The sequence below is a fragment of the Nicotiana sylvestris genome, chromosome 6, assembly GCF_000393655.2.
Source record: "Nicotiana sylvestris chromosome 6, ASM39365v2, whole genome shotgun sequence".
NCBI classification, from domain to species: Eukaryota; Viridiplantae; Streptophyta; class Magnoliopsida; order Solanales; family Solanaceae; genus Nicotiana; species Nicotiana sylvestris.
This window is the reverse complement of record NC_091062.1, coordinates 70,552,941-70,697,119: the sequence shown is the minus strand read 5'-3', so window position 1 is coordinate 70,697,119 and position 144,179 is coordinate 70,552,941. Positions and strand designations below refer to the sequence as shown.

At 39.3% G+C, this 144,179-nt stretch overlaps 4 protein-coding genes and 1 pseudogene across 4 annotated transcripts; all 5 read left to right on the top strand.

Moving 5' to 3' along the window:
• The first annotated feature begins 55,554 nt into the window (after positions 1–55,554).
• LOC138870755 (uncharacterized mitochondrial protein AtMg00860-like) lies at positions 55,555–55,917 on the top strand. Its single transcript, XM_070148591.1, has one exon. The coding sequence runs from the start codon at positions 55,555–55,557 to the stop codon at positions 55,915–55,917; it is 363 nt and encodes a 120-aa protein (XP_070004692.1).
• Positions 55,918–74,426: 18,509 nt separating this feature from the next.
• On the top strand, positions 74,427–83,179 carry LOC104234928 (T-complex protein 1 subunit gamma). The gene is made up of 13 exons (XM_009788575.2): positions 74,427–74,626; positions 74,874–74,935; positions 75,158–75,230; positions 75,370–75,437; positions 75,621–75,690; positions 79,364–79,432; positions 79,507–79,578; positions 80,332–80,405; positions 81,158–81,820; positions 81,900–82,025; positions 82,167–82,271; positions 82,354–82,428; positions 82,678–83,179. The coding sequence occupies exons 1-13, from the start codon at positions 74,602–74,604 to the stop codon at positions 82,867–82,869; spliced, it is 1,674 nt and encodes a 557-aa protein (XP_009786877.1). The 5' UTR covers positions 74,427–74,601; the 3' UTR covers positions 82,870–83,179.
• Positions 83,180–98,279: 15,100 nt separating this feature from the next.
• On the top strand, positions 98,280–108,455 carry LOC104234926 (DNA (cytosine-5)-methyltransferase 1B-like). The gene is made up of 12 exons (NM_001302601.1): positions 98,280–98,362; positions 102,181–103,681; positions 103,847–105,353; positions 105,536–105,700; positions 105,840–106,038; positions 106,120–106,231; positions 106,313–106,460; positions 106,533–106,730; positions 106,826–107,104; positions 107,236–107,397; positions 107,482–107,700; positions 108,297–108,455. The coding sequence occupies exons 1-12, from the start codon at positions 98,317–98,319 to the stop codon at positions 108,435–108,437; spliced, it is 4,677 nt and encodes a 1,558-aa protein (NP_001289530.1). The 5' UTR covers positions 98,280–98,316; the 3' UTR covers positions 108,438–108,455.
• Positions 101,542–101,634, top strand: LOC138872276 (U6atac minor spliceosomal RNA; annotated as a pseudogene).
• Positions 108,456–116,404: 7,949 nt separating the features above from the next.
• On the top strand, positions 116,405–117,329 carry LOC138870754 (uncharacterized). The gene is made up of 3 exons (XM_070148590.1): positions 116,405–116,526; positions 116,644–116,782; positions 116,856–117,329. The coding sequence occupies exons 1-3, from the start codon at positions 116,405–116,407 to the stop codon at positions 117,327–117,329; spliced, it is 735 nt and encodes a 244-aa protein (XP_070004691.1).
• The last annotated feature ends 26,850 nt before the right edge of the window (positions 117,330–144,179 follow it).

Sequence of the window (144,179 nt, the reverse complement as noted above, 5' to 3'; positions counted from 1 at the left end):
ATCAGTCGTGATGGCGCCTATCACATTACTAGGCAAGCCGGACAACTATCAAACCACAACCGTTTTCATTCTTAATAAAATATTTGCTAACACGGTTTAATTATCAATTGCCATAATAAGTGTGTAAAACAGCAAGTTAGATATGTGGAAGTCAACAAGACATAAAAACTACACAGCCCACACTAATATGGTGTCATAAATCTAGAGCCTCTAATACAAGTCTGAACAACCTACTACATAGATAGTCTAGGAAATGCGGAAAAAGTAATAAGATAGAAGGGGAAAATTAGGGATGCGGACGCCAGGCAGCTACCTCGAAATCCCCGGCAAATGCTAAACGCCTGAAAAGCTCTCACTCGGCCTCTAGGGCACCTGGATCTGCACGCAAGGTGCAGGGAGTAATGTGAGTACTCCGACCTAGTGAGTAATAAAGATAAATAATGACTGAAAGTAAGAAATCACGTTTACACAAGGCATTCTATAATGAAGCAATTAGATAGGAAATTTGTAAGCAGTAAACCAATGAAAAGTAGAATAAACTACTTCTACAACAAATAAACAGGTAATTGACAGAGAATTAAGATAAAGTAAGCACGTAGAAGTTCGCCCCTCGGGCACAGTATCAACAATTTCCGCCCATCGGGCTCAATCTCGTATCATAATGGGTACCCGCACTCACTAGGGGTGTGCAGACTCCGGAGGGGCCCCTTATGGCCCAAGCGCAATATCAAGCCATCTCGTGGCATCAAATCTAGGCCCTCGGCCTCATATTAATCAAGCCACCTCGTGGCGTACATATGTATCTCAGGACCTAGGCCTCATATCAGTATCAGTGTATCCTCACATCTGGCCCTCGGCTGTACTCAGTCCAAAAATTATCACAACCTCCTCGAGTATTAGTAAAACAGTAGCTCTCAACCCAAAACATCATTTAAAATATCATTTAAGTCTCAAAACTGAGTAAAAGTGGCTGAGTTGTAAAACAGTGGAAAACAGCATGACTGAGTTCAAGTAATAAGTCAAAACAGTGAGGAAATAGTGATAAAAATCCCCGAAGGGTTCAAATAGTTGGCACGAAGCCCAAGTATGGCAATCCGCCCAAATCATGATGATAACAAATAAGTTTCAGTCAAATACGCGGTAAAATCATCAATCGGGACGGACCAAGTCGCAATCCCCAATAGTAAACGACCCCATGCTCATCATCAAGTGTGTGTCTCACCTCAATATAGCACTATGATGTGCAATCCGGGGTTTCAAACCCTCAGAACATCATTTACAATTATTACTCACCTCGAATCGGCTAAATCTCTAGCTCGCGACGCCTTTGCCCCTCAAATCTGCCTCCACGCGCGTCGAATCTATCCAAAATCAAAACGAATACGTCACAATATGCTAAGGGAACAAAGCCAAAGCGAAAACAATCGAAAAATATCAAAAATCCCGAAATTAGCAAAACCCGAGCCCCGAGCCCCAGGCCCACTTCTCGAAACTCAGATATTTTCTCATCAACGGGTTCCTTATCTCCCCACGAGTTCATACACACCAAAAGTTCTCAAATCTGACCCTAAATGGTCCTCCAAATCCCCAAATCAAAAGTCCAAATTCCAAGCCCTAGTTCTTCCATTTTTAGCTTAAGATTCCATGATTTCTAGGTGGATTTCATAATAGATTCGAGTTTTAGGTCCGAATTTCTTACCTCCAAACGTTTCTCCTTGAATTCCTCTTTAATTTCCTTCAACAAGCTCTCAAAATGATCAACAATGGGGGAAATGAGTCCCAAAATCGCGGATGAAATGACTTAAAACATTCTACCCAGTTCTGCCCTTTCCTTCATCGCGATCGCGGCAATTCCCTCGCGATGGTAAAGAACAAATTTTAAACTCCTCAAAAAAAAACCTGTCGCGACATAGCCTACTCGAACGTGATGCTTCTGCCTCCAACACCTTCGCGAACGCGGACTCCCTTTTGCGAATGCAATGAACAATTCACCCTGGACCCCTCAGACCCAAACTATTCTATGCGATCGCGAGTGCCCTCTCGCGAATGCGATGCACTGAACCCCAGCCTTCCGCGAATGCAAAGCCTCTCACGCAAACATGAAGGCTTAAATCTGGCTTCCTCAATTCCTTCTACGCGATCGCGATACACCCTACGTGATCGCGAAGGGATAATTTTCTGCAACAGCTAAACTCAAAATCTGCAATCTTTTAAGGCACAAAATGGTCCGATTGACCACCCGAAACTCACCCGAGGCCCCCAGGACCTCAACCAAAGGCACCAACACATCCTAAAACCTTATTTAAACTTGATCCAATCATCGAAACACCTCAAACAACATCAAATTACCCAAAACACATCGAATTCAAACCCAAGTTTGTAAAAATCTTCCGAAATACGCTTTCGATCAAAAACCCAACCAAACCACGTCCGAATGACCTGAAATTTTGCGCACACATCCCAAATGACACAACGAAGCTACTGTAACTCTCGGAATTCAATTCCGACCCCCGGATCAAGATCTCACTTACCAACCAAAAATCGCCAAAATATCAACTTCGCCAATTCAAGCCTAATTCTACTCTGGACCTCCAAAACCCATTCCGATCACACTCCTAATCCATAAATCACCTCCCGAAGCAAATTGAACCATCGGAACTGACATCCAAGCCCTCTAACACATAAATCAACATCAGATTAACTTTTTCAACTTAAACCTTCTTAAAAGAGACTAAGTGTCTCATTTTTTACCAAATCCTCTTCGAACTCAAAATGATCAATCCGATCACATAAAACACGGATAACAAAGCATAAAGAAGCAAAAATGGGGGAAATGGAGCGGTAATTCATGAGACGACTGTCCGGGTCGTCATATCCTCCCCAACTTAAACAAACGTTCGTCCTCGAACGAGTCAAGAAACATACCTGAAGCCTCGAATAGGTGAGAATATCTGCTCCGCATCTCCCGCTCTGTATCCCAAGTAGCCTCTTCCACGGGCCGACCTCTCCACTGCACTTTCACTGAAACTATATCCTTTGACCTCAACTTTCGAACCTGACGACCCAAAATAGCTACTGGCTCTACATCATAGGTCAAATCATCATCCAACTTAACCGTGCTGAAATCCAGGATGTGAGACGGATCCCCAATATACTTCCGGAGCATAGAAACATGAAACACTGGATGCACACTCGACAAGCTGGGTGGCAAGGCAAGCTCATAAGCTACCTCCCCAATCCTCCGAAGCACTTCAAAAGGCCCAATGAACCGAGGATTCAATTTCCCTTTCTTCCCAAATCTCATAACACCCTTCATGGGTGAGACCTTCAACAGAACCTTCTCGCCAACCATGTAGGACACATCTCAAACCTTTCTATCAGCATAACTCTTTTGCCTCGACTACGCTGTACGAAGCCTCTCCTGAATCACCTTCACCTTTTCCAAAGCGTCCTGTACCAAATCAATCCCCAATAGCCTAGCCTCACCGGGCTCGAACAAACCAACTAGAGATCTACACTGCCTCCCATACAAAGCCTCATATGGAGCCATCTGAATACTCGATTGGTAATTGTTGTTATAAGTAAACTCTGCAAGCGGTAGAAACTCATACCATGATCCTCCGAAATCGTTGACACAAGCACGCAACATGTCTTCCAATATCTGAATAGTACGCTCGGATTGCTCGTCCGTCTAAAGATGAAAAGTTGTGCTCAACTCTACCTAAGTACCCAACTCTCTCTGCAAGGCCCTCCAAAACTGCGAAGTAAACTGAGTACCTCTATCTGAAATGATGGAGATTGGGGCACCATGCAAACGAACAATCTCTCGGATATAGATCCTTGTCAACCACTCTAAAGAATAGGTAGTACACACAGGAATGAAGTGCGCGGACTTGGTCAGCCGATCTACAATCACCCAAATAGCATTGAACTTCTTCAAAGTCCGTGGAAGTCCAACAACAAAGTCCATTGTGATCCTCTCCCACTTCCACTTAGGAATATCCATCTGCTGAAGCAAGTCACCCGGTCTCTGATGCTCATATATAACTTGCTGACAATTGAGATACCGAGCTACAAATCCCATAATATCTTTCTTCATTTTTCTCTACCAATAATGCTGCCTCAAATCCTGATACATCTTTGCGGCACCCGGATGAATGGAATATCGCGAGCTATGGGCCTCCTCCAGAATCAACTCCCGAAGCCCATCCATATTGGGCACACAAATCCGGCCTTGCATCCTCACCACCCCATCATCACCGATGGTCACATCTTTGGCATCATCATGCTGAACTCTATTCCTAAGGACAAGCAAATGCGGATCATCATACTGGCACTCTCTGATGCGATCATATAAGGAAGACCGAGAAATCACACAAGTTAACACCCGGTTGGGCTCCGAAATATCCAACCTCATGAACCGATTGTCCAAGGCCTGAACATCAACTGCAAGGGGTCTCTCCCCAACTGGAATATATGCCAAACTCCCCATACTCACTGCCTTTCGGCTCAAAGCATTGGCCACCACATTGGCCTTTCCCGGATAGTACAATATAGTGATATCGTAATCCTTAAGCAACTCCAACCATCTCTGTTGCCTCAAATTAAGATCCTTTTGCTTGAACAAATGCTGAAGACTGCGATGATCAGTGAACACCTTACAAGATACGCCATACAGGTAATGCCTCCAAATCTTCAATGCGTGAACTATGGCATCCAACTCCAAATCATGTACGGGGTAGTTCTTCTCATGGGGCTTCAACTGACAAGAAGAATAAGCAATAACTCTACCCTCCTGCATCAATACACAACCGATCCCAACTATCGAAGCATCACAATACACGGTATATGAACCTGAAGCTGATGGCAAAACCAATACTGGAGTTGTGGTCAAAGCTATCTTGAGCTTCTAAAAGCTCTCCTCACACTCGTCCAACCATACAAATGGAACACTGTTCTGAGTCAACTTGGTCAAGGGAGATGCGATAGATGAGAATCCCTAAATAAACCGGCAATAATAGCCTGTCAAACCAAGAAAGTTGCGAATCTCTGTGGCTGTGGACGGTCTGGGCCAACTTTGAACCGTCTCTATCTTCGTTGGATCAACCTGAATACCCTTGCTGGACACCACATGCCCCAAGAAAGCCACTGAACTGAGCCAAAACTCACACTTGGAGAATTTTGCATAAACCTTCTCCTCCCTCAATCTCTTCAACACAACTCTCAAATGCTCTGTGTGCTCCTCTTGACGACGCGAATACACCAGAATATCATCAATGAATACTATGACAAACGAATCGAGATAAGGCTAGAACACGCTGTTCATCAAATGCATGAATGCTGTCGGGGCATTGGTTAGCCCGAAAGACATCACAAGGAACTCATAATGACCATATCTGGTCCTGAAAGCAGTCTTAAGAATACCTGAATCCCTGATCCTCAACTGGTGATAACCCGAATGGAGATCAATCTTGGAGAACACCCTCGCTCCCTGAAGTTGGTCAAATAAATCATCAATGCGAGGCAAAGGATACTTGTTCTTAATTGTTACCTTGTTCAATTGCCTATAATCAATGCACGTTCTCATTGTGCCATCCTTCTTCTTCACAAACAAAACCGGCGCACCCCAAGGTGACATACTAGGTCGAATGAACCCCTTATCTAGGAGTTTCTGAAGTTGATCCTTCAATTCCTTCAACTCTGCTGGTGCCATACGATACGGCGAGATAGAAACGGGCTGAGTGTCTGGCACCAGGTCAATACCAAAATCAATATCCCTGTCTGATGGCATGCCCGGCAGGTCTGTAGGAAACACATCGGGAAAATCTCTCACAACTGGGACAGAATCAAGATTGGGAGTCTCAGCTTCGACATCCCTCACAAACACTAGATATAACAGACAACCCTTCCCAACCATATGTTGGGCTTTCAAGAAAGAGATCACTCTACTAGGAACATAATCAGTCACACCACGCCACTCGATCCGCGACACACCCGGCATAGCCAAAGTGACTATCTTAGCATGATAGTCCAGAATAGCACGACACGGAGATAACCAATCCATGCCCAAAATGTCATCAAAATCCACTATGCTCAATAGCAATAGATCCACTCAGGTCTCCAGACCCCCAATAGTCACCACACATGACCAGTACACACAGTCGACAACAACGGTATCACCCACCGGGGTAGATACATGAACAGGTAAAGCAAGAAACTCACAAGGCGTACCCAAATAACAATCAAAATATGATAACACATAAGAAAAGGTGGAACCGGGATCAAATAATATAGAGGCATCTCTGTGACAGACTGAAACAATACCTGTAATAACAGCATCTGAAGCAATAGCTTCTGGCCTACCTGGGATAGCATAGAAATGAGTCTGGCCACCGCCTGATCGACCTCCCACTCTGGGGTGACCCCTGGCTGACTAACCCCCACCCCTAGCTGGCTGAGCGGGTGGTGGTGAAGGAACTGGCGCTAAAGCCGAAGACTGACCCCTTTGCCGGGATGAACTAGCAACCCGATGAGGACACTGCCTCCATATGTGGCCCATCTCGCCACACTCATAACAGCTCCCAGGTGCTGGAGAAGGGGACTAAAGGGAAACCCTTGCACCGGAGTGACTAGCAGATGCACTCGGCATAGAAGAACCCTAAGCTGATGGGGCAAGAGATGAACTCTAGGCTGGGAGGGCGCTGAGTGATAACTGGACCTGCTGAGACCCATCATAACCATGACCTAAAGATGCACCGTGATACTCTGGGCGGGCTGACTGAGCAGGCCTAAAAGAACGACCTCTACCATGTCGAAACTGGCCCCTCGAATGAGCACCACTATAGCTTCCAAATCCTCAAGGCCTCTTGGCTTCCCTCTCCTCTCGCTCCTAATGGTGGACCGACTCAATCTCACGAGCGATATCAACCACCTCCTTGAAGGTGCCACCTGTCACCCTCTCTCTAGTCATCAGAATAAGGAGCTGGTAAGTAAGGCCATCGACAAACCTCCTGATCCTCTCTCGATCCGTCGAAACCAACCAGATGGCATAGCGAGCCAACTCAGAAAACCTCCTCTCATATTGGGACACGGTCATCTCCCCCTGACACAGCCACTCAAACTGCCTACGCAGCTCCTCTCTGCGAGACTGCGTCACATACTTCTCCAGGAAGAGAACGGAGAACTACTACCAAGTAAGAGGTGCTGCACTAACAGGCCTACGCCTCTCAAAATCCTCCCACCAAGCGAAGGCAGCCCCAGAAAACTAAAAGGTAGTAAATGTCACACCGCTAGACTCAAGAATCCCTGTTGTACGAAGTATTCGCTGGCACTAATCCAAGAAATCCTGGGCATCCTCACCCTCCGCTCCGCTGAATGTCGAAGGCTGGAGTCTACCAAACCTCTCAAGTCGTTGCTGCTCATCATCCGACATAACTGGTACTGCAAACTCCTGAGTTGGTGCAACCGACTAGGCTGGAGGTGCCCCCAGCATCTAAAGTCCATGCACTACCTGCTCTAGTGTGCGAGCGGCGGGAGTCTGATTGCCTCCCCCGGCCTGTGAAGTAGCTGCGGCTGTAGTGGCTGAAACTGCTTGAGCCAAGCTAGTGCAAACTGATAAGATCTGTGTCAAGGCCTCCTGAAAACCCAGAATCACGATGGGCACAGCTGGTGCCTGAACTGGTGCTGTAGGAGCCTGATCCTGAGCTGGGGCAGCTGGTGGATCAATAGGTGCTACCTTCTGCTCTGCCTCTGCCACAACCACGGTCGCGTCCTCGGCCTCTGGTGGTATCAACTGGTGACACTAGGGGTTGTCCACCTCGTCCGGTAGCTCATGTCCTCACCATCTGTGAGAGAATAGAATAAGAGAAGTTCAGTACTCGGATCAACAAGTTCGCACAATAAGAATTTCAAGAATATGAAGTTTTTTTCCTAAAGGTTCTGCAGCCTCTCGAGGATAAATACAGACGTCTCCGTACCGATCCGTGAGACTCTACTAAACTGGCTCATGACTCGCGAGACCTATGTAACCTAGACTCTGATACCAACTTATCACGACCCCAAATACCGATCGTAATAGCGCCTATCACATTAATAGGCAAGTCGGACCAGCTATCAAACCACAACCCGTTTTCATTCTTAATAAAACATTTTCTAACACGGTTTAATTACCAATTATCATAATAAGTGTGTAAAACAACAAGTTAAATATGCGGAAGTCAACAAGACATAAAAACTACACAGCTCACACTGATCTGGTGTTACAAGTCTATAGCCTCTAATACAAGTCTGAACAACCTACTACATAGATAGTCTAGGAAATGCGGAAAAAGTAATAAGATAGAAGGGGGAAATTAGGGTTGCAGATGCCATGTAGCTACCTCGAAATTCCCGGCAAGTGCTGAACGCCTGAAAAGCTCTCACTCGACCTCTTGGGCACCTGGATCTGCACGCAAGGTACAGGGAGTAAAGTGAGTACTCCAATCCAGTGAGTAATAAAGATAAATAATGACTAAAAGTAAGAAATCACGTTTACACAAGGCATTCTATAATAAAGCAATTAGATAGGAAATTTGTAAGCAGTAAACCAATGAAAAGTAGAATAAACTACTTCTACAACAAATAAACAGGTAATTGACAGACAATTAAGATAAAGTAAGCACATAGAAGTTCGTCCCTCGGGTACAGTATCAATAATTTTAGACCCTCGGGATCAATCTCACATCACAATGGGTACTCGCGCTCACTGGGGGTGTACAGAATCCGGAGGAGCCCCTTACAACCCAAGATCAATATCAAGCCATCTCGTGGCATCAAATCTAGGCCATCGGCCTCATATCAATCAAGCCACCTCATGGCGTACATATGTATCTTAGGACCTAGCCCTCATATCAGTATCAGTGTATCCTCACATCTGGCCCTCGACCGTACTCAGTCCGAAAATCATCACAAGCCCCTAGGGCATTAGTAAAATAGTAGTTCTCAGCCCAAAACATCATTTAAAATATCATTTAAGTCTCAAAATTGAGTAAAAGTGGCTGAGTTGCAAAACAGTGGAAAACAGCATGACTGAGTTCAAGTAATAAGTTAAAACAGTGAGAAAATAGTGATAAAAATCCCCAAAGGGTTCAAATAGGTGGCACGAAGCCCAAGTATGGCAATCAGCCCAAATCATGATGATAACAAATAAGTTTAAGTCAAATATGCGATAAAATCATCAATCGGGATGGACCAAGTCACAATCCTCAATAGTAAACGACCCCACGCTCATCATCAAGCGTGTGTCTCACCTCAATATAGCACTACGATGTGCAATCCAGGGTTTCAAACCCTCAGAACATCATTTACAATCATTACTCACCTTGAACCGACTAAATCTCTAGCTCGCGATGCCTTTGCCCCTCGAATCGGCCTCCACGAGCGTCGAATCTATCCAAAATCAGAACGAATACGTCACAATATGCTAAGGGAACAAAGCACAAGCGCAAAATATCAAAAATTCTGAAATTAGCAAAACCCAAGCCCCGGGTCCACTTCTCGAAACTCAAAAAATTTTACATTAACGGGTTCCTTATCTCCCAACGAATTCATACACACCAAAAGTTCTCAAATCCGAACCCAAATGGTCCTCCAACTCCCCAAATCAAAAGTCCAAAATTTCAAACCCTAGTTCTTCCATTTTTAGCTTAAGATTCCATGATTTCTAGGTGGATTTCACAATAGATTCGAGTTTTTGGTCCGAATTTCTTACCTCCAAACATTTCTCATTGAATCCCTCTTTAATTTCCTTCAACAAGCTCTCAAAATGATCAACAATGGGGGAAATGAGTCCCAAAATTGCGGATGAAATGACTTAAAACATTCTGCCCAGTTATGCCCTTACCTTTATCGCGATTGCGGCAATTCCCTCACGATCGCGAAGAACAAATTTTAAAATCCTCAAAAAAAACCTACGCGATCGTGACATAGCCTACGCGAATGCGATGCTTCTGCCTCCAACACCTTCGCGAACGCGGACTCCCTTACGCGAACACGATGAACAATTCACCCAGGACCCCTCAGACCCAAACTACTCTATGCGATCGTGAGTGCCCTCTCGCAAACGCGATGCACTGAACCCCAGCCTTCTGCGAACGCGAAGCCTTTCACGCGAATGTGAAGGCTTAAATCTGGCCTTCCTCAATTCCTTCTATGCGATCGCGATACACCCTACGCGATCGCGAAGGGATAATTTTCTACAACAGCTGAAACTCAAAATTTGCAATCTTTTAAGGCACAAAATGGTCCGATTAACCACCCGAAACTCACCCGAGGCCCCCGGGACCTCAACCAAAGGCACCAATACTTCCTAAAACCTTATTCAAACTTGATCCAATCATAGAAACACCTCAAACAACATCAAATTACCCAAAACACATCGAATTCAAGCCTAAGTTTCTAAAAATCTTCCGAAATACGTTTTCGATCAAAAACCCAACAAACCCACGTCCGAATGACCTGAAATTTTACACACACATCCTAAATAACACAACAAAGCTACTTCAACTCTCGGAATTCCATTCCGACAGATCAAGATCTCACCTACCAACCGGAAATCGGCAAAATATCAACTTCGCCAATTCAAGCCTAATTCTACTCCGGACCTCCAAAACACATTCCGATCACACTCCTAAGCCATAAATCACCTCTCGAATCTAATCAAACCATTGGAACTCACATCCAGTCCCTCTAACATATAAGTCAACATCCGGTTGACTTTTCCAACATAAACCTTCTTAAAAGAGACTAAGTGTCTCATTTCTTACCAAATCCTCTACGAACTCAAACTGATCAATCCGGTCACATATAACACGGATAACGAAGCATAAAGAAGTAGAAATGAGGGAAATGGAGTGGTAACTCATGAGACGACTGATCGGGTCGTCACATTTTCCCTTTTGTTCATCTATGATTTCACTCCATCGTGCTCACATCATCAATTCTCCGTCACTCTCCACTATCGTTTGAATCTATTGAAACCTAAGGAATTGAATGCCACTATAAAAAGAGAGCTTTAATGTTCTCGCCTAATAGACCTAACACTAGAGACACATTAGAAATCATTTACAGAAAATATCAATTTTAGCTTTGTTTAGAGATAATTCGAGCTAGGGTTTCTAATCTGTTTGATTTCTTTTCTGAGCTCCATTACTGGTTGGAGTTTGAGCTTTCTAATTCATTCACGACTAACAAAAGCCTTCGTTTGGTTTGTTGCTCAAAGGAAGGTCAGTGATTTTCGGCTCTTGTTTTCTTTGGTTGTTTAGTTGAAATAATGCCTACTCTATTATCTTATGTTAATTAGCTTTGATCATGATGTGATATTATTGACTATAGCTGATCATCTCTGCTCATAATGTGTTATTATTAGTTCATAATTTACATCATGTTTTAGCATTGTCTTCCTTAATGATCAGAAGTTAAATTAATACTAGTCGGCCACTTCGTAATCTCAATGAATATGTGATGTATGATTAGCAAAGAACCTTGCTAGTTATACGTATCTATCTTGAACTTAAACCTCACTAATGACTTTTGTTATTACTCTCATTCTTAATCTACTAGTTTTTACTTAGTGTTACTTGTTGATTTTTCCTATGTACTTAAGGTTATCCACCCGATAAACTAAAGTCAAAATGTGATATGAACCTTTAATGATTCCGCACACCTATTTTGGTCTTATACTTCTATAATGATTTTGCTATGACTCTTGTGTTGATCTTTATCTTAGTGATTATTTGTTGATTTGTATTATACACTTAAAGTTGTCTGCTTGACATGCTTAACTATAGTAGTTATGAACACTCAAGGGAAAATATAAGTTTGTCATCATAGTTTTAAGAATATTAGCTTATGTTATATGAGTTGACCTTTTCCTTCTAGTGTGCCTCTATGATTCTGTAACTATGAAAAGATCATTGTGATGATTTTCTGTAAACCTTCATGAATGTGTGACCATATCTGGAATTTCATTGTATAGACATGTTTTGAATCAACTAAATCAAGTCATGCCGAGTCTCTACACATGTTCTTGTGTGAATTCTAATAGTTGCTATTCACTTAGTTTAAGTTATGCTCTCTTCATTAAGTTGTATCTATGGTATTCAAGTCTCATTTATTGTGCAAAGTTGAACCTCATCATGGCTGATTTTACAGTTAACTTGTACAACTAAAACATGCTTACTTAATGTGAAACAATCCATTATTTTGAACTCCAATGATTAGTCTCCTGGTCTGATCCATATGGTGTTAGATATTCTACCCTGTTATGGTCTTGCAATTTTAAGGAATGTCTCATGTGTGTGTCTATATATCTTCTCTTTGGCTATCTGTATTATATCCCGCTCTTAAACAAAACTTCATGTTTATATCTCACACTCATGCCTATGTTCTCATGCTGCACCGTCACAAACTAAACCTTTCTAAGCCTTTATAAGTTGACTATGACTGACTAATAGACTTAAGAGGTACCTTCTGATGTTATCTGCTCTCCTTGAATATAATACTATGCCTTAACTCTTAATGAGCCTAGTGTGAATATGAGATTAGGAATTTTGTAAGGAGAAAGTGATCATATGCTAAGTTGAGACCAATTTGCTTGCTTCATTACCCCTGCTGATGCTCTTTAGAGATCACATTTGAAACTAGTAACTCATACATCTATTAGAAATTAAGACTTAGTCTATGTATGAACCCAAGATTAACTTAAGCATAGGCTTTTAAGGTTGAGGACCACTGTAAACTTGAATTGTATACCTCTTATAATTCTTAAGTTGCCTAACTTAATTGTTTGAACTTTTGAAATAACTTGTTGCTGATCTTTTAACTTAATTGCACCTGCAATTGGTTTCTCTGAGTATTATTCTGCATATTGGTAGTTCTTAGTGAACTACACACTGGTGTTTGGATTGTGATCTTCTTGATGTTATCTATTGTCACATGTTCATAGTAACATTCTGTATAGTTTCTGTTAGAAGTACACATGCCAAAATCTGTGTATTGTTGTTACAATTATATTGAAACTTACAATGAATGCCTCATTAGCATTTAAACCTGTAGGGGGAGTAAGTGTGAGTGGTTAGCGGTATTTAGGGGTGAGATTTAGTTTGTGGTTGAGATGCTCTCCCTGACACATGCACTATTCAGGGTCCTTGAGACTCTTGTTAACTTTGAAGTGCTAGGGGGCCCAAAGGGCGTCTTGGCTATAAATGGAATTTCACCTTAAGCCCTTAATCATTGACATTTGCTAATCTCTTTAGGGTTAGTGTCTAATGAAGGAAAAGGCTTCACTATAACTTTCCCTACTCTGTTCGATATTACACAGATTCATTTACATTCTTAATCGTAAACATTTGTTACAGTCTCATTTGGGCCTTGCGTTTGATCTTATCTGCATTTAAATATTATGTGTTTGTCACTAATTTTTTCCCTTTGTTTTCTTTTGAACATATAACATAATTGGGCATGTTGAGTTCTCAAGAACTTAGGCCCAAGTTCCAGGCTTTGAGTCTGAAGTCATGGAAGTTTCTGCCGTTTGTTTCCTATTCACTGGGCCTAACCTTCTTCAGGCCCAAACCAATGAGTCTATTCCCTCCCTTTATCGCTTTACATGATCTGTTATTATTCTTATGTATATGACACTGATAATATTTGAGTAAATATTTCCTCTTGTCTCTTTGAATTACTTTAGGAAACCTAGGCAAATCTAAAACTGTAGGTAAAATTAAAAGAATTACTACTCCTACATTAATTAATAACTTCAAATATATTTAGTTAATTCTGCAATATGATTTTCATCCTCAATCTTTACTAACCATTTTCGTGGATTTTTAGTTCAAAAACAGATTTGGAAAGTAGACAACCCCCTTCCTTTAAAAGCTAGAATTGGGCAAACAATTTCAAAGTCAAGATTTCTACAAACAAAATGAGATATAAAATGTTGTCAAGGAACGCTTCAAGAATTTTTCTCTTAAACTTGATAGAAGATTCGAAAAATCAGTCTTCAAGGTATATCTATGTTACAACCCATATCCACATGTGTTAGTTCATGCCATATATTAGTTAACATAAATCCAATAAGGAATTATCTTTGAGATGATAATAAGTCAATCATATTGGTCTTAAGTGATACAAGAGTGTATAAGGGTGATTAACAAGTATTAGAAGTTAAATGAATCAAGGATGTTGTAACTCGTATTTTCAGGTAAATCTAGCGGTGCTTAATACACTCAATAGATCATGTATTAAGGTATTTTAATCATATAATATCTGTATAATAAGTCTTGAAGTCAAACGAGTTATGAAACAAAATTCGACAAAAGTTGTCGCAACTTAGGTTCATAATTTTACTTAAACATTAGGTTAAATGTTTCTAATTTTTTCTCCTAATTTACAAGGAATTACGGGGTGATCTACCAACAAAATTAAATATCTATGAGTCTAGTTTCCAACGCATTAAACCATTCATCGATACGATCTCGGAGTAGAGAGATATTTGCATTTTTGCGAGACTACGCCAAGCACCTCTCTATGGGGCCCACTAAGGCGGTTTAAGATATTTGGACCTATATAGGATGCCTCCAACCCATTTTAAGTCATTTCTTCTCACTATTTTCAGACCTTAGAACCCTAGGAACATCCTCTCAAGGTTCTCTCAAGATTCAAGACCCAAAAAAGGGCAAACAACACAAATCAAGTGTCGGGAATTCTGTGGCGCTAGTAAGTCTCTTGTTCTTCTTGTTGTTGCTCATTTTTGTGTCGTTCCAGCTCATGTGGGAGGTTGTTTTAAAGGGTTTATGTTCTGTAAATACTCCCTCATGTTCTTAATATCAATCCTAGGTGATTTCAAGCCTTCTAAAGTGATTCTAGTGCCGAAAAACACTAATTGATCGCTAGTTTCGCTTTTTTGTTGTTGTGGCAGCATTGGAGGGATATTTCATGGAAATTTAAGGTCAAATTGGAGTTGTTCTTTCTGTATAAAGGTAAGGAACCTCTTACTCTATATGTATTTAAGATTATCCAAGTTGCGGCTAAGCCATTGAAGCTAGAACTTGTGAGATATATATCGAAAGGCTTGGTAGTAATGTTATTGTTTTGTGGACTGTTTTGCGTTGTTGTTGGGCTGCGTATTTTACTACTATCTTGTGGAGTTTTGGAGGAGGAAGGGTGTGGAGAAACACCATATATATGTAGGGTTATGGGCTGATAGTTATTCGTAACATTTCCAGGTTGTTTGACACGACTACGGTGGTCGTCGTATGTATGGAGTGATTAGGCTGTGTGTGGACTATTTTGGGAGGCTCAATATGTTTATTATTGATGTTGTTTGGGCTGTTTGGTGACTGTTTTGAATGGTGTGAGGTCATATATATAGGGGAGGTGCTGTCCGTTTCATCGTAAAATAGGTTGTGGTCGATACATAATAGTTATGACGCTTAAATGATAACGATAGTATCGTTTCTCTTATTGTAGACTAAGGAGTTTTGACAATTGCATAGCTTGAGATTGGGGAAGTATATACAAGGTATGTGAGGCTATCCCTTTCCTTCTTTTGCACGACTCCGATTGTACATAATGTAATGAACGATCTTCCAAGATACTCTACTCTTAGAAGCTAGCAGTACTTACATTGTTTTCCCTCTTATGGAACGATTGATGTTAATGTTGCTTCTCTTATTCTTATGTTATCAATGTTGTTGGTACTTCCTGATTCTTATAAGGTTCATAGTGAAGAGTTAGTCCTAATAACGTGTACAGAGGATACCGACCTTACGTCACTCCGAAAGGTTTAGAATGTGATTCCATGAGTCGAGCATGCATTATATATATGTATCTATTTTACTCTACCGAGCCACGCTATAGTTGGCCGGGTACGGCACCTATTGTGCAACCACTGATCAGTTGGGTTTTACCTAGCTCCACATAGCCGGGTACGATTCTACCGAGCCTTATGATGGTCGGGTACGTTTTTTACCGAGCCTATTATGGCCGGGTACGATATGATGATGATGATGCCCACAGAGGCGAATGTTTTAAAGGTTTATGTATTTATACATATGTATCATGCATTTCATGTCAGTAGCCCTCAGAGGTACTAAGATGTTACAGGTTGTATATTCTCTATCCTTGCTTACATTACTGATCGTATTTATGGTTCATTGCCTTACATACTCAGTACTTTATTCGTACAGACGTCCTTTTATTTGTGGACGATGTATGTCGTGCTGCAGGTCATGATAGACAGGCAGGTGCAGCTCCCGCACCACAGTTGGCTGTCCAGTTCAGCGGTGATTGGCGAGATCCTTTCTCCGGACTTGCCTTGGTCTTGGTATGCATTTTTGTTATAGATATTATGGGTATGTCGGGGCCCTATTCTGGCTATGTTGCAGCACTTATGTTCATTTAGAGGCTCATAGACAAGTGTCGACTCATGTATAGTTTGGTATGCCTTGTCGGCTGGTTTTTGTTATATAGACTTTCATGGTAGCGTGGTAGCTCATACCTTATATGTAGTTTCTTGATTGTCTGGTCATCCCCTGCTATGTATGTTCATGCCGCCATATTTTATTGCTGGTTGTCCATGATCCAAGTCTACCATTTATATTGATCTCGCCAGCCCTAAAAGATAATAATGAAGGTTAGATGAAATGTACGTTGGTGCTCGACAAGTATGGTCGAGTGCTAGTCATGGCCCTCCAGTTTGGGTCATGACAAACATGGTATCAGAGCAAGTCTGTCCTAGGGATTGTCTATGAGCCATGTCTAGTAGAGTCTTGATTATGGATGTGTAGTACGCCACATTTATAATCAGGAGGCTACATGACATTTAGGGTTGTTACCTTCTTCCTGAATCTAGATCGTGCGTAGAGTTGAGTCATAAGTGTTTGTCTCTAATATTCACCTTATTTTATTTCAGCGATGCCTTCGACTAGGAAGTAAACAATTAGTAGACGGCTTGATACAGCTGCGGGAGAGGGTACCAGTCAGGTGCCCTAAGCCAGAGCAAGCCAAAGTGAGGCTCAAAGTGAGATGTCGTCTCATACCTCATCTACCCCGTCTCCTCCAGAGGATATTAGGAGGCACCCAACACCTCCAGTTCCTCCGTCTGGCACTACAGACCAGGATATGCGGAATGCTTTGCAGTTATTGACTAGCTTGGTAGCTGCTCAGGCTCAGAGGCAGTATACAGGTGCTGCTGAGAAACCAGTTAGTACGAGAGTTAGTGATTTTATTAATTTAGACCCTCCAGTGTTTACCGGATCAGACCCCAAGGAGGACCCGCAAAATTTTATTGACCAGGTTCATCGTACACTTCGGGTTATGCATGTTAGTGATATAGAGGCAGTAGAGTTGGCTTCTTATCGGCTACGGGATTTAGCGATTCTCTGGTATGATAGTTGGGAGAGATCCAGGGGTCCGAACACTCCTCCAGCTGTGTGGAAGGAATTTTCTGAGGCCTTTCTTTGTCACTACTTGCCAGTTGAGATACGACGAGCTAGTGCTGATAAGTTCTTAAACCTTAGACAAGGTAATATGAGTGTGCGAGAGTACAGTATGCAGTTTGATTCTTTGGCAAGGTATGCTCCCCATATGGTGGCCGAGATGAGTGATAGGGTGCATATGTTCGTGAATGGGTTGGGACCACATCTGATAAATGAGTGTACGACAGCCTCCTTGGTGGAGGGCATGGATATTTCCCGTATTCAAGCTTATGCCCAGACCCTAGAGGATCGTAAGCGCCAGCAGAGGGCAGTTAGGGAGCAGGATAGGGGCCAGCATAAGAGGGCGAGATTTGCAGGGTATTCTGATGACTTCAGAGGCCGCATCAGGCCACAGTTTTCGAGGAGTTCGGCGCCACCTGTAGCTAGTGCTCCTCCACAGTTTCAGAGGCCTCGATATGATCGATCCTATTCTGGTCCAGGTCAGAGTTCGCGGGCATCTGGCTCGCAACATCACAGGGATACTAGTCAGATGAGACCCCCAACACCACATTGTGATCAGTGCGGCAAGGCCCACTTTGGACTGTGTCGTCGAGGTTCTGATGCATGCTATTCGTGCGGGCAGCCTGGCCATATGATGCGGGATTGTCCTAATAGAGGAGGTGATGGTATGGCTCAGCCGACTGGATCTGTGTCTGGTTCTTCCTCATCAGTTCGACCTCCAGCACGGGGTTTTCAGCAGTCGACAGGTCGTGGTAGGGGTAGAGGTGCAGTGCCGAGTTCGAGTGGTGCTCAAAATCGAACCTATGCTCTAGTAGGTCGACAGGATCTCGAGTCGTCTCCAGATGTTGTTACAGGTATTATATCTGTGTTTTCTTATGATGTATATGCGCTGATTGATCCGGGATCTACATTATCATATGTTACACCCTTTGTGGCTAATAAGTTTGGCATTGAACCTGAATTGATAAGTAAACCCCTTGCGGTATCTACTCCGATAGGAGATTCTGTGATTGCTAGAAGGGTATATAGAGGTTGCACTGTGATGATTTGTAGTCGTCAAACCTCGGCAAATTTATTTGAGTTAGAAATGGTTGATTTTGATGTGATAATGGGAATGGACTGGTTGGCCTCATGCTATGCAAATGTTGATTGTCGTACGAAGATGGTTAGGTTCCAATTTCCGGGTGAACCCGTCATTGAATGGAAAGGGAACATTGCTACACCGAAAGGTAGGTTTATTTCCTATCTTAAGGCAAGGAAAATGATCTCAAAAGGTTACATTTATCATCTCGTTCACGTTAGGGATGCGGAGGCGAAGCCGCCTACTCTACAATCAATCCCCGTGGTCAACAAATTTCCAGATGTTTTCCCAGATGAACTCCTAGGCCTTCCTCCTGAAAGGGAGATTGAGTTTAGCATTGATGTGTTGCCTGACACTCAACCGATCTCTATCCCTCCATATAGAATGTCCCCGGCAGAGTTGCGAGAGTTGAAGGTGCAGTTGAAGGACTTGCTGGATAAGGGCTTCATTAGGCCTAGCACTTCACCTTGGGGTGCGCCAGTCCTATTCGTGCGGAAAAAAGATGGGTCGTTACGGATGTGTATCGACTATCGACAGTTGAATAAGTTTACTATAAAGAACAAGTATCCACTTCCAAGAATTGATGACCTGTTTGACCAACTCCATGGTGCCAAGTATTTCTCCAAGATTGATTTACGTTCAGGGTATCATCAGGTGAGGGTTAAGGAAAAGGATATTCCAAAGACGGCCTTCCGGACAAGATATGGGCACTTTGAGTTCTTGGTGATGTCGCTCGGGCTAACAAATGCCCCCGCAGCTTTTATGGATCTTATGAATACTATATTAAGGCCCTATCTTGATATGTTCGTGATTGTATTCATTGATGACATTCTAGTGTATTCTCGTTCGGAGGCGGAACATGCGGGCCACTTGCGGATAGTATTACAGACGCTTCAGGATCGTAAGTTATATGCTAAGCTCTCCAAATGTGAATTCTGGCTGAACTCAGTAGCATTCCTTGGCCATGTGATATCTGATGAGGGTATTAGTGTCGACACTCAGAAGATCGATGCAGTAAAGAATTGGCCGAGACCTACAACACCATCAGAAGTCCGCAGCTTCCTAGGGCTAGCAGGATATTATAGGCGGTTTGTAGAAGGATTTTCCTCTATATCATCACCATTGACTAAGTTAACACAAAAAGCTACCAAATTCCAGTGGTCTGACACTTGTGAACGTAGTTTTCAGGAGTTGAAGAATCGATTGACATCTGCACCAGTGCTCACTCTTCCTGAAGGAACAGAAGGTTATGTGGTATATTGTGATGCCTCAGGTATAGGTTTGGGGTGCGTATTGATGCAGCGTGGGAATGTGATTGCTTATGCATCAAGACAATTGAAGAAGCATGAAAAGAATTATCCAACCCATGATTTGGAATTGGCTGCAGTAATATATGCTTTGAAGATATGGCGGCACTACTTATACGGCGTCCATGTTGACATCTACACAGATCACAAGAGTTTACAATACATCTTCAAGCAGAAAGAGTTGAATTTGAGGCAGCGTAGGTGGCTTGAATTATTGAAAGACTACGACGTCGAGATATTGTATCATCCCGGTAAAGCCAATGTTGTGGCAGACGCTCTCAGCCGTAAATCAATGGGAAGCTTAGTACATATTGAGGCAGGTAGATGGGGGTTGACTAAAGAGCTTCATCAGCTAGCCAATATGAGAATCAGATTGTTAGACTCTGATGACGGAGGTGTTACTGTACAGAATACATCAGAATCATCTTTGGTAGCCGAGGTAAAAGCACGACAATATGAAGATCCTATCTTAGTACGATTAAGAGAAAGCATTCAACAGTGTAAAAGTATGGCTTTTGGGATCGGAAAAGATGGGGCACTGAGATACCAGAGCCGATTGTGTGTGCCTAATGTGGCAGGGTTGCGAGAGAAGATTATGAATGAGATTCATCAATCCCGATATTCCATCCATCCCGGCTCGACAAAGATGTATCATGATGTCAAGGAGCAGTATTGGTGGGATAATATGAAGAAGTCTATTGCAGAATTTGTAGCCCAGTGTCCCAATTGTCAACAAGTAAAGATAGAACATCAGAAACCCGGTGGATTGCTTTCAGAATATAGAGATTCCGACCTGGAAATGGGAGGTGATTAATATGGACTTCATTATTGGATTACCTCGCTCTTATCATAAGTTTGACTCCATCTGGGTGATAATTGATCGACTTACAAAATGTGCCCATTTTCTGCCAGTTAAGACAACTTACACGGCTAAAGATTATGCGAAGTTGTATATCAAGGAGATTGTTAGGCTTCATGGTGTTCCGGTATCTATTATATCAGACCGAGGAGCTCAATTTACGGCTAACTTTTGGAGGTCTTTCTAGAAGGGTTTAGGCACACAAGTAAATCTCAGCACTGCATTTCATCCGCAGACTGACGGACAGGCTGAACGTACCATTCAGACACTGGAAGATATGCTACGAGCATGTGTTCTAGATTTTAAGGGGAATTGGGATGATCATCTTCCACTCATAGAATTCGCCTATAACAATAGCTACCATTCCAGTATTAAAATGGCCCCATACGAGGCACTATACGGGAGGAGATGTAGATCACCAGTTGGATGGTTCGAAGTCGGTGAAACAGAATTATATGGGCCAGATTTGATTCACCAAGCTATTGAGAAGGTGAAAGTGATACAGGAGCGATTGAGGACGGCACAAAGCAGGCAAAAATCTTATTCTGATGTCCGACGTCGTGATCTAGAGTTTGAGGTTGGTGATTGGGTTTTCCTGAGGATCTCACCAATGAAGGGTATTATGCGTTTTGGGAAGAAAGGTAAGCTGAGTCCAAGGTATATCGGGCCGTATAAAATTCTTCGACGAATTGGACAGGTTGCTTATGAGTTAGAATTGCCATCCGAATTGGAATTTGTCCACCCGGTATTCCATGTATCTATGTTGAGGAAATGTATTGGAGACCCTTCTCGAGTCGTCCCTATCAAAAATGTACAAGTTACAGAGTACCTATCATATGAAGAAGTGCCAATGGCGATATTAGATCAACAAGTCCGCAAGCTGAGAACAAAAGATGTAGCTTTCGTCAAAGTATTGTGGAGGAACAAAAATATGGAAGAAATGGCATGGGAAGCAGAAGAGGAGATGAAGTCTAAATACTTTTACCTATTCCAGAATGAAGATAACAAGGATGCTGGTGGAAGACAGGATACATTGGAAGGTGAAACGGCTCTATGAGGTAAGCAATAATTTGAGAATACTCCTCCTTAATACAAAATGGTGATATGTAGATAATGTAAATATGCATAATGCTTTGTGTAGCCTTGTGAAGCCATATGTTGGGCTTAATTGCTTGCAAGTTTTGCTAGTGACCATTTTATAGGGGAAAATTGATCGGAAATTTCCATTGGAATCCACGATGATTTAAACTCCCCATGAACCCTTACATTCGAGGACGAATGTTCCTAAGGGGGGGAGGGTGTTACAACCCATATCCACATGTGTTAGTTCATGCCATATATTAGTTAACATAAATCCAAGAAGGAATTATCTTTGAGATGATAAGAAGTCAATCATATTGGTCTTAAGTGATACAAGAGTGTATAAGGGTGATTAACCAGTATTAGAAGTTAAATGAATCAAGGATGTTGTAACTCGTATTTTCAGGTAATCTAGCGGTGCTTAATACACTCAAGAGGTCATTTATTAAGGTATTTTAATCATATAATATCCGTATCATAAGTCTTGAAGTCAAACGAGTTATGAAACAAAAGTCGACAAAAGTTGTCGCAACTTAGGTTCATAATTTTACTTAAACATTAGGTCAAATGTTTCTAATCTTTTCTCCTAATTTACAAGGAATAATGGGGTGATATACCAACAACATTAAATATCTATGAGTCTAGTTTCCAACGCATTAAACCATTCATCGATACGATCTCGGAGTAGAGAGATATTTGCATTTTCGCGAGACTGTGCCAAGCACCTCTCTATGGGGCCCACTAAGGCGGTTTAAGATATTTGGACCTATATAGGATGCCTCCAACCCATTTTAAGTCATTTATTCTCACTAGTTTCAGACCTTATAACCCTAGGAACATCCTCTCAAGGTTCTCTCAAGATTCAAGACCCCAAAAAAGGGCAAACAACACAAATCAAGTGTCGGGAATTCCGTGGCGCTAGTAAGTCTCTTGTTCTTCTTGTTGTTGCTCATTTTTGTGTCGTTCCAGCTCATGTGGGAGGTTGTTTTAAAGGGTTTATGTTCTGTAAATACTCCCTCATGTTCTTAATATCAATCCTAGGTGATTTCAAGCCTTCTAAAGTGATTCTAGTGCCGAAAAACACTAATTGATCGCTAGTTTCGCTTTTTTGTTGTTGTGGCAGCATTGGAGGGATATTTCATGGAAATTTAAGGTCAAATTGGAGTTGTTCTTTCTGTATAAAGGTAAGGAACCTCTTACTCTATATGTATTTAAGATTATCCAAGTTGCGGCTAAGCCATTGAAGCTAGAACTTGTGAAATATATATCGAAAGGCTTGGTAGTAATGTTATTGTTTTGTGGACTGTTTTGCGTTGCTGTTGGGCTGCGTATTTTACTACTGTTTTGTGGAGTTTTTGAGGAGGAAGGGTGTGGAGAAACACCATATATATGTAGGGTTGTGGTATGATAGTTATTCGTAACATTTCCGGGTCGTTTGACACGACTACGATGGTCGTCGTATGTATGGAGTGATTAGGTTGTGTGTGGACTATTTTGGGAGGCTCAATATGTTTATTATTGATGTTGTTTGGGCTGTTTGGTGATTGTTTTGAATGGTGTGAGGTCATATATATAGGGGAGGTGCTGTCCGTTTCATCGTAAAATAGGTTGTGGTCGATACATAATAGTTATGACGCTTAAATGATAACGATAGTATCGTTTCTCTTATTGTAGACTAAGGAGTTTTGACAATTGCATAGCTTGAGATTGGGGCAGTATATACAAGGTATGTGAGGCTATCCCTTTCCTTCTTTTGCACGACTCCGATTGTACATAATGTAATGAACGAGCTTCCAAGATACTCTACTCTTAGAAGCTAGCAGTACTTACATTGTTTTCCCTCTTATGGAACGATTGATGTTAATGTTGCTTCTCTTATTCTTATGTTATCAATGTTGTTGGTACTTCCTGATTCTTATAAGGTTCATAGTGAAGAGTTAGTCCTAATAACGTGTACAGAGGATACCGACCTTACGTCACTCCGAAAGGTTTAGAATGTGATTCCATGAGTCGAGCATGCATTATATATATGTATCTATTTTACTCTACCGAGCCACGCTATAGTTGGCCGGGTACGACACCTATTGTGCAACCACTGATCAGTTGGGTTTTACCGAGCTCCACGTGGCCGGGTACGATTCTACCGAGCCTATTATGGCCGGGTACGATATGATGATGATGATGCCCACAGAGGCGAATGCTTTAAAGGTTTATGTATTTATACATATGTATCATGCATTTCATGTAAGTAGCCCTCAGAGGTACTAAGATGTTACAGGTTGTATATTCTCTATCCTTGCTTACATTACTGATCGTATTTATGGTTCCTTGCCTTACATACTCAGTACTTTATTCGTACTGACGTCCTTTTATTTGTGGACGCTGCATGTCGTGCTGCAGGTCCTGATAGACAGGCAGGTGCAGCTCCCCCACCACAGTAGACTGTCCAGTTCAGCGGTGATTGGCGAGATCCCTTCTCCGGACTTGCCTTGGTCTTGGTATGCAATTTTTGTTATAGACATTATGGGTATGTCGGGGCCCTGTTCCGGCTATGTTGCAACACTTATGTTCTTTTAGAGGCTCATAGACAAGTGTCGGCTCATGTATAGTTTGGTATGCCTTGTCGGCTAGTTTTTGTTGTATAGTCTTTCATAGTAGCGTGGTAGCTCATACCTTATATGTAGTTTCTTGATTGTCTGGTCATCCCCTGCTATGTATGTTCATGCCGTCATATTTTATTGCTGGTTGTCCATGATCTAGGTCTACCATTTATATTGATCTCGTCAGCCCTAAAAGATAATAATGAAGGTTAGATGAAATGTACGTTGGTGCTCGACAAGTATGGTCGGGTGCTAGTCATGGCCCTCCAGTTTGGGTCGTGACAATCTAAACCCAATTCTTCAATCACACTCATTTCCTCAAGATTACAAAAAATAACCATTTTTTTGAAAAGGAGTATTTTAAACTTAGCCACATTTTTGCAAAGTTAGTAAGTATAAGTATTATAAACATATTTCAAAAAGTCTTTCAATTGTACAGATATTTCAAAGGCCTTTGTAAGTAAAACCCATACTCTCTTTTTAACTTATATGTACTACATCCCTTTCAAAATGATAAATTTTAGAATATAACATAGAGTAAGTCACACAAACTTAGCACTAACTAAAATTAGAATATAGACATTTGATTTTCCGAATATAGTCTAAGTCCTATGGAGCTACCTTAGGTAGATTTTAGGGGGTGCCTAAAACCTTCCCCTTATAAGAACAAGAATCCTTACCCAAAATCTCACTGGTTAGCAGACTAATAGGATAATAATTTGATAAATAAAACAGGTACCCTAGTATACCTTTAAATATTAGGTGGCTACTCTCTTTTATCATTAATAGAGAAACCACTAGTTGAATCTTGCTTTGACTCATATAAAAATAGAGTGCAATAACATGGCGACTCTGCTGAGAATTATATTTAGGTTCTGCCATAGCAGACTTAGACTAGACTTGGAATTTAGGAATGTTTATATACTGCGTTAACTGTGCTTAATTTGCAAATATGTGTTTGCCTGCTTACTTGCTCATTATGTACTTATCTGTTTGCTTCAATGTTATTACTAACATCCCACTATCTAGTACCTCTTTATATATACTGTCATCACACTCTTTCCTACCGAGTCTTGGTTGTACACTATCACATACAATGGCATGCGAGGGTTATCTTTTATACCCCTCCGAACCTTCTTTCAAAATTCTTTAGATTTAGAGAATGGCTTTGTCAGCTTAACTGAAATAACTTCTCACAGTATTCAGTCCAATTCAAAATTAGGAAATACTCTATTCTACTAAACATAGGTCATATTGCATAAACCTTAGGTGAGTCAGTCATTGGTCTTGACACACAATTAGGAAAGCCACTTTAATGCCAACGGGTCATGCACCCAATGACATGACTTTTGTGTAACAACGAACCAATCATGATGAACACTATAGATCCGGAGCAAACACTTATCAAACCCTTTTTCTACCCTCTTCAGAAATGAAAATCAACCAGAACATCCCCGAAATCAATATGGTCATGGGAGCACCACACAACCTAAAGCAATGGTGGAAGAAAATCCTTCGAGAGCATGGAGATAAAATCAGGATGCACCTAGGAGCATTGACTGCCTTACTGAACATCCAAGCAAATAGGGTGCTTACCCATTTGCTAATAGAATTCTTGGATCAGGCCAAAGTGGTTTTCAAGTTCGTTGACTATGATTTGGTGCCAAAGTTGGAAGACATTACCAGCTTCACAAAGTTTCAATTCTCTGAGAGGAAACCGATACTACCAGTCACCATGTCCAGCTACAGATTTGTCAATGCTTTAGGATTAGTGGGTAGTTAAAGTTTAAGGGACATTGAGGATGGATGGGTAAGCCTGGACCAATTGTTCGACAAGCTTGGACATCATAAGAGCTATGAATGGTACTTATGAGAGTTTCAATGTGATAAAGATAACTGGGAAAGTCTCTGACCCATAACCTTCTCTTTGGTGCTGCTAGGACTGCTGGTTTCCCAGCTTGGTACCTATGGTGTTAGCCAAAATTCTCAAAGCATTGTCCACATGTTCTTGGGGGTACAATTTCTTCAAGGGCTACAACTTGTTATTCCAAATATGGGCCACATAGCACTTCTATAAACGAGACCACAATTGATTACTTTGTGGGCATTAGCAACATGATTCGAAGTCACAATGAGAGAATGAGGAATTGGGTCTCCTTACATGGACAGGAAGAACGGAGAGAGATGCCGACCAACTTAAGCGAAGAGTGGATAAACTGGAAGTTGTCATGGCTGAGCAGTAGGGCGATTCTAAGGACTCCCCAAAAGTATTTCATCAAACTGATAGGACTCAAGGGAATCCAACCATATGCACCCCTATGAGTTCTCAAGCAGTTTAGGTTGATTCAAGATGTACCGCTGCGGACAAGGACGACACTATATGAAGATGAGTATAATGGGCAGATCCTAATATTAAGGATAAGGAGGCTTCAAGAAGAGTGGAATGATTTAATTATGATGACAATGGGTCAGAATTCATGGTGCACTCTGGAACACTATGTCTAGATCAATGAATAGGATGAGCTAGCTCGACCAAGAAGAGAGAGAATAGCCTGGTTGGATGATGCAGTGACGGCTTTACAAATCTATCATAAAATTTTGCCGCACAACCTTATGACTACCTCCATACACCGTCAAGTAGTCCCAGGATCAATTAATCATATGCTCTCCCGAGGAGGATGACCGATTAGTTGAGTGTATAAAAATTGAACAAAACCTAAAGAAGACCTAGAGGAAGAGCTTGAGTTCAATGATGATGAAGAAGAATTTGAAAAAGACCCAGAAGAGGAAATTGGAAGAGGAAGAATACATGGGAAATGATTTCGGGATGGTTATTACAAGCTGGTTGATTTCACTCATTTTCAACCTTGTATATTTTATCCCGAACCCTTTCATTTTCCTAAGGGAGAGTCTGTTGAGACCATGTAACGTTATCAATGTTGAAAATAATGTAGTAACCTTTGTTCCTGCCTATTACAATCCAAATATTATTAATAAAAACCAAAGCTTGCTTCGGACCTGAATTTGTCGAATCTAATTATACGTCAAAATTCGCGACTTAGGCCTATCTCCGGCAAAGAGAGGCTCCTCAAACATTAGCAAACACATTTGCTTGTATACGTGAACTAACTGCTCTGTGCGCTCATGTTTGTGCAAACAATGAAACTGACTTCTATTCTCTTTCTTTTCTTTTCTTTCTTTTTTTCCTCTTTTCTTGAATTGCTTTATTATTATTCCTCCAAAAAAGTGGTTGGTTTGTGTTGACCTAAAAACTGGAGGAACCACCATACAACTTGAGATCGAAAGGGAAGATGTTTGTGACAGATAACCCGACCGAACATGATCTGGTAATTGATGATAGCCCGGGGCGATCGGGAAAAAAAGACCCTACTCGGAATGACGAACATGTTGCTAGGATAGCCCAAGAGATGGAATTATTGAGAGAGGAAGTACAACACATTCAAGAATGGACAAATCTAGTTGTGAGGACTCTCTTACAGCCACCCCATTTTCCTTCTTTAGATTTGACCCCCAACCATTTTCCTCTAATTACTCGCCAAGCAAACAATACCCCGACTTTAGTCCTTACAAACCAGATTATACCCTAGTAACCCCTGCAAACCCACCAAATCCTCCCATACACACCCCTTATATACCAAATTATGTTCAAACACCTCAAAATCCAACTGTCTCTACCAATATAATTCATACCCCTCCTCGTGATGGCGTCACCTTAACCACTAATAAAACCAGCACATACCCACTACACATATCGTTATACATGAGCGTTATGTTCCTCCCGTTTATTCCATTTCAGAACCCACTTTGACAGTGCATGTCACGATCAAGCTGCCTTATGAAATTGATCAGTACACCAAAATCGTGAAGGAAGCTAAGTATAAGCAGGAAGAGTCGGTATCCGAACAATTATGGGCATTGAGGAAACAAATGAAGAACCTTCAGGTCACTCGAGGGAGTGAAAGTCTAGATTATGAGAATCTATGTATACACCTTGATATGGAAATGCCAATAGGGTACAAAACCTCAGAAGTTTGACATATTTAATGGGATAGGTGATCCCCATGCACACTTGACAGTTTAGTGTGATAAGCTAGCTGGAGTAGGAAGAATTGAGAAGTTAAGGATAAAACTATCCATAAGGAATTTGACAGGGGAAACACTTACTTGGCACACTCACCAAGATCCTAGAAATTGGAGGGAGTGGGGGATATGGCAGAAGATTTCATGAACCGTTTCAGGTTCAGCATAGAAATTACCCCTGATAGGTTCATGCTGGTAAACTTGCAAAAGAAGCCATCAGAGTCATTTCAAGAATATGCATGTCGATAGAGGTCGGAGGCCTCCATAGCACAACCCTCATTAGATGACAGTGAGTTCACTAAGTACTTCATCAAAGCTTAGGAAAGAAAGTACTTTGAAAAATGATGGGTATGATGGGGCAGAAGTTCCTGAACTTGTTATGATGGGAGACTTTTTAGAGGAGGGCATAAAGTCGAGCAATGTACAATCTATGGCTGCATTGCAAGCAACTAGCAAACAATTCAGTTTGGTTCAATAGGTAGCGGAAAGAATAAAAAGGAAGAGGTATCAGCAATCGTTTCGTATTACCAGTCCAATCCCCACCATGGAAACAATTCTTACTCTCCAAACACCCATTCCCCATATCCACCTACTTATGCTCCAGTATACAACACACAACCATACTACAATCTCCAACCTCAATATAACCCACCTCGAACCTATACAAATCCAAATCCGTCACAACCATATGCTCCAATTCAAACTATCACTCATCAAAATCAACCCATTTATGCACCCCCACCTAGCCCAAATTTGATGAAAGAGGTCATAGAAACTACACCTCGATTGCTGAGCCCTTGGCTCAACTATTTGAAAGACTGAGGAGTGTTAGCTTGATACATCCAGTATAAAGGAGGGTCCCTAACCATCCTTCAAAATACTTTGATGTAACCAAATGGTGCATATACCATCCAAGCGTACCCGGGCATGACACCGAGGATTGCTTTAGGCTGAAAAATGAATTTGAGTCACTAATCAAAAGTGGAGCCATTTAGTGTGTAAGGCCCCATAAATTATTTTACCTAAAACCCGAAATTTTGTGGTACCGAGATAGACTTACGTGTTCATGATTGTAGACTTGGAACTGTTTCTGTGTGGCGAACTCTGACCCTCATTCGAGGACGAAAGTTCTTAAGAGGAGGAGGATGTAAGGCCCCATAAAATGTTTTACCTAAAATTCGAAATTTTGTAGTGCAGAGGTAGACTTACGTGTTCAAGATTGTAGAGATTCTTCGCGACAAGCTTGTGAACCACGACACAGACTTTTTGGGCTGAACAGTGTGCGGGGAAGTAAAGGAAAATATTTGGCAAAAAAGACATTTCTACGATCCACTATGCGGCCACAGAATCACTCTACGGGCCACAGAATGGCCGCAGAGTGAGGCAAAAATTGGGCAAGTTTGGATGCCATTTTGTGATCGATTATGCGACCACAGAACAGGTCTGCGGTGCATTGTGCGACCGTAGAATAGGTCTGTGGGCCGCATAGCAACCGCATACCAGGTAAGGGTGCCCAATTCCGAAGGACCATTTTGTGACCCATTTCGTGGACCGCAAATGAATTATGCGGTCGTATATATGATCGCAGATTCTGTTTCGGAGCTTCATTTTTATGGTTTTTATAACCCGACCGCATTTCATTATATAGACGCTATGGACCATTTCTTAAGCAAAAACTTGATACTTTGAGAGTGAGAGAGTGCTCTAGAGTGGGAGAGAGTTCCTCAACCAATTGTTCCTCAATTCTTACTCAAATCTTGGAAGATTAACAAGGAAAACTCACTAGGTCTTCATCCTAGAGGTAAGATTCTACACCCTAACTCTCAATTTCGACATTTAACTAAAAATGGGTTATTAGTAAGGCAATTCTTGGGTGTGGGAGTTGTTCATCTTGCATGCATGTGTTACCAAAGGGTGTAGGAAAATTGTTGAGCTAAAAATAGTAGATAATGGGTTGTCGGATGATGGAATCCACCATAGGAGGACCTTGAAGCATTAATGCACACCTATTGTTTGATAAAGTACTCAAATGAGCTAGAACTTTAAAAAAATATGAGCTGGAACTATGATTATCTTCCTAATTTTCGGTTCAATTTGTTATATTTCTAAAATAGATCGATGTTGCTAAGATTTCCGAAACATTTTAAAGTTTAAGGAAACTCAAGTGAGGTATGTTGGCTAAACTCTTCTCTTATTGATAAAACCCCACAATGCCATTATAAGTCCCGAGTTACTCATTATGAATGTATTCCGAATAAACTTTGTGTCAAAAGACATATGTGTTCAATATGTATTCCAAATGCTCTTGTTAAGTTGTACTACTATTTGATAATGCGTTCAAAGGTTTGGTTGCTTATCTAAATGCTATGGCAAAGGATAGCTAATGTCAATTGCGTAAGAAACCTCAATGCGCTTAAGACTCTTGTTTGCTCATATGTATGCTTAATGTCTTGAATGTAAATGCCTTGTTGTTGAAAATCCATGATGATGGTTCAAAGTGAAAAAGTTGACCATTAAATATGAAATATGAAAAATGGCTAACATCCTAAATAAAAAAGGGATATTACAATTGTGACCACTAGTGCCAATGAATGAAAGGGATGATTGATAGAAAAGGATGATATCTCAGATGAGACGACCTAGTAGATCGGGTCGTGATCTAACGCCATGCCTCACACATGGTGATGATTACGTTGGAAAGTGTAATTGAAATTTTGATTGTGGTTGATATCTCGGATGAGACGGCCAGGCGATCAGGACGTGATCGGACGCTACGCCACATAAATGGTAGTGATTGTGTTGGAAATTGTAATCAAAATTGTATACGTGGCATATTGGTACTAAAGATTTCCCAACCTAAAATATGGAAATTTACTTGAAAACTTATCTTGTTCTGAACCTGATGTTTTGGGTATTGTTTGAGGCTTTCATTGATTTTTATGATTGCTCATTCTTGTGTTAATACTCATTCTATTGAGAGGGTGTTTAGACATTCATACTAGTACTATTCCATATGTACTAACGTCCTTTTTGCCAGGGGCATTGCATCTTCAATGGATGAAGGTGGTTCTACAGTAGGTGGCACTGATCAGTGATAGCAGTACACCCTCTTCCCAGCAAACTTGGTGAGCCCCACTTCATTTCGGGGTCATGTATCTTTTTTCCTTGTGTATTGTGTTTGAGGTATAGCAGGGGCCTTGTTGCTGGCACTATCATAGTACTCTTTTGTATCTATTAGAGGCTCTGTAGATAAAGTGTGGGTTGTATATGGGTGCTGAGAAAGTCAAACAAGTTATGTTGTGTTTAAATCACTTGTTCCACTTCGAACCATGACAGGGTGTGTATTTTGAAACTATAAAATGAAGTAACTAATGTCACACCTCCTTTTTCCGCCCCCGCAGGGGGTGAAGGGAGTTTTCTCCAATTAAAGGACAGTCGAAACGGGATTTGTTTATTTGTTTCAGAGTCGCCACCTGGGAATTTTATGGCGTCCCAAGTCACCGGTTTTAATCCCGAATCGAGGAGAATATGACTCTGTTTGTCATTCTGCGAACCAGAAATCCGGATAAGGAATTCTGTTAACCCGGGAGAAGGTGTTAGGCATTCCCGAATTCCGTGGTTCTAGCACGGTCGCTTAACCATTTTTATACTTGGCTTAATTATCTCGATTTACTAAATATATTTTTTCTTGTTGCCTGATTTCGTTACCGCCTTAGATTGTTTATAATTATAGACCCTTCTTTGAAACGAATCACGCGCACGTATATTCGTATTATAAAGAATTCAAAATTTATTAGGCGTTGACCGCGAGTTATATTTTACACGTATGGGTTATGTCTCTCAAAGATTATTCAAATTTAAGAAATTAATGATAAAGAATAAATAACGTGCGGCTACACTTACCATTTTATTAGTTAATATGGTATTAGTATAAAAAGTGAATTACACGCAAAATTCGGAAAGATTTAAACGGATAAACAAACTAATATTTTTTCGAAGAATTTGCATTATTCTATTTGTAGCGAATGCTATTTATACATTCTTAAAATGTTGCAATTTATAAATCCAATCTTCTTCTACACCACTTGTTTTTAATCCAAATGTATGATTATTTGGTTAATTTGCTCACGATGATTGAATTTAGGATAAATATAATCAAACCAATTCTTATTCTCGGCCTATGCGAATATTTGCAAACACTAACTCTATATTTTGTAAAAATTATTGACATTATTTTTATACTTTGTTTTTTTAGAATTGAGTTGATCGCACTCTCAAAATAACTATGGCCATTTGTTATTAAGAAAGAGAACTAATCTACCAATTGATTTAATAAGACGACATCACATATAACGCAAACATACATCATGAACTGTTCGCAATATTCCAACATTGTAATCGTAACGGATTATATCAATTCACCTTTCAACTATTGATTATACACATAACCATTATTGCGCCATATATGATCAAAATACAACTAACAATCATCTAGCTTTGAACAAAATCAAATATTGGACGAGATATGCTAGTAATGTAGTTTCTTGGTATTTCCATACTATCCTACGCTTAACCAACAGTATCACAAAATGTAATTAATGGCCAACTTTCTGCCATGTTCCCTATCTCAACAATTCAAACAGTAAATGTCATCACTAGTCCTCAAAACATATAAGATTATCGTGGAATTTACTACTCCAGAAGGTTAATTAGTTAACAGTTTATCATGTCAAGTATAATACTATATTAACCAACTAAAACAAAACTGAAACTTAAACTAATAAAATTTAAATGAGTAGAAGACATCCTTATAATTCCAAACTTCATTTACTTGCCATGTTGAAGCTTTTCATGACATGAGTTTACAGATATGTACCTGATATTGGAAGCAAAAGAAAATGAAGATGAGAATCAGCAGCAGTAATAACAGTACAGCACAGCAGCAACAGCCCAGCAACAGTAACAACCTAGGAAAAGAGTTTGCAAACTAGTAGAGCAGTAATCCCAAAAACAAAAGCTTCAAGTTTTGAATGAAACAACAACAATTAATACTGATTTCAAACAAAGAAAGAAAACAGAAGATTTTTTTTTTAGTTCTTTTTTTTTTATTTGAAAGTTTTTAATATTTTTCGGAATTTTCTCTCTCTTAAATGTTCAGCCCTTTTTTCTCTCTCTTATTTTCTTTCTGTTCTGTATTTTCTGTTTTCTCCCCCTATCTCTTTTTTTCAGATTAGTTCCTCTTATCTGTATTCTGTTTTGTGTCTTCAAGACCTCCTATATATAATCCCAACCCTTTAATCAATTAAAAGCAATCCCTTTCCCCTACCAAACCCATTATCTTCTCACTCATCCCCATTACATTAAATAAATATATCATCACCACCCCATCATATTTTGTCCCCCATGCTTCACTAAACAAATATAAGATTCCTTCCCACTAAATTTTGTCTTGTCCCCCATTTATATTAAACAACTATATCACAACCCATCCCATTACATTTTGTCCTTCATGCTTCACATAAAAAATTACAAAATGTACAATTCCTAAACTACCCCTCTGACCTTATTGCAATTACTAAACTACCCCTGAACGTACTGCAAATTACCAAACTACCCCATCAGCTATAACAAATCAATTAATCAAACTCAACCAAAATATAGCCAATATGACCAATTTCTACATAAATTCAAACAACAAATCTCATGAACATGATTTCTTCAACATTTCAACAACAAATCACATGAACATGATTTCAACAACATTTCAACAACAAATCACATGAACACAAATTGAACAACAAAGAACAACTAAAATTTGATTGAACAATATTTTTAGCAACAAACAAATCTATTTTCAGATTCAACAACAACAATCAAACAAGTATATTTAGATTTCTAAATTCAATAATATTGAACTTAAAATCAACTCTAACAACATTACAACAAACAATTCCTATATTAAACTTTAAACAAGATTATGAGACAAATTCAAGAAATAATCATAAATGGTAAACAAGAAATCAAGCTATACAAATTTCGGATTCAAGAACAAACAAACAAAGTATGAACATGAATGAAATCTATTTTAAACAACAAACATAATAGATTCAAACGATTAAATCAACATATTTCCCTTAACACAACTCAATTCTTTTAGACAAATAACAAGATCGACGAAGAAACAATTATGAACTTAAACTTGAACTTAACAATATTAACAATTTCTAAAAATACATAAACACATGAAACAAATTGAAGAAACAATTAATTAAACTTCAATTTGTATCTCACCAACATTAGACTAACAACTTTTACCTAAACAATAAAACAAACATGAAATAAACATGAAAAACCACTAATTAAATTTCCATTTGAAATCTGAAAATTAATTCAATCAAAACACATGAACACACTAGAAAATTATTTCAACGATGAACAACGAACAAAACAAGAATCAAATATTTAACGATTTTAACTTCGAGAAATATAAAAACGAAATATGGACAAAAATAAAACTCAAAAACAACTAACCGGAGATGAATCAACGACGAACTCGATTGTAAACAAATCTGTCCGGGCTTCGACTCAATAAAAAAAACTCGACCTTTGACAAAACGAAGAAGACGAAGGGAAGATGGAGCAGCCCGCAGCTGGCCATGGCAGCAACAGTGTAGAAGAAAGTTGAAGCAGTAGCAGCGACAACCATGGCGGAGGAACAGCAGCTCGGAGGAGAAGAAACAGTAGCAGCGACGGAATAGCAGCAACACAGTAACAGAAACGTGAGCAGCAGTGCTGGTCATGGCGACGAGGCAGCAGCGGTTGCGAGCAGCAGGTGAAGGAGCAGAAATGGCTGGGTCAATGGCGGACGCGGGCAGCAGCTGCGACGGAGAAGCAGCAGCGTGGTCTGCTTGGTTGACGACGAAGCAGTGGCGACAGAGTGGCTTCGAACCAACTGCTCGACGTGCAGCAGCAGTAGAAGATGCATACTATGCAACAGAAGCGACAATGGAAGAATCGAACATGGATGGTCGTTCATGTTGGTGAAGCCGCGGATGTGTGTGTGCTACGTCGCCGTGGTTGTGTGTGTGTGTGTTGTCGACGTGGTTGTGTGTGTGTGGTGTGGGGATGAAGGGAATGAGAGAGGGGCAGCCATGGTTGGACGGTTTGGAGCTTTGGGGAAGAAGAAGATGATAGGGAGGGGGGTGGCGGATGGTTTAAGTCTAGGGTTTTCTTCTTCTTTGTTTTTTTTTGTTTTGTTTTGTTTTTGTTTTTGTAAAAATGAAAAATGAAAATGAAGAGGGGGAGTTGGGTTGTTGGTACTAAACTGGGTCGACCCAGTTCGAAATGGACTGGGTCGTTTGGGAAGATTGGGTCATTTTTTGGGCCTGTGGCTTGAAATCGAAGAAGATGCCAAATTCCGACTTTCTTTATTTTTTGCTCTCTTTTTCTTCTTTTATTTTTCTAAAACTAAATTATAAAAATACTTAAACTATTATTTAAGAACTAAATTAAGTTATAAACGCGCAAATTAACTCCCAATAACAATTAACGCACAATTAAGTAATAATTAAGCATAAAATTGTATATTTGGACATTAAATGCTAAAAATGCAAACGATGCCTATTTTTGTAATTTTTATTTTTTGTAAAACAAACTTAGTTACTAACAATTGTATAATTAAATCCAACATGCGAAAGACATATTTTTGTATTTTTAATAATTTAACAAATAAACATGCACATACAAACATACAAATAGTTACACAAAATATCACAAAATATCACAAAAATTGCACACCAAGGAAAATTATTTTATTTTTGAATTTTTTGGGAGTAATTCTCATATAGGGCAAAAATAACGTGCTTACAGCTGCCCCTCTTTGCCCGAAGACACGAAGGTTTTTCGTGCAAAGATAAAGCGAGCGATTTTTGCCCATCCGAGTATTCCGAGTGAAGCATTTTTTGAAAAAGATTTAACTGAACCTTTGCTTCAAAGGTTTCCTACATATCCTGGGCTAAACAGGAATCAGGTCAATGTAGTTCAGGAAGTTTTGGTAGCTGGGACTACCGTGGGACTGCAATGTTACTGTTGTTGCATGCTATTACTACTGCTTACCGATCTCCTTGTTACACCGTGCTTAAAAGAAAACAAGAAGCTAGGCTAGACTGCAATTTGTTTTTGTTGCCTTGCTTTCTTGTCTGCTTGCATTTTTTTTCCGGTGCTTTTCTTCTGATGCTTTTCTTCCTTTCGACACATGCACTTGAGTGTTTTGCTGGGACCTCTTATTGCAACCTTCTGATTCCCAGTGTTGGTGATTTTTATTGTTTCTTGCTGGGGATTCCTGTTGTAACCCTCTGTTTTATTGTCCTCTGACGTGATCTTGAAATGTATGCCTCTGTTGTATGGGCGGGCTCCCAACTTCAATACTTGAAAATTAAAGACTGAAATGTATGCCTCTGTTATCTGGGCGGGCTCCCAACTTCAACGCTTGAAATGTAAAGACTGAAATGTATGCCTCTGTTATCTGGGCGGGCTCCCAACTTCAATGCTTGAAATGTAAAGACTGAAATGTATGCCTCTGTTCTATGGGCGGGCTCCCAACTTCAACAACAACTTTAAAAATAAACGCCTTTCCTTTCTTCAGGCGGGCTCCTGATTTCAACCAATAAATCGCCATTCTGTTCTTCAGGGGGGCTCCTGACTTCAACCAATAAATCGCCATTCTGTTCTTCAGGGGGGCTCCTGACTTCAACCAATAAATCGCCATTCTATTCTTCAGGGGGGCTCCTGACTTCAACCAATAAATCGCCATTCTGTTCTTCAGGGGGGCTCCTGACTTCAACAACTTTTCAAAAAATGCCATTCCTTTCTTTGGAAGGTGAGATTTCAACAACCCCCTTTTTTTTAAAAAAACGCCTTTCCTTTCTTCAGGCAGGCTCCTGACTTCAACCAATAAATCGCCATTCTGTTCTTCAGGGGGCTCCTGACTTCAACCAATAAATCGCCATTCTATTCTTCAGGGGGCTCCTGACTTCAACCAATAAATCGCCATTCTATTCTTCAGGGGGCTCCTGACTTCAACCAATAAATCGCCATTCTATTCTTCATGGGGGCTCCTGACTTCAACCAATAATGCCAAAAATAAATCGTCATTCTGTTCTTCAGGGGGGCTCCTGACTTCAACCAATAATGTCAAAAATAAATCGCCATTCTGTTCTTCAGGGGGCTCCTGACTTCAACCAATAAATCGCCATTCTATTCTTCAGGGGGCTCCTGACTTCAACCAATAAATCGCCATTCTATTCTTCAGGGGGCTCCTGACTTCAACAACTTTTCAAAAATGCCATTCCTTTCTTTGGATGGCGAGATTTTAACAACTTTTCTTTTTTCAAATTCAAACTTTTTCTTTTTTTCAAATTATCCTAGGAGAAAATTCATCAGACTAGATTTTGATCCTAGGAGAAGATTCATCCGACTAAGATTTTATTATATTATCTTGGGAGAAAGGTTCCATCGGACCAAGATTTTGACTCTAGGAGATAAATCGTCAAACTAGGTCCATTTTGTTGTGATCTTAGGAGAAAGATTCATCGGACTAAGATTTGATATCTTAGGAGAAAATTTCATCGGACTAAGATTTGATATCTTATCTTGGGAGAAAAAATTCCATCGGACCAAGATTGTGATTCTAGGAGATAAATCGTCAAACTAGGTCCATTTTGTTGTGATCTTAGGAGAAAGATTCATCGGACTAAGATTTGATATCTTAGGAGAAAATTTCATCGGACTAAGATTTGATATCTTATCTTGGGAGAAAAAATTCCATCGGACCAAGATTGTGACTCTAGGAGATAAATCGTCAAACTAGGTCCATTTTGTTGTGATCTTAGGAGAAAGATTCATCGGACTAAGATTTGATATCTTAGGAGAAAATTTCATCGGACTAAGATTTCTATCTTAGGAGAAAGATTCATCGGACTAAGATTTGATATCTTAGGAGAAACATTCATCGGACTAAGATTTGATATCTTATCTTGGGAGAAAAATTTCATCGGACCAAGATTGTATCGGGAAGGAAATTCATCAGATTAGGACTTTTATCCTAGGAGGAAAATGTAAAGATCAATGATTTGAGAAACTTACCTTAGTAATTTCTTCTTTTCTTTTCTTTTTCCTTTGCGCTGCTTTGTTCTTGCTTGCTGGGGATAATACCACTGTGGGAGTCTCCTTTCTTCCCCTCCTTCAAATTCAAATTTTTATTTTTTTTTCTTTTTTTTTTTGTTTTTTCAACACTGCTGGGGATAAAAGTGTTATCTTCTTGGGATAACATTGTTGAGGATAACGCTGCGGGGGAATTTTATCCCTACAAATCGATGCTTCATTCTTCTGGAAGCTGCTGGGGATGATAATGGCTTTTGCTTTTCTGAGCACAAGTGTCATCCCTTTGTTCTGTCTGTTGGGGAACAGCTTCCTCCATTGAAACTTATTATATTGGGGGCAACCCTGGTTCAAAGACCACTTCCCTTGAGACTGGTGTTATCTTTATTCTTCTTTGAATGGGTACCTGATTTCCAGAAAATTTTCTAACTGAAAAGAAAATTTTCTGCTCCAGTTTGACAATCTTTCTTGTGGCATGCATTTCCGTTATAAATGCCATTTCTCTTACCTGTTTCAAATCAAACAAAATTTGTTAGTTTGAAATGCGGTGGTTGGTTGTGATACGCCTACTGGGATGGCTTTTCCCTTTCTCCTTCCCTGCTCTGCGTTCCAAAACTTGTTGGGGATGATATTATTTGCTGGGGATAATCCTTTTCTTCTGGGGATATCCCTCTTCTTTCGTGGCATGGCTCGGAAACTTGCATTTTCCCGACCTTTTAGTCTTGCATGAATTTCCCAAATCATGCTCATTGCTCTCCTTGATTTGTCCACAGGCCTTAGCCTTGAGGTTTATAACCTTTGATTTTGGCAAGGGTATCCCTCTTGACACTCGTCAATCCTTTTGTCAATTCCCTTTTGCTGGGGATATCTTTCTTGACACTGGCCTCGCGCTTGTTCCTTCCTGACTATACCACTTGGATGTACTAGTCAGATCTCATCTTGCATGATTGGAAAGCTGATGGCCTATTTTGAAGTCATTTCCCATTGGTTCTGACAAAATAGACTCTACTGGGGAATTTTCCATGAAAAGAGAAAGATAAACAAAAGGGGAACCGAATAAAAGACAAAGGAAAAAGATGACTCTTTAACAAAAGAAACTATAAATAAAAGCATATCAAATGCCGATACCGACTCTAATAATCATGACATGCACATGTGGCCTATCCTCTGTCATCAATCGTCTTTCAATCTTCACTTGGAGATTCCCCATCTGATTCTTAATCTTATTCGACTTGTAGTGCCCGAAGGGTTTTCACTATCAAGCCTCTCTCATTTTGGTTTTTTTCTCTCAGCTTTCATCGCCTTATGGTGTCCGTAAAGACTTTCACCGATAAGACTCTCTCATTTGTATCACTTTCCAGCTGGGGATTTGGAGTGTTGCCGGTATGACTCTTTCTGCTGGGGATTAGAGTCCTTTCTGCTGTGGAACAGAGTGTTATGTTCACCGGTAAGACTCTCATTTGTCTGACTTGACATCTTTTGAAGACTGATCAGAAGGTCTTTCTTTGGACCGTAATGTGGGTTTTGGATAGGCTAGAAAGAAAGGGTATTAAAGGCTAAAAAAACAAAATAAATTTGGGGGTCAAAATTACAACCTTCGGAACCAATTTTGCTTACTACAAGCGCGACGCTTGCCCCAGTTTCTTGCTTGTGGATTTTTATTTTTGTTATACTATGTTACACTATGCATATTACGCACATTATGCGCACTATGCACCCTATGACCGAGCCGTGAAGCGCCTACGTATCCTCTTTGAGGAATCAGGTCAAACGTAGTTCCCAATTCCTCTTTTTTCATTTGACTTTCTTTTTTTCTTTGTTATCATTTTACTTTTCTTTTTTTTTCTTTTTTTTTTCATTTTGTTGTTTTCTTTCTTTCTCTTTTTTTTCTTTTGTTTACCTGCCATGCTTGTGTTTTCTAGTTGTTGCTAATGATTCCGAATGAGGGGTATGAAAGAAAAATAAATAAGGCTCAAAAGGGGTAACGAAGGATAAAGTGTTTAGGTAGCAGAACAAAATGCCTTCGTCATTCCAGTCTTCAAAACATGTCAAATGCAAACAACACAATTAAACAAAGATTTGTAGCCTCTTCTGATGGTGCTAGTCTTGACAATTATATTCAATATCTGTTTGTTCATTTGTCACTTCTAAAGCACCGTTGGGCGACACTCTCACTCTCATTATCATGAAAGGTAAATCTTGCTTTTAACGGTTTTCTTTGTGTTTTACTTGCCCTAGTTCCACATGACTCCAACTCTGAATAATCTCAAACCGTCCTTATTTCCTTTAAATGTTTTGATCACCTTTCCGGGGTTTTATGATTAACTTTTAAGATTAGGCCCAAACTGCGTGCGCATGTCATGTCACTAGAATCGGCGCTGAACAAAAATGATAAAAGGACTAAACAAAAAGATGAATGGAAATAATAAAAGACCGGATTTTGTATTAGACTACCGGTGAAATGGTTTGAATAACAAAACAAACGAAACAAACCAGAATAAAATCCTAAAATAGCCTGGACAAAACTTAAACAGACCGCTATGACAAAATGGAAATATGAGAAAGTTTGACACAAGACAATATCCGAATTACGACCCTAATATTCCGGAGAAAAGAAATGACAACAAAATAAGCCACCAAAAGATTCTCTCTTGCTAACCAAGGAACGGAGCGTCCTCCCATTTTATCAAAACTGACATCTCAGCCACTGAGCTTCACATCAGTATTGTCCAGACCATTGCCAACTTCAATATCATCAACCTTAGTCAACAAGTCCCAATAGGATTCGAGTGCTTCTGTTATCAGGCCTGATCCCTGCAAAGTGTGCTTCTGGGTCTTGTATTTCCTGCTTACCACAAACCAACCACCTAACTTTCTTTGTGATTCAAAGCAAAACAGGTTAGAATGGACTCAGTCGGTCCTCATTATTAACAACATCTTTTCCCTTTTTTTTCTTTTTCTTTTTTCATTTTTCTTCTTTTTTCGATTTTTTTTTCCATTTTTTTTTCGATTTTTTTTTTGTTGTGGTCGAATCTTATGGAGATTGCCTACGTATCATGACCCCGCATGAATCAGACCTTGCGTAGTTCGGACCAATAGACTGGGTAAGAACAATGAAACATTTTTTTCTTTGGAATTATCAATTTTCATAATAAAACAACTGGATTTCAAAGGTTTAAAGATGACCTACAAACTTGAAAATCAAACAACTCACGTATTCTAATCAAAAGATTTATAAACGGCCAGTTTATTTCCCCGTTTGACAAAGGCAACCAAACGGTTATTTTTCAAATGTGGCCCCTTCCCAATTTCATATGAATTTTGAGGCCGGGGAGGATTATTTATGGCACTTTACAAACTTGCCCATTCTTTTACGAAAATAGCCTTTCGACAACTGAAAGATACTCTGAGGCTATTTCGGCAAGAACGGTTTAAAACGCGGCCGAAGCTGGCTTGGCTTATTTTTGACTAAAAATCCAAACGGTATTCACCTGACCGCTGACTCTTTGATTTTTTTTTTCAAATTATAATAAAAACCTGGTGTTGCAAACACGGCCCTTCAGCGCCTCGGGGGCGAAGATTTTTTAAGGCTGTGTGGGTCAACCGGACCAAAATCCTAAACATGACCCAAAAGGTGGGTGTTTATGCAAAGTCAGCCTTCCGGCGTCCTTTTCGGGAACATTCGGCTATGTCTTGACAAAACAGCGTCACCCGACTTCTTTATGACAAAATTAAAATTTGACATATTTATTTTGGCTATTTTTTAGCAAAAGGGGAGGTTGGACACCACCCGACTTATTTATGACAAAATTAAAATTTTGACACGTTTTTATTTATTTATTTGTTTTTGGCTTTTTTTAGCAAAAGAGGGATTGGACCCGATGAGGGTTGCCTACGTATCTCACATCCGGTGAGAATCAAACCCGCGTAGTTCGGGCCAATTAACCGAACTATTTTAAAACAGAATTTTTTTTCTTTTTCAGCAACAAATAACAAAACCACTTTCAAAGCACGACTCTTTTCATTTTCATTTTGAATTTTTCAGAAACAAATAAATAAAACTATTTTAAAAGTAAGACTCTTTTTCATTGTCATTTTCAGGGGAAAACAAACTATTTTCCTTTTTATATATATTTATTTTTTATTTAAAAAAAAAATAAGACAGAACAACGACTTTTTTTTCTATTTTTCCTTTGCTTTTTAGTAAAACAAACTAATAAAACAAATTATTATTTTTCTCGAAATTTCGGCAGAGTTTTGACAGTATTTGGGCATTGGTTTTTTTTTCAACAATAAACAATCAATTCCCTAACCGTTATTTCTTTTTTTTTTCAATTTCAAAATATTATTCATGATATTCAAAAGTCAGTCAACACACAAATCCGGATCAAATAAATACGCAAGTAGCAGCAAGTAAGATGCATCAGGATGGTCATTTTCATTTTTTGGTACACCTGTCCTAGACAGACCCAACCCCTGTGTTGAGCCTCCAAAGTCAAATGCACGTGATGCAAACAAACGTTCCTACTAGGGATCCGGCATGAAGCTGAGTTATTCTAAGTGAAAAAACTTGAGGCATATTGTTCTAGCCCTGGCTCACCCAAGTGGACAGCTTGAGCCGAAGTGGGGGCAATGTACCGGGAGCACGAAAGTCTGCCCGGCCTAGTTACTTGTCCCAACTTCGTCTTATTTGGTATGACTTCTAACAGAAAGGTGGGCCACGCGCACGTGTACACCATAAATTCAGAAGACTCAGAAAGAAGAAGGGTTTCGTAGCAGTTTTATATACACAATTCAGATAATATTAAAGCGGTAAAAGCATCATTTAGCACATTAAGCATATATCATGTAAAAATCAGATAATAAATAAAGCCAACTATAACAGTTATTTTAAGCTCGAATTCTTAAACCCTGAACCAGTGGTTCTAGGCTCTAATCCCCAGCAGAGTCGCCAGAGTTGTCACACCTCCTTTTTCCGCCCCCGCAGGGGGTGAAGGGAGTTTTCTCCAATTAAAGGACAGTCGAAACGGGATTTGTTTATTTGTTTCAGAGTCTCCACCTGGGAATTTTATGGCGTCCCAAGTCACCGGTTTTAATCCCGAATCGAGGAGAATATGACTCTGTTTGTCATTCTGCGAACCAGAAATCCGGATAAGGAATTCTGTTAACCCGGGAGAAGGTGTTAGGCATTCCCGAATTCCGTGGTTCTAGCACGGTCGCTTAACCATTTTTATACTTGGCTTAATTATCTCGATTTACTAAATATATTTTTCCTTGTTGCCTGATTTCGTTACCGCCTTAGATTGTTTATAATTATAGACCCTTCTTTGAAACGAATCACGCGCACGTATATTCGTATTATATATTTTTTATAAACGTAGAGAATCGTGTCACGCATACGTGTACACAATAAGATTGATAATATTTTTATATTTTTGTTATAAAAAAATATGTTCGAAATAAAATTAAGAACATCATCACCCTTGTATTATTAAATAGTGAACTGCACATCTCGGGTTATATGAAATTATTTTAACATCCTCCGAGGAACCCCTTTTATTAAAAATTTGCTCGAAGTTGCGCGAACGCATAATCCGAATTGCCTTTAGAAGTATAATCAAGTCACGCGAACGCATCCCTAATTATGCAAATATTCTTGATGGTAATATAAATTCTCTACAAATGTTTATTGCATCCATCTATTTTTAAATGTGAGAGTCATGGAGAATCACCGATTGGGATGCCACCAAATTTCTTGAAAAAAGAATTCAAAATTTATTAGGCGTTGACCGCGAGTTATATTTTACACGTATGGGTTATGTCTCTCAAAGATTATTCAAATTTAAGAAATTAATGATAAAGAATAAATAACGTGCGGCTACACTTACCATTTTATTAGTTAATATGGTATTAGTATAAAAAGTGAATTACACGCAAAATTCGAAAAGATTTAAACGGATAAACAAACTAATATTTTTTCGAAGAATTTGCATTATTCTATTTGTAGCGAATGCTATTTATACATTCTTAAAATGTTGCAATTTATAAATCCAATCTTCTTCTACACCACTTGTTTTTAATCCAAATGTATGATTATTTGGTTAATTTGCTCACGATGATTGAATTTAGGATAAATATAATCAAACCAATTCTTATTCTCGGCCTATGCGAATATTTGCAAACACTAACTCTATATTTTGTAAAAATTATTGACATTATTTTTATACTTTGTTTTTTTTAGAATTGAGTTGATCGCACTCTCAAAATAACTATGGCCATTTGTTATTAAGAAAGAGAACTAATCTACCAATTGATTTAATAAGACGACATCACATATAACGCAAACATACATCATGAACTGTTCGCAATATTCCAACATTGTAATCGTAACGGATTATATCAATTCACCTTTCAACTATTGATTATACACATAACCATTATTGCGCCATATATGATCAAAATACAACTAACAATCATCTAGCTTTGAACAAAATCAAATATTGGACGAGATATGCTAGTAATGTAGTTTCTTGGTATTTCCATACTATCCTACGCTTAACCAACAGTATCACAAAATGTAATTAATGGCCAACTTTCTGCCATGTTCCCTATATCAACAATTCAAACAGTAAATGTCATCACTAGTCCTCAAAACATATAAGATTATCATGGAATTTACTACTCCAGAAGGTTAATTAGTTAACAGTTTATCATGTCAAGTATAATACTATATTAACCAACTAAAACAAAACTGAAACTTAAACTAATAAAATTAAAATGAGTAGAAGACATCCTTATAATTCCAAACTTCATTTACTTGCCATGTTGAAGCTTTTCATGACATGAGTTTACAGATATGTACCTGATATTGGAAGCAAAAGAAAATGAAAATGAGAATCAGCAGCAGTAATAACAGTACAGCACAGCAGCAACAGCCCAGCAACAATAACAACCCAGGAAAAGAGTTTGCAAACCAGTAGAGCAGTAATCCCAAAAACAAAAGCTTCAAGTTTTGAATGAAACAACAACAATTAATACTGATTTCTAACAAAGAAAGAAAACAGAAGATTTTTTTTTAGTTCTTTTTTTTTTATTTGAAAGTTTTTAATATTTTTCGGAATTTTCTCTCTCTCTTAAATGTTCAGCCCTTTTTTCTCTCTCTTATTCTCTTTCTGTTCTGTATTTTCTGTTTTCTCCCCCTATCTCTTTTTTTCAGATTAGTTCCTCTTATCTGTATTCTGTTTTGTGTCTTCAAGACCTCATATATATAATCCCAACCCTTTAATCAATTAAAAGCAATCCCTTTCCCCTACCAAACCCATTATCTTCTCACTCATCCCCATTACATTAAATAAATATATCATCACCACCCCATCATATTTTGTCCCCCATGCTTCACTAAACAAATACAAGATTCCTCCCCACTAAATTTTGTCTTGTCCCCCCTTTATATTAAACAACTATATCACAACCCACCCCATTACATTTTGTCCTCCATGCTTCACATAAAAAATTACAAAATGTACAATTTCTAAACTACCCCTCTGACCTTATTGCAATTACTAAACTACCCCTGAACGTACTGCAAATTACCAAACTACCCCATCAGCTATAACAAATCAATTAATCAAACTCAACCAAAATATAGCCAATATGACCAATTTCTACATAAATTCAAACAACAAATCTCATGAACATGATTTCTTCAACATTTCAACAACAAATCACATGAACATGATTTCAACAACATTTCAACAACAAATCACATGAACACAAATTGAACAACAAAGAACAACTAAAATTTGATTGAACAATATTTTTAGCAACAAACAAATCTATTTTCAGATTCAACAACAACAATCAAACAAGTATATTTAGATTTCTAAATTCAATAATATTGAACTTAAAATCAACTCTAACAACATTACAACAAACAATTCCTATATTAAACTTTAAACAAGATTATGAGACAAATTCAAGAAATAATCATAAATGGTAAACAAGAAATCAAGCTATACAAATTTCGGATTCAAGAACAAACAAACAAAGTATGAACATGAATGAAATCTATTTTAAACAACAAACATGATGGATTCAAACGATTAAATCAACATATTTCCCTTAACACAACTAAATTCTTTTAGACAAATAACAAGATCGACGAAGAAACAATTATGAACTTAAACTTGAACTTAACAATATTAACAATTTCTAAAAATACATAAACACATGAAACAAATTGAAGAAACAATTAATTAAACTTCAATTTGTATCTCACCAACATTAGACTAACAACTTTTACCTAAACAATAAAACAAACATGAAATAAACATGAAAAACCACTAATTAAATTTCCATTTGAAATCTAAAAATTAATTCAATCAAAACACATGAACACACTAGAAAATTATTTCAACGATGAACAACGAACAAAACAAGAATCAAATATTTAATGATTTTAACTTCGAGAAATATAAAAACGAAATATGGACAAAAATAAAACTCAAAAACAACTAACCGGAGATGAATCAACGACGAACTCGATTGTAAACAAATCTGTCCGGGCTTCGACTCAATAAAAAAAACTCGACCTTTGACAAAACGAAGAAGACGAAGGGAAGATGGAGCAGCCCGCAGCTGCCCATGGCAGCAGCAGTGTAGAAGAAAGTTGAAGCAGTAGCAGCGACAACCATGGCGGAGGAACAGCAGCTCGGAGGAGAAGAAACAGTAGTAGCGACGGAATAGCAGCAACACAGTAACAGAAACGTGAGCAGCAGTGCTGGTCATGGCGACGAGGCAGCAGTGGTTGCGAGCAGCAGGTGAAGGAGCAGAAATGGTTGCGTCAATGGCGGACGCGGGCAGCAGCTGCGACGGAGAAGCAGCAGCGTGGTCTGCTTGGTTGACGACGAAGCAGTGGCGACGAAGTGGCTTCGAACCAACTGCTCGACGTGCAGCAGCAGTAGAAGATGCATACTATGCAGCAGAAGCGACAATGGAAGAATCGAACATGGATGGTCGTTCATGTTGGTGAAGCCGCGGATGTGTGTGTGCTACGTCGCCGTGGTTGTGTGTGTGTGTGTTGTCGACGTGGTTGTGTGTGTGTGGCGTGGGGATGAAGGGAATGAGAGAGAGGCAGCCATGGTTGGAAGGTTTGGAGCTTTGGGGAAGAAGAAGATGATAGGGAGGGGGGTGGCGGATGGTTTAAGTCTAGGGTTTTCTTCTTCTTTGTTTTTTTTGTTTTGTTTTGTTTTTGTTTTTGTAAAAATGAAAAATGAAAATGAAGAGGGGGAGTTGGGTTGTTGGTACTGGACTAGGTCGACCCAGTTCGAAATGGACTGGGTCGTTTGGGAAGATTGGGTCATTTTTTGGGCATGTGGCTTGAAATCGAAGAAGAGGCCCAATTCCGACTTTCTTTATTTTTTGCTCTCTTTTTCTTCTTTTATTTTTCTAAAACTAAATTATAAAAATACTTAAACTATTATTTAAGAACTAAATTAAGTTATAAACGTGCAAATTAACTCCCAATAACAATTAACGCACAATTAAGTAATAATTAAACATAAAATTGTATGTTTGGACATTAAATGCTAAAAATGCAAACGATGCCTATTTTTGTAATTTTTATTTTTTGCAAAACAAACTTAGTTACTAACAATTGTATAATTAAATCCTACATGCGAAAGACATATTTTTGTATTTTTAATAATTTAACAAATAAACATGCACATACAAATAATTACACAAAATATCACAAAATATCACAAAAATTGCACACCAAGGAAAATTATTTTATTTTTAAATTTTTTGGGAGTAATTCTCATATAGGGCAAAAATCACGTGCTTACAACTAATGGTAATGAATTGGTATTGTATACATGATCTTCTTATTATCTAATTAGCGTAGTTATGTACTCTTTTTAATCATGAGTGAGTTTGGGTAGAAAGTATCTAACAGTCTTGCTTGATCGGTTTCACTCGGTTGAGCGTCGGTCGTGCTCCCCGAGGTTGGGCGTGACAAACTTTGTATCAAAGCCTAGGATTTTAAAGTGTCCTAGGATGTCTCTGAGTTGTGTCTAGTAGAGTCCCTCTTATCGGTATGTTATCGACCACATCTATAATTACTAGGCTACTTGGACATTTAGGAATAATACCCTTCTTTGATGTTCATGATTGTGCGATAAAGCTGATTGTAAGATTGTTCCTCATTTAATTCGTGCATTGCTCTAACGTTCAGTAAATGGAGCCTAGGAAGAAGTCAAGAACTATCCAAGGAGCCAATGTTACTCCAGGAGTGGCAATTAATTCTATAATTGATAATGCGAGTAAGCACCCGAGGAGTGAGGATATTCCCCCAATAATTACACCGACGGATTCTACTATTCCTGCTCAAACTGCACCAATTCCTGTCCCTATTAAAGGTGAAACGATTCCTCCAACTGTTAATCTGGTTCCATCTCCAGCCCCAGCTTTTGGTTCAGGTGTTTTTGATGGGGATCTTAGTAGAGCCATACAGATGTTGGCTCGGATAGTGGCTTCCAAGGCCCAGAGGTCGAATGTTGTACCCACTTCTTCTATATAACAAGGGGATTCTACTTGTTCTTGGGTGAACTGGTTTCTTTAGTTAGATCCTCCAGTATTTATGGGTACTAATCCCGAGGAGGACCCCTAGGACTTCATTGATGAGATGCACAAGACCCTCAGAGTTACACGTGCTACTGAGCCAGAGGGAGTCGAGTTGCCCTCCTACCGCCTAAAAGAGGTGGCATGTTCTTGGTTTGAGATGTGGGAGGACTCCCATGAGGAGGGGAGCCCTCCTACGAGGTGGAGTGAGTTTGTCGACGCTTTCATGGATCATTTCTTGCCTGCCAAAACTAAAGTAGCATGTGCTGCTGATTTTGAGAACCTAAAACAAGGTAGCAAGAGTGTGTGGGAGTATCATATGGAGTTCGCGTTCCTATCCAAGAATGATATTAATATGTTACCCACTATTGAGGCTAGAGTGTTACGGTTTATATAGGGCCTTAGCCCCTTGGTTATCAATGAGGTCGTCGTAGCTGCCTTGAATTCTGATATGAACTATGGGGAGATGGTGGCATTTTCTCAAGCTAAGAGAACTATAAGTTGAAGAACAATATGGGTGAGAGGGTAGCAATAAGGCCCAGTCCGCGGGCAACTTGGATGGTTCTTCTAGTGGTGGTGGCAGGTCAATATTCAGCGGAGGGTCATTAGGCCATCCCAGTCCTTTGCTCAATCTTCGGTCAGTGCACCACCGTCAGGGCCCAGTCAACAGTAGTGGAGTCATTTTATGCCCAATCAGGGTAACAGGGGATCCTTTCAGTAGGGTAGGTCTAGTGGGAGATTCCAGTAGCAGCAGAGGCCCCTATGCCTTAGGTTTTGGAAGATGCACTTGGGGATCTGCTACATAGACCTACCCATATGCTATGGTTATAGATTGAGGGGTCACATTAAGAGGTATTGTCATTCATCCCGCCAGGGTGTGGGTAGGGGTACGGCGCAACCAGCCAGTTCTGCAACCACTATATATGCATCACCTCCTCAAACTCGGGGCCCTCCAGCACTCGCGGGGCATGGTGCAACTAGAGGTGGTACGTAGAGTTTGGGAGGACCCAGGAGTTTCTATGCTATGAGGGGTTTCCAAAGTTCAAAGGCTTCTCCAAACGTTGTAGCAGGTATATTGACTGTCCAATCAAATGATGTGTATGCTCTTATTGATCCTGGTTCTACTTTGTCCTACGTCACTCCTTGTTATGGTATTTGGGATAGAAATGGAACAGCTTCATGAGTCGTTCTCTATATCTACTCCGATTGGCAAGTCTATTATGGTTGCGCGGGTTTATAGGGACTGTGTTGTCACGGTGTGTGGTCGGGACACCATGGTCGATCTCATTGAATTATGGATGGTTGATTTTGATGTAATATTGGGGATGGACTGGCCACAAAGGTTAGGTTTATTTCTTACCTTAAGGCCACGAAGATAATTAACAAGTGGTGTATCTACCATTTGGTCCGGGTTACAGACACCGATGTTGAGGCACCTACACTCGAGTCAGTGTTGGTTATGAATGAATTTTTGAAAGTCTTTTCGGATGAGCTCCCTGGGTCCCACCAGATAGGGAGATTGATTTTGGGATTGATGTAATGCCGGGCACACAACCTATATTTTTTCCACCTTACAGAATAACACTGGTAGAATTGAAGGAGCTAAAGGAACAATTGAAGGATTTGTTAGAGAAGGGTTTTATCCGACCGAGTGTGTCGCCTTGCGGTGCACTGGTTCTCTTTGTAAGAAAGAAAGATGGGTTATTGAGAATGTGTATTAACTATCGGCAGCTCAACAAGGACACAATCAAAAATGAGTACCCACTACCAAGGATAAATGATTTGTTTGATCAATTACAGGGTACTAAGTACTTCTCTAAAATTGATTTAAAATCCGAGTATTACCAATTGAAGAACAGGGAGCAGGATATTCCAAAAACAGCTTCTAGAACCCGGTATGGGTACTTTGAATTGCTGGTGATGTCTTTTGGGCTAACAAATGCCCCGACAGCTTTCATAGACACTACTGGAAAATTCACCTATGGATACGCATGGAAAACCGTTCTAATAGGTAAGTAAACTGTTGCCAAAGATGTATTGCAACGGTTCAGCACCCGTTCCACAAGCTGTCGTGCCTATAGAGCTTATGGAACGGTTTTTGGAACGGTTCCAACAACCGTTGCTATAGTACAATCTATCGCTATGGTTTTTCCTCTGCCTGTTGGAACGATTATTCTTATCCACTACAACAGTTAATAATTGTTACCATAAAGTTAAATGCAACGGTCAATAACTATTACTATATCTATTAAATCGTTATGGGTATTGTAGAAATGGCAACGATTTCTTTAAGATATTGCTACGGTTGAACTACCTATTGCAATGGTTATTAGATTATTTTGGAACGGTTTGCATGTCCTATGGCAACGGTTCTCTTACATATTGCAGCGATTTTTAGATTATTTTAGAACGGTTTGCAGACCCTATTGCAACAGTTTTTAGATTATTTGGAACGGTTTGCAGGTCCTATGGCAACAGTTGAACTACATATTGTAACAGTTTTATATTATTTTGGAACGGTTTTCAGGTCCTATGGCAACGGTTTTGTTAGCTGTAACAATTTAATTGAATTGAAAATAGTGCCCCCTGTTGTAAATAAAGATTTTATATATATATATACAATAAACTATAAAACACTAAAATTTATATAAATAACAAAATGAAACTATTCATAATCCAAATTGTCCGACAAGCTAATAATAAATCCATAGATAGTGATGAAACCAATAACATACATTTGATATTTCAAGATCAAAAGTTTTAAAATATTTTGATAACAAACATTCCTAGAAACCACCACATGCATCTACAACAATCAACAATTCAAAATTCAAGTAAGGCCTAGATCTCCATCACAGCCTCCGTCTTCCATCTCTTCATCTACTCCACCTACAAAAGAGTATAAAGTGAGATTTGCAAAATGAATTATGCTCAGACCAAAGATAAATATAAATACAAGTTTATGAAGCAAAGAACATTGACATCAATTGAGAATTAAGAATGCAAACACAATGAACAATTTTAAAGCAATCATGAGAACTACCTTGGTCATTTGCTCTACAAGTCTGGCTAGATACTAAAATTCTGATATTTGTGAGTCCAATAGCAATAATGGTATATTGTTGTGCAATGTCTAAATTGTATCTTTATCTGCCAGGCTTCACATGATAATCCTACAGAACGACAAGATTTAAATGAAAGCACCTTGGACTTATCTTTGGGCTATGAGGCACATGAACAAAAGCGATCACACTAGAGATGGTTGGTTGGTCAAAGTGATCACACTAGAGAAGTAGTTGGACAACATAAGCTATTGTATCAAGATTGAAAGGCTAAGATTCATTCTTTTATTCACTTTGTCTTAGTATATGCAAGTTCAGATTTTTTGGAGCAAGTATTTGTTCTCTGTATGTATCGATAAGAGAGAACAAGTGTCTCAAGTGTTTGCACTAAACAAAGTACCAACACTCCTGGCTGAATCATAACAATAAAAATAGCAAAAGCTAACATAGTACAGTCTATGAACTACCTATTGGGAACGCAAGAAGCAAAAGTAAGCAAACAATCAACAAAGAAAATAGGGAATGACATTTCAACTATTCTAAGAACCTGAAATTACTAAATAAAGTTGAGGTAGAATGATGTATGCATACTAGGATCTGCTTCTTCAGCCTAAGGAAAAAAGCAGGAACATAATACAAACACCTCACTTAGTTCAGTTAATATCATAATGGAATTGTTCCTGTCAAACTACATATTAACAGAAAAAAGGAGGAAAATTTATTTATCTAAGACTCTAAATAGTCGAGTTTGCGCATGAACGCTTAAAATCTGAGCAAGTAAATACTAAGTTCAGGAGCTCCATCACTATCAGGTTTCATCATGTAGAATGCCTCTGAATCACTATTCACTAAGAAGGAGCTTAGTCATGCAGCAAAATCAAGAACTAACCCTTCAGAACTTGGTTCAACTTCCTATTTCTCCATCGCATTTAGTCAAGAAGTTGTTCCTTGACTGATATAACCAACTGCTTGAAGCTCTTCACCTACACTCTTGCACACTAATAAAGAGAGAGAGCGAGAGAGCGCACAGTGGTAGAGAAGAAACATAAAAAAAGAGGAGAAGAAGAGGAAAGAGAAGACGTGTAACATTTGCTACGGACTAACCTTGGTTGTTATTGCTAGCGGATGGACGACTGATTGGTTGAATAGCACCTTGTTGTGCAGAAGCAGCTTCGCCAGGTGCACGAGCACTGAATATTAGCATGTCAGGATTAAGTCTTAAATCGGGGTTGAGACGTTGAAGTCGTGTAACGACGTTCATCGTAATATCTTGTTCCATAGCATCTTTTTGTGCATTGAGCTCTTCCAACAATTTTTTCTTTTGTGCATTGAGCTTTTCCAGCAATTTTTGTTGCATCCTCTCTTACATTTCCTCCATTTTTTGTTCCATTCTCTCATCAGTAGCATTTATAGAGGATCCAAAATCTCTTTTTTTTCTTTTTTAAGACAGTCTTGTTAACTCCTCGTCCATACAATCTTGCCTGACTTGGGTGCTCAGGTCCCATGACTGATGCAAATGCGTCAACTGAATCACTTTCATCTCCACTTTATTGAGTTGATTGTATTCTCTCCATTTCAGCCTACAAACCAAATGCAAAAGAACAGAGTTTAAGTAAATAAAATTAAGTCGATAATTAAGAACAAATAAATAATCACGACAAACTTTAAATTAGAAATTCCTTACAATTTTACTAATTGTATTCTCATAAGAGCTTTTGTATACTCGACTAGGTTTTCTTTTTCTTGTAGCCACAAAGATGTCCTTACTTGATAGAGTATCCGAAGTATCAGTCATTTCCTTCTTTTTTTCCTAGTAACATGAAAACTAGTATAATAATCTTTTCATGCAAAGTTAGCAAGTTCATACTTAAAGAAAAATAAGAGAAAAAATCAAACCTTGATGATTCGAGCAAAACTTGTTTTGCCAGTAGTGTGTAGATACTTTAACTTTTTTCGACTCTCGATATTGGTTTCAGATGTTTTCTGCAAATACACAAGCAAAAATTGACAAGGGGCCACTCTCCTTTGTGATTTCAAATACAGGATGCATATGTATGTAAAGCCATGATTGTTCCATTCTTTATCTAGACAACATTGACAGGTTATTATTTTTTTCACCTTTATGTCCACCTATGCGATGCTGGCAAGATTCAAGTACATAGCCGACGCATCAAGTGGTCATTTAGTACAAAACATTATTATTGTAGGATAATTCATATAGGATAAGAGTTTCTCACCTTCTTAATTATGTGTTTCTTAATTTAAATGAAAACAAACATTAGGGTCCATCACTAATGTGTCTGATTAGAATCAATAATCATTCCTTATCCAAATAATAGAGTTGGAAATGTTATACCATATGCGAAATAATTATCCACTTGTACCAAACAGTATGAGTTCTTCAAACTTGCAGTTTGGTATTGAGTTGATATGCCCAACTACAACAGAGGCACTATAATAAGATACTCTTATATACCAAAAGCACTATCATTATTCTAGACATAACCGAAAAAGTCTCTTAAGTTCCCCTAATGTGAGATTTTTTTTATGCGAATTCAAATTTATTCGCATGGACACCTGAATAACCACTTTCAATTTGTAAGGGGCATGGTTGCATAAGGAGCGTTATTTAACTGATTTATAGGCCCCACCTTATTTTAGCGGGTACTGAAATTTTTGGTGAAAAATAAGGAGGGAACTAAAATGACCATAACAATACATCCAACTGTTATCATAGATGTATCTATTGCTACGGTTATATAAACCGTTGCCATATATATATATATATATATATATATATATATATATATATATATATATATATATATATATATATATATATATATATATATATATATATATATATATAATATAGGAACGGTTATTGAGACTATTGCAACTGTTCAATTGCTAAGTGTCCCGATAGTTTGAACAATTATTTGTAACGGTTATAACCGTAAAAATGGAACACCTATTGGAACGGTTATGGATCCATAGCAATAAAAAGCGTTGTCATAACTCCAATTTCTAGTAGTGAGATCTTATGAACTGAGTTTTCAAGTCATTCCTCGACTCTTTTGTGATAGTGTTTATTGATGATATCCTTGTATATTCACGAAGTCGAGAGGACCACGTAGATCACCTTAGGGTGGCTCAACAGACTTTATATCAGCACCAATTGTATGCAAAGTTTTTCAAAATGTGAATTTTGGATGGAATCTGTCGTATTCTTGGGTCATATCGTCTCTAGAGAAGGAATTAAGGTTGATCCTCAGAAGATTGCAGCTGTGAAGAATTGTCCTAGACCTACAACTCCAATAGAGATTCGTAGTTTCTTGGGGTTAGTAGGGCATTACAGGAAGTTTGTAGAGGGGTTCTCCACTCTTGCCTCTCCATTGACTAAATTGACGCAGAAGGCAGCTAAGTTCCAATGGTCTGATGTTTGTGAAAGGAGCTTCCAAGAGTTGAAATCAAGATTGATTATGGCATCGGTGTTGACCCTACCAGAGGGTACAGATGGGTTTGTGGTATATTGTGATGCTTCAAGAATCAGACTTAGGTGTGTATTGATGTAACATGGCAAGGTGATAGCTTATGCTTATAGGGAACTCAAGAATCGTGAAAAGAACTATCTAACATATGACTTAGAACTTGCAGCGGTGGTATTTGCATTGAAGATTTGGCATTATTATTTGTATGGGGTCCATGTGGATGTATTCACAGACCATAAGAGCATTAAATATATTTTCAGACATAAGGAACTGAATCTGAGATAGAGAATATGGCTTGAGTTGCTCAAAGATTACGACCTCGATATTCTGTATCACCCGGGAAAGGCTAATATTGTAGGGGATGCTCTTAGCCGGAAATTTATGGGCAGTTTGGCTCACTTGGAGGCATATTAAAGGGCGTTGGCCAAGGAGATGCATCGGTTGTCTAGGTTGGGAGTTCATCTTGCGGACTCTAGTGATGGAGGGATGATTGTGCAAAATTGGGCTAAATCATCTTTGTTGTGAAATCAAGGAAAATCAATACAACGACCCATAATCGGTACAATTGAAGGAGGGGATTCATAAATTCTAAGACAATAGATTTTTCTCTTGGAATGGAAGATGATACATTAAAGTACCAAGGGAGACTATATGTTCCAAATATAGATGGTCTCTGAAAAGAATCATGACCGAGGCTCACACTTCTAGGTATTCCGTGCACCTGGGCTCTACAAAGATGTATCATGATCTCAATGAAGTCTACTAGTGGAATGACATAAAGAGGAATGTGGCGGACTTTGTGGCAAGATGTACGAATTGTCAGCAAGTAAAGGTCAAACACCAACGGCCCGGTGGGTTGACACAGAACATAGAAAGTCTAATGTGGAAGTGGAAAATGATTAATATGGACATTGTGGTAGGACTACCTCGCACGCCTCGTAAGTTTGACTCGATTTGGGTGATTATGGGTCGGATCAAAAAATTGGCACACTTCTTGCCAGTAAATCTACCGACATAGCTGAACAATTTACTCAATTGTATATCAAAGAAATAGTCAGGTTGCATGGCACTCTAGTTTCTATTATCTCTAATCGAGGGGCACAATTCACGCTTTTGGAAGAAATTTCAGCAAGGTTTGGGTACCTAGGTGAATCTTAGTATAACCTTTCACCCACAGACTGAGGGGCAGGTAGAGCAGACTATTCAGACGCTTGAGGACATGTTGCACGCTTGTGTTCTTGACTTCAAAGGTAGTTGGGATGATCATTTTCCGCTCATAGAATTTTCCTACAACAACAGTTATCATGCTAGTATTCAGATGACACCATTCGAGGCTTTATATGGTCAGAGATGCAGATCTCTTATTGGGTGGTTCGAGATGGGAAAGCAGAATTGATAGGTCCAGACCTTGTGTATTAGGCTATGAAGAAGGTTAAGATTATTAAGGAGGGTTGAAAACTACTCAAAGTTGCCAAAAGTCCTATTCGGATATTCGTCATAGAGATTTGGAGTTCGAAAAAGATGATTGGGTATTCTTGAAGGTTTACACCATGAAGGGTATAATACGGTTTGGTAAGAGGGAAATTGAGTCTAAGGTATGTCGGGTCGTACAAGATCATTCAAAGGATTGGTCAGGTGGCGTATAAGCTTGAGCTACCACCTGAGATGTCATTAGTGCACCCAGTATTTCATTTGTCCATGTTGGAGAAAATAGTTGGAAATCCATCGCTTATTGTACCAGCTAAGACTATTAAGACTAATGAAGAATTGACTTATGAAGAAATTCCAATTTCCATCCTTGATAGGCAAGTCTGGAAGCTAAGAAATAAAGAATTTTCCTTCGTAAAAGTACTATGGTGAAACCAACAGGTTAAAGAGGCCACCTGGGAAGCCGAGGAAGAGATGAAGAAGAAGTAACCTAATTTATTTGAATAGCTATGTAATTGTATCTATGATGTTAAGAGCTAACTTTCTACAAATTATGTCCCACCTCTCCCCGTACAACATATTTTAAGGATACCCCCCTCTTAGTAATGCAATGTTTATGGAGTAGTTGTCGGTGTTGTTTCCATATTGTTTTACCTTGTTGTATTGTGGTTATGTGGTTAGGATTGGTTTCTGTGATTCTCTGATAGGTGGATAGACCCAGTTACAAGGGAAACTCTGGCGAAATTTTTGGAAAGTTAGGGAGTTAGCCAAAACTTGGAACTGCTGGTGTGGTATGGCAATTAAGTCACCTTGGTTGCTAATGATGAACTCTGACCCTCATTCGAGGATGAATGATCTTAAGAGGGGGAGGATGTAAGGCCCCATAAAATGTTTTACCTTAAACCCGAGATTTCGTGGTGCCGAGGTAGACTTACATGCTCATGATTGTAGAGATTCTTCGCGACGAGCTTGCGACCGCAGTATGGACATTTTAGGTTGTACATGCACTGGGGAGAAAAGGAAATTTTTTGGCAAAAAGGCATTTTTGCGGGCCGCAGAATGGCCTCAGAGTGAGGCAGAAATTGGTCAAGTTTGGATGCCATTTTGTGGTCGATTATGCGACCACAGAACAGGTCTGTGGTGCATTGTACGACCGCTGAACATATCTGTGGGCCGCATAACAATCGCATTCCCAGGTAGGGGTGCCCAATTTTGGAGTACCATTTTGTGGCCCATTTCACTGTAAGGCCCCGTAAAAATTTCGCTAAGGAATTTAAGGTTTTGTGGTGCCGAGTTAGGTTAAAGTGTTCATAAGTTGTAAAAATAAAGCTCGACGTGGCACGAACATTTTAGATTGAAGAATACACTGAGGAGTGGATAAAATTTTTTGGCTGAAGAATGCAAGTCTATTTTGTGATAGCAAAACCGTTTCGCGGGCCTCATAATCATCGCAAAGTTGAGCGGAAATATTGTTGAATTTTGAGGGTTGTTTCGCAGTCCATTGTATGATCGCATACTTGTTTCGTGGTTCGCACTTTTGTCGCAGAGTTAGGATGAGGAAATTTCGTTGGGCGATTATGCGGCCCATTCTACGGTCACATAAGTGGTCTGCGGATCGCAGACCTGTCGCAGACTGGTCTAGTGCAGCCCAGTTCCTGACATCATTTTCGTGGCCCATTTCGCGGGCCACATACCTGTTATTCAGTCCATTTTTCGATCGGAGACATGAGCCGGAAGGTCCATTTTCTATTTTTATATAACCCGGCCCCATTTGATAAATAGCCTTTGGGGCTTAATTTGGGACTAATTTCTGGATAGTTTAGAGAGTGGTAAGAGCATTTTAGAGAGAGAAGGGGAAAACCTAACATTCCAATCATCCAATCTTGCACAAATCTTCAAGAACCAAGGAAGCTAGTCACTAAATTATCATCCATCAGAGAAAGTCCTACTTCTAAGCTTTCATTCATGAGGTCATGAGTTCAAATATAGTGTAGGGTTGGAAATAGGTCATGCATGTGACACTAGGTTGTGGTATGTGGGATTAATGAACAATTTTGGATAGTTTCTTATTGAAATTGGTTGAGGGAAGAAGGGATTACCATTTTAGAGCCTTGTAGCCTATTTTGTATGATAGGTATTTGACAAAATTTCTAAGAGTTACACCATGGGAATCCTTCTAATTATTAACCGATTTTCGCTATCTTCCTATAGATTATTATTGCTAGAAGTGTTGGTGCGTTGTAGTAACTTAAGGAAAGCTCAAACAAGGTATGTTGGCTAAACTTTCTCTCTTAGAATCGAATTCCATGATGTTCCCGTAAGCTCAAATATGGTTGGCTCAAGATTCCTAATTTCTATATTCCGAGTTATCTCCTATAAACTTGACTATTCCGAATGAGCTTTATGTCGAAATATATATGTTCAGAGTGTGGTTTGTGTATTAAAATGTTATGGCTTTGAGTCGTGTTTCAAATGAAAGCTAGTGTGCCAAATTGTGTGAGAAAAACTCAATATGCTTGAGACACTTAATTGTTCATATGTGTGCCTAAAGTCTTGATTGAAAATGTCTTGTTGTTGATAATCTGTTAGGATGCTTGAAAATGAAATAAGTGAATTAGGGAAATAAAGTGTGGCCGACGTGCCAAGAATTTAAGTTATAATTGTGACTAGTGATACCAATGAAATGAGAAGATGTGAGACAGATTATGAAATGAACCTCGACTTAACTGTTCATAAATAACTTCAAAAATAGAATTGCCTAAAAGCTTGTGTACTCAATTTATGCCCATATGTGGATGTTTTAAAAAATGCTTTGCTTTATAAATATATCAGTGTGATTCGAGTCATTATATACCCAGGTGTTGAAATTGTACGTTTTTCTTTTTGGGAAAGAGAATTGTAAGAATAAATGGTGTATTTATTGTTTATGATCATGATGTGTGTTTCTATTACTGGTTGGTATGCCCCACTCTTTGGGAAGAAACCTTTTGTGTTTAAAGTTTCCATAACTAATGAACTTGAGTTATATGATTTCCGAAATATTCTATATATTAATATTGGATGGTGATCCTTGGAAATAAAAGAAGTAAAAATGTGAAATATGAAATACAACCATCGGGATATGAATAAAGAATCTTGTGAAAGGCCAAAAGTGCCAAGGAAATATTTTTGTTGTGATTGGGTCAAAATACTAGTGAAGGTATATACAATGCAAAATATGTTGAGGTGAACACATTTGTAATTATGTTACCTTTATGTGCAAACCAAATTAAAAATATTATTGGGAGTGTCATTAGCAAACCGAGGAAGGGGGTTCATAAGTCCCACACATGGAACTACACGTGCTAGTGTAGAGGTGCATTGTGATTGTTTCCCCTTATTTGGGATGGAATTGAAATATTGGTGAAATTGTTATTATTCCCCTTAATTGGGATGAAATTGGTAATAACTGTGAATTGGAAAAGTCAACCCACACGGCATATGTGGGGAGGAGGCCTAGCTGAACGGGTGGAGATTAGACGCCATGTTGCGCATATGGTGGTACTACTCTTGGTAACAACTTTATTTCGTATCACCTGTCAAACCATATTGTTCGTGGGGAGACGGCCTAGCTGATCGGGTGTGATCGGACTCCGTGCTAACAAAGACGGTGGTATATCGGTGCTAATGATCTCCCAACCAATATTGTATATGAAGTTCATATTTTGAAAATTATTATGTTTTAACTGGACATTTTGATATTGGCACGACCCTGATTCGCCCGCCGTGAACCATCGTGACGGCACCTAGTTCTCTACGACTGGATAAGTCTAAATTACAGAAGATAACCAAAGTGCGGAATAAAAATAAATTAAAACGGAATGAAGAGTGATAAAACAGTGTTTAAAAGTGCCGCTCGGCATACACAATATTTAACTCTCCACCAATACATACTTCCAAGACCCGGAAACCTATGAATCACAAGCTAAGGATCACTACACAGTACTCTAACTCCAGAATATCTAACAAGGAAAAGAGATAGAGAAGGAAAAATGTTTAAAAGCTTGAATAGAAAGGGACTCCTCGTTCTGCGGACGCGGCAGATATACCTCGAAGTCACTGGAGCAGTCGCCTCGCCTCAAGGTTGATAGGACTGAGTCGCATTACCTGGATTTGCACATGAAAAACATGTGCAGAAGGGGCATGAGTACACCACAGCAGTACTCAATAAGTGCCAAGCCTAACCTCGGTCGGGTAGTGACGAGAAAGGTCAAGGCCCTAGTGATATAAAATAAAGAATATAAGACATGACAGTATAAGATAAGCAGTACAATTGAAAACTAACGATTAGAATTTAATACAGGAAAAAAAGGAATTCAATAACTGAAACAGAGGCAAAAACAATCACGAGGAAATAACCGGGGATCTCTTAGTATCCCGATGATCTCTTAGTACCCTCAATATATTCCAGGGATCTCTTGGTATCCCGAGGATCTCTCGGTATCCTCAATATATGTTAGGGATCTCTTGGTATCTCGAGGATCTCTCGGTATCCTCAATATATGCTAGGGATCTCTTAGTATCCCGAGGATCTCTTGGTATCCTCAATGTATGATAGGGATCTCTTGGTATCGCGAGGATCTCTTGGTATCCTCAATGTATGATAGGGATCTCTTGGTATCACGAGGATCTCTCGGTATCCTCCATATATGCTAGGGATCTTTTGGTATCCTGAATGTATAATAGGGATCTCTTGGTATCCCGAGGATCTCTTGGTATCCTCAATGTATGATAGGGATCTCTTGGTATCCTCCATATATGCTAGGGATCTCTTGGTATCCCGAGGATCTCTTGGTATTCTCAAAATACGTGCTGGGGATCTCTCGGTATCCCGCACTTTAGCTCAAATCGTAAATGCATACAGGGGATCTCCCAGGATGTCGTACCGTAGTCCCAAAGTAAAACACACAATAATGGCACAAGGAATACTCAAATAAACTCAACTTCATAACAAGGTAACACAGACAATTCTAACCTAGCATGCTTCACGTAATACAAATAATGCAGTTAAAGCAAATAAAGTAATTAAGTCAATTAGACATGCTTCTCTAACTAACAGCAGGTTTAAAAGTGCAAGTAGAATAAATAGAAAGGGAAAACACAATTAAAGTTACTTAATGAAAACCGGATTTTCAACAATTAGCACAAGTATGCACTCGTCACCTCACGTACAAGGCATTTCAATTATCACAATAACAATCCTAAGGGGAAAGTCCCTCACACAAGGTTTGACTAGCCACTTACCTCGAACCAGCTCAAAATCAACCTGAAACCACGCTCTTGCCACGAGTACTCGACTCCAAATGGCCCAAATCTATTCAATTCAATTACATAATGTAAATAACACTTCAAATAACTGATTCTACAAAGAAATTCTAAGCTAATACGCGAAATTAGGTAAAATAACCAAAACGCCTTTCTGGCCCACATCTCGAAATCGGGTAAAATTTACATTTCCAGAATCCTCACATTCTCACGAGTCTAAGCATACCTAAATTATCCCAATCCAATGTCAAATTCCCAATCAAAACTCAAATTCTTGGTCTAAGAACTTTCCCCCAATTTTCATACAAATTCCAAAATTAAATGATGAATTCATATTTAGATTAATGGGTTACAAGCAAAAAGGAGTTAAGAATCATTACCCAATCGATATCTCTGAAAATCCCTCAAAACCTCGCTCAAATCCAAGCTCCCAAGCTTTAGTTTTCACAAAAATGGCTAAACCCTCGACTTCGAAATTTTATATTCTGCCCAGACGAGTTCTTCTTAGCGAACTCGAGACTACTATCGCGAATGCGATGCACAAAAAAATATATGCACCAACTTCATCTTTCGCAAACGCGAGGTCCACTCGCGAACGCGTAGCTTACACTACCAGACCCTACGCGAACGCGAGGACCATGTCGCGAACGCGAAGACCAACGGGTCCATGCCTTCGCGAACGCGAAGCATGATTCAGTTGCTTCACCTAGATGCTCTATGCGAACGCGAGACCCTCTCGCGAACGCGATGAATGTTTTCTTTGCAACACAACAACAGAAAATCTGCAATTTTTTCAAGTCCAAAATTTGTCCGTTGAGCATCCGAAACACACCTGAGGCCCCCGGGACCTCAACCAAACCTACCAACATATTCTATAACTTCATTCAAACTTGTTCCAACCTTCGGAGCGCTCAAAACATCATCAAAACACCTATTTTTCATCGTATTCAAGCCTAAGAATTCCAAAAAACTCTAAAAACACGCTTTCGATCAAATGTCTATCAAACCTCGTCCGAATGACCTGAAATTTTGCACACACATCACATTCAACACTACGGAGATACTCCAAATTCCGGAATTCCATTCCGACCCTCGGATCAAAATCTCACTATCGAACCGAAAACTTCAAAAATTCAACTTTCGACATTTCAAGCCTAAATTAGCTACGGACCTCCAAAACACAATCCGAACATGCCCTAACTCCAAAATCACCCAATCGAGCTAACGGAACCATCGAATTTCCATTCCGAGGCCGTCTTCACACTATTCCAACTATAGCCAACTTTCCAACACTTAAGCTCTCATTTAGGGACTAAGTGTCCCAAAACTCTCCGAAACTCAAAACCTAACATCCCGACAAATCAAAATAGTAGAAATAAACTAGAGAAAAGCAGTTAATAGGGGATTGGGGCATTAATTCTTAAGACGAACGGTCGGGTCATCACATCCTCCTACACTTAAACATCTGCTCGTCCTCGAATGAGCATATAGACATACATGAAGTAGTGAAAAGATGAGGGTAACGGCTATGCATATCCTGCTCAATCTCCCAGGTCGCCTCCTCGACCGGCTGACCCCGACGTTGAACCTTTACCGATGTAATATTCTTTGACCTCAGCTTTCTAACCTGCCTATCTAATATTGCCACTGGCTCCTCAACATAAGATAGATCCTTGTCCAACTGGACCGAACTGAAATCCAACACATGCAAAGGATTACCGTGATACCTCCGAAGTATCGAGACATGAAATATCGGATGAACTCCTGTCGAACGGGGAGGTAAGGTGAGCTCATAATCAACTTCCCCAACACACCTCAATATCTCAAAAGGGCCAATAAACCTCGGACTCAACTTCCCTTTCTTCCCAAATCTCATAACGCCCTTCATAGGCGATACCGAAGTAGATCCCTTTCTCCAACCATATAGGAAACATCACGAACCTTCCGGTCCGCGTAACTCTTCTGTCTGGACTAGGCTGTATGGAGTCTACCCTAAATCGCCTTAACCTTCTCCAAAGCATCCTGAACAAAGTCTGTGCCCAATAATCTAGCCTCACCCGGCTCAAACCAACCCGCCATAGATCTACACTGTCTCCCATATAAAGCCTCATACAATGCCATCTGAATGCTGGACTGATAATTGTTGTTGTAAGCAAACTCCGCCAATGGCAAGAACTGATCCCAAGACCCTCCAAACTCAATCACACATGCACAGAGCATATCCTCAAGAATCTGAATAGTGCGCTCGGACTGTCCGTCCGTCTGCGGGTGAAATGTTGTACTCAATTCCACCCGAGTACCCAACTCATGCTGAACGACTCTCCAGAACCGTGATGTAAACTGAGTACCTCTATCTGAAATGATGGAAACCGGAATACCATGCAAACGAACAATCTCCCGAATATAGATCTCCACTAACCACTCCGAGGAATAAATAATACATACAGGAATAAAGTGAGCGGACTTGGTCAGCCGATCCACAATCACCCAAATAGCATCGAACTTTCTCAAAATCCGTGGGAGCCCAACTACAAAGTCCATGGTGATCCGCTCTCACTTACACTCTGGAATCTCTATCTGCTGAAGCAACCCACCCGGTCTCTGGTGCTCATACTTCACCTGCTGACAGTTAAGGTACCGAGCTACAAATCCAACTATATCTTTCTTCATCCGCCTCCACCAGTAGTGCTGCCTCAAATCTTGATACATCTTCGCGACACCCGGATGAATGGAATACCGCGAGCTATGGGCCTCCTCCAGAATCAACTCCCGAAGCCTATCAACATTGGGTACACAAATCCGACCCTGCATCCTCAATACCCCATCATCACCAATAGTCACATCTTTGGCATCACCGTGCTGAACCTTGTCCTTGAGGACAAGCAGATGAGGGTCATCATACTGTCGCTCCCTGATACGATCAAATAAGGAAGACCGAGAAAACACGCAAGCTAGAACCTGACTGGGCTTCAAAAGATCCAATCTCACAAACTGGCTAGCTAAGGCCTGAACATCCATCGCCATAGGCCTCTCCGATGCTGGTAAATAAGCCAGACTCCCCAAACTCTCTGCCCCAGTGACTCAAAGCATCAGCCACCACATTGGCCTTTCCCGGGTGATACAAAATAGTGATGTCATATTCCTTCAGCAACTCTAATCACCTCATGTGACACAAATTTAGATCCTTTTGCTTGAACAAGTGCTGCAAGCTCCGATGGTCAGTATAAATGTCACAGGGAACCCCATATAAATAATGGCGCCAAATCTTTAGGGCGTGAACAATGGCAGCTAACTCAAGGTCGTGGACAGGGTAATTCTTCTCATGTATCTTCAACTGTCTGGACGCGTAGGCAATCACCCTACCATCCTGTATCAATACCGCTCCAAGACCAATCCTCGAGGCATCATAATATATCGTATAAGACCCTGAACCTGTAAGTAGTATCAAAATTGGGGTTGTGGTCAAAGCTGTCTTGAGTTTCTGAAAGCTTGCCTCACACTCCTCCGTCCATTGGAACGGAGTATCCTTCTGGGTCAACCTGGTCATAGGGGCTGCAATCGATGAAAACCCCTCAACGAAATGGCGGTAGTAACTTGCCAAGCTAAGGAAACTACGGATCTCTATAGCTGAGGATGGTCTAGGCCAACTCTGTACAACATTTATCTTCTTCGGATCCACCTGAATACCCTCATTCGATACCACGTGGCCTAGGAATGCCACTAAATCCAACCAAAAGTCACATTTCGAGAACTTAGCATATAAATTCTTCTCTCTTAGAGTTTGAAGCACAGTCCTCAGGTACTGCTCATGATCTTCTCGACTCCGGGAATATACCAGAATATCATCAATAAAGACAATGACGAACGAGTCAAGATATGGCCGAAACACATTGTGCATCAAATGCATAAAGGCTGTTGGGGCATTGGTCAGCCCAAATGACATAACAAGGAACTTGTAATGACCATACCGAGTCCCGAAAGCAGTCTTCGGGATATTTGGCTCTCGAATCTTCAACTGATGGTAACCTGAGCGCAAATCAATCTTAGAAAACACATATGCGCCCTGAAGCTGGTCAAACAGATCATCAATACGAGGCAAAGGATAACGGTTCTTCACTGTAATCTTGTTTAATTGGCGATAATCAATACACATACGCATAGAACCTCCTTTTTTCTTCACAAACAAGATAGGAGCACCCCAAGGTGATACACTTGGACGAATAAACCTTATCAAGCAATTCCTGTAACTGATCCTTCAACTTCTTCAACTCAGGATGAGTCATACGGTACGGAGGAATAGAAATGGGTTGAGTGCCCAGTAACAGATCAATGCCAAAATTAATATATCTATCAGGCGGCATGCCCGAAAGATCAGCTGGAAACACATCGGGAAAATCCCGTACTACTGGGACTGAATCAATAGAGGGGGTATCAACACTGACATCTCTCACATAAGCTAAATACGTGTCATACCCCTTCTTAACCATACGTTGAGCTTTAAGAAAAGAAATAACTCTACTGGGAGTGTGATCTAAAGTACCCCTCCACTCAACACGCGGTACACCTGGCATAACTAGCGTCACAGTTTTGGCGTGACAATCAAGAATAGCATAATGGGGACAATCAGTCCATGCCCAAGATAATATTAAAATCTACCATGCTGGGAAACAATAAATCGGCTCTAGCTCAAAACCACTAAGAGCAACCAAACACGACTGATAAATACGGTCCATAACAAGAAAATCTCCCACAAGAGTAGAAACATAAACAGGGGAACTCAAAGAATACCGAGGTATACCTAAATGGGGAGCAAAATAAGAAGACACATAAAGATAGGCGGTGATGCATCTCTATGACAAACCAGGACAATACTTGTGGTGACAGAATTGGAGGAGACAACCTCGGTACGGGCAGGAATGGCATAATATCTGGCCTGGCCTTCCTCTCTAGCTAGCTGGATAGGTGGGGTAGCAACTGGTGCGGTGATCATAGCCTGAGAACTTTGTGGAGCGCGTTGTGGCTGAGAAGTGTGTGGAGGCGCACTCCTCCTAAGTCTAGGGCAATCCCTCACCACATGGCGTGTGTCACCATACTCAAAATAAGCTCTAGGAGGATGTGGCAGTGGAAACTGTGCGGTACGGGTACTTCAAGACCCCTGAACACCTGAAACACTATGTTAAATCTGAGATGCAAATTGAGCTGGTTGACCCAGAAAACCTCTACCATGCCGTACTCTTCCTCCAAAATAAGAACTAGTGGGTCTCTCCAATCTACGAGCACTCCTCACTTCCATATACTCTCTCTCCTGACCTCGTCTGTCCTCTCTCTCCTGGACCTACATGTCTTCTACTCGGCAAGAGGTCCTCACTACCTGTTGAATTGGGACCACAGACTATATCGCTATGATGCCCGAAACCCAACCAATGAGAATTTGTGGCTGTGTAGTTGGGGTGGTGGAAGTCTGGGTCCCTTCCCCGACTTGTGAAGTAGTTGGTACAACCTGAATCAACCTCGCCTGAACTAACGTACCAAACATGCTCAGGAACTGTGCTAATGTCTCCTGAAGTGCTGGAGTAGTAGTAGTAGTAGTAGGCATATCCGGTGTCTGGACTCCATCTGGAACTGCTGGTGGCACTTTGGGTGCTCTGGCTGCACCACGTGCGCGTCCTCGGCCTCTACCCGGCTCCGACCTCTGACGGCTCTCGCAGGGGGCGTGGGTGCCTGATCATCTCTAGTAGCGCGTGTCCTCACCATCGGTGAGAGAATAGAAGATAGAAGTTTAGAATTGTGATATCAAAAATCTCGCACGACAAGGAATTCAAATGAAGTGAATTTTTTTATAACGGTTACATAGCCTCCTGTAGATAAGTACAGACGTCTCCATACCGATCCGCAAAACTCTGATAAACAGGCTTGTGATTCATGACTCCTATGAACCTAGAGCTCTGATACCAACTTTTTACGATCTCGATTTTCCCTCCGTGAACCATCGTGACGGCACCTAATCCTCTACGACTAGGTAGGCCTAAATTGCGGAAGATAACCAAAGTGCGGAATAAAAATAAATTAAAACAGAATGAAGAGTGATAAAATGGTGTTTAAAAGTGTCGCTCTCATACACAATATTTAACTCTCCACCAATACATACTTCCAAGACCCAAAAACCCATGAATCACAAGCTAAGGATCACTACACAGTACCCTAACTCCAGAATATCTAACAAGGAAAAGAGATACAAAAGGGCAAATGTTTAAAAGCTAGAATAGAAAGGGACTCCTTGGTCTGCGGACGCGGCAGATATACCTCGAAGCGCTGGAGAAGTTGCCTCGCCTTAAGGGTGATAGGATTGAGTTGCAGTACCTGTATCTGCACATAAAAACATGCGTAAAAGGGGCATGAGTACACCACAGCGGTACTCAGTAAGTGCCAAGCCTAACCTCGGTCGGGTAGTAACGAGGAAGGTTAGGGCCCTACTGAGATACAATAAAGAATATAAGACATGACAGTATAAGATAAGTAGTACAGTTGAAAACTAACGATAAGAATTTAATACAGGAAAATAAGGAATTCAATAACTGAAACAGAGGCAAAAATAATCACGAGGAAATAACTGGGATCTCTCAGTATCCTAAGGATCTCTTAGTACCCTCAATATATGTCAGGGATCTCTTGGTATCCCTAGGATCTCTCGGTATCCTCAATATAAGCTAGGTATCTCTTGGTATCCCGAGGATCTCTCAGTATCCTCAATATATGCTAGGGATCTCTTGGTATCCCGAGGATCTCTTGGTATCCTCAATGTATGATAGGGATCTCTTGGTATCCCGGGGATCTCTCGGTATTCTCCACATATGCTAGGGATCTCTTGGTATCCCGAAAATCTCCTGGTATCCTCAATATACGTGCTGGGGATCTCTCGGTATCCCGCGCTTTAGCTCAAATCGTAAATGCGTACATGGGATCTCCCAGGATGTCGTCTCGTAGTCCCAAAGTAAAACACACAATAATGGCACAAGGAATACTCAAATAAACTCAACTTTATAACAAGATAGCACAGACAATTCTAACCTAGCATGCTTCACGTAATACAAATAAGGCAGTTAAAGCAAATAAATTAATTAAGTTAATTAGACATGCTTCTCTAACTAACAGCAGGTTTAAAAGTGCAAGTAGAATAAATAGAAAGGGAAAACACAATTAAAGTTACTTAATGAAAACCAAATTTTCAATAATTAGAACAAGTACGCACTCGTCACCTCACATACAAGGCATTTCAATTATCACAATACCAATCCTAAGAGGAAAGTCCCCAACACAAGGTTAGACAAGTCACTTACCTCGAACCGGCTCAAAATCAACCCGAAACCACGCTCTTGCCACGAGTACTCGACTCCGAATGGCCAAAATCTATTCAATTCAATTGCATAATATAAATAACACTTCAAGTAACTAATTCTACAAAGAAATTCTAAACTAATACGTGAAATTAGGTAAAATGACCAAAATGCCCCTGGGGCCCACATCTCGGAATCGGGTAAAATTTATATTTCCAGAATCTTCAAACTCTCACAAGTCTAACCATACCAAAATTATCCCAATCCACTGTCAAATTCCCAATCAAAACTCAAATTCTTGGTCTAAGAACTTTCCCCCCAATTTTCATATAAATTCCGAAATTAAATGATGAATTCATGTTTAGATTAATGGGTTACAAGCAAAAAGGAATTAAGAATCATTGCCCAATCGATATCTCTGAAAATCCCTCAAAACCTCGCTCAAATCCAAGCTCCCAAGCTTTAGTCTTCACAAAAATGGCTAAACCCTCGACTTTGAAATTTTATATTCTACCCAGACGAGTTCTTCTTCCCGAACGCGAAACTACTATCGCGAATGTGATGCACAAAAAACTCTACGGGCCAACTTCCTCTTTCACGAACGCAAGGTCCACTAGCGAACGCGTAGCTTACACTGGTAGACTCTACGCGAACGCGAGGACCATGTCGCTAACGCGAAGACCAACGGGTCCATGCCTTCGCGAATGCGGGACATCATCGCGAACACGAAGCATGATTCAGCTGCTTCACCCAGATGCTTTATGCGAACGCGAGATCCTCTCGCGAACGCAATGAATGTTTTCTCTGCAACACAACAGCAGAAAATCTGCAATCTTTCCAAGTCCAAAAATGGTCCGTTGAGCAACCGAAACACACCCGAGGCCCCCGGGACCTCAACCAAACCTACCAACATATTCCATAACTTTATTCAAACTTGTTCCAACCTTCGGAGTGCTCAAAACAACATCAAAACACCTATTTTTCATCGGATTCAAGCCTAAGAATTTCAAAAAACTCTAAAAACACGCTTTCGATCAAAAGTCTATCAAACCTCATCTGAATGACTTGAAACTTTGCACACATGTCACATTCAACACTAAGGAGCTATTCTAACTTCCAGAATTCCATTCCGACCCTCGGAACAAAATCTCACTATCGAATCGGAAACTTCAAAAATTCAACTTTCGACATTTCAAGCCTAAATTAGCTACGGACCTCCAAAACATAATTTGAACATGCCCCTAAGCCCAAAATCACCCAACGGAGCTAACGGAACCATCGGATTTCCATTCCGAGGCCGTTTTCACACTGTTCCGACTACGTCCAACTTTTTAACACTTAAGCTCTCATTTAGGGACTAAGCGTCCCAAAACTCTCCGAAACTCAAAACTGAACATCCCAGCAAATCAAAATAGCAGAAATAAACTCGGGAAAAGCAGTTAATAGGGGATCGGGGCATTAATTCTTAAGACAACCAATCTGGTCGTCACAAATATTGTTGATTGTGACTTGCTGTTTCTACGTGTTGCATTTTCCTATATGGGCATTCTATTTTGAAAGAGGACTTTTAGATATACATACTAGTGCTATTCAACGGTAATAACGTCCCTTTTGCCGGGGATGCTGCATCTTTAATGGATGCAAATGATTCCACATTAGGCAGAATTGATCAGTAATAGTGGATATGCGGAGCAGATATCCACACTTATTGGCACTCTAAGTACAACTCTAGACCCGTTTGAGGATGAATGTTTATTTAAGATGTGGACAATGTAAAGACCTGACCCGTCATTTTTCTTTCTAGATCCCCGTTCCCCTAAATAAGACTCCATGTATGTGCTTTTACTGTTTTGTGACTTGCAGGGATGGTTATTTCGGGTTTAGAAGGGTTCAGGTTGAAATCGGAACACTTAGTTCCTTAATATTGGCTAAAAAAGGTTAAGTTTGACTTGAGTCAATATTTTGAGTAAATAACCTCGGAACCGGAATTTGACAGTCCCAATAGGTTCGTATGATGATTTTGGACTTGGACCTATGTTCGGATCGGGTTTTGGATGACCCGGGAGGGTTTAGTACTCAATATTGGAAGTTGACACATTGAAGGTTTTAAAGTTCTTGAAATTTGGTTTGAAGTAGGTTTTAGTGTGATCGAGGTTTGTTTGGGATCCGAGCCTGGGAATAGTTCTATATGGTTATTTAAGACTTGCACACAAAATTTGATGTTATTCCGAGTAGTTTAAGTATGTTTCGGTGCGTTCGGAGTAAGTGGGAAGAACTTGAAGTTCATAAGTTAATTCGATTTGGTTTGGGGTGTGATCCTTAGTTTTATTGTTATTTTCCATGTTTCGAGAGGTCGAACAGGTCCGTATTATGTTTATGAACTTGTTGGTATGCTTGGACGGGGCCCCGGATGCCATTCGGACGATGCGCGGAACTCATCCCCCTAGGTGTTTTTTTTATTACTTGTATGGGGAGCTGCGTACGCACTAGGTGATGAGAGTCTGTGCGTAGCTATATTTCATGAGATGTCCGAGTAGTCTTAGATTTGCATCATGCTTTAATTGTACTGTCATGTTATTTATGCATATTAATTATATTGAATAAAGCTGAGACTAGAGATTTTAAAGTTGAAATATCGAAGTTAGATTTCTTATTTTTGGGAAAGAATTGAAGAATATTTAATAAATCTGAGAAATCCATGTCCTCTCGCGTCGCAAGTACTTCCGCGAGCGAGGTAAACTTCTCTATTCTCATGGGAGCGGGATGTTCGCCTCGGCAGGTTAATAGATGCATCTATGATTTGTAACCTTAACATAAATCGTGCATGACAATACTTGGAGCCTAAGTATATTTGATATTATGTTATGGCTCGAAAGGTTATAATTATTTAGTTGAAAAAAATGGCTTGGAATTTACTATTAGTTAAAGAGTTATTTATTCACTGTTTGTTATTGAGTTATTATTATTGGTTACATAATTCATGCTTATTTAGAATTTTTAAATTTTTCTTGTTGGCCCATAGTAAGTGTCGATGTCGACCCCTAGTCACTACTTCTTTGAGATTAGACTGAATACTTATCGAGTACATGTTATTTATGTACTCACGCTACACCTTTGCACTAATCGTGCAGGATCTGAGGCAGGTGCATCTGGTAGTCGTTTCAGCGCGCAGCCCTGGTACCCAGAGACTTAGTGATGAGCTGCTTTCCGAGTCCATTCTACAGCACTTGTGGTCTCTCTTTTGTATTTACTTTCTGTCTACTCTATTTGAGACAATAGTTTAGAGTTTTGTATATTCTACTGTTAGCTCGTACACTTGTGACATCAGGTCTTGAAAAATGTGCTAGTTGACATTTGATGGCTTTTGAGTATTTATTTCGTCACATTTGTTCTTATAATTGTTTACACTTTATTTTATTAAATTTCTCACCTCTTACTTATCTAATAATTAAAAATCAGCTATTTCTAAATTGTTAAAAGGAACAATCACATGAATAATTTACCGTTGGCTAACCTAACGGCGACGTTGGGTGCCATCACGACTTATACGAGAAATTGAGTTGTGACAGGATGTATTTATAGTTTAGAATTAGGCTAAAGTATAATTTTATAAACTTGGAGATTAAGAATAAATTATGAGGATAGGGAGTATTTTGGTGGGTTAGAAGCCAATTATGGCCGTTTAAGGCCGTCGCCCAACAACTAAATTGCAAAAGTCAAATTTTCTTTTTAAACGGGCCTGATGTGGGACACGATTGGCCCGGACCAAGATTTTAGCAGACCGGCTAGGTCATTCCAAATGAGACCAACACCTGATCCCATCCCCTTCTCCAACCCACTTACTCCCCCTCCCATTCCCCTATAGGCACCGTAGGATCAAATCAGATGGGTATCGAACCCAGAGTGGGACGGGACGAAACCCGGGCTTACTCGACCCACTTAACAACCTTACTTTTTCATTTTGGAGGCATGACCAAAAGTTGAGGGAAGTGCACAGTTAGCCACTAATTAGAGATGTCTTTACTCTTTAGCCACTGTTTAAAATGTATTTACTCTTTAGCTAGTGCTTAATAAATTTTTATCCATCCGGACGAAAATACCCCTATGCTATACATGGGTGTTGTGTAAATATTAAGGACATGTTGTCCTTAACTTTATGAATGATGTGTAAATATTAAAGATAAAGTGTCATGTATTTGCACCTTCCGTTGTTAAACTTTAGGACATCATGTCCTTAACTTCATATATGTAGTGTAAATGTTAAAGACATGGCGTCCTTAACTTCATGTGTGTAGTGTAAATGTTAAGGACACTATTTCCTTAATATTGGTGCCCTTAACATTTACACAACACTCATGAAGAAAAAATAAAATGTATTTTTATATTAATTTTAATAGAGTAGTATCTATTTTTGCTCAGTATTAAAAATACTGGATAAAAACTAAATAACATGTTAAAAAGTGGCTGCCCACGCCATTTCTACCCAAAAGTTAATACTTCCGAGCCCAAACCCTTCCAGGGTTTCCCGCACCCGTTGGAAACACTACTTACCGACAAAAGAACCGCAGAAAGCATAGTAGTCTTTTAACTCTGAATCGAAACTCTTCCCTTCGCTTTTTTAAAAACCCTCCTCTTCTTGGCGCTCCCTTTGCTGCTCCCTTATTTTACCTTCTCCATTGTTCGCCACTATCAAATCGACAAAATGCATGCCCCAGTTCTCGTTCTCCGTAAGTCCCCTTTTCTCTGTTTCTATTTTAATGGCTTGGGCTTTGTTGTACAAGATCGATCTTTTTCCTTTTTTGGCTAAAAACGACTGTTTGGTTTTTCTGGGTTTTGCTTAAATATGATGTTGTAATGGGTTTCTGTTAAAGATCGCCACCTTTGTCGTTTTGGGTTTTTGTTTTTGTTAATGTTCACTTTTTTGGAAGATCCTATCTCGTTATAATGGTTCTTATGATGGTTTGTTTTAAGCAGAGGATTCTATGAAGCGGGAACAAGGTGGCAAAGTACAGCGTGCCAACATTCAAGCTGCAAAGGTAAGACTAATGCGTGTTTCTGTGGTCTATATTTACGTTGAATGAAAAGCCAAAGCGTTGTTAGTTTATGAAATGATTGGTATTAAGTTGCCCATTTGGAGAGGGTGAAGGTGTACTTAATGAGTCATATTGATGTGTGTCTACTTGTGTGACATATGCAATTATCTTGTTTGTATTGCTCATCCAGGTTGATTCTCTTTGTCTTTCACTTTTGTCTGCCAGGCAGTTGCCGATATTATTCGTACCACTTTGGGTCCACGATCCATGTTGAAAATGCTGCTTGATGCTGCTGGAGGTATATTGGTCTTTGATATGTTAATTTTTTCATGAGAAGAGTATTGCACCAGAATCTTTTCCTATGCATATACTTGCTCATGCTGTTTCTCCACATAGTACTTGATGTTGAGTTTACTCTTTTTCCCCTTCTTGTACAGGAATTGTAGTAACCAATGATGGAAATGCAATTCTTCGTGAGTTAGATCTTGCACACCCTGCTGCAAAGGTATAGCCCCTCTCTCTCTCTCTCTGTGTGTTCTTCTACGTTCCCTTTTTTGGCTCAGGGATGTTTGTTTTGCATAACAGTATACCATTTGCCAATTGCTTTTTGAATTTCGTCGATCACTCAGTTGGATACTATCTTTCCTTTTCCCCCTTTCATGACATGTATGTCTCTGGGATGCTGCAGTCCATGATTGAACTAAGCCGTACCCAAGATGAAGAAGTAGGAGATGGAACTACATCAGTCATCGTCCTAGGTATGTTTGATTTAGTTTTTGTCCTTTCAATTGTGTGTTTTATCACTAAATTACTGACATGCAGTTTGTTTGCTTATCATGTCTCCACATGAATTACCTGCATTCTTAGTATTGACTTACATCATTCTTCTAAGTGATTATATCTGGGGAGTCCAATTGTGTTGGATATACGATGCAAGTGGATTTGCTCCTTACATATACATATAAATATATACATATGTACACTCACATACACATATACACAAACACAATTATAAGTGTATGTGCGTGTCTGGTTTTGGCTTCTTTCTTTGTTCCATTTTAAACTTATCCCATTGATTTTTTCTTGTTAAATTCTAGTATTTGGAACTAAAATGAAATTTACTAAGAGAAATAAAAAATGAATGCACCATAACTCGAATGCATGCCTGTGTGCGCCAAAAAGTAACCTTGAAGAAAAGTTTGTTTTTAAATCCCTTCTGAATCTAAATATCTGCAATTTCTTTGAAATATTTAGAATATGGTTGTGATAATGGGTGTTGGAAATGATGCCTTGTGATGTGTCCTTTGCCTAGTGAGTAGATGGTGAGATGATGTTGGAAGGCTTTGATGGACAAGGAATTTGGGAAGAAGGAAATATTGGAGAAAGAAAAGCAAATCCGTCAAGTGAGAACCTGGGAACATTAGAAACACAAAGCAACAACAACAAACCCAGTGGAGTCCCATTAGTGGGTCTGGGAAGGGTAGTGTGTACGCATACCTTACCCTTACCCTTACCCTTGGGAGGTAGTGAAGCTATTTTCGAGGCTCAGGAAGATAACCTGGGAACATTAGAAGCACAAAGCAACAACAACAAACCAGTGGAGTCCCATTAGTGGGTCTGGGAAGGGTAGTGTGTACGCATACCTTACCCTTACCCTTACCCTTACCCTTGGGAGGTAGTGAAGCTATTTTCGAGGCTCAGGAAGATAAGAGAACAGTAGAAACAAGCAACAACAACAAAGGCCCGGAGGATAATACCAGCAATCTAAGAATCAGATAAATAGATTGAGAAAAAAATAATAGTAATCTAAGAACAACTGAACAAGACATTATGAGACTAGCCCTAAAAATTTGGTATGGAACAGAAAATTGCTCGACTACCTACTAACCTTTTACCCTAATTTTCGACCTCCACATCATCCTATCAAGGGCCATGTCCTTGGTAAGCTGAAGTCGTGCCATATCCTGTCTGATCACTTCTCTCCAGTACTTCTTAGGTTGCTCTCTACCTTTCCTCATATCCACCCAAGCCAACCGCTCACACCTCCTAACTAGGACATTTAAGCATCTTCTTTTCACATGCTCGAACCATCTAACCCCGCTTCCTGCATCTTGTCCTACATGGGGTGATGTACTTTCAAGGTTTTGCACCTCTCAAGCACAAAGAAGAGAGAAAAACAAAAGCACCCCGCTAAAGTTTTTCACAAAACTAGCGGAAGTGTTTTTCAAACTCATATTAGAAGAATGTAAGATGAAAAGAAACCCCACTCACACGTTCTTCAATCCCGCAAGATTGCAAAAAGAGTTGATTAAAGGAAGAACAATAAAACAAAAAGTAAATCACGTTTTTGAAGCAAGAGCTTAGAAAAAGCTAATCTCCCATGTTTATTTTCAGCATATTGAGCCCTTTAAATAGGCCTTACAATAATTAAAATTGATAAGGTTAAGGAAAACTAATCCTAATTAAACTAGAATAAGAATAAGACTAAGAAAATCTATCCTAACTAAAATAGGAAAAAGAATTCTAGTAGGAATGGACTACCAACTAACAATCCTATTTTGACCAAAACTATAAATATAATCCTACTAAAACAAGAATTAAATTACTAGGAAACAAGAAATAAGAAATACTTATCTTTATGGAAAAGAAATTCTAATCTTGAATGGATTCTTGGACTTCTTGAATCTCTTGGATTCTTGACCTTCTTGATCTTGCACCTCTCAAGCACAAAGAAGAGAGAAAAACAAAAGCACCCCGCTAAAGTTTTTCACAAAGCTAGCGAAAGCGTTCTTCAAACTCACGTTAATAGAATGTAAGATGTAAAGAAACCTCACTAACACGTTCTTCAGTCCTGCAAGAAGTGTTGAATAAAGGAAAAACAATGAAACAAAAAATAAATCACGTCTTTGAAGCAAGAGCTTAGAAAAACTAATCACCTATGTTTATTTTCAGCATATTGAGCCCTTTAAATAGGCGTTAGAATAAGCAAAATTGATAAGGTTAAGGAAAACTAATCCTAATTAAACTAGAATAAGAATAAGGCTAAAAAAACATATCCTAAGTAAAATAGGAAAAAGAATTCTAGTAAGAATGGACTACCAACTAGCAATTCTAGTTTGACTAGAACTATAAATATAATCCTACTAAAACAAGAATCAAATTACTAGGAAACAAGAAATAAGAAATTCTAATCTTGAATGGATTCTTGGACTTCTTGAATTTCTTGGATTCTTGACCTTAGTGATCTTGCATCGGGGTGTCACCACCTCCTTCACCCGAATTTCTTCATTCTTGATTTTATCCAACCTAATATGCTCGCACATCCATCTCAACATCCTCATTTATGCTACTTTCATCTTCTACATATGGGAGTTCTTGACTGGTTAGCACTTTGCCCCATGCAACATAATCAGTCTAACTAGTATTCTGTAGAACTTACCTCTAAGTTTTAGTGGCACATTTTTGTCGCACAAGACACAGGTTGCTAACCTCCATTTCATCCACCCCATCCTTATATGGTGTGTGACATCCTCATCAATCTCCCCATTCCCTTGGATAACTGACCTGAGATATTTGAAACTTCCTCTATTGGGGATGACTTGTGAATCAAGCCTCATGTCCATGTCTTCTTCCACCGTCACATCGCTGAACTTGTATTCCAAATATTCTGTCTTCATTCTGGTTAACTTGAAACCTTTAGACTCAGATCCGTCTCCAAACCTCCGACTTATTGTTCACACTGCAATTAGAAACACAAAGCAAAGGAGGATAATACAGAATAAAAGATTAAGACATTATAGAATCTCAAGCGATGAGGTCAACGTGTATGGAAATCAATCAACGAATCAACCATCACTTCACTTGTTACCTTGTCCTGAAGTTGATACTTGACGCGCTCATAGTCTTTTTGTTGGTTTTATTAGGCAAAATTGAAAAAACTTGAAGTGAAAGGGTGGGAACCCCTCATCAAATATTCTAACCCCTCCAATGTTGGACCAGAAGGGGGGAGTTAATATCATTTAGTTTGTTCGAGTTATACAAAACAATCTAACAAGAGAGATAAAGAAATTGATAAGTTGGTTTTCTCTCCCAATCTCTCTTAAACCTAATAGGTTAATAGAGTGCAAGGTTTTTAAACAATGAAATCCAATTAGCTGAATTAATTAGCTTCATATGTATCGCTTTTCTTTTTACCCAAATATTGAATTACTATATTTAGCATGAACTTCACTTTGCTGGGGGTATATGTTGTATGGAGTTATTCTTGAATTTTACCTTAGATTTCTCATATTAGCTGAAAATTATACATAATTACTAGGTTTCAGGGCCTGCATGATGTTGATAAAATAATGGATTACAGTTCTAACCAAATAAGTGCTTTCACTTTTTCTGATTTTTAACATTTTTTATATTTTTCCAATATGTTTGAAGCTGGCGAGATGCTCCATGTTGCGGAAGCTTTTATTGACAAGAAGTATCATCCTACTGTGATATGTCGAGGTAGAGTATGTCTTCTAATTGCTTTTGTCTCATGTCCCATGATTCGTGATTTTAATTAGCACTCCTGTTAGCAGCTTATGGTAAAGCGCTGGAGGATGCAATTGCTGTGCTTGACAAGATTGCAATGACCATTGATGTCAAGGATCGTAAGTTTCTGAACCCTTTTATGGGTTCTTTGTCAGCTTTATAGGGAGTACATCTGCTTTTTAGTCTTTTTTTAAAATCTGATTTTTAGTATGTCATATTTAGAGTCATGTAAGGTTTTTCTTTTGGGAGGCGGGAGGTAGGAGGTTATATGAATGCCCGAGTGATGTTTAATGGCTTCTTTAATAATCTGAAACTTTCAGCATTTTTGGTTATTTGTTTGCAGAGTGTTGCTTTTGGCTTATAGGTAAATAGGGGTATAACTGTTAAGTATGAGTTTTGGTTGAATTTGACTGTGTTATCAATACCAAGGAGGATATGATGTGTCTTTGGGTGCTAGAACTTTGTCATAGAAATGGAATCTTAATCGGTTGTTTCCTTTGAAATTCTATTGATAATATGTGGGCAGAAGTGCATAGTTACAATGGCCTGAGAAGTTAGAAGTTTTGCTGTTAATAAGGGGCATTATCATCTGATCTACTTGCCATTGTCAATGAAAATCATTTTTTTGTGAAATAGTTCTGTTTAATCGGGTATGAGTAAACTTTTGGAAACTTCACAATCATTTTATGCATCAGGTTATTCTCTTTTTTCCACGTGTATAGTATTTTTGCTCATGTATCTGAAAGAAAAGGGAAGCACGTGTTAAAATTCTTGGCAAGGGTCTGTATGGTGTTATCGAAGCTCATTCATAATATCTTTGAATATGCTCTATGATATGCATTATTACTCACATTATGTTCAAATTGTGATAGGTGCAACAATGTTGGGGCTGGTGAAAAGCTGCATTGGCACAAAATTTACTAGTCAATTTGGGGATTTGATTGCAGTAAGTAGTAGATTAATTGCATTTACCTACGCTTTTTTGCCAAAAAATAAACTGAAAAGAAATAATTAAAAAATCTATATCAAGTGCGGAATCTGTTGTTGAGTATTCTGTAAACTATCTTGTTTAGAACTGAGGATGTTTCAACAGAACTTGTTTTTCATCATGGATTCCATTGATTTAAGACTTCAAAGTGTTCTGCTAGAAACTGTGTTATATTGGCCAAAGAGGCTCTTTCGGTGTCCTCCAAGACTTGCTGTAGCTTTGCATCAGTTCATGAGCCTTGACTGTTTGCAATCAAGTGTTATTAGGTTTCTTCTGTTATAGATAACCACCAAAATATACAAGAATAAGTTGTTGCATGTTAGTTTTACCTTTGAATAATGTGCATCCACTTATATTGAAGCGATGTAATATGCTTAATTCAGTTAGGAAATCTCCAATAAGCATGCTTATTCTTTGTTACTTCTTTTTCCGGTTGGGCTTTCCAAACCACCTTACCTGCCTAAATTTACATCTAGCAGACAATTGTTACTTACTAAAACCGTTAAGGCCTTCTCTAGTTATATTTTTACAGCCATATATGCTTTTGATTACTTAATATGTGAATTTGATGATTATTAAAGTCACTATTTGCATCTTGATGAGGAATATAGGATTCACATTTATTGATGTCTTAAAAATAGATTATGATGAAATGAAGCATATATTTTTATTCAGATGATTTCTGGGCTGATTCTTTTTATCTATCTCAGGATTTGGCAATTGATGCCACAACAATTGTTGGTGTGGAAGTTGGACAAGGGTTGCGTGAGGTGGACATCAAGAAGTACATTAAGGTGGAGAAGGTACCTGGTGGGCAGTTGGAAGACTCAACAGTGCTTAAAGGAGTTATGATGAACAAAGATGTAGTTGCCCCTGGCAAAATGAGAAGAAAGATTGTGAATCCCCGCATCATTCTTCTTGATTCTCCTTTGGAGTACAAAAAAGGCGAGAACCAAACCAATGCAGAGTTGCTTAGAGAGGAAGATTGGAATGTCTTATTGAAGATGGAAGAAGAGTACATTGAGAACATGTGTGCGCAGATATTGAAGTTCAAACCAGATGTTGTTATTACTGAAAAAGGACTTAGTGACCTGGCATGCCATTATCTGAGCAAGGCTGGTGTCAGTGCAATCAGAAGGCTAAGGAAGACTGACAACAATAGAATTGCCAAAGCTTGTGGGGCAGTTATTGTCAATAGACCTGATGAGTTGCAGGAATCTGATGTTGGTACTGGTGCTGGTCTCTTTGAGGTGAAAAAAATTGGCGATGAGTTCTTCACTTTCATTGTTGATTGCAAGGATCCAAAAGCATGTACAGTCCTTCTAAGGGGTGCCAGTAAAGATCTACTGAATGAAGTAGAAAGAAACCTACAGGTATTTCCTAAAATTCTATGGCCGAGTAGCTTTTACACAATGCATTATGTTGAGCTGTTCTATATACTTCTTTTTACAGGATGCAATGTCTGTCGCTAGGAACATCATCAAGAATCCTAAACTAGTTCCTGGTGGTGGTGCAACAGAGTTGACTGTATCTGCTATGTTGAAGCAGAAAAGTTCATCTATTGAAGGCATTGAAAAGGTAAACTATGTACTTCAACCTTTAGCAACTTTTATTATGAAATCAATTCATGAATATAGCATGTACAATGACGCTTTGTGGAAATTGAAAAGGCTAAAGTGAGGATGCTAAATTGGTTTTCCTTAATTTCTCAAATTTCAGTGGCCTTACGAAGCTGCTGCAATAGCGTTTGAAGCTATTCCACGTACGTTGGCTCAGAACTGTGGTGTGAATGTTATTCGTACAATGACGGCGCTCCAAGGAAAGGTGAAAGATTTATATTATTGAGGTGGAATTGCTACTTTAGCATCTGCTTGCATTTCATCTAACTCATTTTGTATTACTATAGCATGCAAATGGCGAGAATGCATGGATAGGCATAGATGGGAATACTGGTGAGATTGCTGATATGAAAGAGCAGAAGGTATAATATTAAATTCCTCAAACACCATTGCAAACACCTTTAACCACTGCTCCTCCAAAAGAAAAAAAAGAAGAAACAAACAAACAAAAAGGAAAAGCTTCTGTCATCACGGAAACTATACCGAGTTTTGATGGGTTCCTGTCATCTTTGCAGCATCCTTAGTTTGTTTTATCACTTTTTTGACCTGCCTTTGACTGATAATGATAAATTTCACCACTTCTATTAATTCAAGAAACATTCAAATTCCAGATATGGGATTCCTACACCGTGAAAGCTCAGGCGTTCAAAACTGCCATTGAAGCTGCTTGCTTACTCCTGAGAATTGATGATATTGTGAGTGGGATCAAGAAGAAACAGGCCCCTGGAGCAAGCCAAGGTCCATCTAAGCCAAAAGTTGAGGGTGAAGATGACGCAGACAATGACCAGCTAATTCCTGAATGAGATATCTAGTGAGTGCACGGAATTACTTCCCGAGCCCAGACTGCAGCTGAAAAACCATTTTGATATGTGCATCTTTTTGCATGTTCTTTAATGCTAATCAATGCTGATTTTTTCAAAAGTTTTGCCCTTAAGGTGTGACTTCTGCTGTTCTGAATGTACACAGTTGTCAGCGAATAGTAATCATTTGCTTACGTTGTAGTTGAATTAGATCTCTTTTGATTGTTGGATGTATATTATGTTTGATATTGCTAGTGCAAAATTGTCACTCCTGACTAGTAGTTTTCTTGAGATTGAATGTTTGATGAATTAATCGTTGTCTTTCCTGAAGTGGTTCATTATGATTCTCCAGAATCGTTTTAATTTGATGGCATTTGCTTTAACGTTTAAATTACTTGTAAAGCACTCTGGATAAATGCTAAAGCCTGCAAGTTACTTTAAGCCTTTACTAAAGGTTATTCCGGTCAAATGGATTAAACCTCTAGATGGTTGCCTAAAGCTCAGATGAAATCCAGGATTAGTAGGTGACGGAGGATGCTTAAGAAATCAAAAGAGAGACCTAGTTATGGTGTAAACTTTCTTTGGTTCCTTTACGAACAACCTTGCTGAAGCTAAGGCTATCCTATTTGACCGAAATTGGCGTACAAAAATAGACTTAAAGAGGTCTGAAATTGAATCTGACTCTCTAATCCTAATTAGTGGTACACCTTAGCAGATTGCCCAATTAGTTGATCATATTAGGCAGGAAGGCCACATCATCTTCTCATACTGCTACAGAGAAGTTAATTGTACGACATACCTGTTATATGACTGGAGTTTACATAGGAAGACTTCTACCTTCTTTACTTTGAAGAATGACAAAATTCAACTTGTCAATTTCAGAATTAGGACTACCAAAAATTCCTTCAACGTTTAGCCACATCTTTTGGTTCACTCTGACGGTGATGGAATATTTGATCCGCACAAACTTCTACTTTTGTGCTCCACATATTTTTAATAAGGAGTTGATTAGCCTAGTTTTCTGGCAGCTCCTCAGGTTCTCTTTTATGTGTTCTTTAATATACAGGTTGAGGTCAATACCTAACCTCTCACCACAATGGTGATACTATTAAATAAATAAATAAAAAAATAAATAAAAAAACTAAAAGTTACTTAGCTTTGGATATGTATGGTAAGAGAAGCGTCACATAATTGGTTGTTCTAGTGCTTAATGATGGGTAGTTTTTCACAATTGCTAATGTTCTTTGATATAGCGTTTATTTTATGTGCATTTTCTCATTATCAAAGTTAACCGCGAACCTAGGAGTGTTAGACTAATGGAAGAAAAACTTATTACGTTGTATCTTTTGTTAATATGTTACTTTCAATAGCACAAATTTTGGTTTTCTTTTTCCCAAATAATATTATACGGAGTAGTATTTCTTAAGATGGAAAGCTCTAAAACGCTAGATAATGCATACTTTCATAGGACTCTTTCTCATTTCACATTATTTTTTAGCAGATCAAATTGTTGCAAGTTTGGAGGTTGATAGCTAATTGTTGATTACAATCAATTCTGTGACCACCATATTAACTGGTGGTGTTTAAGACAATCAATCCGCTCGGAACACGACTTTAAGTAACTTAAGGAGTTTTTTGACCACCATATTAACCTCTGGCGGTGTTTGAGACACATATAATACAAATCTTCACTAAGGATGTGTTTGGTACGAAGAAAAATATTTTTCGAAAAATGTTTTTTAATTTTTCCATGTTTGATTGGCTTAAATATTTTGGAAAACCTTTTCTTCATGAACTCATTTTCCTCCAATTGAAGGAAAATATTTTCCCTATCAAGAGAAGGGAAAATATATTCCAAAACTCTTTTTAACCTTCACCACCCACCAACCCACCCCCACCACCCCACCCACCACCAACCTCCACCCTAAATAGAAATATTATTAATGGTACTTTCTTTTTATGTTATAGATAGAGTACCTTTTTTTTTTATTTCAACAAATAAGTATATTTTTTATGATATAAAAAAGTATTTTTTTTTCCTTTTTAACAAAAAGAGTACTTTCTTTTCATGATGTAAAAAAGTATTTTTTATTATCTAACTAAACGCTAGAAAATATTTTCCAAAAAAAAAAATTCACTCACCAACCAAACAAGGGAAAATAAGTCATAAAACCACTTATTTTCCATATTTTTGAAAATATTTTCTATCGTACCAAATACACCCTAAATCTAGCTAACTTTGAAGACAATTTATAGCCCATAAACATCAAAAATGGTGTATTCAGGAGTGTCTCCAAACTTTTCCAAACGTTTAGTTTGAGGTTGCCACGTCATTGCTTTTTTCCACATTCCCTCTATTTTTCTCCAAATCTCAATTTTCTGAGACCACTTGTATTCCTATTTTTCTGAAACGGTGCAGCAATCCTCTAATTCGAAGTACCATTAATATGCAAGTTGAAACTTTTCGCAAGGCAATAGAGCTATAGAAGAAATTATAGCTATGCCATTCACCAACCAATTTTTTTTACGAGGGACCAAAAGTATTTTCCTTTAGTTCTGGAGATAAAAAAAAAAAGTTTTTCATGTTGTGTCATTCTTACCAGTATTACTAGTAGTACTCTTGTATTTCCTCTTTGTTATTATACGAGTGTCTTTATTTTATTGTTATTATTGTTGTATAGTTGGTTGCTTCCTGTTTAGCGTTCCTTAAGCGGAGGGTTTACTGGAAACAGCATCTCTGCATTCACAAAGTAGGGGTAAGGTTTGCGTACACACTACTCTCCCCCAAACCCCACTTGTGTGGATTACATTGGGTTTGTTATTGTTGTTGTAGTAGTAATTGTCCCGCAATGCAATGTAGATATTTATTGTTCTAAAATTCAAATTGAGTAATATAGGCCTACGCCCCATAGAAATTGTTTACATGTCCCTTGGCTCGTAGATCTTGCCAAAAGGTAAGAATATTCTAGCTCTTCTGGAGTGGTATGTCACTGCTGGTCCCCCCCCCCCCCGGTAAGGAAGCCTTCTTCGCCTTCCACCTAAGGTGCGCCAATAACTGTCCACTGAATAAAAATATTAAACTAAAAGCCCAAACAAAATGATCACCTAGGGAAAAAAGGCCATTTACAGATAATGAAGAACTATAAGACTGAATTACCTAGGTTGCCTGTGCCTATAAGAAATCGTGGAGCGACTCATTAACACTAATAGAACTCTGCACAAAGTTTCCTTTCATGATATGAGTTACTACCCCTTGAATACAATGTAAATATTTATTGTTCTAAATTTCAAATTGAGTAATATAGGCTTACACGTTATAGAAATTGTTTACATGTCCCTTGGCACGTAGGTCTTGCCACAAGGTTAGAATATTCTAGCTCTTCCGGAGTGGCGTGTCACTTCTAGCTCTTCCAAAGTGGTGTTTCCAATTTTCAATTTTCAAACTTACCCCGACCACGTCTAAAGACTCACCTCAAATTTTTCACACAAGTTCTAAATGATATAAAGAACCTATTCTAACTCCCGGAACAACAATCCAAACCCGATAGTGTCAAAGTCAACTCCCGATCAAACCAATAAACTTTCCAAACCTTTAAATTGCCAACCTTCGCCAATTAGGGCTAAAACTTTCTAGAAACATCCAAATGCAAATTTGGGCATACGTCCAACTCCAAAATCACCATCCGGACCTAACGGGCCCATCAAAACTCCAATCTGAGTTCAATTACACAAAAGTCAAACTTGGTCAACCCTTTCAACTTAAAGCTTCCAGAATGAGATTCATTATTCCAAATAAATCCTGAACCACTCAAAAACCAAAACAGACCATATAGGCAAATCTTAATACATCATATGAAGATATTCAAGACCTCAAATCACCGAACGAAAATGCTAATATTCAAAACGACCGGCCGAATCGTTACTTTCTCCCCCACTTAAACATACGTTCATCTTCGAACGTGCCAAAAGTCATTCCAAAGCTATCAAAACTCCGTATAAACTCACCATACACTTACCCATGAGTGATCCCACGTCACCTCAATCAACATAAGCCTGTCACCACCATCCAACCAAAGAATTTTTCTTCAACCTTAGTCCATAAACATTGGAACCTTATCTTTAACATCGGGAATTCATTGTAAGACCCGATTCTTGCATCTATACACTGAATAAGTCTGAACAAGTTATATCAATACATAATCATATTCCAAGATATAATAACATGATAAACTCATAACCACTCATCAGATCAACAAGTTGTGGAGCTCTCTCGCCCAACAAGAATCATTGCTAAATTCTAAGGTGACTAGTGACGTTATTCTGTCAAACATACCTTAATTAAATTCGATAGCACTCATTCCAGATCCAATAACCTCGACCGACGTTATTTCATCATCCACTACAAGATACTCGACCGACATGCCACACCAATATCTCCTAGTGCCACATACTATGCAATCTTTGCACCAAATAAACAACAACTCGAACATCCCAATGATGGAAAGAGAATTAAATGAGAGAACCATCCTGCAGCTCAACAGATACCGCCACAAGGCGCAATTCTATGAGCCCATCACACAAAGGAGAAACAAAACATACAAAATAAGCACAAAGAATCATATCCTAACATAACTCTGCTACGATGTGCAACCTAATCCAAGCACTAGTCCATATGGAATACCTCGAGCCATGATGCTCACAATCAACAACCTTATGCACGTCGACAAAAAACACGCGAAGTGCATGGCCATAACAATGGAGAAACGTATAGCACAATATACCACAAGTAGAAAAACCATAACCAAGGCGCAATCAACCATTCAACGCCCTAAGACCATCTCGCTCGAATTATGCCACAAGGCCCAAATAGAACCGCATCATGTGTGTAAATAGTCAACAGTCTCACAACTCATTGTAGCATAGGAGAGTAACACATGGAACATATCAGAACACAAATAAGATCAACTCTAACCAATGACATACCCCTAAATAATAGTTGTGCTGAGTAAACAAATCTGACCCGATGTAGAATACGCATTCTTATTAGGCCTACTAATGGCTTCCAAATCAATTTCGATCCTCCTGAAATAGGTAGATAACCTCCAAAAAAATCCACAATAATCTATCTATAACACATTTACTCAGATGACAACCTCTCAACATACCTTCATAGTCCACAACTAAGGAACAATCTGCCTCTGAGAATCCTCATAGTCTTCAAATCCCTAGAATACATGAATCTCTATGTCTAATCCTAACTCCATCGCACAAGTGACTAACACATCCCTCATGCACAATCATTTCACGAGAAATACTTCCTTAATTCTTCCATGCCACATAGCAAAATCTAAACATAAGTAGTTGACCAACCAGACGATTATCATGGTACCAGTCAAACATCCGCAAGTCAAAACATAGTGTGCCTTCTAAAATACGCACCCTTCTTAGGTGATACCAGATAGTGCCAGTATTCTTCTGAATATCTGAAGTCGTCCATTCTGTCTATAACTCATGACCTAACAGAATCGTAACCTCGTATATGCAAACCTCAATCCCACAGGTCGCACCGCATCTATCATGCCATCATATGAAAACACGAGAACCCCATTACTAACTCTGAATCACAAGAAGGATACACGTTCCGTCAACCAGAAATCTTCCACTTGACCCTATCTAGGAGAAAATCACCACAATCAACAAAACTTTCTCATGCTTGTAGAAAAATATCTGCCCCAAACCATGGCTGAAACCATCGAGAACTCTTCAAAATCTATTTGCACATAACCAATCCATAAGAATTGAATCCCTCTAACTCAACCAAGTCACGCAGGTCGCCAAGCCCAAGAGTATTACCACAAAATACTTGTAGAGTCTTACCACACCAAAGGAACCGACTGCTTCTATTACTATGCTGATCTAACCCACTAACAAGATGTCCTATTTCTTTGAGTTCCCCTCGACTTACCTTCAAGCTAACACCTCTCCTTGTCAGTCCACTACGGTCCTTAACCCCAAGCTCGTCCTAAGAGATCCTATCATACCACATCGTTCTAAGGCCCATAAGTCATTGTATCCCTCTTAAACACCCAATAATATTGCAATCGAGATACCCACTCTGAAGAGACCTTCGTTGAATCTGAAACTGTGTTCTTTAACCTCTCTGATAATGAAATGTATAAATCACTAATGTTATATAAATACCGCAAGTCTCGACACCAGCCAATGCAAATCTCAGATCTTAGCCATATACAATTTTGGGAAAATCCTCAAATATAACATATGAATCTTGAACTCTTTAAAACCTTCTCAAGAGTCCTCCACTCTGCTCTCTTCTCAAATGCACCGCCAATAGGAGCCAAACGACTTGTGCTCCACCCACCTTTAAGCAATCAAGTGAATCCCTTCTTCTTGCACACAATGTCCACTAAAAATAACACGCTTAAATCACTCCACGATTTCCATATATTCATAAAGTGTAATACATCATGCATCCAGAAATTTCCTTAATCGAGTTATCCTCGAAATCAACCTCTTCAAGTCATAACTGATCCACAAGTATGCCTTAGACCAAAACTAACATAACACATGACCATGCAATCTGATCATCGACAACAGACTCCCCCACTTGGCTCGAAGCTACAAAACTTAACATCCAATAATCCACAACACCCTTACTCTGTAGGTGCCATAATTTCGCACTGTAATTCAACTAAATCCTTCATACAATCATGTAGCTCTAATTATAAAATACCACAAATCATCTGCTAAGCGCATATTCATTTTTGTGACAGCTGTGCGAACTTTCTCAAGCGATACAAACTTAAATTGCAACACAAAATCTACTGATAGGAAGGAAGCTCTCCACATAAACATCATAAGAGTCACACAACCTTAGAATATCCGCAGGAGATAACCCACCCACTTAGCCTTAACCTGGCATTTCTCTATGCCCTTTCATGGCCACAACCGCTATACAATCACTTAATCCTTCCAATTATGAACTCGTCAACAAGACATAAGAATCTGATTTATTCCGTAGTTGAACAACTAAAGGATCCCTAACATACTCATAACTCAAGACGGTACAACACATCAAGACAGAAATCAAGCATTCATAGTCCTTTACTTCCCAAGCAAATTATTCTCATCACATCCAAAACATCTAAGCATTTTCCTCGGTTACATAATACTCGTCATATAGCTATCCAACCACTCATTGAGCTATCAATCCCACTCTCAGGGACACTACCAAACATATAAGTCCAAAAGCACATATTCACACAACTAAAACCACCGGGCACAAGTTGCGATCTGAAACTGGCCTCAAGTTCTCAAGACTAGCCTATCTTCACAACATAGAGAACACATCTAGCACCCTATCCATAACATCACAAGCCATCGATGCATAGCTAATACCTAATGTTGAACATAACATATGAATGGATGTAAGGAAATTAAATATGTATGCTTCAAGATGATTTTAGTATTGATTTGACGCCAAGCACCCAGCCTATCTCTATTGCACCGTACCGCATGGCTCCGAAGGAGTTGAAGAAGTTGAAGGAACAACTTGAGGAGTTGCTCATGAAGGGATTCATCAGGTCGAGTGTGTCACCTTGTGGTGCACCGGTATTGTTTGTGAAGAAGAAGGATGGGAGTATGCGGATGTGCATAGATTACCTCCAGTTGAACAAAGTTATTATTAAGAACAAGTACTTGTTGCTGCATATTCATGATTTGTTTGACCGATTATAAGGTTCCAGGATATTTTTTAAGATTGACTTAAGATCTGGGTATCATCAGTTGAAGATTCATGCTTCAGATGTTCCGAAAACCGCTTTCTAGAATAGGTATTAGCCCTATGAGTTTCTAATGATGTCCTTTGGCTTGACCAACCCCCCGGTGGCGTTAATGGAATTGATGAACCGGGTTTTTAAACCATATCTTGACTCATTTGTCATTGTCTTTATTGATGACATATTGATTTACTCGCGTAGTATGGAGGAGCACGAGCAACATTTGAGAGTTATGCTTCAGACCTTGCGAGGACAAAAGTTATATGCTAAGTTCTTCAAGTGCGAGTTCTAGTTAGATTTTGTGGTGTTCTTGGGACATGTTGTATCAGGTGAGGATATTAAGGTGGATCCCAGGAAAATCGAGGCAGTATAGAGTTGATCTCGTCCTACCACAACGATCGAGATCAAGATTTTCTTGGGGTTAGTAGGTTATTATCGTCGGTTTGTGGAGGGCTTCTCATCTATTACAACACCTTTGACTATATTGACCTAGAAGGGTGCTCTATTCAGATGGTCCGATGATTGCGAGGTGATTTTTCAGAAGCTCAAGACCGCATTAACTACAAAACCGATTTTAGTGATGCCCTCCGGTTCAAGGATGTATACTGTGTATTGCGATACTTCACACATTGGCTTAGGTTGCATATTGATGCGGAAGGGGCGAGTTATTGCATAGGCTTCACTATGGGTGGGCATAAAAATCGAAAAATTGAATTCCGGACGGGACCGAATTAATTCGGTATTTCGGTTTCAGTTTTTTCGGTATTTTGGTCTAATTCGGTACTACATTTTCGGTATTTTGGTATTTCGGTACGGTCCTCGATATTAGGATCTTGAAATTTCGGTATACCGAAATACCAAAATTTCTGGACACACATTTCTCTGTTTTGTTGCCTTTTGTTTTCGTTTTTTTACTGATTTTTCACACCTGTTGACTTCTGAATATGGTGAGTGTCCATGTTTTGAGAACCAAAGAAATAATTGGTGAACTGAAATCTTTGTATTTTTATGTGTTTATTATTGATTGTTTTCTCAGTTTGTTTGACTTCCTTTCTGAATTCTTCCTTTTATTGTTGGTTTTAAAAAAAAGGAATCGATCTGCAGATTTCCCATTTTACAGCAATGAATAAAGGATTACATTTTATTAATCTGTTCAATTGAGCAAACTATTGAATCAGAAGGTAAGTAGATTTGATCGAAACCGTACAGAACCAAAATGATAAATACCGAACCATACCAAAATACTTTGGTACGGTATTTGGTATACACAATTGATAAACCGAATTCCGAAATACCGAACCGAAATTCTTAAATACCAAACTGAAATACCGAATGCCCACCCATATGCTTCACATCGGCTGAAGTCCCACGGGAAGAATTACCCTGTACATGATTTGGAGTTGGTCGCGATAGTTCATGCTCTCAAGATGTGGAGACATTATCTTTATAGGGTGTCCTATGAGGTTTACACCGATCATCGCAGTTTGCAACATCTGTTTAAGCAGAGACATTTTAATTTGAGGTAGTGCAAGTGTCTTGAGTTAAAAGGATTATGATATTACTATTATTTACCATTCGGGCAAGGCGATTGTGGTTGTGGGTGCCTTGAGAAGAAAGGCTGAGCGTATGGTTAGTTTGGCATTCATTTCGACAAAGGAGAGTCCATTGGCTTTGGACATTCAGTCCTTAGCTAACATACTTGTGAGATTGGTTATTTCAGAGCCCGGTCGAGTTCTTGCATGTGTTGTTGCTCAGTCTTTACTATTTGAGCAGATCAAGGCTCGTCAGTACGATGATCTGCACTTGTTGGTTCTTAGGGAGACGATGCTATAGGGTGGCGCCAAGGAGGTTACTATCGGTGATGATGGTGTTCTACGACTCCATGGTCTCTTTTGTGTTCCTAATATTGATGGCTCGAGGGAGACGATCCTATAGGAGGCATACATTTCACGGTACTCTATTTATCCAGGTGCTATGAAGATGTATCATGACCGGAGGAAGCATTACTGGTGGCGGCAGATGAAGAAGGACATTGTTGAGTATGTGGTGAGATGTCTAAATTATCAGCAAGTTAAGTATGAGCACCGGAGGCCAGGCGGCCTACTTCAGTAGATGGTTATACTGGAGTGAAAATGAGAGCGCATCACTATAGACTTGTAGTTGAGTTGCCGCAGACGTTGAGGAAATTTGATGTCGTTAGGGTGCGGTTCTTAATTTCGATGTTATTTTATGTGTTTCGAGGCTTTAAGCAGATCTGTATTATGTTTATGGACTTGTTGGTGCTTTTGGACAGGGTCTCGGGTGGCTCAGATGTGTTTCAGACCACTCGGAGCTAAGTAAAAATTGCAGAAATAATGGTTCTTGTTTCCTTCTTCGTGAATGCGGAGGTGGTGTCGCGTTAGGGATGAAGGACTCGAGGGATGTACATTTTTTCTTCGCATTCGTGATTGCTTGGACGCGTTCGCAAAGGTTGAAGACATGTGGCCTTCGCGTTCGCGACCGTGCGTTCGTGTTTGCGTAAAAGGGTAGGAAGGTTTGGAGTCAGTGGGTTGTTGCCCTTAGCATTTGCAAAGGGCAGGTTGCATTCGCGAAGCTTGGGCTGGGCTAGCCTTTGCATTTGCGAGGACCTGGTCGTGTTCGCGAAAGGCTTTTTTTTTAGCCTTGGCATTTTTGCCTTCACGATCGCAAGGACATGGTCGCGATCACGAAGAAGTGACCACTAACAGAAACATGATTTAAAATCGGGACTCATGCTCATTTTCTCTCAATTTCACTTTGGGTTGGCCGGTTTTGGAGCTTTTGAAGAGGGATTTTTCACCTAGCATTTTAAGTTTCGGATTGTTCGGCACCAGTTTAAGGCTATTAATGTGATTTGGGGATCAAGAAGAGCACTTGAAAACAAGGTAAATCTCTCACCTAACCTTATAAAAGGGAATTTATTCCCTTTGGTGTATTAATTATTTTATGCTACTTGTTGCGAGGAGCTACATACGCACGAGGTGACGAGAGTCCATACGTAGCTATATTTATATTATGTTCGGGTAAACTTAAATTCACATCATGCCTTAATTATGCTATTTGTATTTACCCTACGTACTTGGTTTTCTTAATTTATGACTGAGATCGAGGTTAGGATAAAAATATTGATTGAGCCTCTTACTTTGGTAGATTGTGAAATATTTAATGAACTATAGATTTGTGTCTTCTCAATGCGCATGTACTTGAGCGAGTGAGGTAGTTTCTTTGCTCTTATGGGATCATGTCATTTGTCTCGGCAGTATCGTAACACTATTATTATGGGATCGGGCCGTTCGCCTCAACGGTACTTTGTATCACTATTCTTATGGGATCGGGCTGTTCGCCTCATCAATATTGAGTATTACTATTCCTATGGGATCAGGTCGCTCGCCTCGGCAAACTCATGCTTAATACTTGAAATTGGATTTGGTTTTGATAACAACTGAATTCGTGCCTTCGAGCCCGGTTATAACATTTTAGTGATTTGATATAGATCCATGTTATAAGTTGGAGGTATTTTACTTTTAATCGGTGTATTTAAGGAAACTTCTATTTTTAAAAGTTAAAAAGAAATAATTAAATTGGAGGTTTACATATGGGCTTGCCTACGGCGGCGTTAGGCGCCATCGCGACCTGTTATATATTTTGGGTCATAACAAGCTTGGCCCATAAGGCTAGCTAGTTATTTGGGTAGGGTTGAATTAAAAAATTTTAAACCTGTTTGAAACTGAGGCTTATAAGCTCAACCCAAGTTAACTCGTTGATCCTTGAGCCTTGATCGGGGCTTGGGATAGGGCTGGACCGATCCATGAGCAAAAAACTAAATTAAATTTATTTTTAAATATTTTAAAGAACAAGTAAAAATAAATAAGAACATGCAAAAATAAATAAAAACTAAGTTATCCCCATTTTACAATCCTAAATTCAAAGTTAACTACTTATGTAGTTCCAAACATTGTGATTGCCCATGTATGTCGGACCAGGGCAAAATTATTGTTTGGTCTATGATAATGAAGCAAGTAATAACTTGAACACTAATACATAATAGTTTTATATCAAATTGAATGATATTAAAATTTAGATTTTTGATATGCTTATAGCATAATTAGATTAGTTTTTGTTTTGCTTAGTTAACTACATATATATCAGAACATGGCAAAATTATTGTTCACCTATGACAATGAAGCAAGTAATAATTTGAACACTAATACATATAGTTTTTCATCAAAATGGATAATATTAAAATTTAAATTTTTGATATGCTTGTAGCATAACAAGATTAATTTTTCTTTTGCTTAATTAATAACAAACTAGAAAAAATTTAAGTGGCCATAATGATTCTTTATCAAAAGAAATTTTTATCCTTGATTAGTTTAGATTACTATAATTTATTATTAACAATTAAACTACTTTTCCGTATAGGAGAAGATTAACCAAAAAAAAAAAAAATGACAACATAAACAAATTTCATGAATTTTTAAATTTGTATAAACCATGATGATAAAATCAGCAAATAATCTTAAATCAAATTAAATGACCTAACCATATAAATTTACTTGAACCTGAGAATTTGAAAAAGAAAGTATTAAATAATATTCATCTAACGTAAAAAAAAGCTGTAGATATAAACAACTTGCATTTGAATTAAGTTCTTCAATTTTGTTTGCTTTACTGGACTCTTTTCGTGTTCTTGCTAAATGTGTTTCATCTACCGCTTCTTAAGTTTATATCACTTTTTCTTCTAAACTTGTTTAAGTTTTGAGTTTTTCTCAAAACGTGTTCTCTATGCTCTTGATTGTGTATCATGTCTGTTTGTTTCTCACGAGTCTCTGAAAGAGACCTCTGAGCCTGTTATCTGTCCTTTCGTCTCTGCTTCTGATTAAAGTTGAAAACCCTAGGCTTTGGGTTTTGGCAAGTTTATCTTGGACTAGGGTTCTACTTTGGGACCGTGGACTCTCAGACTCATTATGAGTTTACAAACTGAACTCGTATCCCTTTTTATGAAACTCCCTGTCAAATATTAAGATTCTTGTACGATTATATGTAAACAAAAGTTATTCACATGACTAGGGGACTTATGTCACGAAGAAATCCTTAAAGATTTTTAAAAAAAATATGTTTTAAAAAAAATAAAGAGCGTGCCCATCTTAGCCCATAGCGTTCTTGGAGCTGGGCTAGGTTGGCCATTTTAATTTCTATTCAAATGGTAGACTGGTCTACTTTAGCCCACCAAATTTAAAGGCCCGTAAGGTCTCGGATGGGTTGGGAGAAATTCAAAAATAACCACGTTTACAAATGGTCATTCAAAAATAGCCACAATTTTAAAAGTAATCTAAATTTAATCACTTTTTATGTAAAGATAAATCTAAACGAAAATACTGTTTAAAATCCGGAAAAATACTCCAGTATAATATACTGGTCCAGCATAATATACTGGAGATTGAATATTATACTGGAACTTTCTGCGTGTTGGAGTTCCAACATGTTATACTGGAAGTTCATACACATGTGCACCGATCTCCAGTATATTATGCTGGAACTTTCCGTGTTGCAGAAAAATACTAGCTATTTTTATAAATACTAGCTATTTTTAAATTACCAGTCCAAAAACTGACTAACTCGTGTTATTTTTACAGCTGGCCCATTTTACAGTTCTGCAAAGAAGTTTTATAAGAAGAGTAAATTACATTCCTATTTCGATTTCAAAAAGTGATTTCCAGCAATCCTATTTATGATAGTGACTTTGAGCTATAAACGACAAAGATGTTACTTAATTATTTGTAAATAGCTATAATACAATTAATATTCACACAAAGAGTATTCACAAAATCAATAAATGTATGATATGTACTGCACATGGATTTCTTTCAAATAATTATGATTGACTGATATATATATATATATATATATATATATATATATATATATATATATATATATATATTTTCATCATCTCAGTTGATTATAATTAATTAATATGGTTTGGTGTGCATCGGATGAGATAAGTTTTCACTCAAATACTTATTGTCTGATGTCATTGCCACCTCCTCCTGTCCTCCATTTCCCTTTATTTATTCTTTAAAACAAATAATTTAGATTGGATCTCATTTATGACTATTTTGTAAATTGAATGGAAAAAAGTTGTCAAAATAAAATCATGTTATTTTCTTTTGTTATCAGTATCTTTTATTTGTTGGGAAAAGAATACAGCGAGGATTATTTAGATCCTTTAGATATGTTACATTTAATTTCGGTAAATAATTTGGCGCTAATGTAAAATTATCCCGCCAAAGAATTAATCCATATAAATGGCGTGTATCTTAACACATAGCATCATACGAATAAAATGACCATTATTTTAAGTTTTAAAGATAAAATTTCACTCATCACTTTAACCTTATCTTTTTTATATTCAGTCAATCTAACTCTTTTCTTTTAATGGATTTTCTAAACTCACGATTATTGATCCAAATATGAGTAGGGTCTAGCGGTAAAATATATCAAATCTACATATTAATTCCTTTGCATGCGAGGAAAAAATATTGAGGAAAGCAACCTATCAACACAAATTTGAGAAGTTCAGAAATGATGCTGCTTATGTTTGAAGGTAAATATTTACTAGTAATATCAATCTTTAAATAAAATTTTATGAATGTGACTCTAAAATATTTATCAATAATATACAATATCTGTCAATATGAAATTTGCGAAATGTTTAAATTTCACTTAGATTGCAATGACAAAAGTTTCTAGATTCCTCTACTAATAATATCCTTTTTAAATGAATTTTACGCATTTTATAAAATTATACAAATTTTAGTTGAATTACAATGTCAAAAGTTCTAAATTTATTTTCCTCATAGATTTGCTAATGACAAACAACTATTCCTATACACATTTCACTTTTCTTATGAATCTAATGCATGTATAAATTATGGTATTTGCTTATCAATTACTACTTCATTCCATCTCCTTTAAGAATTGAATTGAATTTATTTCGCTGACATCTCATATTCAAGCTCCCATTTGGGTGTCATCATCATGACTGAATATACATAAATGATGCATAATCTATTTATACATTTCCATTAAAAATCTTAAAATCCCTTTTTTTAATTATTGTTTAATTATAGGACTAAAAAGTAAACTATTTAAAAAATTTCCAAGACAAAAAAACATGGTGTTGCTATTTATTTTATTTCTATTTTCTGCAATGGGTAAAACACTTATTATTATTTACAAAAGCTTAGATATTTTCCTATTTTGTGAAAACATGATTTGGAATACAAAATGCTTGAAAAATCCACACACAAAATTTCGGAGAAATGGCGCCAATTCATTCTTCGAAAAATAAAAAAGAAAAGGCGTTCCCGCCTCTTCACCTTTTTTTCCCACCAAATGCATTGAATAAAATGCCACTTGGACTTCTTAAATAATTATTACACATAATATCGCAGTGCGTGTTAGGGTAGTTAAGAGCGAGAAGAAACATTGAGGAGCTATTTGACGGAGATTTTTCAGACCCATAAACTGTTTACGAGAAATCTTTGAAAAATAATCGAAAAGGATAAAGTGGGTTGCTCTTAATCAGTAGGTTTAAGGTCTTGATCTAAAGATTCTTCCCCAGATCTCAGAAATGGGTTCCCTGGCGGGGTTGGATAAGCCGGATACTGATGCTGCTGGTAATTTCTCCCTTTTTTCTTCTTCTTATGTTTTATTGTTTTATTTAATTGGTAGGGTTTTGGGCGTATCTATCTTTTTTGTACTTTCTGAAATGGGGTTTTAACAGCTGAAGAAATTGTGTTTTTTTGGTTGCATTTTGACCATATATGTAGTTGCTGTTGTGTAGTGCTTGTAAGAGGGTATTTCATATTTGGAGTTGTGAATGTAGAGGTTTTCATGGGTAAGACCAGTTATGTAGTTATGGAATATTGGATTCAGGAGTAGATTTGGTTACAGGCATGGTACTTTGGATGCATGAACTGATTACGCTAATGTTTCAGAACGTAGATTTGTTTGTCTGTGCTGATTGTTGGGTTGTTACTGTGCTTTCTTCTTCTTGTTGAGAAGAAAATCTTTAGAGTTTAAGTTGATTAATTAATAAGCTCAATTGATCACTTTAACAACAATAACAACAACTTACCGAGTGTAATCTTAGAAGTAGGGTCTAGGAAAGGTAGAGTTACCTTACCACTGCCTTTGTGTGAGGTAGAGAGGCTGTTTGTAGTACTATAAATAAAAGAGCGTGTCAGGTTGGATGTTAGTTGGCCTCTTCACAGTTTGAAGTACTTAATCCTCCCCCCCCTCCCAAACAAAAAAAAAAGGGAAACATAAATTTGAGATTTGGCACATTTGTACTGAGGCTAGTGCATTGACTATGTATCTTACTATTGTTTGCCTCTTCACTAGTAGAAAAAAGAGTAGAGCGGTGCATGAAGCATCCCCCTTCATGCATGGCCGAAGTTAGAATGATAATTAATTGAGTGTTTGTGGTATCATTTTGGTGACATAGATTTGAGGCACATGTTCGTTCAAAGTATTTAATTTCAAAAGTTCCTTACTGTGTTTTATGAGCCTGAGTGATTGCATTTAATGAGCTGTGATCTCATGGTGGGATTTTATTTGGAAACATTTATGGTTGTATTTGAATTATACTTCTTTTGGCAATAAAGGGGAAGTTTAATTCAGAATAGCTCTTTATGACTTTTGAATGATAGTAGAGTACACACCTCCAAGGGTTCATGGCGTTTAGTTTTGTCCTCTCTGGAAAAAGATACTAATCTGATCTTTTGTCAAGTTTTTGATGTTTACTTGACTGTATTGATAACTGAAGTTGGAACTCTCATTTGTGATGTAATAGCATTATTGGTGTATGGGGCCTTGTCCCTCATCGACCAAACACGAGGGTTTTGACAGTTTATAAGCTCCCCCCCTCTTTACTTAGGCGAGGCCTCTTTTAATAGAAAAATCCGCAACGCCCATGCATAAAGGGAAAATACGTTGTGGTGATTGGTTTCTTAATTTAAAATTAACAAATATTGCTGTTTAGTGGAATGAATGACCATCTGCTGCTAACCAGGCCCTTCTTCTGGGGGGACCCTATTGGTGAATGAAACCTTCTTACACATTGATGAAAGATGAGGTTTTGGCTCCTATCTCTACTTTATGATGTGCCTTTCTGACCTGTGCCTAGGCAGGTGAATACATTGTGGGGAAAGGTCCACTAATTAGAGCATCAACATGCACTTTATTCTGAATGCCTGCTTAGTTGAATAAGTTGGAGGTGAGTGGTAGGAAGACATACTATGAGTCTTGTCTAGTGTTGGACAAGTAAATCTGTAATTTGTTTCCTCTGCACGGAGATAATTGATAATGACTTAGTTTTGGTTCATGGAAGTTGGAAGAGTGTCGGATAGATGGAAATTTGTTTTTTCATTTGAGGTTTTAGAAGTGGTGGCTGATGTAATATTAGTGAGGTTAACTTTTATATTCCCCTTGGACCGAAGAAGCTAACCTAGGACATATAGTTGAATTTACTGAAATTCATTAGCTAAACTGCCATCACTTTTGCTGCTTGCCCACTGGCCTCTACCATTTCCTCCTAATTATTCATGTTTCCTAGTTGTGGATTGTAATTTAACTTATTTTTCTGTGTAAAAACTACTGTCATTTAACCTCTACCAAATTCTTTCAAAGAAAAACCTTCTTCCTACTCAAAATAATCTAGTAAAGGTATAAATGTGTTAATACTGTTCAGAAGATGTGAACATGAAATTGAATATTACATGCACGTCAAATATTATGAAACATTAAATTAATATAAGATCTTGAATTTTGAAATTGGTAGACAGTAGTGTTAATGTGTCATATTATTGCCTTCAAATCAAAGGAAGGAGGCATTTTGGAGTGTAATGACATGTAAACTTAATTATGATCCTAGGAATATATTTTAACTGTTTGTACAGAATTGCAATGTTGGCACCATCATGCCTTAAACATGTTCTTTTCACTTGCTAGTTGCTGAGCCATTGCAGGTTCTCATTAATAGAACTACCAAAACTGGAGTTGCTTTCATCTCGATTGAGTATTTGAATTAAAGCTCAAAGAAAGGTTCTGTTTTGAGCTAGTTTCTAATAAATTTTTAAATCATTTCATAAAAAAACTCTATCTATTTCAATTTATATGACATTCTTTCTATTTTAGAACGTACCAAAATGTTTGAACCGTTGACACCAACCTGTTGTGCTGTGTAAGTTTCACAACTTTCAAGTTTTCAAATTCATATAAACTTTTGAACATTTGATGTGATGTTTTGTTATGAAACCAACTTTTTAACCACAAGTTAAAACGTTTTTCCACTACCACAACTAGTATAATTCATAAATTTGTTCAACATCTTAAACTTTGTGTCCAGTTATACAAATAAAAGAAGTGTAGTAAATTTAGGTTTGCACTTATGCGTTAATAGCACACCCAGTGGCATATGTAGGAATTTCGTAAGCAATGTCAATATTTGAAAAAGTGAACAAATGAATAAATTACTTACTGTAATGGCAAGCGGTGGCATTTTTTATATTTATACCCAATATTTTAATTTTATTTATTATTTATACATACACATTACGAAAAAATTCGACGAAGTGGTGTCACGTGACACCTCTTTAAGCAAGTTTCCTACGCCCCTGTGAACACCCTCATTGTAATATGTAGACACCCCAACCCCAATCTCTTAGTGAATGCACTTTATAGATTTGTAGTAAATTTCCTCATTGCTTCTTTGTTATGTCCACAAAAAGAATTTGTATTAAGCGTAGGATTATTTGCTCTATTGTTTGTATGTGCTATATCTTTGTTATTCGCTGTGTTTGTAGAAAGGAGAGATGGTTGGCATCTCCTCCGATAGGGATGGGAAAGCTCTTTGAGTTTTACCTGTTACCAGACACTATATCTCTGTACTAGCCTCTTAGTTAGTTCTGAAGGTATTCAAAACTTAAGAAATTTGCACGGTGCAGTAACTTATGTGCTACTGACAGCTTTTAGAGTTGCCTAAGCAACCTTTAGCCTAAAGGGTCTATACTCTTGAAATGGCAAATGTTTAATGCACCTTGTATGAGTTGGCTAATGCACATGCTCGTTGCGTTTTTGCCTTGTGTATGTCATGCTTCTTGGTATTTAGGTCTTTCGGCTTACTACTTATTGAATGGGATGTTGTTTGACTGCTTGTCCAGTTCAAATATTGAGCATTCTTGGCGTAACTCTGGATGCTGCATTTTCTTTAATTTGCTGCTTCTTTTGGTGTTCATTTTCAATTCATGCTTTTCAATATGACTCCCTGCCTCTCTCACTGCGAAGTTCAGAAGGCTTCTTTTGTAGCTTCTGGTCCTACCCTGTACAAAGTTTCCTTAAGAGTGCTTTGTCTTTGCTGTGAGAGCATCTGGGAGAAATATTTTTGATCTTCTATGGCTTATTCTTTTTTCCACTTCTTTTGCTGGTTAATCAGGACACAAAAAGGGGAAAAGCAGACAAGATTCTGTGTCAAAAAGGAAGGCACCTGCAACTGACAAGAAGGAAAAGAAACAGCCTGTTTCTGAAGCTATTGAGGAGCCCACTGCTGCATGCAAAAGGCCCAAGCGAGCTGCTGCTTGTTCAAATTTTAAAGAGAAAACTGTTCATTTATCAAAAAATTCTTCAGTCATTGAAACAAAGAAGTACCAATGTGTAGAGGAAGAGGTTGTGGCTATTCGGTTAACTGTGGGTCTACAGGATTCTCAGCGACCCTGTAGAAGACTAACAGATTTTATCTTTCATAACTCGGAAGGAATACCACAACCTTTTGAAATGTCTGAAGTTGATGATCTATTTATTACTGGTCTCATTTTACCACTTGAGGACAATATTGACAAAGAAAAGGCAAAAGGAATTAGATGTGAAGGCTTTGGGCGTATTGAAGAATGGGCTATCTCTGGCTATGAAGATGGAACTCCTATCATATGGATCTCAACAGAGACAGCTGATTATGATTGTAAAAAACCCTCAGGTGGCTATAAGAAGTTTTATGACCACTTCTTCGCCAAAGCTACAGCTTGCATTGAGGTTTACAAAAAGCTGTCGAAATCTTCTGGAGGAAATCCTGATTTAAGCCTTGATGAGTTGCTTGCAGGGGTTGTCCGAGCAATGAGTGGTTTAAAATGCTTTTCAGGTGGTGTATCAATCAGGGACTTTCTCATTTCTCAGGGAGAGTTTGTCTATAAGCAACTTATCGGTCTGGATGATACATCAAAGAAGACTGATCAGCTTTTTGTTGAGTTACCTGTCCTGGCTTCCCTTAGAGATGAAAGCAGCAATCAGGAAATGCTTTCACAACCAGAGCCTTTATCATTTGGTAAGACTCTAACTATAGGTCCAAAAGTAGGCAAAGGAGAAGGCAAGAGAGATCAATCTGATTTAACCACTGGTCCAGAACAAGAAGAGGAAGATCTGAAATTGGCCAAACTGTTACATGAACAGGAGTACTGGCACTCCTTGAACCAGAAGAAAAGCCGTAGTACATCTTCCTCATCCAGCAAATTTTACATCAAGATCAATGAGGATGAGATTGCAAGTGATTATCCTTTACCTGCATATTACAAGACATGTAATGAAGAGACCGATGAGTATATCGTCTTTGACAGTGGGGTTGATACATACTATATTGATGACTTGCCTCGCAGTATGCTTCATAATTGGGCATTGTACAACTCAGACTCAAGACTAATTTCTTTAGAGCTCCTGCCTATGAAACCATGCGCTGATATTGATGTAACCATATTTGGGTCTGGAGTGATGACTGCTGATGATGGATCTGGATACAATGTTGATGCTGATGCTAATAACTCCTCTTCAGGTGGTTCTGGATCAGCTGAGATTGATGGAATGCCAATTTATTTGAGTGCAATAAAAGAATGGATGATTGAGTTTGGGTCCTCGATGATCTTTATATCTATTCGGACTGATATGGCCTGGTATTATGATTATCCTCTTAGTGGTTGAATTATTTTGCAACTACTTCCTTTGCTATGCCAATTACTGGGCTGCTTTCTTTATTTTTTGCTGTTTTTTTGTCCTTTTTATTTTGGTTCAGCGGATTCATTGTAGATGCTTTCCTCATGCATACTATTTCTCTTCAGGTATAGGCTTGGGAAGCCATCAAAACAGTATGCTCCTTGGTATGAACCAGTCCTAAAGACCGCGAAGCTGGCAGTGAGCATTATTACTTTGTTAAAGGAACAAAGTCGTTGTGCTAGACTTTCTTTTGGAGATGTCATTAAAAGGGTTTCAGAGTTCAAGAAACACCATCCTGCTTATATATCATCTAATACAGATGTGGTGGAAAGATATGTGGTTGTACATGGACAGATTATTCTGCAGCAGTTTTCAGAATTTCCTGATGAAAGCATTAGGAAATGTGCATTTGTGATTGGCCTCTCAAGGAAAATGGAGGAGAGGCACCATACAAAATGGTTGATTAAGAAGAAGAAGGTTGTGCAGAGACATGAACAGAACTTAAATCCTAGAGCATCTATGGCGCCATCTGTAAAAAGGAAAGCTATGCAGGCTACTACAACAAGACTAATCAACAGAATCTGGGGGGAGTACTATTCCAATTACTCACCTGAGACGTCAAAGGAGGTTGTTGCTTGTGAGGTGAAGGATGATGAAGAAGCAGATGAGCAGGAGGAAAATGACGAGGATGATGCTCAAGAGGAGAACTTGGAAGTTTCAGAGAAAACTCATACACCTTGCTCTACAAGAAGGCATATTAAGTCACGTTCTGACAGCAAAGAAATAAACTGGGATGGGGAATCCATAGGTAAAACAGCGTCTGGTGAACTGTTGTTTAAAAAGGCTAGAATTCATGGAAATGAGATTGCTGTTGGAGATTCAGTTCTGGTGGAACATGATGAACCAGATGAACTTCCTTCTATTTACTTTGTCGAATACATGTTTGAAAAATTGGATGGTAGCAAAATGCTCCATGGAAGAATGATGCAACGAGGATCTGAAACTGTACTTGGAAATGCAGCTAATGAAAGAGAGGTATTTTTGATCAATGAATGCATGGATTTGCAACTAGGAGATGTCAAAGAAAGTGTAGTTGTCAGTATCAGGATGATGCCATGGGGACATCAGCATAGAAAAGCGAATGCTTATGTTGATAAACTTGATAGAGCAAAGGCAGAAGACAGGAAGAAGAAGGGATTGCCATCCGAATTTTATTGCAAAAGCTTTTATCAGCCTGACAGAGGTGCTTTCTTCAGACTTCCGTTTGATAAGATGGGTCTTGGTAATGGCTTATGTTACTCCTGTGAGTTGCAGCAAATTGATCAGGAAAAGGAATCTTTTAAGTTGGATATGTCCAACTCCAGTTTTGTATATCTGGGGACTGAGTATTCAATTGATGACTTTGTTTATATACACCCTGATCACTTTGCTGTAGAAAGAGGGGGAAGTGGAACTTTCAAAGCTGGGAGAAATGTGGGGTTGATGGCCTATGTAGTGTGTCAACTAATAGAGATTTCTGGTCCCAAGGGATCTAAACAAGCTAAAGTAGATTCTACCAACGTCAAAGTCAGGAGATTCTTCAGACCAGAGGACATTTCTTCAGATAAGGCATACTCTTCTGATATTCGGGAGGTATATGCTACTTAATATACCTTATCTCCCCCACTAATAGCTGGTTAGAGTTGTAATATATATCACTCTTGCTATGTCATGTTAGGAAGTCTGTTTAATCAGCCAAGTAATTATTAGGGTATTTTAAGGTTCCTACATAAAGCTTCTAGCACTGCTGAATTTTTTTGATTGCTGCTTTCTAGATCTACTATAGTGAGGAGATACATACAGTTCCCGTAGAAACAATTGAAGGTAAATGTGAAGTGAGGAAGAAGTATGATATTCCGTCTGAAGACGTCCCTGCCATCTTTGACCATGTCTTCTTTTGTGAATATTTCTATGATCCATTGAATGGATCCCTCAAACAGGTACCCATTTCTTAATTTCTAGCGGCAATTGGTCTAGTTCTTTCTAGTGCAATGCATTCTACCACTTTTCATTTTATCAACCCTAATTGCTTTGGATTCTACTATTCTTGTGAAGTCTAATCTGTGTACTGTTGAGCAGTTACCAGCTCAGGTAAAGCTGAGATTCTCAAGAGTTAAACTAGATGATGCTGCATCTAGGAAGAGAAAGGGAAAAGGCAAGGAAGGAGAGGATGAACTGAGAGTTGGGCAACTAAATGAAGCTTCTCAACAGAATCGTTTGGCCACACTAGATATCTTTGCTGGTTGTGGTGGCCTGTCTGAGGGGTTGCAGCGTTCGGGTAATTACCGTCGCTCCTGCTCATGGGTAGTTTTAAATGGATGTAGTTCGAACTTTTGGTCTGAAAGTTTCATTCTTTCAGGTGTCTCAGATACAAAATGGGCAATTGAATATGAAGAGCCTGCTGGAGATGCGTTTAAACTTAATCATCCAGAGGCAAAGGTGTTCATACAGAATTGCAATGTTTTTTTGAGGTATATAATCTTTACCCTTTCCTTTGTGAACATTATAATCTAAATACATAACAGTAGTAACCTAATAATGGTTCAATTCAGGGTTGTCATGCAAAAGTGTGGAGATGCTGAAGACTGTATCTCAACTCCAGAGGCTTCTGAATTAGCTGCAGCAATGGATGAGAGCGAACTGAATAGTTTGCCACTGCCAGGACAAGTGGACTTCATAAATGGAGGCCCTCCTTGTCAGGTTTGTTCACATCTATCCTGATGTTTACTAAACCTTGTTATCTTATAATGGTGGTACATGTTCTTTTTGCAGGGGTTTTCTGGAATGAATAGATTTAATCAGAGCACCTGGAGTAAAGTTCAGTGCGAGATGATTCTGGCATTTTTATCCTTTGCTGATTATTATCGGCCTAAGTTCTTTCTCTTGGAGAATGTTAGGAATTTTGTGTCATTCAACCAAAAACAAACATTTCGCTTAACTGTTGCTTCCCTTCTTGAGATGGGTTATCAGGTATATATATATATATGTGTGTGTGTGTGTGTGTGTGTGTGTGTGTGTGTGTGTTGCTTATATTCAAAGCTGAGAATCAACTTTCTTGTGATAAGGTGAGGTTTGGCATCCTTGAAGCTGGAGCGTTTGGAGTTCCTCAGTCTAGGAAGAGAGCATTTATCTGGGCTGCTTCCCCAGAGGAGATTCTTCCAGAGTGGCCAGAACCAATGCATGTATTTGGTGTCCCAGAATTAAAAATCGCATTATCTGAAACTTCTCACTATGCAGCTGTGAGGAGTACTGCTAGTGGAGCTCCATTCCGTTCGCTTACTGTCAGAGACACAATTGGAGATCTTCCTGCTGTTGGCAACGGAGCATCCAAGACCTGTATAGAGGTACTAAACATGAGAATTCCTTTGAAACTCCTTTCCCTTTGAAAGAGGGGAATGCTTCTTTTATTTCTATAGGATATATAAGTCAATCATGTCAGAGCCTTGTTCTTACCTTGCTATTCATGTTAATGCAGTATCAAGTTGACCCGGTATCCTGGTTCCAAAGGAAAATTCGGGGCAACTCAATAACATTATCCGATCACATTACGAAAGAGATGAACGAGCTTAACCTAATCAGGTGCCAAAGAATTCCTAAGCGGCCAGGAGCCGACTGGCGTGACCTTCCGGATGAAAAGGTGCTGTGTGCGGTGCTTTTGACAAAATAAAATCTCCTTTTTTTTATTTGAGGGTGTATACGATATTTGCCTTTCGGGTTGCAGGTTAAACTATCTAATGGTCAACTGGTTGATTTGATTCCGTGGTGCCTGCCTAACACTGCTAAGAGGCACAACCAGTGGAAGGGGCTCTTTGGGAGGTTGGATTGGGATGGGAACTTCCCCACTTCCATTACTGACCCCCAGCCGATGGGTAAGGTGGGGATGTGTTTTCATCCCGACCAAGACAGGATTGTTACAGTTCGTGAATGTGCGCGTTCTCAAGTAAGTCCTACAAATCCTTGGATCTTACAAAATTAACTCAATTATCTATCTATATTTATTATATTAGAAGATAAAAAAATATTCTAAGTGAATTGTCTTTGATTAATTATGTTTCTTTTGGTATTCATTTAAACAAATGACAACTCCCTATACTTTTCTATATTCTAAGTTGCTTACTGTAAAATATTAACTTAATGTAGACATGTTAAAACTTAGCATTTGATAACTTGATTTACATGTTCTTGTATACATATTTTATTGATTCAGTAGGCACTTGATCTTAGCCAAAAGGCCTAGAAAGGTATTGGTTCACTAGGCACACGTGCAACGCACATACACTAAAGCTAGCATTTTAAAATATCTGAAGACACTTGAGGCAAGAGTTTGAGGTGAAATTTTGTGTAGCTTTTTCTTCAAAGCATGATAATCCGGAACTTCTAGCTTCCTTACACATGCATATTTTGGATATTCAATGACTGGAAGAGAACAGTTTCTTTTCCCATGATTTTGTTCCTTTGGGTGTCTCTTTGTGCAATGTATGTGATATACAGGCCTTTGACAGGATTATTACAATAATATACTATCATCTATTGCAGGGTTTCCCAGATAGCTATCAATTTGCTGGTAACATTTTACACAAGCACAGGCAAATAGGAAATGCTGTTCCACCTCCTTTGGCATATGCATTGGGAAGGAAACTTAAGGAAGCTGTTGAGAGCAACAAGAGGTCCACTTAGAAGTTTGTAAATTTTGTGGAACAAGAGATGAGTGGTCATACTGCACCTGAATTTAAGCTTTCAAATTTACATGTCAAACAGCATGATTCACATGTCAATTTTCTGTTGTACAAGATAGCTTATTTCCATTCACAGTGAGAAGTGAGAACAGAACAAATGTTCATCGAGGGACCTTGGAAAATCAATGTTACATAAAAGCTTTCGTGCGTTTACATGTTTTTTTTTGAAACAGGTGATAACCGCACACATATACTTAATCAAGGCGATTTCAAACTTTTCTGTGGACTTAATCCACATCGGCCGAGCATTTCTTCATTTAGTTGATGTGCAATATGATTTTCTCTAGAGGCTTACATGGGGTTCGTTGCATTTGCACCCCTAAAGAATACATTGTTTTGGCAAAATTGGGGAGCTAGGATAGGGTATATATTACAAAATAGTGGATACTTTAGGGGCGCAGAATGCAACGAACTCGCTTACATGACACACTATTTGGCAAAACATGGAATTTCCAGCACAATCACCACCATGCGTGCAGCATGATGTCCTATCACGACCCAATCAGCTAGGCTGTCTCACCCGAAACATCATCCTTTTCTATCAATTATCTCATTTCATACTTCTTTCACATCTTTTCAATTCATTGACACCAATGACCACAATTATAATATCATTCTTGGCACTTGGCCGTATATCATATTTCATGCTAACCCTTTTCACTTTCAAACATCATCATTATTATCAACAACAAGGCTTTTCAATTCAAGGCTTTAAGTACACATATGAGCAATTAAGAGTCTTAGACATATAGAGTTTTTCACATAATTAGACATAATAACCTTCATTGGAACTTGAATTGAAGTCGTAGCATTCTTAACATACAACCCATACTTTGAACACATTCTAAAATGATGGCAAGCATGATAAAAGCATTTGGAACACACATTGAACATATATCCTTCAACACAAATTTACTCGGAATAGCCAATTTCATAATGACCAACTCGGGTTTTACATAACTTACATGAACACCGTGGGATTCAATTCTAAGAAAGGAGTTTAGCCAACATACTTCAATTGAGCTTCCTTAAACTCTAAATTGTTTTGGAATTCTTAGCAGCTTCAATCTATTTTAGGAATATAAAAATTGAACTAAAATTAGGAAGATAATCGTGGTTCTAGCTTATTTGAGCATTTTATCAAACACTATGTGTGCATTAAGGTTTCAAGGTCCTTTTATGGAAGATTCCATTATCCCACAACCCATTCTTTATCATTTTTAGCTCAACAATCTTCCTACACTCTTTGATAACACATGCATGAAAAATAAACAACTTTCATATCCAAGAATTATCTTGTTAATTACCCGTTTTTAGTTAAAATTCGAAATTAAGGGCTAGGGTGTGGAATCTTACCCCAAGGATGAAGACCTAGTGAGTTTTACTTGTTAATCTTCCAATATTTGAGCAACAATTGAAGTACAACTTGTTGAAGAACACTCTCCACTCCGGGGCACTCTTTCACTCTCAAAATATCAGATTTTAGCTTAAAAATGGTCCATTGCGTTTATTTAACGAAGTAGGGTCGGGTTATAAAACTCAAGAATGGAACTTCGGAAGAGGTTTTGCAGTCGCATATGCGACCGCACAATACTTCTGCAGACCGCAAAATAGGTCGCAAAATGGCCTCTGAAATTGGGCAAAAACTGACTGGTTGTGCGGTTATTATGCGGCCCGCATACCTGTTCTGAGGTCGTACAATGCACCACATACCTATTATGCGGTCGCATAGTCTATCGTAAAAGAGAATCCAAACATTCCCATTTCTGATTCACTCTGCGGCCACTCTGCAGCCCGCATAGTAGTTCTGCAGTAGCATAGTGGACCTTAGAATTGCCTGATTCTGCCAAAAATTTTCCTTTACTCCCCAGCGCACTGTTCAACCTAAAAAGTCCGAATCAATGTGTAAGTCTACCGCGGCACCACGAAACCCCGAATTTTAGGTGAAAATTTACGGGGCCTTACGAGAAAGATATGTAGATTCACACGAAACAGTGGAACTAAGAAAGCATGTATCAAAATCATTTATTTTCCTCAATTTTTTTCATCCTATCCAGAAATTTATGGTTCTTAATCAATGTAATAAAATTTATTATATTGACCAGAGTGCGTAAATGGCATCCGATTATAAACTAAACAACAATAACTAAAACATAGAATATATTATAACAGCTACAAACAATAACATAAAAAACAAACTTAGCAGATAAAGAGAATTCATTAGTTTGAAGTCATAAAGTATTACAGAAAGAATAATTAAAAGAATAAACGAACCTTGGATGAAGGTTTGTTTCTGTATGGGCAAAAAATTTCATTTTCTGTGTTTGATCTAGGCAACAACGATAAAGCCTTCGAAGGCTGTGACGTGTCAACCCGACCCCGAAAGGTCGAGGTCAGGTGAGGAAGATAAATTGTTATCAAGGTCGAGATGGTTTAACAAAAGACGAGGACGAGGACGAGGACGAGGACGAGGACGAGGACGAGCATTCGCCCTCAGTACAAAGTGATGACTAGCTTTAGGATTTAAATTCCCTAGAGAATATTCTAGTGGATATTCCTTTTTGTTGTACTATTGTCACGACCCACAATTCCCACCATCCGGAACATGATAGCGCTTAACATTTCACTTGCTAAGAAAGCCAACCTTAGAATAGTTTTTAGCCATTTTAGCAAATTAAATTAACTGATACCAACTAGTCTGTAATAACTGAAATGGAAATTAAATAGAGTATGAAAAACCAAAATAACCACAATATCTAGATACAATCCCGAAACTGGTGTCACAAGTGCACGAACGACTAGAATAATACAGATAATGGTTTGAATAAAAGTAAAACTATCTAAAATGAAATGAACTAGGATAAGTAGAAGGAGACTTCAGAGATACAGACGCCGAGCAGTTGTACCTCAAGTCTCCAATCCCGCAATCAATCAGAGCAATCTACTGGACGTCGCTAGGACCAACTCTAAAATCTGCACAAGAAGTGCAGAATGTAGTATGAGTATAACCGATCTCATGTACTCTGTAAGTATCGAGCTTAACCTCGACGAAGTAGTGACGAGACTAAGGCAAGTCATTTGCAATATCATGTACGCAATATAATAATAATAATAACACGAAAGGAATACAAGAAAGTAAGGCAGTTAACTCATGAAAATAAACTCAACCCAAAATTAGTAAAACCAGAAATACCAGTACTCAGAGTCTCGTATGAAAGCATCGAAAGCTAACACAGTATAATAATGAATAAAAACACACAATCCGTTGCGGCGCACAACCCGATCCCACCGTACAAACACAATCCTCCCTTATTTTACCATATAAATATCAATAATAACATGTAAAATCCGTTGCAGCGCACAATCCGATCCCACTATATAATCAGAATCAATATCATATTCCTTCCTTATTTCACCATATCAAAATCACATGTAAAATTCGTTGCGGTGTGTAACCCGATCCCACCATATCAATATAATTCCTCCCTTATTCCACCCATTGCAGCGTGCAACCTGATCCATAAATAAAAATCAATAATGTAATCAACTCAGCAACTCAAATTACAAGAATCTCTATGATTAACAAATATGAAAGCAAAATCACAAAAGAGTCTCGTACCAAATCAAGAAATGCTACAATTAATACTAAGCAACAAGACATGCCAAATATATGACAGTTAAAGTGTACAAGTAGCAATTAATCATGAAAATATGGAAGAATCTAACATTTTAATACGTGAATAATAAATGACAAGTAGCAAGGCATATGAGATAATTAAGGTATGGAATAAAATAATTAATGAAATACGGGAAAGTATGGAAACAATTACTTTGATGACATATATACACTCGTCACCTCGCATATATGCCGCTACACATGTAACACATAGCTCAAAGGTTCCTATTCCATCAAATCAAGGTTAGACCCGACACTTATCTCGCTCCGCAAGTAAATCAAAGCTCTACCGGGGCCTTTCATCTAAAATCTGCCTCCAAACCAATCGAATCTAACCAAAATCGACTCAATAATATCAAATAATGCTAGGAGAAATCAATTACAATGCATAAAGTTAAGATCTTTATACTTTTCCAGAAAGTCAACAAAAGTCAACCACTGGATCAGTTGGTCAAACCCGAGATTCGGACCAAAACCCAATTACCCATTCACCCTCGAGCCCGATTATGTAATTAGTTTCAAAATCCGATCTCAATTTGAGGTCTAAATCTCAATTTTTTTACAAAAATCCCCAATTCTTCCCAAATCCCTAATTTTCTACCATGAAAGAACATAGGTTAAGGTTAGAAATTAATAGGTGATGATGGAAATGTAAGAAAACAAGTTAAAGTACACTAACCTATAAAATGGTGATGAAATTTATCTCCCAAATCGCCTCTAGGCCGAGCTTTAATGAAAATATGGTGAAAAATGGGTGAAATCCCGTGTTTGGGATATTTTAAATCACTGGCATCAGGCCTTCATCGCGTTCGCGAAGGGCCTGACGCGATTGCGAAGCACTGTGGCCCAAATGGCCATTGTGTTTGCGAGATATCCTCCGCGTTCGCAATGGTTCTTCCCCCCTGACCATCGCGTTCGCAACCCAGTGATCGCGTTCGCGTAGCACACCAACTAAGACTTCCCAGAGCCCCACAAACCTCCACATTTTCGCGTGTGGGTGGTTGCGTTCGTGAAGGGTCAACCCCCACAAAGCTTCGGGGCTCACCCGAGCTCTCGGGTCTCCAAACCAAATATGCACACAAGTCCAAAAACATCATACGAACTCGCTCGCGTGATTAAACACCAAAATAACACCTAGAACTACATGTCGGACACCAAAACATATGAAACCTAAGAACATGCAATTGTTTCAACCGGACGTCCAAATCACATCAACTCAACTTCATTTTGCACCAAATTTTACAAACAAGTCATAAATACTATAATGAACTTATACCAAGTTCTAAAACCGAAGTCTGAACCCGGTAGCAACAAAGTCAACTTAACGTCAAACTTAGGAATTCTTTAAACCTTTAAATTACTAGTTTTCAACAATTTATGTTAAATCAAATTAGGGACTTCCGAATTCGATTCCTGGCATAAGCCCAAGTCCCAAATCACGATACAGACCCGCCGAGATCGTCAAACTACTGATCCGGGTTCGTTTACAAAAAATGTTGACCGTAGTCAATTCAAATGAGTTTTAAGGCACGATTTCACATTTTTATCAATTTCTTCATAAAAACTTTCCGAAATAAGGACTATTTACCTTGAAAATGGTAATTATAATTAGATCTGATTTTGTGGTTCTAAAAATATGTAATTTATTTTTATGCTAGTTGTTAGTCAGTAGATGCTAAGTGTGAGACTAGAAAATAAGATAAGAGTATGAAGGCAGTGTGTTAAGCAAACTGAGTGGCTGAGAATTGGGGCCTCGAGGTCGAGCTAAGCATTAGCCTGTGAACGGCCGATGAAGGACTAATAGTTCTAAGAGCTTTGACAAGAGCTCTTTATGATCAATAATGAGTAATAAATGAAGAACAATTAATGAAACACAATAAATGTAAGTAATAGAATTAAGGGAGAAAGTGTTTAAGTTAGAGAGCAGAGAATATTCTTGTATTGAATGTTGTCTATTACAAAATGATATGTGTTCCCTTTATATATAAGGAGGAATCCCAACATAGTACATAAGCATTTATTACAAGGATATGAGGCTGGTATAACCATTTAATGTCACGGTACAGGCTTGAACTAGACCAATAGACTTGGTCAACTTTAATCACGTGCCTTGGAAACTTCCCGTTTGTCCATTATGGCGATCGATTTGCAATGCCTCGAGTTCGATCATTGAGAACCCTCGAGGTCGAACCTCGAGTTGAGCCTCGAGGCTTCAGGGATGGTCTTACAAAGCGCCATAATGACATTAAAATCGGACTCTCTAATTTTAGCTGTATACAGATAGTCCCCGCGTTTCTTAGAATGAAAATGATAAGAAACGGTCTTGAGTTCTTACCTCTTTGATATTACCCTCATGATGTCAGCCCATCAGAGCATTAAATGCCATGACTCAAAAGGCGGTCTTGAGTTCTTACCTCTTTGATATTACCCTCATGATGTCAGCCCATCAGAGCATTAAATGCCATGACTCAAAAGGCTGCGCATGGGTCGCTATCAACACGACTATCGAGAAGCCCACAAACCGCAATTAGTTCGACCTTTCTGCTTTGCAAACGCTGTCCATATGGCTTCTATAAATACCTCAACCATTTTGTCAGTCATACTTTTACACCATCTTCAAGTTTCTATAGCTAAGTTCACCATCTTCTGCATTCTTCTCCCTTTCTGCGCTTGCTTCTTTACTTTCCTTCTCAGAAACCCCTCTCTTTTATAGCCATGGCCAGAACCTCTAGAAATGTACCTCAGAAAGAGGGCATCACTTCCTCGTCACGCCTGTCCAAGGGCAAGCCAAAAATACCCCCAACTATCAAGCAATGTACCCCTAACTAATTCGATATTGTATCCGATTTTTCTATCGAAATTCCCTCTTCTACACCAGGCCGATGTGAGCACGTGTCTCGGTAAATTAGCGTGGTGACCAGTACAAACAGAATGAATGAAGATTGCTGATGGGGGAGGCAGTGTTAGTAGAGATCCCCAATCCCGAGGAAAGCATAGTAGACCACAAAGTTGGATTCCTCAGCGTGTATACATACCCATTTACTCTAGATCCCGTAAATTATTCAGATCCTTCTTACCCATCGATAGATCCGGTGATTCTCAACTTTTGTCGTGAGTGCCGAATGATACTCGGTTAGATCTATCCTTCTTTCTGGAGGATCGTTTACATGTTTCGATACTTTTCTAATCAGGTCGAGGGTATAACCTTCACCCTCAATCACTTGGTCAGATTATGCATCCCTCATCTCTTTCGGGGTTTGATCAAGCTTCATCCTCGATCCGCGAGGCCGTTCTTTCGAGCATCGATGAGGACAAGGATCGTGGGTGGATGAACTAGTTTGTCCCAATGAGGACCTCATACATCATCCCGGCTGATATGATGCCATTCTCAGAGGAATGGAATATGAACCGTAAGTGCCCCTACCTCGAGCACGCTTTATTGCCCTTTCATCCCCTTCTGAAAAATGATCTTCTTTTGATTATACAGCCACCGCTTGGTACGCCGACGTGGTTCAGAACCTATCGGTATGGATCGAATAGTTGGACTCCACTTTCCCTTATATCTAGCATTCTTGGCATGACTTGGTCAAAACACGATGGCAGGCCAAGAACCACAGTATGCTTTTTATTGCTATCTTTACTAGGTTTCCTTATGAGTATCTTTTGTGGTGGTAAGTTTGATGCATCATACTTGTGTAGGCCTCAGGGATGAAGCATCGATGAGGCCGTCTCCTGATGGTGAGGAAGGGACCTCGAAACCCGGTAAGGGCAGGAAGAGGAAGAAAGAAACGTCGGCCGGGTCCCCCAAATCAGAAAAACCTAAAGTTTGCAGGCCTCGAACCGACGCCACAGTCTCGATTTCGGCTGCTATGGTAAGTCCCCATACCGAGGATGAAGGTGATAATGATGAGGATCGCCCTTTGGCACAAAGGGAAGATGGGGCGCGGATGCTCCACAAGTTGCTGTGCGGAAGGCTGCCGAATCGGGGGTGGTCGATACGAACCAAACCCGTGCTGAAAAGACCCTCAAGGAGGGTTCGGGCATAGTCCCTGAGTTTCAAGTCGGACATGGTGCAGTCTGTACCGATGAACCCGCAGCTGGCGATTCTAGAGGGCCTGAACCCGAAGTTCTTCGGGGGTAAGATGAGACCCTTAGAGAAATTAATGCTCTAGGTGGCCTTAATTTGGGCCTTTCGTACTCACCGGGGGAAATCATGGATGCACAAGACCCCGATGCCGCCAATATGGGGGCTTTCATGGAGGGAAGATGTGCTCGGAGACCTCTTCGATGGAGTTGATGAAAACATTGATCTCGATGCTCCCGTTGCTCTCGAGGAGGCGGAGAGGCTTCAGCAGTAGGTGATACTCTTGACATATCATTTGTGCTTTAAATATTTATTCTTGACTTTCTAACTTTTCTGTGTTGTTGTAGTCTAAGAAAATGTATGACCATGACTTTTCTAGGCTTCAAGATGCGGGAAGGAGCTCGAGAAGCTCACCTTGATGCTGAAGGAGTCGGAGGCCTCCTTTGCCCGAAAGGGGGAGGAGTTGAGCGGGCTTCAGGCGAGTTTAGAGGGAGTGTGCCATGAAAGGGATGGCCTTGCTGAGCAGGTAACATGGCATCCATGAACTCACCTTTTTATTCTTATAATTCGATGCTCACCAACTTGTTTTGCCTTTGCAGATTGGGCAAAAAGATGCCCTGGTGGGGCAACTTCAGGAAGAGGTTGCAGCCAATAATGCGGAGATCCTCGAGCTGAGGGGGCAAAATGAGGCCGTGACCTCAGAGAGATACCTTTTGCGGTCGGAGTTGGCATCGATCCATGGTCTTCTTCAGACTGCTCAGAAGGAGGCTGCTACACTATCCGCAGCCAAGTCTGAGGCCGAAGAAAATGCATCTTCATACATGAAAGATGCCGCCACTACAAATGATCGGGCCAGAGAGATATCAGAGAAGGCCAAGCAGAAGCTGACTCGGGCCATTGCTCACGCTCGTTCGCAAGCAAGGAGGCATGCTCTCGAGGAAGCAAGCGCCAAAGGCGCCGATCTCTCAGCTGAGATTGAGAAAGCCTGGATCTTGGAGGAAGAATCGGCATTTTCGGCCACTTCGGATGAGGGTTCCGGAGATGATCCAGAGAGTAGTGAGGGTGACGAATAGACTCACATCGTCTTCCCCCTTTATTTTTGTGCATGGATTTCTCGGGGGGAAAGGTTTTGTAAAGACACCCCCTTGTAAATATATTTTTTGGGAATGTAAAAGATTTTTCTGCTTCAAGTCTTAGAAATATTTTAGTGTTTAAGCGAAGTTAGCCTTTGAACTTTGATGTTGGCTTTTCGGAGCCCATACTTGGAGTAATCGGGGCCCTCAAGATCAGGCACCATCTCGAGATTAGGTCGATAGCTTTTTTAGAGTCGATGCTTATAGTAACAGAAGTCCTCCGGGTCTCAATAACTCCCGAACGCCGTATGACAGTGTCATTTATGTGACATAATTGCGAAGTGATCGGGGTGGCCCCACCGGTACACTTACCCAAAAATGGTACTGACATGGTCAGAATTAATTGGCCTTCATGATAGGCGAACAACCGCTTCTTGCTCTATATATGCATTTGCTTGTTTCTTATCTAGGGACTCCGCTACTTTGAATAACTATCCCTTTCATAGAGCTCTTATTCTTTGCGCTAGTTCTCTTACCATTTCAACTCTAAGCTTTCGCCCAAGTCTTCATCTGCCTTTTCTTATTTTACTATAGCCATAGCTTCTACATCCAAATTCGTGCACCAAAGAGAGGAGAATTCCGTCTCTGCTTCGCACTCATTCAGTGGTACACCGCCGATGTCTGGTGAGCTAACTTCGAGGTGCTTTGTCTCGAGGAGAGACTTTACGTTAGAGAGACCTCCCAATGTTCAGGGCTATCGGGAGCATGTATCGAGTTTTATCTCCTCAATAGGGGAGGAATACCTCAAGGCAGTTAAAAAAGACTGCGGATAGGGAGAAAAGGTGGTATTGCAGGTACCTTCCCCGAAAGAGAGCATCATGGCTCATGTCGAGGGGTTTTTGAGCGTATATACATACCCCTTTATGTTAGGCCCTCTCGATAGGGCCTTGCTCAAATTTTGTAGTAGATATCAGGTTAACTTGGCATAAGTTCACCCGTTGTTTTGGAGGATAGTGCTAATGATAAGGTATTTGGCAGATAATTCCGGGCTCGAGTTCACCCTCAGCCATCTTATTAGATTATACTGGCCTTTGTAGTATCGAGGCTTGATTACTTTGCGACGTTGATCTACCTGGCCCTCTGTTTCCTGCAATGAAGAAGACGGGGACCGAGGGTAGATGAGTCGATTCGTCCGAGTGTAGTCAGAAATAGAATTTCACACGTAAGTGGTACACTCGTGTTCTTGTTATTTTTGTCCATGGTGGAGGCGGATTCTATAAAGAAGCTTTCTTCTTTTTTGCAGCAATCCCTTGGATGCCACACGAGGTTCCCACCCTGGCATATTGGTCTCGCAAATTGGATGCTTGCTTGACTTACGATAAGCGTAAGTGGCGAGATCTGTCCAAGGGTAGATGGGAGGCAAAACACCACGGTACGTGCTGTGTGGCTTGTTTTCTTTGAAAGGTACTTTATTTTATGTGTACTAACTCCGTCACCGCAGACATTGAAGAATTTTTTGAGATGAGGTCGTGTCCCCTCGGGGAGGAGGAAGGATCGTCGGCTTCGGGGTCGAGGACTAATAACAAATGGAAGGAATCCTCGAAGGACGAGGGTGCTCATAGCGAGGCAAGCCCTGCTCAGAGGCTCAAAGGAGATGTATCAGCTGGGCCGACGACATCTGAGGCTTGGTGCTCATAGCGAGGCAAGCTCTGCTCAGAGACTCAAAGGAGATGTATTAGCTAGGCCGGCGGCATCTGAGGCTTCTAGCCTCGGAAAAATAGTTCTTCCTTTACCGCCGTCTTCCTTTCCCGTCGAAGGTACTTCGAGGAATACAAGTGTTCTGCCGTCGTCCTTGCCTCCTATCAAAGGTACTTCGAGGGATATTCAAGACTAGGGGCTGCCTAAATCAAGCGGGGTTTCGAGCGACCATGTCCCCACCGAGATAGGTTCAACTGGGGCCGGTGAGACCAGGCTAGTATATGCATGCTCAACCTTTGAGGAGGCTCAACGGATTTGTTCTATGGTGAGCTTTGGTTGACTTTGTTGGTCTTTTGATTTTACATTTTAATTTTCTCATTGAGCTTCTTTTTCATAGGCCTTTGACAAGCTAAAGTCCGAGCTGCTCCGCTGTGAAGCCAGGTTGAGGAAAGCCTTAGATGGGGAGAAATCCCTCAGGCTTCTTTGTGATAAAAGGGGAAAATAGTTGAGGCACCTTTGGTATGAGGAGAATCGAAGCCTGAACTACTAAAGCCACCTCGAGAAATAGGTTACCTTTGCTCTGAGGGAATGCATGCTTCTTCTTCTATCCTCAGAGATTAATATTTTGGTACTTCAGTTGCAGAGCAAGACAGAGGATATGGAACGTCTTTGGGGCGAGGTTGGCCAGGCCAAGTATGAGTGTAACGAACTAAGGGCTCAGATAGATGCCCATATTGTGGCAAAGAATAATGCTTTGGCCAAGGTTTTCTCCCTCGAGGTGCAGCTTCGGAATGCCCGTGAAAACAACTCGGTTCAGACGAGCAGGATTGCAAGGCTCGAGTCCGACTTTTTGGAGATGAAGGCCGAGGTCGTGGATGCCCGGGCTGAAGCTGAAGAGATTCGGCCTAAGGCCTACAAAAAGTGGCCGTCTATTTAAAAGACATTGTTGAAGCTCGGGCTGAGTTGAGAGGTGCTTCCGATAGAGAGAGCAGAAGCAATGAATATGCTCGGTGCAAATCTCGGAGGAAAACCCTTGAAGAGATTCACGCTAGGGGCTTCAATCTCTCGGAAGAGATAGCACATGCCAAGGTGGATGAATACGACGCTAAATTCCTCATATTTGATGTCAAGATAATGGAAAAGAGGCCGATGGGGCCGCAGTCCTTGAGGGGAAAATAGACTGGGCTTTTTTCTTTTTGATTCTTTGTACAGTGTTCTCAAAGAACTTTGTAAATGGAGCTTTTGTATTTTTCACGTATACGTATAAAAGGAAACCTTTCGGTTTCATCTTTCATGCATTTCCCTATGCTTGTGCACGTCTTTATTTGTTTTGAATTTATATGTTTGTCGATGATTGGCCAGGTGAACTGGACTTTGAGGTAAAACCCTTAGGCTTGCAAATCGGCCCTGAGGCTTGTTGAGCTAGCTCGTTGGCTCTTATGCATTTGCCTTTAGGCATTTTTAGTTAATTGTTTGGGGCTCAGTCTTCAAGTCGAATTTTGACTCGAGCTCATTGACCCTTAAGTTTTCGAATTTTAAGCTGTCTCTTAGGCTCTTATGCGTTGGGTCGGTTCGACCTCTAATGTAAGTTGGCATCTGGGCTCTTATGCATTGGGTCGGTACGAACTTTAATGTAGGCTGACACTTGGGATCTTACGTGTTGGGTTGGTACGACCTCTAATGTAGGCTTTATTTTTCCCTCGCTAAAGACTTTTTGAAATTTTTATGTTCACCCGACTCTTCGATGATTCGATAAGAACCTCGATTGTGAGCCATTATGCAGCGATAAATGAGCACCTCGGGAGGTATCACTCGATGGCTGAATCATTTTGAAGACTATTATTTGGAGCTGATATGATCGAAGCTCTTTTGTTTATGCCGAGGGTAGCCTGATTAACCAATTCTTTTCAAAGTATTTTCGAAGTAATTTGAAGGCATGTGATTTTATAGCGACGATCGGGCATCCCCAAGTCGTGTGAGTTTGGCCGGAGCCTTGCGACCGTAGTCATTGCGTTTGGCCGTAGCCTTTTAGTCCCCAAGTGAAGTAGTTTCACTGTTTAAATTGAGGGTATGCCTTTTTAGGGGTCTTACAAGTTCGAATGTATAGCCTTAACTTTATGATCGAGATTTATGCCTTTTGTAAGGTCTCATAATTTTTAACATGGTTACTTAGTACACGTGTAACTCATGCCTTGCTTGAGGTCTTACAGTTTTGGTGTTGCCTTATAGAGGTTTTATACTGTTGATAATGCCTCATGGAGGGTTCTACATTTTCTAGTATGCCACATGAAGGGCTTTCGGGCTCGAGGTTGTCTGCTTGGGGTCTTACGGCCTTGAGTTTCTTATAGCTCGATGGGATGACAGTCGACGACAGCCCCCAAGACGTCGAAAGTTTTTTGGCTCTGGAGCAATTCTTTGTAAACTTGGTGTTGCCTCATTGACGGCTTACGAGTTCGAAGTTTCCGACCCGGAGGTCATATGGCTTCGAGTTTTTGATGTCAGTCCCCGAGTGTTCGGGAGATGTTTTGGCTCTGGAGCTGTTTCTCATAAAAGTAGCATACTTTTTAGAAGTGCAAAGTGTTTTGATGGAGGGAAAATATTCTTTGATTACTTGGTACAAGTATACATGTTTTCATCGTCAAGGATTCAATTATTCTATGCAGGCACAGTTCATTCGATCGTTTGGCCTGATACATCATTTTCTTATCGAGACCCTTTTTGGCTCATCTTGACTTCTTCGAGAAGGTGATCTTCCAAGGGGATGCCTCCCAGTGTTCGAGGTTGATTGAAGAGAAGCCTTGAATGCTTGTTAAGTTCTCCTTAGGTAGCATATAGATGTTGTCTCGTTAAAAACCTTGCCGGTAAAACCCTTCTTGGGATAAAATCCGATTGATGGAAAAGAGTGCAATGCATGATTTAAAACCCAAGGTCTTCGAGCTAGACAGTGCTTCGACTGTTCTGATCGGGCACCTGTACAAAGGTTAGTGTAAGATGTAAATGAAAAGGGAGATGGTTATACCTTAGTGGTGATGACGCTTTGAGCCTCGATATGCTTCAAACGTTTACTCTGGGGACACGACACAGTCCTTTGCTTGTTTTATTTGGGTGTAGCCGAGAATGTGTCTCGTGATTACTACTTCACTATTTACTTATCCTTTGGCTCCTTCAATGTTGAAGGCGTCGATGCCGGTGCCACATCGTGCACCGCGAACATCTCTCTCGCTGCATGTTGTTCCCCATACACGATTTTTATTCCATCCTTTGTTGAAAACTTCATCATTTGATGAAGGTTGATGGTACTGCTCTCATGCAGTGTATCCATAGCCTTCCGATCAAGGCGTTGTACCTCATGTCTCCTTCAATGACATGAAATTTGACATTTTGGGTCATGCCGGCCATATTGACCGGGAGGGTGATTTCCCCTTTCGCTGTTTTGCTCGCCATGTTGAATCCATTGAGGACTCGAGAGGTGGGAATGATCTGGTCGAGTAGTCTGAGCTGCTCCACCACCCTCGACCTGATAATGTTGGCTGAGCTACCTGTATCCACAAGCACACACTTAATTTGAAATATATTCACAAGAAAAGAAATTACCAAGGCATCATTATGAGATTGAGACAGGGTCTCGATGTACTCGTAGTTGAATGTGAGAGCATATTCGGGTATATAACCCTGAGTTTGCTTCTCCCTGGTGATGGATATTTTTGTTCTTTTGACAATGGGTTCCTGCGGGATGTCGATTCCTACAACGATCATGTGGATGACATGTTGCAGCTTGTCTGTTTCATTTTTCCTGTTCGCCTATCTTTCCCAAAACTAATTTTTGGCTCGGTTGCTAAGTAACTCTCGGATGTGCCCTTTGCTAAGTAGTCGGGCTACTTCTTCTCGAATCTGTCTGCAATCTTCGGTCCTATGACCGTGTGTGCCGTGAAATTCGCACACTAAGTTAGGGTTCCTCTACGAGGATCTGATAGTACAGGTCTTGGCCACCTAATGTCGATGATTTTACCGATGGCAAATACGATGTCCGAAACGTCAACGTTGAAGTTGTATTCAGACAAGCGAGGTTCGTCCGTCGGTCCTGTGTGTCTGTCGAATCCGGCTCTGCTTATGATTCCCCGAGGATTCTGACCTCGATCTATCCTTCAATCATTTCGGGGTATGTTACGCCTTGGGGTGTTTCTTCTATCTTCGGTGTATGGTTAGTACCTTTCTTGGTTTGGCCTTGGTTCCTTTGCTGGAAGCCTGCTAGGATATACTGAGCTCGAGAAAGCTCCTAGTTGGTCGTCCTCGACCCTAATCTTTGATTGATATCGGTTGTGGACATCCGACCAAGTCACGTCGGGATATTCAACCAAGTTGTGCTTTAGCTGCTTCGAAGCTACCGAGCTTCGCTCGTTCTAACCTTGAGTGAAGTCCTGTATTGCCCAGTCATCGGAGACCGATGGTAATTCCATTCGCTCCATTTGAAAGCGAGATACAAACTCCCACAACATCTTATTTTCACTTTGTTTTATTTTTAAGACGTCATATTTCCTTGTAGCCACCTTGATGGCACCGACATGTGCCTTTATGAAGGAATCTTCCAGCATGACAAATGAATCTATCGAATTCGGGGCTAGGTTGTGATACCGTATCATGGCCCCTTTGGAAAGTGTTTCTCCAAACTTTTATAGTAGGACGGATTCAATCTTGTCATCCTTCAGGTCATTGCCCTTCACCGCACAGGTGTAAGCAGTGACGTGCTCGTTGGGGTTCGAGGTTCCGTTGAATTTTAGAAGATCGAGCATTTTGAATTTCTTTGGGATGGGGTTTGGAGCAGCATTTACTAGGAATGGCTTTTGTACGAATTTCTTTGAATCTACACCCTTTAGGATCAGGTGCACCCGGAATTTGATTGACCCTTGAATTGTAGATCTCCACCTTTTTGTCATTAGCTTCTATCATCTTTTTGCCTAACTCGATCCTCTTTGTGAGGTCCTCGAGCATCTTTATAACAGCAGGGTCAGCTGCTGACCCATTGTTGCTCGATCTTTCTGGTACCTGCTGTCGCGCCCCCTTTGTTTTTCTCGCGAAATAGGGTTTATGACATTGCCAACTCTTTTAACGGGTATTAAAAGAGAAGAGTCGCCACCTAATGATTAAAGTGCATTATGACACTAAGAATAGTTTGATTTAGGAAAACCAGAGATCGAGTAAGGGCTTGAAATTATTCCGAAGGGAAGGTGTTAGGCACCCCTCAGGATCCACTAGTGTGGTTCCCGGCCATACTATAATTGTGACTTTAAGTAAGTAAATAAGAGTTTCAAATATAGGAGGGTTTTCACATAAGGGTTGCAAATAGATAAAATTAAAAGAAGTGAAAGGCAAACAATGAAATAAACAAGTAAAGGAAGGGGGGGGGGTCCTAAGTTTATAAATAATATGGATCACCCCACACAATGTCCGGTAATCGCTCCTCGACGAGGGGTTACACGTGACATTATCGCGTGGTCATCACATCCATATCTACCCTTTCCCACCCTGTTAAGGTGTTAAAGCGCGGAATAGTCTCGTTTACTTATTGTATGCTATTACCCGCCCCAATTCTATCAGCCTCGGAGGTGCTTGGGACTACTAATCCTATAATGGTGGAAAAGTTGGCTTATTTGTGGTTTCAAAAGGTAAAATTACTAAGGCAACAAACAAAATATGTATAACAAGTATTGGAAAAACACATAAAAAGATATGGCTCAAATAAACCTCCTCAAATCAAAGAAAAACATCTAGTTTAGCATGTCTTGCATGTACTGATTAAGGTCTGATTAAAACTTAAAAGGGGAAAGCAGGCTGATTTATCACATATTTTCAAACAAGAAGTCCGAATTAGACCTGCTCGCTGGTCGTAATTAACAAAGAAAACTGGTGCAGTCATAACTTTTATCCTAAGGCTTGCCTAAGTGTTAGACGAAACCTATATGCATGATATCTACTGGTTTCAGTAAAGATGAAGTGTACTGATTTTAGAAGAGGTCGTCAGTTATTCAGGGAAGACGAGTTTTGACAAAAGATTCTACAGATGTTGGACAATGATATTTCCGATTTTAGACTTATAGGTGAATGAAAACGTTTCATACTAGGTTGTTAATTCCTATAGGCATGCTTTCTAGGCATTGTTGACTTTAAAAACATTGTTATTGACATGCAGAAATCCTATAGGCAAGTTATTTATATGCAGTTAGTTATTTAACTCCTATAAACAGGTTTGCCTAATGACAGATGCACATGCAAATTGCAGGAAGTCCTATAGGCATATTATCAATATGATATGCAGAATTTCAGAAATGACTTATGGACATGGTCTCTATATAATACAGAAGTGCAGAAACCTATAGACATGGTTTCTATATAATGCAGAAGTGTAGAAACCTTTAGACATAGTATCTATATGAAATGCAGAAGTGCAGAAGTACAATAATTCCCTATGAACATGATATCTATATGAAATGCAGAAGTATAATAATTCCCTATGAACATGATATCCATATGAAATACAGAAGTGCAGAAGTATAATGATTCTATATGAACATGATATCTATATGAAATGCAGAAGTATTGAATTGAAGGTGTCCTAAAGTGCAGAAGGGCCGTGCCCTTTTATAGTGCAGAAAGCAAGTAGAAATAGGTAAGAAAAATAGTTTGGAAATCAATTATACAAGGTCTCCCTTTAATTAAGGGATTTCGATTTCAAACGGGCAAAATAAATGAGGAAAAAGGTCAATCAAACACTTTTCCAGAGCAGTACAAGAGAGGTAAATGCATAGAGGTTTATTTAAGGACAAAGTCTTGATAGTACACAATTTGTGCAAATAAGGAAAGGAAATTAGTTAATAGCTAGTAAATTAGAAATTGAGGATTTCGTATGAATGAACCAGGTCAGAAAGATGGGAAGGATTTCGACTTAAGGAAAATCAGTATCAATCGATTAAACTTATTAAAAGGAATTCTGAATCAATCACAAGTTGGAAAACCATTTTGAAGAAAGATTCCTCATATATAAAAGCACACAGACACGTTAAACATGAAGAAATTTGTCATGCTATTCAATAGAAAAGTCTAGTGTAGGAGAATCAGAATTGTGTGCAAACAAAAGAAGTTCACACTTAGTTCATAGGCCCAGAAATAAGTCTGAAAGAGTCAAGGGTCCTCAAACAGAACCCTAGTTTGATCATATGACCAAACTCGGAGGAAACCCCCAAATTCTAGGGTTTCCGACTCAAGTCAAATACAGAGATGAGGAGGCAACAGGCTCAGAGATTTCCCTTCAGAATCTTATGAGAAGACAAGCAAATACAAATAATATTCAAAGTAGACAGAGCGTAGGAGCATAATGAGAGAATAGTCACGACAGTAAAATAAACGTGTTTAAGAAAACCTTTTAGAAGGGACTCAAACAGAGTTCAGTAGAAGGCAAACAAAACTTAAGAACTCAGTAGCAAATACATACAGTAGAAGAACACAAAAATACCGGAAAAGCATAGCAAAAGATCATATAAGAAACTACAACAAGATAAACATGCGAGCATGGTACAAAACACAGTAGAAAAACAAAGCACAGAAGAACATGCATGATAAAGGAAAACATAAGAACATAGTAGAAGAACATGCATGGTAGAAAAGAAAACATAAGAGCATAGTATAGAAAAATACACACAAAGAAAAGAAGAAGAAAAGTTAGAGAAACATTTTAAGCTTTTCAGAAAAACCCAAAATTGGAAAGAAGTAATTTTTGAAAGAAAAATTAAGGAAAACATTTAAAAACTCAAGTAGAGCACAGATATAGAACAGATTTAAGAAAACAATCAGAGAAAACCTCGAATAGCTAGGGTTTCAGAGGAACCCTAAAGCGAGAAAGGCTTGGAAAAGGTCCGATCTGAGTCGGATAAGTCAAAAATAGGCTCATAATGCTTGGATATGCCGGAGCAAGGTCGGAGAGGCCATAGAACCTTGAATCAGAGAGGATCTGAACAGACACCATTGAGTCCAGACCTCGAAACTTCGAACACCAAGTGTTTAAGAGCAGAGGGAGATGAGTTTAAGCCATCCAGCTCACGAAGTCCCAGCAACAAGTAGGCTCTAGCCTAGGGCTGTATTCTGGGCCGGGCCCGGGCCTTCGTGGGCCAAACGAGCCAGGCTTCATGGGCCTGGGCTCTGGCGGTCCCGGGCTTCGTGGGCTCAACGGGTGGAACCGGCCCGTGACGGGCCTAAGCCCATATGGTCCTGGGCTAAACGGGCCGGGCTCGCGGGCTTCGCGGGCCTAGCATTTTTTAAGGCAATTTCTTGTAGTATCATGGCTATATTAAAAATATATATGTAGTATATATGTAGATCTAATTATTAAAGTGCTTGACGAAAAAGAAAAATAACAAAACAATAGTAAAACACTAAATTGTCATGCATAATATATTGTCTTGTAGTATATATATTGTATCTTATGTATATATATTATAACTTATTACTTATATATTTTCTTGTAGTATATATTGTATGTTATGTATATATATTCTCTTATATATTTTCTTGTAGTATATATATTGTATCTTATGTATATATATTATAACTTATTACTTATATATTTTCTTGTAGTATATATTGTATGTTATGTATATATATATTCTCTTATATATTTTTTTGTAGTATATATTGTATCTTATGTATATATATTATAACTTATATATTTTCTTGTAGTATATATTGTATGTTATATATATATTGTAGCTTATAAATAATTCCAAGTAAAGACAAAGAAATATTGCGAAAAGATATTCAAGGGTATGTCTTATAATTTTTATTACCAAAAATGACATATCTTTCTTAGTCTTCCTTCCCCCAATGGAATGAGCACAACAAGGTACTAATACCACCATTAGAAGGAAAAAAACTAAGGAAGATGTGCCAAAATACAAGTTACATATTAGTCTATGTATTATCTCTAACAAATCTCATAAATCCTTCAAGGTTCGGAGGAGGTTGCGTTGGTGGTGGTGGAAAAGAAGCTTGTTCATCACCACTTCCGGGCGAAGCCGAATCCTCCGCAAGTTCCGCTATCATTTCTTCATAAGCTTCATCTATCGCCGGTTGTGCTTCTGCAATTCCAAAGTTTCTTCTTTCCGAGCGGATCCAATCTCTAAACAGTACTGATTTTTCCAAGCTATCCCTCATAGACGCTCTATGATCACCTATTTGCAGTCTTGCTTGACTGAAAGCGCTCTCTGATGCAACAGTTGAAGCTTGAATTGATAAAATATCCCGAGCCATCCTTGCAAGAACAGGAAAATGTTTTTCCCTTGCCTTCCACCATTCCAAAAGATCAAAAGAGCCGTCTGGATTCTCCTTTTCAAGTCCCTGAGACAAATAAACTTGAAGCTCATTTAGATGTGAAGTTTCATCATAATTATCACCTTGAGAACCCCTGAACTCCGTCCAAGATTTAAGAGCTTTTAAGCCCGCAGCTCTTTTAGACGATTGTGAGCTAGACGAAGTAGGGGTTGGAATAGTTGGCCTAGCATGCTCTAAGGCAAGTTGATAAGCATTATAAACTGTTTGAGCATTAATTTTAATTGAGGCTTTTGCATCTGCAAGTGTAGCAACTTCCTCATTTGAAAGATCTAAAGCCTTATAAATATTTGAATACAAAAAATGAGGACCTCCCAATTTCATTGTAGGATTTAGCATTGCAGCAAGACCATAAATAGGAGGGATAGGAAAAAAATATTTTTTAAACTTTTGTTTCATTTCATTTATAGCAAGTTCATAAATGTCCCCACCCTCACCAAATTCAACAAACAAATCAGATAGTGCTGCAATATAAACTAAACAGTTTGAAATAGTAGGATAATATTGCCCAGAAAATGCATTTGTAGCAATTTGAAAATGTTCTAAAAAATCTAAAAGAATTTTAACATTCGTCCAATCTTGAGTAGTAAGCATTTCATCATCATCCTCACCACCTACCCGAGAATTAAACGTTGCATTAATTGGGTTTCTATATTCATATGCAACTACTAAACTTTCGTACATACAATTCCATCTAGTCGGGCAAGGTTTAGGAACCTTTCTTTCTCTAAGGCCATATTCATCACATTTTTTAAAATACTCTCTAAGTCTACTTCTACGGTTTGAATAAAAAAGCCAATTAAGAGCCATTCTAACCTTTTCAATTTCTATGTTTAATATTCGCATACCATCACCGACAATTAAATGATAAATATGACAAATACATCTAATAGAAATCCGATTAGGTATATGAGTAAATAAATACCGCAAATATTGTTCATATTCATGTTTGAATTTATAAATATCACTCTTAACTGTTGCGCGAGGCCAACCTTTATAAGTAGGATTAAAAACTCTTCTAATATAATGAACCCAATTAGGATTAGAAGCAAAAGTATAAGGTAAGCACATAACAGTAATCATCTTTGCTAATTCTTCACGATCTCTATTTGGATCGTAATATAAAATACCTCCGGTGACAGTGTTAATTCCTGGTTGAACTAGATTTGAACCTGTACTAGGGTTAACCGCAGAATCTACACTTGTCCCCTCTAGCTGCGCTTTCATTTGAAAAAATCTAGCCTTATCTCTAGGGTGTGTTTTTATGTGCCTAGTCAAACTACCTGTGCCGCTACGGTCTCCAGTATATTTATGCGACATTAATTTCCCACAAGTTTTACACTTAGCCTTATTTTGTTCTCTTACTTGAGTAAAAATATTCCAAACTAATGATGTTTCTAGGCGTTTAGCAGGTTCTCTATTAAAAGTAGGAGTTTCTACAGATGGGTCGGCCGGTGCATCAGTTGGGTTATTAAGAGGACTAGTAGGTGTATCATCTAAATCCGGTGCTTGGGTTTCATCATCATCCTCATTTTCCTCATTATTTTCTAAGATAGTTTCATTAGGATAAAGAACATTCTTAATTTCATCATCTAATCTTTCACCTGGTGCAACATTATGGCAAAATTCACTATCGGTAAATTGAAAACAAGGGTGATCACTATCAAGAATTACGGAAGGAGGAGGACGTCTAGGTTGGAGACTACTTTCAACTTGCTTATCTTTTCTAGGTCGGGGAGCCGGGGGAAGGGTAGTTGGTTGGCCACTACTTTCACCGGTTTTATCTTTTCCTTTACCAAATATTTTTTTCAAAGAAAATGCCATATTAATTATAATTATGCAAACTAAACCACACAAAAATATATTCTTAAAACGTAAGAGTTGAAACGAGTTTACCGGATTGCCGAACAACTTCTTGAAAATTGAAAATCGTTGAACACTTGAAAACTTCAATTCAACAACTTCACAATTTTTCACGAAATTTCAACAATAAATTAAGTAATTGTAGTAGAGAGATTGATGAATTGGTGAATAAAAATGAAAGAATGAGGAGGTATTTATAGTTGAGAAATGGGGAAAAGTGTAATTATATAAAGTTTGGGGGCCAAATGGGCATTTTCTAAACTTAAAAACGGTCAAATTGTCAGCCCAAACGGCTAGATTTTAAATATGGCAGTTGGAGAATTTTAAAAACAATTTTTTTTTTTAAAAAAAAAAAATAGCCTTTGGGCCCGCCAGGACCGGCCCAGGCCCGGCTGACGGTCCCGGGCTAAACGGTCCCGGGCTTGTGGCTAATATATGAATACCGGCCCGTCACGGGCTTCTCAGGCCCACCAGGACCGGCCCACCAAGCCCGTTAGGACCGCGGGCCCGGTCCGGTCCGGTTCAAGCCCGGCCCACCAAGCAGCATTACTCTATCCAGGTGTTCACCTTCGTTTCCCTCAGCATTCTGACAGTCCTCGATCCTCTTGATGAATTTCCTTTCCAGCTCCACTAGACCCCGTTCCAAGTATCCTAGTCGTTTGTTGGCGCTGACAGCCATGTCTTTCCATTCTTCAATCAACTTTTGGTGGGCTTCTTGAATCTCGCAGTGTTCGCTTTCACAATCCCGAATCCTCTTGCGCAGTTGGTTGTATTTGGCCTGTGCTTCAGCCCTTTCATCAATGTTTCTGTGACCTCGAACAAACCCAGGTTGGCCCAAACCATTGTGATTGTCCTCCAACCATCCTGAATAGTATGGGGTGCAACCAGCATGGTATCTGTCTGGCTCGATAGTATCTCTCCCAATGATGATTTGCAATGCCACATATGCCGAGCTTGGCACTTATAAGGACTGTCATCAGCTTGGAAGTCGGCCCGGAAGTGACTCATCTTGTCGACCCTTGGTATAACCTGTTTCCTACCAGCCTGTCTCATAACCCAGAGAGGGACATAAGGGTAGGTTCCTCTCAAACCAATCAGTATCAGAAATGGTGCGTCCCTGGATCGGGCGATGAACTCTTCAGTAGGGAACCACTCGAACATCCATTGTATTTGATCCTCAGTCAGATTTTCAAATAGCTCCACCCATCCCTTGGCATCTTCTGGCTGAGCAAACATGGTGGGCATGTAGTTTATTCGCCTTGGTTGATGGAAGCCTATATGATCATCCCAGTCTCTATGCTGAATCTCTTGCCGATATTCACCCATTTGGAGATGCTCCATGAGCCAGAGTTGGAGTAGCAAGTTGCAGCCCTCGAAGTGTGGGGCTCCTTGTTGACACTTTTCCAGGGCTCGGTATACCTCTATGATGATCATGGGCACTATGCTAAATGGTTGTCCCCCAATTCCCTCCATCAAAGTTTTGTTGACCATGGCTAGCCTGGTGTGGATCCTTGCTTTCTTCATTGGAAATATTATCATCCCCAAGAAACAGAACATGAAGACAAAAACCCTTCGGTGAATATGCCCCAACAATGTAAGGGCAAACTCATCCGGATAAGTACGGTAGGATTTGCTGTGACCGTACCTTTCGTACAAATAATCAAAGGGAATGTAAGACTCCTTCAAACATGTCAAGTCTGGATTCTTCTTTAGGCCCATCATTTTGAGGAAACCTCTACCCTTGCAATTTTCCGGCATTAACAAACCCGGAGTCTCCCATGGTATACCAGTCAATCCTCTTATTTCCTCTAGCAGGGGTGTCATCTCAATCTCCCCGAAGCAAAACACAGACCTATCACAGTCCCAGAACAGAGTAGCAACTTCTATGATTTTGTTGTTGGGTTGGACCTCCAGGAGAGAAGGTAGATTTCCTAGGTATTTTCGGACAAGAGTCTGATCACTAGAATGAAGATCCTCCCACTAGATTAGCAACCTTGGGTGGATGTTTGTGACCATGCCGAATCTGAGGACTTCGTGCCTCATGTTTCTGCAAGACAAAAGGGTCAGGCCCTTACCCCCACCAGACTCGACTATTAAATACCAATAATTGGCATAAAAGCATTTAATTCTCCAAATAAATGCACAAAATGTGGTAGTGTCCGTTTGTTTTTTTTGGAAAACCTAGTGGACTTTGGACGAGGCTGTCTTAAAAAGTCATTATGCGGATAACATAACTGACTCAGCTAAGTTTGACCATGATGCATGCACAATTAAACAGAGTAAGGTTTCTATGGGGTATTAGACTGGTACCCTTGAGCGGACAACTCAAGAGGAAAAGGCACGGAACCGTCTACTACACCGTTGATCGACTAATTTTACCGCAAATACGCGTTTGCCAGATTTAAAGGGTGAAAATATTGGAACAACGCAACCACTCATTATAAGCGTTGCTATGGTATTTGTTTGGAACGAGTGGAATATGATGTTGAAAACATGTTTATGCAATGATTAAACAAGTTGTCACGTATTTGCACATTCATAAAGTAATAATTAAAATAATTTAAAACAGTCATAAAGGAGTGCAGTAGAGGAAAGCAGTAAAGGAGACAAGGGAAAGAAACAAGAGACGAGTCAGTTTCGCAATCGAAAAGAAAATTGAATGCTTAAAAGAAATAAACAAATAATTGCGCATAAAGAAGCATAAATCACAATAATAGTTTGAAATGGTAAAAGCCTAAATGTCCCCAGCAAAGTCGCCATGCTGTTGCGCCCCCTTTTTTTCTCGCGAAATAGGGTTTATGACATTGACAACTCTTTTAACGGGTATTAAAAGAGAAGAGTCGCTACCTAATGATTAAAGTGCATTAGGACACTAAGAAGAGTTTGATTTAGGAAAACCAGAGATCGAGTAAGGGCTTGAAATTATCCCGAACGGAAGGTGTTAGACACCACTCAGGATCCACTAGTGTGGTTCCCGGCCATACTATAATTGTGACTTTAAGTAAGCAAATAAGAGTTTCAAATATGGGGGGGGTTTTCACATAAGGGTTGCAAATAGATAAAATTAAAAGAAGTGAAAGGCAAGCTGAAATTTGAGAAAAATGATTTAAAATTTTGAAAGGTAAGCAACGAAATAAACAAGTAAAAGAAAGGGGGGGGGGGGGCCTAAGTTTATAAATAATATGGATCACCCCACACAATGTACGGTAATCGCTCCTCGACGAGGGGTTACACGTGATATTATCGCATGGTCATCACATCAATATCTACTCTTTCCCACCCCGTTAAGGTGTTAAAGCACGAAATAGTCTCGTTTACTTATTGCATGCTATTACCCTCCCCAATTCTATCAGCCCCGGAGGTGCTTGAGACTACTTATCTTATAATGGTGGAAAAGTTGGCCTATTTGTGGTTTCAAAAGGTAAAAATACTAAGGCGACAAACAAAATATGTATAGCAAGTATTGGGAAAACACATAAACAGGTATGGTTCAAATAAACCTCCTCAAATCAAAGAAAAGCATCCAGTTTAACATGTCTTGCATGTACTGATTAGGGTCTGATTAAAACTTAAAAGGGGAAAGCAGGCTGATTTATCACATATTTACAGATAAGAAGTCCGAACTAGACCTGCCTACTGGTTGTAATTAACAAAGAAAACTGGTGCAGTCATAACTTTTATCCTAAGGCTTGCCTAAGTGTTAGACGAAACCTATAGGCATGATATCTACTGGTTTTAGAAAAGGTGAAGTGTATTGATTTTAGAAGAGGTCGTCAGATATTCAGGAAAGACGAGTTTTGACAAAAGATTCTACAGATGTTGGACAATGATATTGCCGATTTTAGACTTATAGGTGAACGAAAACGTTTCATACTAGGTTGTTAATTCCTATAGGCATGCTTTCTAGTCATTGTTGACTTTAAAAACATTGTTATTGACATGCAGAAATCCTATAGGCAAGTCATCTATATGTAGTTAGTTATTTAACTCCTATAAACAGGTTTGCCTAATGACAGATGCACATGCAAATTGCAGGAAGTCCTATAGGCATATTATCTATATGATATGCAGAATTTCAGAAATGACTTATGGACATGGTCTCTATATAATACAGAAGAGCAGAAACCTATAGACATGGTCTCTATATAATGCAGAAGTGCAGAAACCTATAGACATAGTATCTATATGAAATGTAGAAGTGCAGAAGTATAATAATTCCCTATGAACATGATATCTATATGAAATGCAGAAGTGCAGAAGTATAATGATTCCCTATGAACATGATATCAATATGAAATGCAGAAGTGCAGAAGTATTGAGATGAAGGTGTCCTAAAGTGCAGAAGGGTCGTGCCCTTTTATAATGTAGAAAGCAAGTAGAAATAGGTAAGAAAAATAGTTTGGAAATCAATTACACAAGGTCTCCCTTTAATTAAGGGATTCTGATTTCAAACGGGCAAAATAAATAAGGAAAAGGGTCAATCAAACACTTTTCCAGAGCTGTACAAGAGAGGTAAATTCATAGAGGTTTATTTAAGGACAAAGTCTTGATAGTACACGGTTTGTGCAAATAAGGAAAGGAAATCAGTTAACAGCTAGTAAATCAGAAATTGAGGATTTCGTATGAATGAACCAGGTCAGAAAGATGGGAAGGATTTCGACCTAAGGAAAATCAGTACCAATCGATTAAACTTATTAAAAGGAATTCTGAATCAATCACAAGTTGGAAAACCATTTTGAAGAAAGATTCCTCATATATAAAAGCACACAGACACGTTAAACATGAAGAAATTTGTCATGCTATTCAATAGAAGAGTCTAGTGTAGGAGAATCAGAATTGTGTGCAAACAAAAGAAGTTCACACTTAGTTCATAGACCCAGAAATAAGTCTGAAAGAGTCAAGGGTCCTCAAACAGAACCCTAGTTTGATCATATGACCAAACTCGGAGGAAACCCCCAAATTCTAGGGTTTCCGACTCGAGTCAAATACAGAGATGAGGAGGCAACATGCTCAGAGATTTCCTTTCAGAATCTCATGAGAAGACAAGCAAATACAAATAATATTCAAAGTAGACAGAGCGTAGGAGCATAATGAGAGAATAGTCACGACAGTAAAAGAAACGTGTTTAAGAAAACCTTTTAGAAGGGATTTAAATAGAGTTTAGTAGAAGGCAAACAAAACTTAAGAACTCAGTAGGAAATACATACAGTAGAAGAATACAAAAATACCAGAAAAGCGTAGCAAAAGATCATATATGAAAATACAACAAGATAAACATGCGAGCATGGTACAAAACACAATAGAAAAACAAAGCACAGAAGAACATGCATGATAAAGGAAAATATAAGAACATAGTAGAAGAACATGCGTGGTAGAAAAGAAAACATAAGAACATAGTATAGAAAAATACACACAAAGAAAAGAAGAAGAAAAGTCAGAGAAACATTTTAAGCTTTTCAGAAAAACCCTAAATCGGAAAGAAGTAATTTTTGAAAGAAAAATTAGGGAAAACGTTTAAAAACTCAAGTAGAGCACAGATATAGAATAGATTTAAGAAAACAATCAGAGAAAACCTTGAATATCTAGGGTTTCAGAGGAACACTAAAGCGAGAAAGGCTTGGAAAAGGTCCGATCTGAGTCAGATAAGTCAGAAATAGGCTCATAATGCTTGGATATGCTGGAGCAAGGCCGGAGAGGCCATAGAACCTTGAATCAGAGAGTATATGAACGGACACCATTGAGGTCAGACCTCGAAACTTCGAACACCAAGTGTTTAAGAGCAGATGGAGATGAGTTTAAGCCATCCATGGCCTGAGAGGCCATGGATTCCGGTGAGCCGAAGGTAGAAGACAGTAGGAGATGATTAGGATTTCAAGAACCTTCGAGAGAGTTTGAGGGGGGGGGGGTATTCAGAGGCAGCTGATAGAATGAAATGAGTTAGGGTTAGGGGTGTGGACGTATTAAAAAAGGAAAGGGGAAATTGTGGCCATTGATCAGATTGATCAATGGCCTGAAATAAAAGGGGTTTGGGTCGGGTAGTTTTAAATGGGTTAAGGGTTGGGTTAAATGGAATTGGGCTGGTCCGAAATTGGGTCAATTAGGGGAACCAATTTTGGCTATAATTGAAACAAAATGGGCCAGATTTTAAATAGCCACTTTTTCCTTTTTATTTTTTATAAAAATAGTAAAATGACTTCTGAAAATAAATTAAAGGTATTGAGTCAATTAATGATATATAAATATTAATTTAAAAATATTGGAACCAATTTCATAATTATAAAATGCTATTAATCTTAAAATAGGCTAAAATTGCAATTATATGCAATTTAGCTTTTAAAATAACAAATAAATTTGTAAAAAATGTATAATAATTACCCTAGCTATATTTTGGTATAAATATGAGAATAAAGTAAGTTAATTACCAAAATGATAAATTTGGGAATAATTATTGGTTTTTGTACTGCTAAAATTGGGAATAAATCAGTTTAAAAATCTTTTAGAAATTAGGAAAATTATTGAAACACTTGGACATACTTATATATGCATATATATGTTATTTTGAAAGTATTTGCATGTAAAAAAGGAAAAAATTGGGTATCAACACCTGTTCGGCTCGAGGAGCCGTTTTTGGCACTGCTATGCTTGGAGTTGTTTGGTGGCTTTACTGTTGAGAAATTGCTAGCTGTTGTGCCTGCAATATTTCAAAAATGGCGTGAAGTCTAACCTTTTGTTCCTCCCAAACTGGGTTTTTCTGTGCCTCTTGTTGGTCTTCTTGGCATATACTCCTGTTGGTGTGGGAGCTTATATTTGCGTGAGACTACATCCATGGGAATCTGTTCTAGTGCATCCTCAGGGTTTCGTGGTGGTACATCAATACCTGGAACAACTACACCATTCTCTCCATGGTTCTCAAGACCGTTGTTTTTATGTGCGTTCACCGAGTTAGACATCTTGACCTGAAATCGAAGATTCTTGGACAAGAAAAAGTGTGAAAGGTAACTTGCGTTATGTAGTAAACCAGCAAGAAAACAATCACTATTATTTTTAGCCCTACGGTGGGCGCCAAATTGTTTACCTTGAAAATGGTAATTACAATTAGATTTGATTTTGTGGTTCTAAAATACGTGATTTATTTTATGCTAGTTGTTAGTTAGTAGATGCTAAGTATGAGACTAAAAAATAAGATAAGAGCTTGAAGGCAGTGTGTTAAGCAAACTGAGTGGCTGAGAATCGGGGCCTCGAGCTGGCCTAAAGGCCTAAACGGGGCCTCGAGGTCGAGCTAAGTGTTAGGCTGTGAATGGCCGATGAAGGTCTAACAATTCTAAGAGCTTTAATAAGAGCTCTTTATGATCAGTAATGAGTAATAAATGAAGAAAAATTAATGAAACACAATAAATGTAAGTAATAGAATTAAGGGAGAATGTGTTTAAGTTAGAGAGTGTAGAATATTCTTGTATTGAATGTTGTCTGTTACAAAATGATAAGGGTTCCCTTTATATATAAGGGGGAATCCCAACATAGTACAGACGCATTTATTACAAGGATATGAGGCTGGTATAGCCATTTAATGCCATGGTACAAGCTTGAACTAGCCCAATAGACTTGATCAGCTTTAATCACGTGCCTTGGGAGCTTCCCGTTTGTCAATCATAGCCATCGATTTGCACTGCCTCGAGGTCGATAATTGAGAACCCTCGAGGCCAAACCTCGAGCTGAGCCTCAAGGCTTCAGGGGGTGGTCATACGAAGCACCATAATGACCTTAAAATCAGACTCTTCAATTTTAGCCGTATATAAGGACACTGACTATGCACGCAAATCGAGAAAGGCAAAACAGAGCTATTCAAGGTCTCGGAACACACAAATAAAGGGCAAAAGTATAAATGACCTATCTGGTCATCACATTCTCCACCTCTAAAACAAACGTTTGTCGTCGAACGGACATAGAAAGTTACCTGGACTAGTGAAAATGTGTGGATATCTACTACGCATGTCCGACTCGGACTCCCACATGGCTGCCTCCATCGGCTGACCTCTCCTCTGCACTCAAATTGAAGGATAACTTTTAGACCTTAACTACTGGACCTGCCAGGCTAGAATAGCCACCGTCTCCTCATCATAAGTCAAATCCTTAACCAATTGGACTGAGTTGGAATCTAACACACGGGACAAATCATCGTGATACTTCCGGAGCATGGACCCATGGAACATCGGGTGGAATGCTGATAAACTAGGTGGTAATGCCAGCTTGTAGGCCACCTCCCCCACTCTCTCAAGAATCTCAAAGGGTCTGATATACCTAGGCCTCAACTTGCCCTTCTTTCCGAACCTCATCACACCCTTCATGGGTGAAACCCAGAGCAATACCCTCTCCCCAACCTTGAATGCAACATCACAAGCTCTACGATCCGCATAACTCTTCTACCCAGACTGAGCGGTGCGAAGACAATCCTGAATAATCTTGACCTTATCCAAGGCATCCTGAACCAAAACTATACCCAACAATCGAGCCTCCCCCGGCTCGAACCATCCAACTGGCGAATGACACCGCCTCCCATATAATGCCTCATAGGGATCCATATGAATGCTGAACTGGTAGTTGTTGTTGTAGGCAAATTTTGCAAGCGGCAAGAACTGATCCCAAGAACCCTCAAATTCTATAACGCAAGCGCGAAGCATATCCTCTAATATCTAAATAGTGCACTCAGACTATTCGTCCGTCTGGAGGTGAAATGATGTACTCAACTCAACCCGCATGCCTAACTCACACTGTATGGACCTCAAGAAGTGCGAGGTGAATTGCGCATCTTTATCAGAAATGATAGACATGGGAACACCGTGAAGATGGACGATCTTGCGGATGTAAATCTCAGCTAACCACTATAAAGAATAGGTAACTGCCACTAGAATGAAATGTGCCGACTTGGTCAACCTATCCACAATGACCTATATTGCGTTGAACTTCTTCTAAGTCCGTGGGAGTCCAAAAACAAAATCCATAATGTTACGCTCCCACTTCCACTCAGGAATCTCTAGCATCTGAAGAAAACCACCAGGCCTCTGATGCTCGTACTTTAATTGCTGGAAATTTAGACACCGAGCTACATATAAACTTATATCCTTTATCATCCTCCTCCACCAATAATATTGCCACAAGTTCTGATGCATCTTGGAGGCACCCGGATGAATAGAATACCGAAAACTGTGGGCTTCCTCAAGAATCAACTCACGAAGCCCATCCACATTGGGCACACAAATGAGATACTACATTCGTAAAACCCCATCATCTCCAATAGTAACCTACTTAGCACCACCGTGCCGCACCGTGTCCTTAAGGACGAGCAAATAGGGATCATTATACTGATGCTCTCTGATGCGCTCATACAAGGAAGATCGAGTGACTATGCAAAGTAAAACCCAACTAGGCTGTGAAACATCTAACCTCACGAACTGATTGGCAAAGCCTGAAAATCTGTAGCCTCTCACCAGCTAGAATATATGCAAGGCTACCCATGCTTACAACCTTTCTACTCAAGGCATTGACCACCACAATCTCCTTCCCGAGATGATACAAAATGGTGATATCATAGTCCTTCAACAACTCCAACCACCTCTTTTGCCTCAAGTAGATATCCTTTTTCTTGAACAAATACTGTAGACTCTGATGATCTGTGAATACCTCTCGTGACACGCCATAAAGATAGTGCTCCAAATCTTCAGCACATGAATAATGACTGCCAACTCTAAGTCATGAACATGGTAATTCTTCTCGTGAACCTTTAACTGCCGTGATGCGTATACAATCACCCTGCTATCCTATATCAATACTACACCGAGCCCAATACGAGATGCATCATAATACACCATGTAGGATCCTAAACCTGTGGGTAACACAAACACTGGCACCGTAGTCAAAACAATCTTGAGCTTCCGAAAGCTCAACTCACACTCATCCGACCATCTAAATAGGGAACCCTTCTAGGTTAATATAGTCAATGAGGATGCTATGGATGAAAATACCTCCATGAACCAGTGATATTAATCCACCAAACCTAGGAAACTTCAAATCTCTGTAGCTAAAGTAGGTCTAGGCCAATTCTAAACTGCCTCAATCTTCTTAGGATCCACCTTTATGCCTTTTGTCGATACAACATGCCCCAAAAAGGTGACTGAGTCTAACCAAAACTCACAATTTAAAAACATGGCATATAACTGGCTATCTTTCAGAGTCTGAAGTACAATCTGAAGATGCTGCTCATTCTCCTCTCGACTGCGGGAGTAGATCAAGATGTCATCAATGAATACAATCCCAAAAGAATCCAAGTATGGCTTGAAAGCCCGGTTCATCAAATCCATAAATGCTGATGCGACATTTGTCAACCTAAATGACATCACTAGGAACTCATAATGCCCATACTGAGCCCGAAAAGCCATCTTAGGGACATCTAATGCCCTAATCTTCAATTGATGGTATCCAGACTTCGAAAATACTTTGGCACCTGAAGCTGATCAAATAAGTCATCAATCATTGGCAATAGATATTTGGTCTTGATAGTGACCTTGTTTAATTGCCGATAGTATATACACATTCTCATCGACCCATATTTCTTCTTCACAAACAATACGAGGGCACCCTAGGGTGAGACACTAGGTCTAATAAAGCCCTTATCAAGCAAATCTTGCAGTTGCTCCTTCAATTCCTTCAACTCCAGCGGGGCCATATGGTATGGTGGAATAGAAATGAACTGAGTGCCCAAAGCCAAATCAATATAGAAGTCAATATCTCTATCGGGTGACATCCCCGGTAGATCTACAGCAAAAACCTCTGGAAACTCGTGTACAACTGGTACTGAATCCATGGAAGGAACCTCCACACTAGAATCGCAGACATAGGACAAATAAGATATAAATCCCTCCTCGACCATACATCGAGCCTTCACATAGGAAATAAATCTGCTGGTAGAGTGGCCAGGAGTCCCTCTCCACTCTAATTGAGTCAACCCCGCCATGGCTAATGTCACCGTCTTGGCGTGACAGTCCAATATATCATGATAAGGTGACAACCAATCCATACCCAAAATAACATCAAAATCTACCATATCACGAAGTAGAAAATCTACACTAGTCTCAAGACTCCCAATAGTAATCACACACGAGCGCTAGAAGTAATTTACAATAATAGAATCTCCCATAGGCGTGGACACATACACAGGAGCACTCAAAGAATCACGAGGCATAATCATATATGAAGCAAAATAGGATGACACGTAGGAATAAGTAGAGTCCGAATCAAATAGATCTAAAGAATCTATATGGCAAACTAGAACATTACCTGTGATAATAGTGTCAGACGACTCGGCCTATGGCCTAGCTGGGAAAGCATAACATCAATGCTAGGCCCCACCATTCTAAACTACGTCTCTAGGATAACCTCTAGCTGGCTGGCCTCCACCTCTAATAGCCTGACCTCCACCTCTGGCTAGCTGACCCCTGCCTTTAGCTGGCTGAGTGGTCGGTGGAGAAACCGGTGCCGGAATCATGGCACGAGAACTCTACTATGGCATGCTGCCGAATAATCTCGAACAGAACCTCCTGATGTGACCAATACCACCACACTAAAAAAACCATCCTGCTACTGGAGCTGAAGCTGACCCGAACAAGCGGAATAACCACAGTGATAGCTCTGAATCGGAGGTGCACTAATAGAAGATGATGGTACACTATAGGCTTGCTGCCTAAAATGAGGCACATAAGGACCATGACTCCCTGAAGCAATGTGAGATTCCTGAAGCACTGACTGAAATGTCCTAGGAGGATGGACCCTACCAAAAGTACCCCTGCATCCATATGAAGCACCATTGAAACTTCTGAAATGACGAGGCCTCTTATCAGACGCTGACCCCCCTCTCTTGAGCACGAACCATCTAGATCTATATAGCAATATCTATGACCGTCTGGAAACAAATATCACTCCTGGTCTCCTTGGCCATCTAAAGCCTGATAGTGTAAGTGAGTCCATCAATAAATCTTCTTACTCTCTCCCTCTCAGTAGGAAGCAAAATAATGGCATGTCGATCTAGGTCCAGAATTTGAGTCTCGTACTGGGTAACAATTATACCACCCTGCTAAAGATGCTCAAACTACCTACGTTACTCATCTCTTAGGGTGACAGGAATGAACTTCTCTAAAAATAGCTATGAGAAGTGATCCCAAGTAAGTGTAGGTCAACTAGCTGATCTAGTCAATATATAATCTCTCTACCATCTTCTGGCGAAGCCAGTCATCTGAAATACTACAAAATTTGACCCCATTGGTCTCAACTATACCAATGTTGCGCAACACCTCGTGGCAATGGTCTAGAAAATCCTGTGGGTCCTCAGAAGATGCACCAGTGAAATGAATAGGAAATAGCTTGGTAAACTTATCTAACCTTAATATAGCCTCATAAGACATAGCGGGCCTATCACCAGCCTTAGCCGTAACAACTGGCTGAACCACCTCAACTGGCGGGGCTGCTAAAGTTTGATACTGGGGAGCCACCTGCTCTGGGGTGTGAGTAGCAGGAGTCTGTGCTCCTCCCCTAGCCCGAGAGATAGTTGGTGCCATTGGGAATGTACCGGTCCGGGCCGCACTCTTCATAAGGCCCTCCAAATGGACTAGAGCATCATGAAGCACTAAAGTGGCTATGAACCCCTCTGGGACCTGAGCTAGTCTAACGAGTATAGCCTGAGCTAGAACCTCCTCCTCAAAATATACCTGAGGCTCCACTGCAGGTGCTGCTGCTCAAGCTCTAGGCTGAGCTCTGCCTCTGCCTCAACCTCCGGCGCGACCTCGGCCTCGACCTCTGCCCCTGGTCGTAGCTGTCACTATGAGCTCCGGCTCCTATCCATCTACAGATGTTGTGCGTGTTCTCGCCATTTGCGAGAGAAAAAAGAATAGAAGATTTCAATCATCAATGATAGAATAACACCGCATGATAGGAAAGAATAGAAGAGAAATTGTTCCTAAACTCCATAACCTCTGGTAAGATAAGTACATACATCTCTGTACCAATTCTCCAGACTCTACTAAGCTTGATCGTGACTCGTGAGACCTAGGTAACCTAGTGCTATGATACTAACTTATCACGATCCGAAATTCCCACCCTCGGGACCATGATGATTCTAAATATTTCACTTGCTAGGCAAGCCAATGTTAGAATAGTTTTTAGCCATTTTTAACAGATCAAATTAATTGATACCAATTAAACTGTAATAACTAAAATAGAACTAAAATAGAGTATGAAAAACCATAATAACTATAATATCTAGATACAATCCCAGATTTGGTTTTACAAGTACACGAGCGACTAGAATAATACAGATTTCATCTGTCCATGTTGAAGCAAGTAACAGGGGACCCATCACTTATCATCCCATGGAGAGTATCGAGGTTAATGAAGGCTTCACTTCAAAAGAAGTTCCTGTTTCCATACTTAATAGGCAAGTCCAAAAATTGAGAACAAGAGATATTGCCTCCGTTAAAGTGCTATGGCGAAACCAACATGTTAAAGAAGCAACTTGGAAGGCGGAAGAAGATACAAATTGAAGATATCCTCACTTATTTGTAGAAGAATACGATAATACATAAAAGACTATTAGAAGCCCCTTTTTCTTTCATGTACTATGCTTATGTTATGTAAATGTCATTTATGGTATTATGTGAAGAATTTACATGGATTGTTAATATCTAAAACATGGAATTTTAAGAAGAAATTTGGGGTTTTTTCCTACAACTTAAGAGGGAAAAAAATTAAGATTTTGAGCTATAATTTGGACTTAGATTTGGAAACTAAATGCATATTTGAACTCCTGGGGTTTTGGGTAAACGGGATATACCCCTAAACTCGAATTTTGGCCAAGTCAACCCATCATTG

Bases quoted from the DNA above. Each gene is read 5' to 3' on its own strand.
- LOC138870755 (XM_070148591.1), top strand. From the start codon at position 55,555: ATGGAATCTGTCGTATTCTTGGGTCATATCGTCTCTAGAGAAGGAATT.
- LOC104234928 (XM_009788575.2), top strand. From the start codon at position 74,602: ATGCATGCCCCAGTTCTCGTTCTCC. The intron at 74,627-74,873 runs GTAAGTCCCCTT...TGTTTTAAGCAG, and splicing joins TGCCCCAGTTCTCGTTCTCC to AGGATTCTATGAAGCGGGAA. The intron at 75,691-79,363 runs GTATGTTTGATT...ATATGTTTGAAG, and splicing joins TACATCAGTCATCGTCCTAG to CTGGCGAGATGCTCCATGTT.
- LOC104234926 (NM_001302601.1), top strand. From the start codon at position 98,317: ATGGGTTCCCTGGCGGGGTTGGATAAGCCGGATACTGATGCTGCTG. The intron at 106,039-106,119 runs GTAATTACCGTC...TCATTCTTTCAG, and splicing joins TGAGGGGTTGCAGCGTTCGG to GTGTCTCAGATACAAAATGG. The intron at 106,731-106,825 runs GTATATATATAT...TCTTGTGATAAG, and splicing joins TTCTTGAGATGGGTTATCAG to GTGAGGTTTGGCATCCTTGA.
- LOC138870754 (XM_070148590.1), top strand. From the start codon at position 116,405: ATGCCGCCAATATGGGGGCTTTCATGGAGGGAAGATGTGCTCGGAGAC. The intron at 116,527-116,643 runs GTAGGTGATACT...CTAGGCTTCAAG, and splicing joins GAGGCGGAGAGGCTTCAGCA to ATGCGGGAAGGAGCTCGAGA. The intron at 116,783-116,855 runs GTAACATGGCAT...TTGCCTTTGCAG, and splicing joins GGGATGGCCTTGCTGAGCAG to ATTGGGCAAAAAGATGCCCT.